This window comes from Nelumbo lutea, chromosome 1 (assembly GCF_056320005.1).
Source record: "Nelumbo lutea isolate HS-2025 chromosome 1, American lotus-T2T, whole genome shotgun sequence".
Taxonomy (NCBI): Eukaryota; Viridiplantae; Streptophyta; class Magnoliopsida; order Proteales; family Nelumbonaceae; genus Nelumbo; species Nelumbo lutea.
This window is the reverse complement of record NC_142684.1, coordinates 37,942,429-38,086,607: the sequence shown is the minus strand read 5'-3', so window position 1 is coordinate 38,086,607 and position 144,179 is coordinate 37,942,429. Positions and strand designations below refer to the sequence as shown.

The 144,179-nt window shown below is 39.8% G+C and overlaps 1 protein-coding gene across 18 annotated transcripts; it reads right to left on the bottom strand.

The window, feature by feature from the left end:
• Positions 1-37,732: 37,732 nt before the first annotated feature.
• Positions 37,733-108,141, bottom strand: DET1 (light-mediated development protein 1 / deetiolated1 (DET1)). 18 transcript variants are annotated; one of them, XM_088964070.1, is made up of 14 exons: positions 107,727-108,141; positions 107,414-107,626; positions 91,170-91,597; positions 91,004-91,034; positions 90,806-90,913; positions 69,680-69,853; positions 66,762-66,830; positions 66,529-66,585; positions 66,305-66,385; positions 66,048-66,212; positions 65,593-65,688; positions 54,007-54,183; positions 38,789-38,888; positions 37,733-38,101 (listed from the first exon to the last, which is right to left on the bottom strand). In XM_088964070.1, exons 2-14 carry the CDS (start codon positions 107,483-107,485, stop codon positions 37,965-37,967), a joined length of 1,695 nt encoding a protein of 564 aa, XP_088820196.1. In that variant the 5' UTR covers positions 107,486-107,626; positions 107,727-108,141; the 3' UTR covers positions 37,733-37,964. The 18 variants fall into 18 exon arrangements, with proteins under 18 accessions (XP_088820196.1, XP_088820192.1, XP_088820203.1 ...); XM_088964066.1 differs by having other exon boundaries at positions 90,806-91,034; XM_088964077.1 differs by lacking the exon at positions 54,007-54,183.
• Positions 108,142-144,179: the final 36,038 nt, after the last annotated feature.

Here is a 144,179-nt window from a genome sequence, read left to right as displayed (position 1 = left end):
AAGCAGTAAATGTCAATCTCAGAATTCAGCAATCTATCAATTTGGATCATTCGAATAAATCATGATTGAGCCTTGGTTTGGTGAAACCCCAAGGTCATGAACAGCCTCTCTCAAGCACATGTTCATCCTATGCATGAGTGACGGTTCTTCTATCTCTAGCAAGAATCTAATCCCCATACATGCATTTCTTCAAACACTTCTAAGGCATCAATTCAAATCTGAATTGATCACCAACTGAATTGTGCAAGTTATCTCTAACCTTGCACTCAATTCAGTTCTTGAATAGTAGATCTGAATTCCTAGAGTCTCTCTCAAGCACTCTAGGAATTCTAAGCTGTAGATTAATTCACCCAATCTGAAAATTGCAGATCTGAATTCTCTTTCAAGCAATTCAGATCTTGCAATCTCAGATCTGAGAATTCAGATCTGAGTTTTGAAGGTTAGTTGGCCGAATTACTCTACAATCACACCCTTATTCAAGAAACTTCAAGTACAATGCATGACCATTTGAATGAATCAAAAATAATTAGATTGCTGAACTGAAATTTTACAAGCTGAAATACATCAAGGAAGAATGGAAACAAAGAGAAAGAAGAAAGAACATATAACTAAGAAACTGAATTCAAATCAAAAGAGAATGAAACTACAAATGATTTATTACAAAAGATCTTTGATTCACAAACCCTCAATTCGAACTCACCTTCTTCTTCTAGATTGCTTGTCTTGAACTTCCTTCAGCCCTTCTTCTTCTTCTTCCTTGCGCCTAGCCTTCTTCTCTTCTCTTCTCTCAAGGTGGCCGAACCTCTAAGAGTGGGAGAGCCTTCCTCTCAAGCAATTGAACAACTTTCTCCCCTCCTAGAGGCCTCCTTATATAGTTTTTCAAGGGGGCTCTTGCCCCTTCTTGAAGCCTCTAGAATGGGGTGTATTACACCCCTCATTAACCTTCTAGAGTGCTCCCTCCTTCTCTTCAAGAAACATCTAGGAGTTGCCGCCCCTAGCTCCCTTTGGGCTGCTATTTGGGCTACAACTTAGCTTGATTTTGAGCTCATGTGGGCTACACTCTAGGCTGTTATTTGGGCTAAAAATGGGCCTTCCTTGCTGGGCCGAATTCTACTCATAGCTAGGCTTTATTTTCTTGGGTTTTCTCAAGGAATTCACTTGCTCTTTTTGGGTCGAAGTGCTCTCTCTTGCTTCCACGACCGGGCTGGACTGAAATTGGTCTTTTTGAACCTTCTTTTCTTGCCTTTTTCCTTCCTTTTCTTGGATTGATTATCCCTGAACTTATTCTTAGCATTAAGCTAAATTAAGGCAAAAATTAATAAAACCGGCATAAAAATCCATGCTAAAGTCCTCAAAAATTATAGATAAATTGTAAGTTCATCAAAAACCCACACTACATGTACCTCAGGTCTCACCCTAGCAACTGAGACAAGCCACCCCAACCAACTTGGCGGCACATCAATGTTAGCCTTGGTAGGATAAATCTCCCCAGATCTATCCAAGACTGTGAAGATTCTAAACTAACATGAGTCTCATATATGTTCAGTTTAAGGGTATTACACAGAAACACACCATAATAGCATGAATCAAATAAGTACTTTTTTCATTTACATTAATTGTCATAATGTACATCATTCTGATTGGAGCTAAGGGCATACACTGTCTAACAGAGGAAAGGTTGGATCTTATTTGGGCATGTGATTAGAGGGCCAAGCTTGGCATTGTGAAAGTGCTCCATGCCCAGTGGTTCAGCTTGAATGATTGTTATTGTCAGGGTTGGAAGTAATGTTTTGTACTTCATGTAACAATTTTTTTATGAAAGTGTTAACTTTGAGGGTGGTATAATCATTTGTTTTTGTGTTCCTCCCTTCTTTTGTCTATGGATGTGTTTTGTGTGGATAGGCGATTGGTAAATTAGGGCCTAAAGCTCCTCATAGGTGTGCAACTGGACTATCTTTGAGTCCTTTCTGTTTGTATGACAAGGTACAATCATTGTGGTTACTTGTTGTCTAAAATGACCATTAAGACTTTAGGAGCATCTAGGGGTGGCAATGAACTGAGCTTTTCATGAGCTGCTCGAGCTCGGCTCGGTTCGGTTTCAGCCAAGGTCGATCTCGAGCTAGAGCCCAATTCAGTGGCTCAATTATTAAACGAGTCGAGCTCAAGCCTACTAGAGCTCGTCTCATGAGGCTCGCGAGCCTACTCCAATATATATATATAATATAATATAATATAATTATAGAAAGTAATATATATAATAAAAATATTATAATTCTTAATTTTTTAATATAAAATAAAAAAATTATATATAATTTTTATTTTTATAAAATATTTATAAAATATAAACAGAGCTGAGCCAAACCGAGCTTAAGCCTAGTACTATCCGGCTCGACTCATCTCGATTCAGATCCACCCCTAGGAGTGCAACATGGGCCACCGGGTGTCAGCACGGTTCTCGGGATTGTTGTGACATCCTTTTCTTGTATGTTGTGACAAATGTTTTAGTGGGAGCATGCTAAGATCTCAATTGGTGGATGTTGTAAATAGAGGTTGTTTGCCATCAAGAATGGGCTGCTATAGTTAGTGTGAGGTTGTGCATGTTGTTTGTCTAAAATGGTTAGACTATATTTATTGTCATGTGTTGATAGTGTATTAGAGAAGTCGGAAGTACTAACGTTTGCGATGAACAATAATCATTGCATGAACCTTGCATAGAATGTTTGGCTGTAGCGTAAGTCCGTGGCAGGCTGGGTGTGTGAGTAATGCGTCAGAGTGTTTTTAGGTGTGATCAACTCATTGTCTTGGTCTATGAATTAAGCCCCCTACTGGTCAAGTCATGACTTTATGATGTTATCATTTACGTTTTGATATTTTTTGGGATGAGTGGTTCATGTAGGATAGGACTCTACTGCTCATTTTGTTGAGACATATATGTAAAAAACCTCAGTTCCATGGATGCGTCCCTAAAATAGTTAGAACACCAAAATGATTTCATAGCATTGTCAATGAGCATATGACATAGAATTAATAGGAAGCCTCTCATGTAGGGTGTGGAATTTTGGAAGGAACATAATATTACTCTTGTGATGCGGTTTGGGTATTTGTTGCAATTGCAGCATGCAATAATATTGAAGATCATGATGCGTGTATGTAATTTTATATGGGACATACAGTGACATGGTTTGGTCTATGTATTGAAAGATTAATAATCAATCAGGAAGAGTGCTTTCTCTACTGGTTTTGGCGTGAGATGGATGGTGTCAAAGTTCGCTAGTGTCGTGTCTATGCAACTACTTGATAATAGTAAGCTTTTCGATCTACTATTTTCGTGTCTTCTTGCTATGTAGACAAAGATAAGGTAGATTTCTAGTGTCTAGGACTATTACTCAAAGCTTCATAAGTAAGGTCGCTCCTGGGGTTGCCAGGGACATCCTATGATTATCAAGGTATGTAAGTTCGCTCTTGGGGTTGCTAGGGCCTTCCTAGGGTTGCCAGGGTATGAAGAATTGCTCCTGGGGTTGCCAAGGTATGTAGAATTGCTCTTGGGATTGCTAGGGCCTTCTTGGGGTTGCTTGGGTATGTAATCGTGCTTAGGGTTTCTAAATCCTTCCAGGGGTTGCCAAGGAATATGAAATCGTGCCTGGGTTATCAGGGTATATAGAACCACTCCCAGGGTTTACAAGGTATGTAATCGCGCTTGGGGGTTGCCATGGTCTTCTTGGGGTTGTCAAAGAATATGAAATCACATCTAGGATTGCCAAGGCCTTCCTGGATGAAGAAGTTCGTTCACGAGCTGGGAGCAGTTCCATCCAGGACATCACCCATCCCATTGTTGTGTGACAACAATGGAGCCATTGCTTAGGCTAAGGAGACACGATCCCAATCGAAAATCAAAGCACATCGAGAGGAAGTACCATGTACTGTACGAGATTGTTGGTAGAGGGGACGTCCTGATTCAAAAGGTAGCGTCAGCAGAAAATGTAGCAGACCCATTGACAAAGCCACTATCACAAAAAGTGTTTGAGAAATACGTGGAAAGCATGAGACTCCAACTTGTACCAGATTGAACCTAAGTGGAAGTGGGAGCTGTTAGACAGTTTTTGTATGCCCTTAACTTCAATCAGAATGATGTACATAATGAGTTTATTGTAAATTAATAAAGTACATATTTGATTCATGTTCCTTTGGTACGATTCTATTTAATCCCCTTAAACTGGACACATAATGAGACTCGTGTTAGTTTAGAATGTTCACAGCCAGTAGGGCGGTCGGCGGAGACCTATCCTGATAAGGCTGACACTGATGTGCCACCATGTTGGTTGGGGTGGCCTGTCTCAGCCGCTAGGGTGAGACCCAAGGCACATGTAGTGTAGAATTAATTGAATCTATGAACCAGACCAAATTTCCAATATTGCCCTGGACTTTGAGATTAATGGGCAAAACTGGAAAGTTACCCCCGACCCCTAGACTCGATTATGATACTATACTATGTGTCGAATTGGGTTATCTTTGATGTACCAATCAGTGAAATCCTTAGAGGGGGTCAAAACTTGGGTATGTTGGGGTAGTCTAAAAATTCATTTGAGTGAGTGATCATAGTGATAGGATCAACCCCTTTGTCAGACAAAGGTAATGATCGGGGATGCACTCTCATTGATGGAAACCAAGACTGTCGGCAGCTGATTTTAATCATTGAGATTTGTTTTGCAAAATATATTTTATATGAGATATAAAACTATATATAAATTACGGTTTCCAAAATGTTTGCAAGAAGGTTTTAATTCCCGGGATCCATATAATCAAAGAGTGCAACACTGTTCCTTGCAGCCAAGGGAAAGGTCCTCTCTTGTCGAGCAGTGTTTGATCATTATGGGCTGAGAGGTTGAGTGTAAGACCATAGAGGTTAATACTTGATGGGCTAATCTTGCATCTGCCCACATTCCCTGGGTGTTTCAAGGTGGCTTGGCCCAGGGACCACTTAGGGTAAGTGTTGGGCCCATAGAGCCCATGTGATGGGTTTTAGGGGGTGCATTGTCCATAACGTGTGTATTCGGCCAGGCCTTGTAACAAAGGTTGGGCTGAACCCATGTGGCTGATGTGTAGATCAATGTTTGGATCCCACACCATACAAGGAAGCCCAATTGGGCAGCAGTTAGGAAGGCTAAGTGAGCACATAACCTTAATGGGCCTAAAGCCCATTTCGAACTGGGCTAATTTATGTGGTTAAATATGTGGTGAATTTTGGAATGGATTAGCAGATACGATAGGAACTTAACCTTATCCACTCAGAGAGTCCAGATCTGAATGTGATTCAAATCTGCAAACCTCCTAATGAGATTAGGAGAAGGTTGACCTAATCTGCAAATAAGATAAGGGTTTATCCTTATCACCTAAAGGGATGTCTGATCCAAATAAGATTTGGATCAGCAACTCCTAATGGGATTAGGAGCTGATCCTTTAAGTTTACAAAAGAAGGAAGGGGTGGCAACCTTTAGATTATTACAAGATCATCAGATCACTACAATTCTTTAGATTTGAAATCACAGAAGAGAGAATTCAACATACCTGCGAAAATTCTCTCTTGCCGCCTCCTTCCTATCACCGCCTCACCTGCCAGTTCAACCTCCTTTTCAGTGGGAGAAATCAAGATTCGATCATGATATCAGTTCCTTGTGAAGGGACTGATAGGAAGTTGTGCTCATGCGTCATCCTACTATTTCTTGCAAAGGACTAGGTTCTTGGAGAAGAACACTACTGATTCTGCTCCATCATACACTGCGCCATCTTCAGTGGGAGCAGTCTTTGGATCCTTCCTTGGGCGTGAACACCTTCATTGGGAGATATTATTTCTCCGTATCAGGTATAATCCTCTCCTACTGCTTTTATTCAGACCTGGTTCAGTTTGTGGTTCAAGGTTGATCCTTGAAAATGAAGGGAGGTGAAATCCATCACATGGATACCCAAGATTGCGGAATAAAGGGGGCGAATTTCAAAAATTTTTCTTTCCCTTCAACTGGGAATCAAATTCCCTATTTAGAAAATCATATTTTCAAGGATCATTCTTGAACCAAAATTGAACCAGATCTGAACCAAAAGGAGTAGAGAGAGATAATACCTGGTACAGAGAAATAATATCTCTCAATGGAGGTGTTCAGGCCCAAGGTAGAATCCAAAATCTGCTCCCACTAAAGATGGCGCAGTGCAGGGTGGAGCAGAATCAGTAGTGTTCTTCCCAAGAACTTGATCCTTCCAAAGAATCACCTGGACGGCTTGTGAATACAACTCCTACCAATCTTTTCTCCAAAAGATTGGAATCTAGATCCAATCTTGATTTCTCCCAAGCAATGGAGATCAAACTGCTTTAGGCGGCGGCTGCAGGAAGGAGGCGGCTAGAGAGAATTTGCAGGGTGCAAAATTCTCTCCTTTGTGATCTTAAATATATCAACGAAACATTAATCAAATATGCACTTTTATTCATTTACAAAAAACTCGTAAAGTACATCATTTTGATTGAAGCTAAGGGCATACAAAAACTGTCTAACAGAAAATATGATTTTCTAAATAGGGAATGCGATTCCCAGTTGAACGAAGAGAAAAATTTTTGAAATTTGCCCACCTAATTCCACAACTTTTGGGCATCCATACGATAGATCTCTCATCCCTTCAGGTTTAGTATACAAAGAAGACATTATTCATTATACAATTTGAGACAGTGGTCATTGATTGCTCCATCCTATCCATTGGTGCGTAAATCCCATAACACTTAATACCCCATTGGGTGAGCCTCTTTGATAGTGTATGGTTCAACCCAATTGGGTGTGTGAACTTTCTAGTTGACTTTCCCTATGAACACATGTAAGGTTGTTTTTAACACTTTATCCCTTTCTTTAAATTTCTGGGGTTTCACTAGCTTGTTGAAATTGGACACCATGAGTTGTTTTTACTTGATTTGTCTTTGGAGGGATTTTTCTCTATCTTCCTCTGTGAATTCCAGCTTATCGTAAGGTTGTTGATTCATTTCTTTTGTATGAATTTGTTTCCCCATTGCATAAGCTACCCTGGCTGAAACCACCTGTATTTCTGTTGGTAATACTGCCACTTATACATAAGCTAAGGAATAGGGTATTGCCTGTGTGCTCTTCCTGAGTGATGTGTGGTAGGCACATAGTGTTTCAGATAACTTCTCAGCCCAGTTGATAACCAACTTACTGAGTATCTTTAGCAGGGTTTTGTTGGTCGCCTCTTCCTGTCCATTTCCTTGTGGGTAATAAGTTGTCGAGGTTCCCAAACATGCCCTTTATTGCCCTAATAGGTCACAGACATCCTGGTTCTTGATTGACAATCCATTGTCCATGAAAATTTTTATCATGACTCCAAACCTGTGAATGACGTGTTGCCTCAAAAAAATGGCCACATTTTCAGCACAGATCGGCCTTAAGGGTGTGGCTTCTGCCCACTTGGTGAAGAAGTCTATGGCAACTATTATGAAGTAGTACCCCCTCGAGGGTGGGCGAATTTTGCATATCAAGTCAACACCCTAGGTGTGAAAGGGCCATGGTGCAATGATGGGGTAGAGCATGTTGGCAGGCTGATGTATCCTCTGGCTGTGTATTTGGCATGTGTGGCATCATCTTACATGTTTCTAGGTGTCCTCTAACATTGTGGGCCAGTAAAAGCCGAATTGTAGTAGGTAATTGTGTAGGGCCATTTGTTCTTAATGGGCAACTGGTTCAGAGTTGTGGGCTACCTCTAAGGTTTAAGGGTGTGGCTTCAACCCACTTGGTGAAGTAGTCTATGGTGACCATTATAAAGTATTACCCTGATGAATATACAATTTATCTATAATTTATGAGGTCTTTTTGCATGGATTCTTATGCTGGTTATATTTAATTTTGCCCTAATTGAGTTTAATGCTAAGAAAAGATTTCAGGGGTAATCAATCCAAGAAAAAGAAGGAAAAATGTAAGAATAAAATGACCAAAAAGGATCAAATTCAGCCCAACCCAGTTATGGAAACAAGAGAGAACTTTGGCCCAAGAAGTACAAGTTAATTCCTTAGGAAAACCCAAGAAAAGAAGCCTAGCAAGGATTAATTTTGGTCCAGTAAGAGGAGGCTCATTCTCAGCCCAAAAGAGCAGCCTAGAGTGTAGCTAACATGTGCTAAGAAGGAGCTTAATTACGGCCCAAATAGCAGCCCAAAAGAGCTAGGGGCGGCAACCCTTAAAGGCTCTTAAGAGAGCACTCTATAAAGTTCAAGAATGGGGTGTAATACACCCCATTGTAGAGGCTTCAAGAAGGGGCAAGAGCCCCCTTGAAAATCTATATAAGGAGGCATCCAGAGGGGGGAGAGGTGTTTAGTTGCTTGAGATCAAGGCTCTCCCACTCCTAGGGGTTCGAACATCTTGAAGAGAAGAGGAGAAGGAGAAGGGCTAGGCGCACGAAGGAGAAGGAGAAGGGCTGAAGGAGTTAAAGCTAGTAAGAAGAGAAGGTGAGTTTGAAATTGGGGATTTTGATTAAGAGATCTAATGTAATTAATTCCTTTTTAGTTTTAATTTTTCTTTGATTCGAATTTAGCTTCCTTCGATGTAAATTTCTTTCTCCCCCTCTTCCATTCTTTCTTGATGTAATTATGTTTGTAAAATTTTAGATCAAGCAATCAATTTCTTTTTGTTCATTTGAATGGATGTGATTTGTTCATGAAGTTTCTTGAATAGATATTAATTGTAGATCAGATCAGCCAATTAATCTTTCAAAACTCAGATATGAGATTTGCAAGATCTGAATTGCTTGAAAGAGAATTCAAATCTCAAATTTTTAGATTGTCCGACTTGATCTAAAGCTTGGAATTCTTATAGTGCTTGAGAAAGACTCTAGGAATTCAGATCTACTATTCAAGAACTGAATTGGATGCAAGGTTAGAGATAACTTGCACAATTTAGTTGGTGATCAATTCAACTTTGATTTGATACCTTAGAATGTTTGAAGAAATGCATGCATGAATGGTTAGATCCTTGATAGAGATATGGGGATCATCAATCATGCATAGGATGAACATGCACTTGAAAGAAGTTGTTCATGACCTTGGGGTTTCACCAAACCAAGGCTCAATCATGGTATATTCGAATGATTTAATTTGATTGATTTCTAAATCTTGAGATTGATATTAATTGCTTACTCTTCTAACCTGAAATGGAGGCAATTGAGCCAATGTTTTAGATAGATTTTAGTTTAGGATTTTTTAGTTTTTGAATAAAGTTTTAATTTGTTGTTGATCAGATAAGAAGTGACCAATTTAGTATTGGTAATTGTTTCCTAAATCCTTGTGGGAAGGATACTTCATTCACTACTTTACTACTTGAATGGCTAGTGCACTTGCTAATGCCACAATGATCCGGTCAAGTTTTTGGCACAGCTGCCGGGGATTAATGGAAGCAATATTAGGAAACATTGGGCATTCTTAATCCAGTTTCATTCAGTATTGCATTCATAGATGGTTTTCAATGCTTCATTTTACAATTCAGCCTTGGATGCAACAGCTGTATTGATTTAGCTATGTTTCTTCTTTCTTTATTAGATTAATTCCTTCCATTGTTTCAACTTTATTTTTATATAAGTAGATCTGAGTTTCTTTCAATTTTGGAGTTGTTATCTTCAAAAAGAAAAAAAAAATTATAAAACATGAATGTTGCAGATCAGTACTCAGACCTGCAACACTCAGCCGAAAGGATTTAGTTGTGTTTCAACCTTTTATTTTTCCATTACAGAAAGAAAAATATATATATATAGAAAATGAAAAGAAAAAAAAAAGAGATCATATGAACAAAAGAGGGGCAATTGAGAATTCGGATCAGAACTCAGATCTGAGTTCAGATCTGAATTCTGCTATTGCAGACCTACAACAGTTCAGATCTGAGTTCCTCTGAACACAGATCTGAACTGATGCAAATTTGAGGTGAATTGGGTGTCATAACTACCCCAATTCACCCTAGGTCACTTCTCCTATTCCTCAAAAGCAATTTGGTAGCAATGACTAAAGCAATTCAGATCTGAAATGATACAGAGCCGATGCAGGGTAAACTTTGTGATTTTTGATAAACTGGTTCTCTGCTCTATCCAATAGTAACCGAGTTAATTTAGCTGAAGCAATGTATGTTTGGATTGAGAATTTTGATGCTTCAAAGATCTAATGAAAATCAACACTTCCAAAAGTTTTTCTATTAAATTTTAGAACTGTAGCAGGGCTGCTACCTTCTACCGCAGACCTATATCAGGATAAGTTTGAGGACAGGATTTTATTAGAATTGGCAATACTAATTTGGCATTGTGGTTATTCCTTGGATGTTCCTTTCAAATTTTCAAAATGGCTAGCTTTGATATTGTTAGACAGTTTTGTATGCCCTTAGCTCCAATCAGTTTGATGTACTTATGACATTTATTGTAAATGAATAAAGTACACATTTGATTCATGTTCATGTGGTGTGTTTCTATGTAATACCCTTAAACTGGACACTTATGAGACTCGTGTTAGTTTAGAACATTCACAGCTAGTGGGTTAGTCTGGGGAGAGTGTAGCACTGTTCCTTGTTGTCGAGGGAGAGGTCCTCTCTTGTTGGGCAGTGTATGATCATTATGGGTTGAGAGGTTAAGTGTAAGACCATTTGGAGTAATACTTGATGGGCTAATCTTGCATCTGCCCACAGTCCCTAGGTGTTACAATGTGGCTTGGCCCAAGCACCACTTAGGGTAAGTGTTGGGCCCATAGAGCCCATCTGATGGGTTTCGGGAGGTACACTGTCCACAACAGTGTATTCGGCCAGGCCTTGTAACAAAGGCTGGGCTGAACCCATGTGGCTGATGTGTAGATCAATGTTTGGGTCCCATGCCATACAAGAAAGCCCAATTAGGTAGCAATTTGGAAGGCTAAGTGAGCACATAACCTTAATGGGCCTAAAACCCATTTCGAATTGGGCTTATTTGACCAATTAAATAAGGGGCAAATTTTGAGATTGGATTAGCAGATAGGATTGGGTCTTAACCCTATCCACTCAGAGAGTCCAGATCTAAATGTGATTCAGATCTGGAGACATCCTAATGAGATTAGGAGAAGGCTGATCTAATCCGTAGATAAGATAAGGGTTTACCCTTATCACATAAAGGGATTTGGATCAGCAACTCCTAATGGGATTAGGAGTTGATCCCTTTAAAGTTATAAAAGGAGGAGGGGGCGGCAGCCTTTAGTAGATATACATTCAAATCCTCTTCAGAGTTGAAATCACAGAAGGAAAAATTCAGCAACCCTGCGAAATTCTTTCTCGCCGCCTCATCTACCAGTTTGATCTCCAGTTCAGTCCGAGAAATCAAGATTGGATCATGATATCAGTTCCTTGTGAAGGGACAAATAGGAAGTTGTGCTCACGTGCCATCCTGCTAATTCTTGCGAAGGAATAGGTTCTTGGGAAGAACACTGTTGATTCTGCTCCATCCTGCACTGCGCCATCTTTAGTGGGAGCAGTCTTTGGATCCTTCCTTGGGTATGAACACCTTCGTTGGGAGATATTATTTCTTCATATCAGGTACATCCCTCTCCTACAGCTTTTGTTCAGATCTGGTTTGGATCTTGGTTCAAGATTAATCATTGAAAAATATGATTTTTCTAAAATAGGGAATTCAATTCCCAGTAGGATGTAGAGAAATTTTTGAAATTCGTCCATTCTAATCTTGTTGTCGTCAAGAAGCTTTGCAAAAGATTTGTTTGCCATTTTCTGATAAAAGAGCGAACATCAGTCCACGACATAATTTGATGCATGTTCATTTCATAGATATGGATTTTAATCTACGATCCATTTCCATTAATTCATCTCCGAGATTTCCCTCCCTTCTCAGTGACGGAGACTACGGGTTGTCCCTGGAAATGTGGGAAATCACATAGGGTGCATGGAGCCAAATATTTCAGCTGCATAACCCCACCAACTTTCTGTGAAAGATCATATCCACTCATCATATGAGTTTTCCCTTTGGCCTCTGTCAGACAAGGTTCAGAGCCGTTTTCAGGTAAACCTTTCTGTCCAGTGAGTGCTTACCCATCATATTCGTGAACGCCAAAGTACCGTGAGAGAGTTTCCATTTTTTGGTGAAGCCCCACCCACATCGGTCTATGAAGCCCCTATCATCTTATGAAACACTCAGACAAGCCCAACAGCAAATGGATAGCCCATTTTCTGGTGCGTTTCCTCATTACTGAAGGACCCATCCTCATGCTAATGATGGAAGGCCTTTAGAGAGTTCATCATATGAATCTCCCTATCACTTGCACTCATATTAGCCGGAGGGAATAGTTAATTACGCCCTACTTTGATTTAGGTCAAACTAAAGTGGCTCCCACTAACTTTCATAAAGCCAGATTTCGGTGGGCCTTAAATCGGCTAGGGTTCTGCACGTAACCTCTTGATGAGGTGTGGGGCCCACCACTGAGGGAAGGTCATCCAATGACCAAAAGGGACACCATGGCAATGATGTGCATTCAGTCATGGTGTACGTAAGAGCCACTATCGAATAAGCATGGGCCAAGCACTTATGGCCGATGTACGCAACACATCACAAATCCAAACATCTCATGTAGGGATAAATTGATCCAATCAATTAATTATCTGTAAGGCCCATTGGAAGCCCATTAAAAATTCATAATATTAACCATTAATATCATCTAGGTATATGGGCTGAATTAGGGTTACCCAGTTCGGCCCATATAGCTTTATCCTTTTAAGCGGGCTTTTAGCAGTTTTAACTATTTAAAACTGGGCCTTTACAGGTTGGGTCGAATTAACCATTTAATTAAATATCAATCCTCAGGCCCATTAGTGGGAAAAATTAGGGCTGACTTTCAGCCTTGATTAAACCCTAGATTTGGTCCAAACAGTTTGAACCAATCTTGGTTCGAATGGGCCTAGGGTTTGATCTTTAATTAAATCTTTAATTCAAGAAAATAATCTAAAATTAAATAACTGACAAAAGAAAATCAAGAATCAGTTAATCAGGGTTGTTCGCACACTCCATCTTGCATAACAGAGGTTAGATCATAGATTGCAGTTTCTCAAACTGCAAATCACAGATAGCGAATGTCCCATCTATGAAATCTCCTTCTCTGCGCCGCCATCTTCGATCCAAAATAAAATTAAATAGAAATCCTATTTCTATTAATAATTACATAAGATCGGATGCCTATACATTGAATCTAAAAATAAAAAAAAAATTATTTACAGACCAAATGTAATAAATAAATTCAAGAAATTGCAAATCTTGCAGTTCTCCCTGTGCAAACCAAGAATTCGATCTCCTTTTGTACGAATAGCCCATAAATCAAGAAAATCATATAAAACTTATTTGCCCATCAGTTTTTGGGAACAAATTTCCCAAAACCCATATATGCACAAATTGTGTAGAACACCTTCTCTCTATTTGCGCAGGTTCAGATCTGAAACAGAATGGTTCAAGATTTGAACCATCACTTTAATACCATTGAAGGGATAGGAAATCCATCACATGGACGCCCAAATATTGCGGAATAAGGGGGCAAATTTCAAAAAAAATTTCTCTCCCTTCAACTAGGAATCTAATTCCCCATTTAGAAAATCATATTTTCAAAGATCATTCTTGAACCATAAACCGAACCAGATCTGAACCAAAAGGAGTAGAGAGAGATAATACCTGATACAAAGAAATAATATCTCTCAATGGAGGTGTTCACGCCCAAGGTGGATCCAAAATCTGCTCCCACTAAACATGGCGCAGTGCAGGGTGGAGCAGAATCAACAGTGTTCTTCCAAAAGAACTTGATCCTTCTCAAGAATCACCTGGACAACTTGTGAATACAACTCCTACCAATCTTTTCTCCAAAAGATTGGAATCAATATCCAATCTTGATTTTTGCCAAGGAATGGAGTTCGAACTGCTGTAGGCGGCGGCTGCAGGAAGGAGGCGGCAAGAGAGTATTTGCAGGGTGCAGAATTCTCTCTTCTGTGATTTCAGCTTTGAAGACAAGACTATCTGTTGCTTGCTTGTGATGGAATTGTCTAGTGGCTGCCGCCCCCTCTTCCTTTTATAGACTAGAAGGGATCAGCTCCTTATCCCATTAGGAGTTGCTAACCCAAATCATATCTGGATTAAAAGTCCCTTCAAGATAAGGGATAACCCGTATCTTATCTGCTTATTAGATCAGCCATCTCCTAATCTAATTAGGAAGTTTCCAGATCTAAATCTTATTTAGATCTTGGACTCTCTAAGTGGATAGGGTGTGGGCCCAATCCTATCAGCTGATCCATCTCAGAATTTGCCCCATAAGTGACTAATTAAATTAGCCCAGTTCGAAATGGGCTTAAAGCCCATTTAGGGTTATGTTTCATTTAGCCTTCCAAACTATTGCCCAGTTGAGCTTCCTTGTATGGCGTGAGACCCAAACATTGATCTACACATCAGCCACATGGGTTTAGCCCAGCCTTTGTTACAAGGCCTGGCCGAATACACTATTATGGATAGTGCACCCCCTGAAACCCATCAGATGGGATCTATGGGCCTAACACTTATCCTAAGTGGTCCCTGGGTCAAACCACCATGTAACACCTAGGGACTATGGGCAGATGCAAGATTAGCCCATCAGGTATTTTCCTCGATGTTCTTACACTTAACCTCTCAACCCATAATGATCATACACTGCCCGACAAGAGAGGACCTCTCCCTTGGCTACAAGGAACAGTGATGCACTCTCTCTTGTATGGATCTCGGGAATTAAAACCTTTTGCAAATCATTTCGAAACCATAATATATATACTTTTATATCTCATATAAAATATATTTTGCAAAATAAATTTCAACGATTCAAATCAGTTGCCGGCAGTCTTGGTTTCCATTAGTGAGAGTGCATCCCCGATCATTATCTTTGTCTGACAAAAGGGCTGATCCTGTCACTATGATCACCCACTCAGATGAATTCTCAGACTGTCCCAACATACCTAGGTTTTGACCCCCGCTAAAGATCTCACTAATTGGTACATCATAAAGGTCCTCTCTTGTCGGGTGTAACTTTCCAGTTTTTCCCATCAATATCTAAGGGCCAGCGCAATACTAGAAATCTGGTCCAGTTCAAATACTCAATTAATCCTACACTATATGTGCCTAGGGTCTCACCCTAGTAGCTGAGACAAGCCACCCCAACTGACTTGGTGGCACCACAGTGTCAGCCTTGTCAGGATAGATCTCCCCAGACCGACCCACTGGCTGTGAACATTATAAACTAACACGAGTCTCATTAAGTGTCCAGTTTAAGGGTATTACATAGAAACATACAAAGGGAACATGAATCAAATATGCACTTTTATTCATTTACAATAAACTCATAAAGTACATAATTTTGATTGAAGCTAAGGCCATACAAAACTGTCTAAGAGCTTCCACTTGCACTTAGGCCCAATCAGGTACTAGCCGTAGTCCCATGCTTTCCACGTGTTTCTCAAACACTTTCTGTGACAGTGGCTTAGTCCATCGGTCTACCACATTCTACGCCGATGCTACCTCTTAACATCATCCTCTCATTGGTCCAGTGTTTTCATACAACAGGGGAATGGGTGATGTGCTGAATTCCAAGTTCAGGAATGAACACGTTCATTCATAAGGCAGCTACACTTACGGTAATGCGCTCAGCTTGGGATGTGGACTGTTAATTTGCTACTCAGGACCTCTGTTTGCTGACATTCAGGAAACAACACACTATCCTATCGGGAAAACATATCTAAATGTAGGCTTTCTATCATCTGGATCCATTAGAAAATCGGCATCTGTATACCCTTGGATCTGTAGTGAATTACCATCGAATACTAGATAAAACTCTTTTGTCCTTCGAAAGTACTTAAGTATGTCTTTCACGGTAGTCCAGTGCTCCTGTCCTGGGTTGGCCTGAAATCTGCTTACTACACTCACTACCTGAGCAATGTCTGGGAGAGTGCAGAGCATGGCATACATGATGCTCCCTACAGCAGAGGCATAGGGAACGTCTTTCATGCCATCAATCTCCTCAGAAGTCTTGGGAGACATCTTCTTGGAGAGAGTGACTCCGTGCCTGAAAGGAACATTTCCTTTCTTGGAGTTTTCCATGTTGTATCTTTTGACTATTTTCTCAATGTAGGCAGATTGTGATAATCCTATTATCCACTTCGGCCTATCTCTATAGAGTCGAAGACCCAGTATATAGGAGGATTCTCCAAGATCTTTCATGGAGAATTGCTGTGAAAGCCATACTTTCACCGTAGTCAACAATCCAATGTCATTCCCAATGAGTACAATGTCATCTACATACAGAACCAAGAAGGTAACCTTATCTCCACTGTACTTCCTGTAAACACAGGGTTCTTCCGGATTCTGCTCAAAGTCAAACAATTTCACAACAGAGTCAAAATGGATGTTCCAACTTCTAGAAGCTTGCTTAAGTCCATAAATGGATCTATTGAGTTTACATACCATGTTTTCCTGACCTGCAGCTATGAAGCTTTGCGGTTGCTGCATATAGATATCTTCAGTAAAATCTCCATTCAGGAATGCAGTTTTGACATCCATTTGCCAAATCTCATAATCATGGTATGCTGCTACAGCTAACAAGATCCAAATGGATTTAAGCATGGCCATAGGCGAAAAGGTTTTCTCATAATCGATGCCCCCTTTCTGAGTGTACCCTTTCGCCACCAAATGAGCTTTGAAGGTCTCAACCCTACCATCGAGGCCCTTCTTCCTCTTGTAAATCCATTTGCAACCGATTGCTTTTATCCCGGAGGGAGGATCTACTAGAGTCCAGACTCCATTGGTCTCCATTGAGTCCATCTTTGCTCTCATGGCCTCCATCCACTTCTGGGAATCTATGTCCAACATAGCTTCCACGTAAATCACGGGATCCTCCTCACTAGTCAAGGTTTCCACCAGGTAACTATCCTGGTCATAACCATAACGGACTGGTGGCCTGTATACCCCAGTGGATCTTCGAGGTTGGTCACTACCTGGAACTTGTGGGACATCTCCCACTGCTCCTGAGCTCTCCTCATCAAGAACAATTTTCTGACGGTGGGAGTCTAGGATGTAATCGGTCTCCAAGTATTGGGCATTTCGACTACAGAACACTTTCTGCTCTCTTGGGTCATAGAATAGGTAACCTACAGAGCCTTTTGGGTAGGGTACAAATAGGCAACGACTGGTCTTGGATTCCAACTTGTCTGCACTCGTTCATTTAACGTGTGCAGGACAACCCCAAATCTTCAAGTGTCTGACACTTGGTTTTTTCCTGTCCAAAGTTCATATGGAGTTTTTGGAACTGATTTAGTTGGAACCCGATTCAGCACCTAAATCGCAGTCTCTAATGCGTAACCCCAAAAAGATGTGGGTAACACTGAGTGTATGAGAAGTGACCGGACCATATCTAACAAGGTCCTATTCCTCCTCTCTGAAACACCATTAAGTTGTGGTGTAGCAGGAGGAGCTAATTGTGATACTATCCCATTGTCCTTTAAGTAGTCCCTGAATTTGTCAGAGAGATACTCACCACCTCGATCTGATCAAAGGGCTTTAACTTCTCTCCCCAACTGTTTCCCGACCTCTTGTCTAAACTCTTTGAACTTTTCAAAGGATTCAGACTTGTGTCTCATTAGGTACACGTAACCATATCGTGAGAAATCATCTGTGAAGGTGATGAAATACACGTGTTGATTCCGTGTCTTAACACTCAGGGGACCACATACATCAGTATGTATTAGGTCAAGTGTGCCTGTACATCTTTCAGGCTTACCGTTAAATGGCCGTTTCGTCATCTTGCCTTGCAGGCAAGGCTCATAGGTGGGAAGATCTTCTACAGTTAGAAAATCCAAAGGACCATCATTTACCAACCTTGTGATTCGGTCAACACCGATGTGACCAAGTCGGTAATGCCACAAACACGTGGGATTAACTGTATCACGAGCTCTCTTCTTGGGGATTTCAGCCAACGTAGTTTCAATTATGTTAGTTTCTAGAAAAGGATGTAGAACATAAAACCGTTCTCCAGTTCCCCGTATGCGATGAATCTGTTATTTCTTTTAATAGTAATCATATTACTAAAGAAGACAGAATAACCATCTGTACACAGTTTTGAAACAGAAATCAAATTTCTCCTTAAGTTTTGTACATAAAGACAATCTTTGAGTACAATTTTTCCTTCTCTAAAAATTAACTCCATGGTTCCTATTGTCGCGGCTGCAACAGTTGCAGTAGTCCCCAAGTAGAGAGTGACTTCTCCTTCACTCAACCTTCTGCTTACCTTGAACCCCTGCAGTGAGTTACACGCATGAGTTGAAGCCCCGGATTCAATACACCAGGATGCAGAAGCTACCAATAAATTGGTTTCTATAACACAAGTTTCGAAATTACCTTTCTTGGATTCCAGGTAGGCAGGACAATTCCTTTTCCAGTGGCCGGTCTTTTTGCAGAAGTGACAGGCATCCGATGCTTTATTTTTCTTCTGCTTCTTACCCTTAGTGGCTTTCTTATGAGGCTTATTTGCCTTCCTCTTTCTCTTGCTCGTCTTGCTAGTTTCAACAAGCATAGCTATAAGCTCATCCTTTCTAATCAGTTCTTCGGCTCTTTGCAACATATTGCTGAGCTCTTGTAAGCTGACATTCAGCTTGTTCATGTTATAGTTCATGATGAATGGATTAAAGGAAGGAGGCAAAGAATTAATGATAGCATCTAAGAGCCTCCAATTCGTTGATGGAAGGCCTTTAGAGAGTTCATCATATGAATCTCCCTATCACTTGCACTCATATTGGCTGAAGGGAATAGTTAATTATGCCCTAGTTAGATTTAGGTCAAACCAAAGTGGCTCCCACTAACTTTCATAAAGCCAGATTTCGGTGGGCCTTAAATCGGCTAGGGTTCCGCACATAACCTCTTGATGAGGTGTGGGGCCCACCACTGAGGGAAGGTCATCCAATGACTAAAAGGGACACCATGGCAATGATGTGCAATCTGCCAAGGTGTACATAAGAGCCACTGTCGAATAAGCATGGGCCAAGCATTTATGGCCCATGTACGCAGCACATCACACATCCAAACATCTCATGCAAGGATAAATTGATCCAATCAATTAATTATCTGTAAGGCCCATTGGAAGCCCATTAAAAATTCATAATATTAAACATTGATATCATCTAGGTATATGGGCTGAATTAGGATTACCCAGTTCGGCCCATATAGCTTTATCCTTTTAAGCGGACTTTTAACAGTTTTAACTATTTAAAACTGGGCCTTTACAGGTTGGGCCGAATTAACCATTTAATTAAATATCAATCCTCAGGCCCATTAGTGGGAAAAATTAGGGCTGACTTTCAGCCTTGATTAAACCCTAGATTTGGTCCAAACAGTTTGAACCAATCTTGGTTCGAATGGGTCTAGGATTTGATCTTTAATTAAATCTTGAATTCAAGAAAATAACCTGAAATTAAATAACTGACAAATGAAATTCAAGAATCAGTTAATCAGGGCTGTTCACACACTCCATCCTGCATAACATAGGTTAGATCACAGATTGCAGTTTCTCAAACTGCAAATCGCAGATAGCGAATGTCCCATCTGTGAAATCTCCTTCTCTACGCCGCCATCTTCGATCCAAAATAAAATTAAATAGAAATCCTATTTCTATTAATAATTACATCAGATTGAATGCCTATACATTGATTCTAAAAATAAAAAGAAATTATTCACAGACCAAATGTAAAAAATAAATTCAAGAAACTGCAAATCTTGCAGTTCTCCCTACGCAAACCAAGATTTCGATCTCCTTTTGTACGAACAGCCCATAAATCAAGAAAATCATATAGAACTTATTTTCCCATCAGTTTTTTGGAACAAATTTCCCAAAACCCATATCAGCGCAAATTGGGTAAAACGCCTTCTCCCTATTTGCACAGGTTCAGATCTGAAACAGAATGGTTCAAAATTTGAACCATGGGTCTGATACCACTAAAGGGATTGGAAATCCATCACATGGATGCCCAAAGATTGCGGAATAAGGGGGCGAATTTCAAAAATTTTTTCTCTCCCTTCAACTAGGAATCGAATTCCATATTTAGAAAATCATAATTTCAATGATGATTCTTGAACCAAAATCTGAACCAGATCTAAACCAAAAGGAGTAGGGAGAGATAATACCTGATACAATGGAGGTGTTCACGCCCAAGGTAGGATCCAAAATCTGCTCCCACTAAAGATGGTGCAGTGCAGGGTGGAGCAGAATTAGCAATGTTCTTCCAAAAGAACTTGATCCTTCTCAAGAATCACCTAGACGGCATGTGAATACAACTCCCACCAATCTTTTCTCCAAAAGATTGGAATTAAGATCCAATCATGATTTCTCCCAAGGAATGGAGATCAAACCGTAGTAAGCGGCGACTGCAGAAAGGAGGCGGCAAAAGAGTATTTGCAGGGTGCAGAATTCTTCTTCTGTGATTTCAGCTCTGAAGACAAGACTATCTGTTGCTTGCTTGTGATGGGATTATCTAAAGGCTGCCGCCCCCTCTTCCTGTTATAGACTTGAAGGGATCAGCTCCTAATCCCATTAGGAGTTGCTAACCCAAATCATATCTAGATTAGAAGTCCTTTCAAGATAAGGGATAACCCTTATCTTATCTGCAGATTAGATCAGCCATCTCCTAATCTAATTAGGAAGTTTCCAGATCTAAATCTTATTTAGATCTTAGACTCTCTAAGTGGATAGGGTGTGGGCCCAATCCTATCAGCTGATTCATCTCAGAATTCGCCCCTTAAGTGACTAATCAAATTATCCCAGTTCGAAATGGGCTTAAGGCCCATTTAGGGTTATATATTCATTTAGCTTCCAAACTGCAGCCCAGTTGGGCTTGTTTGTATGGCGTGGGACCCAAACAATGATCTACACATTAGCCACATCGGTTCAGCCCCACCCTTGTTACAAGGCATGGCCGGATACATTGTTATGGAGAGTGCACCCCCTGAAACCCATCAGATGGGCTCTATGGGCCCAACACTTACCCTAAGTGGTCCTTGGGTCAAGCCACCTTGTAACACCCAGGGACTGTGGGCAGATGCAATATTAGCCCATCAGGTATTATCCTCAATGGTCTTACACTTAACCTCTCAACCCATAATGATCATACACTGCCCGACAAGAGAGGACCTCTCCCTTGGCTGCATGGAACAGTGTTGCACTCTCTCTTTTATGGATCCCGGGAAATAAAACCTTTTGCAAATCATTTTGAAACCATAATATATATACTTTTATATCTCATATAAAATATATTTTGCAAAACAAATTTCAACGATTGAAATCAGCTGCCGGCAGTCTTGGTTTCAATCAGTGAGAGCGCATCCCTGATCATTACCTTTGTCCGACAAAGGGGCTGATCCTGTCACTATGATCACCCACTCAGATGAATTATCAGACTGTCCCAACATACCTAGGTTTTGACCCCCGCTAGGGGTCGGGTGTAACTTTTCAATTTTTCCCATCAACCTCCAAGGTCCAATGCAATATAGAAAATCTGGTCCAGTTCAAAGATTCAATTAATCCTATACTGTATGTGCCTAGGGTCTCACCCCAGTAGCTGAGACAAGCCACCCCAACCGACTTGGTGGCACCACAGTGTCAGCCTTGTCAGGATAGGTCTCCCCAGACCGACCCACTAGCTGTGAACATACTAAACTAACACGAGTCTCATTAAGTGTCCAGTTTAAGGGTATTACACAGAAACATACCAAAGGAACATTAATAAAACATGCACTTTTATTCATTTACAATAAACTCATAAAATACATCATTTTCATTGAAGCTAAGGGCATACAAAATTGTCTAAGACAGTGTCTTCGGATGTTGGGATACATCAACGAACTGGAGGCTCTTGGATCGGGGCTGGATCTTGCAACCCAGATAGATGTTGTCCTTAATTCTTTGCCTCCTTCCTTTAATCCGTTCATCATGAACTATAACATGAACAACCCGAATGTCAGCTTGCAAAAGCTCAGCAATATATTGCAAAGAGCCAAAGAACTGATTAGAAAGGATGAGCCTGTAAGCCTGAAAGATGTACAGGCACACTTGACCTAATACATACTGATGTATGTGGTCCCCTGAGTGTTAAGACACGAAATCAACACGTGTATTTCATCACCTTCACAGATGATTTCTCACGATATGGTTACGTGTACCTAATGAGACACAAGTCTGAATCCTTTGAAAAGTTCAAAGAGTTTAGACAAGAGGTCGGGAAACAGTTGGGGAGAGAAGTTAAAGCCCTTCGATCAGATCGAGGTGGTGAGTATCTCTCCGACAAATTCAGGGACTACTTAAAGGACAATGGGATAGTATCACAATTAGCTCCTCCTGCTACACCACAACTTAATGGTGTTTCAGAGAGGAGGAATAGGACCTTGTTAGATATGGTCCGGTCACTTCTCATACACTCAGTGTTACCCACATCCTTTTGGGGTTATGCATTAGAGACTGCGATTTAGGTGCTGAATCGGGTTCCAACTAAATCGGTTCCGAAAACTCCATATGAACTTTGGGCAGGAAAAAACCAAGTGTTAGACACTTGAAGATTTGGGGTTGTCCAGCACACGTTAAACGAACGAGTGCAGACAAGTTGGAATCCAAGACCAGTCGTTGCCTATTTGTAGGCTACCCAAAAGGCTTTGTAGGTTACCTATTCTATGACCCAAGTGAGCAGAAAGTGTTATGCAGTCGAAATGCCCTATTCATGGAGACCGATTATATCCTGGACACCCACCGTTAGGAAATTGTTCTTGATAAGGAGAGCTCAGGAGCAGTGGGAGATGTCCCACAAGTTCCAGGTAGTGACCAACCTAGAAGATGCACTCGGGTATCCAAGCCACCAGTCTGTTATGGTTATGACCAGGATAGTTACCTGGTGGAAACCTTGACTACTGAGGAGGATCTCGTGACTTACGCGGAAGCTATGTTGGACATAGATTCTCAGCGGTGGGAGGAGGCCATGAGAGCAGAGATGGACTCAATGGAGACCAATGGAGTCTGGACTCTAGTAGATCCGCCCTCCGGGGTAAAAGCAATCGGTTACAAATAGATTTACAAGACGAAGAAGGGCCCTGATGGTAGGGTTGAGACCTTCAAAGCTCGTCTGGTGGCAAAAGGGTACACTCAGAAAGAGGGCATCGATTATGAGGAAACCTTTTCTCCAGTGGCCATGCTTAAATCCATTAGGATCCTGCTAGCTGTAGCAGCATACCATGATTATGAGATTTGGCAAATGGATGTCAAAACTGCATTCTGGAATGGAGATCTTACTGAGGATATCTATATGCAGTAGCCGCAAGGCTTCATAGCTATGGGTCAGGAAAACATGGTATGTAAACTTAATAGATCCATTTATGGACTTAAGCAAGCTTCTAAAAGTTGGAACATCCGTTTTGACTCTGCTGTCAAATCGTTTGACTTCTTATAGAATCCGGATGAACCCTGTGTTTACAGGAAGTACAGTGGAGATAAGGTTACCTTCTTGGTTCTGTATGTAGACGACATTCTACTCATTGGTAATGACGTTGGATTGTTGACTACGGTGAAAGTATGGCTTTCACAGCAATTCTCCATGAAAGATCTTGGAGAAGCCTCCTATATACTGGGTCTTTGACTCTATAGAGATAGATCAAAGCGGATAATAGGATTATCCCAATCTGCTTGTATTGACAAAATAGTCAAAACATACAGCTTGAAAAACTCTAAGAAAGGAAATGTTCCTTTCAGGCACGGAGGTACTCTTTCCAAGAAGATGTCTCCCAAGACTTTTGAGGAGATTGATGGCATGAAAGACGTTCACTAGCCTCTGCCGTAGGGAGCATCATGTATGCCATGCTATGCACTCGCCCTGACATTACTCAGGCAGTGAGTGTAGTAAGCAGATTTCAGGCCAACCCAGGGCAGGAGCACTGGACTGTTGTGAAAAACATACATAAGTACCTTCGAAGGACAAAAGAGTTTTGTCTAGTATTCGATGGTAATTCACTACAGATCCAAGGGTATATAGATGCCGATTTCCAGTCGGATCCAGATGGTAATTCACTACGATGCAGACTCCACGACCGAGGCCGAGTACATTGTCGAAAGTGAAGCTGCCAAAGAAGCCGTGTGGATGAAGAATTTCGTTCACGAGTTGGGAGTAGTTCCGTCCAACACATCACCCATCCCATTGTTGGGTGACAACAATGGAGCTATTGCTCAGGCTAAGGAGCCACGAGCCCATTCGAAGTCGAAGCACATCAAGAGGAAGTACCATGTACTGAGGGAGATTGTTGGTAGAGGGGACGTCCTGATTCATAAGGTAGCGTCAGCAGAAAATGTAGAAGACCCATCGACAAAGCCACTATCACAGAAAGTGTTTAAGAAACATGTGAAAAGCATGGGACTCCAGCTAGTACATGATTGGACCTAAGTGCAAGTGGGAGCTGTTAGACAGTTTTGTATGCCCTTAACTTCAATCAAAAAGATGTACTTTATGAGTTTATTGTAAATGAATAAAAGTGCATTATTGATTCATGTTCCCGTGGTATGTTTCTATGTAATACCCTTAAACTGGACACTTAATGGGATTCGTGTTAGTTTAGAATGTTCACAGCCAGTGGGTCAGTCTGGGGAGACCTATCCTGACAAGGCTGACACTGAGGCGCCACCAAGTCGGTTGGGGTGGCTTGTCTCAGCTACCGGGGTGAGATTTAGATCTGCAAACTTCCTAATTAGATTAGGAGATGGCTGATCTAATCTGCATATAAGATAAGGGTTATCCCTTATCTTGAAGGGACTTCTAATCCATATATGATTTGGGTTAGCAACTCCTAATGGGATTAGAATCTGATCCCTTTAAGTCTATAAAAGGAAGAGGGGGCGGCAGCCTTTAGACAATCCCATCACAAGCAAACAACAGATAGTCTTGTCTTCAAAGCTGAAATCACAGAAGAGAGAATTCTGCTCCCTACAAATACTCTCTAGCCGCTTCCTTCCTGCAACCGCCGCCTACAGCAGTTCGATCTCCAGCTCTTGGGAGAACTCAAGATTGGATCTTGATTCCAATCTTTTGGAGAAAAGATTGGTGGGAGTTGTATTCACAAGCCGTTCTGGTGATTCTTGCGAAGGATCAAGTTCTTTTGGAAGAACACTGTTGATTCTGCTCCACCTTGCACTGCACCATCTTCAGTGGGAGCAGATTTTGGATCCTACCTTGGGGCGTGAACACCTCCATTGAGAGATATTATTTCTCTGTATCAGGTATTATCTCTCCCTACTCCTTTTGGTTCAGATCTGGTTCAGTTTATGTTTCAAGAATGATCCTTGAAAATATGATTTTCTAAATGGGGAATTTGATTCCCAATTGAAGGGAGAGAAAAATTTTTTGAAATTCGCCCTCTTATTCCGTAATCTTTGGGCGTCCATGTGATGGATTTCCTATCCCTTCAGTGGGGACTGGAACCATACACCTCATTCACCCCAACACACACATATGCAGACAATCACATAACCAAGTAGACCGGAACCCCCCAAGTTCATTGCTATATATTAGGTGATTTTTAAGAAGGAATACAATGAATTGAGGGGGACCAATGTATTTGTTAAGTTTTTATTCTTGTGAATGACCCTATTTAATATATGCATGAGAAAATGGGAGTTGAATATGACTTTCAACATGACTATCCCTAACTACCTTCATATGTATGACAGCACTTGATTTCATTGTTAATGGTCAAGAGAGCTAGTGCACTCTAAAGTGTTGATACATGAGGTTCAATAATTGAACCCAAAATAACTCCGCTATTTTGATCTAAATAGTAAAACTAGCAGCTCAGAACATGAGTTTTACCTCAAGTATGTGACCAGTGTGAGATGGAGCATAAGATGCACTTACACCAAAAAAAAAGAAAAGAAAAGAAAAAGAGAGAAAATTGTGTGAAATGGAGCATAAAATGCACTCACACCGAAAAAAAAAAGAAAAGGGTGAGATGGAGCATAAAATGCACTCACCCCAAGAAATAAGTAATTATGGTGACAGCTGAGGATCAAAGGGGCGTACTAAAGTTGAACTCTCATTAAAATATAGTTACAGATGTGAACTTAGTGCAATTTGATTATTAACTTTGACAATTAAGGAGCATATGTATATATTGATTGGGAGTGAAAGTTGGACTTTGAATAAATTCATATTCCCATTTCCTCGGATCTTATACATGTGTTAAATGGTAATTTATAAGAATAAGAGTTGAACACTTACAAAAGTTCCGTGACCACTCAATGCATTTCAATCTTAAAAATTCACATGATAAATGGTGAGAATAAAGGGGGGAATGTTCAACTTATGGCCGATGTCTTTGCTTGAGGACAAGCAACAGCTTAAGTGTGGGGGTATTTGATGAACATACAATTTATCTATAATTTATGAGGTCTTTTTGCATGGATTCTTAGGCCAGTTTTATTTAATTTTGCCCTAATTTATCTTAATGCTAAAAAGATTTCAGGGGTAATCAATCCAAGAAAAAGAATGAAAAATATAAGAAAATAATGACTAAAAAAGACCAAATTTAGACTAGCCCAGTTATTGAAGCAAGAGAGAACTTCGGCCCAAGAAGTACAATTTAATTCCTTGGGAAAACCCAAGAAAAGAAGCCTAGCAATGAGTAATTTTGGTCCATTAAGATGAGGCTCATTCTCAGTCCAAAAGAGCAGCCTAGAGTGTAGCTAACATGTGCTAAGATGGAGCTTAATTGCAGCCCAAAAGAGATAGAGGTCGCAACCCTTGGAAGGCTCTTAAGAGAGCACTCTAGAAAGTTCAAGAATGGGGTGTATTTACACCCCATTCTAGAGGCTTCAAGAAGGGGCAAGAGCCTCCTTAAAAATCTATATAAGGTGGCCTGTAAGTGGTGTGGTAAGGCTACGTAAGGAGGTATCCTTGAAGGACAAAGGAAGGCTAAAGGCAAAGGGTAGGCTAAAGGCTTTGATTCACAGAATAATAGAATGATGTTCCCATTATGAGTTAGACCTCTATTTATAGGGAGAGATCCTGAGGTCCTGAAAGGAATGAGCTAAAAAGGGTTTGATTCCCACTAGGAAAGGGAATCTTTGATTTTGCGTCATTTGTTAGGGAGCACTGCTAGGGTTTTGCTACATGTCTTACAAGATATCTCAAGGATGAGGTTTCCTTTCGTTTGAGGATTCCCATAATACATGTATGCTACTTCCTTTTGCAAATCTCCTATACTGATGTGGCACAGATGACGTCAATACTTATTTTACGTATCTTTTCTAATTTTACCAGTGAAGCACATGTTTCTTTGCTCATCTTTGACCTGTGATGGACTCGAGCTCATCGCAGGTTTGCAATGGCTTTGGGCTCATCGCAGACTCACGATGGCTCTGAGCTCATCGCAAGTTCGCGACGGCCTCATGCTCATCGCGGATTGCAAAGGATCTAAGCTCATCTCAGCCTCGCATTGATTTTATGTTCATCACAGTCTTGCGATGGCTCTACGATTGTCTTTAGTATTGCGACTTTGGGTCTGTTGCAGGTCTGCGGCAGCCTTGATCTCATTGCAAGCTCATTTTAGGCTCTGAGTTCATTGCAAGTCTATGCAGGCTCAGAGTTCATCGCAAGTTTGTGTTGAGTCCTGGACTTGTCACGTGTACCTTTGTGGTACTGGTTTAGCACTTTCTATGCTATTACGGTTGTGGTGATCAACATGTACCTACAATTAGCCCCCTACTTATTGGTAAGTGGGAGCTTACCGATAAGCATTTGTGTGATCGGGGTTCTCTTCGGAGGTTTTTGACAAAGTGAGGGGTACGGAGAAATGTGGGTGTTGTGGCACCTTGTTTCTGTGATTCCTCAGGGTTCACAGTAAATGGGTACCCTGGCTTGGGTTGTGTGCTCGCTATGTTGGGTCTGGTAATTGTTCTTGTTCTTGGTTAGGATGTATGATGGAGAACAATGAATGGAGAAAATAATAATTTGGATAGGTTATCAGCCCTCCTACTTATTGGTAAGTGTGAGCTTATTGATGAGCATTTCTGTTTTGACATATCTTGATATTATTTGGGCGACAAGTGGGAGCGGCTGTTTTGAATTCATCTTCCGCTTCCTTTGAAATTTGGCATTGATTATTTGGTCATTTGGATAGGTTATTTTGGTATACTCAGCTCCCCTGTCTTTTGACAGGGTGCTTTCTATAAAGAGGTAGTTCGACCTTGGACTATTTGGCAAAGTTCTCAGCCCCCTGCATCTCGATAGAAAGTAACTTGTTAAAAGACATTTACTAGTAATTTTCTTTCCAACCTCCCTCTCCCTCTTATTGTTAGGGGATTCTTCGTTGAGGTAGTATGTATTGGTAATTTGATTTTTAGCCCCTTGTTTCCAACCCCTTGTCTTTGCCAAAGACAACTGAGATTGTGGTTTTGATTTCCAGCTCCTTGTCTTTAGCAGAGTATTCTTTTATTGTGAAATATATTAATGGGTTTGTTTATCTGTGCAGGGCTTTCAGCCCCCTTTTGTGTTGGTTGGCATGGTTGTTTTTTTTTACTCTTAGATTCTTGTGGGAATTTGTTGGGGGTATAATGACTCTTTGCATTCTTGCGTTATGTAATGGAAGTGAGACTGACCGTTATATGTGTGGCATGATCTTCATTATGCCTCACTTAAAACTATCGAATCACGTTTATTTGCTGTTAGTCATATCTGGCTCGAGGTTGGGTGCTATTTGGTTGAAGTGGAGATGTTTTAAATTGGATTGTCAAGTGTTCCGCTTTTTTAAGGGTATTATTATAATTATCACATTCCAACTTTTTCGGCCGATTGACAATGAGTGACTAGTAATCATTCTGTTTGGTCTTCCACGGTGCCATTTGAACTGCCAAGCCCATGCAAAGTTTCTATAAGAGGGCATTGCTCATAAGGTTTTTGTGCTTTCTTTTGCATTTCTGCTCTAAGTCCATTGTTGCTTTTTGTGTTTGTTTGATCTCTCTTTCCAATTTCTCTTCTCCTTCATCTTCTTTAAACCTACTCTTCTTAGTAATGGCTCCTCATGCACAGAAGAAGTTTGAATGCCCGTTTGTCAATTTTGTTAGGATTGTTAACACTACGGATATGCTTTCGGAGCATGAGGCTACAAAAATCGCTGATGGTGGGAAGGGTTTTTTACTCCTTTTTGGAAAAGGGATCTTTGATCCAATATCAGTTCCTAGGAGGGGACTACTGAGAGTTTGCCACGTGTCAGACAAGATCTCCTTAGGACTAAGTTTCCTTTCGTCTGAGGATTCTCACGATGCACGTGCGCTACTTCCTTTCTTGGGTCCCCTGTGTTGACATGGCATGGGTGACGTCAGTGCTAATCTGATGTGTCGGCTTGATTGCTCCGTCATTGGCTGGTTATTTTATCGCGAGTGGTTTGGTTTGTTATAGACACACAACATGCATCACAGTTTTGCAATGTCTTTGAGCTCATCGCAGGTCTATGATGAGTTATGGGTTCATCACAGATCCGGGATGGCCTCCATATCGCCGTGTGTTTCTATGGTTCCAATTTGATACCTTCATTACAATCGCAGATGTGGCGAACAAAATATACTTACAAATATAAGCATGCTCTTGGTGCATTTTCTAAAGAAAGGGGAATTAGACAATGGGAAACAAAACAAACAAGTAATATCTATCTCTAAAATCTTATGGTTAATTCATTTTTTATTGTTATTTTTTAAATTGTATTCTCTAATTTAATTTTTCTCTATTTTGTAGTTTGTACTTTGTAGTTGATTGGTGGCATGCTTATGTACATTGCACCTTGGACCTTAAGCGTATTGCATTACACATATTTGGTCTTACGCATACATCTTTTACTTGTGAGCATAACTAGAGCACCTTTGAGCATCTAATTTAATTTTTTCTCTATTTTGTAATTTGTACTTTGTAGTTGATTGGTAGCATACTTATGAACATTGCACACCAGACCTTAGGCCTATTGCATTACACATATAATGTCTTATGTATACATCTTCTACTTGTGAGCATAGTTGTAGCACCTTTAAGCATGTAAGTAATTTTATTATTAATTGATTAATGATTATAAAAGTTAAAATATTTTACTTTTATAATCTTCTTATTTTTGTTTGTTATGAATTAGATTCATACCAAAAAGAAAAGCATACTTGACCAAAAGAGGCTTAACGATCTTGTCTTCACTCAATATAATCAACGTTTTTGTGAGAGGTTTTTTACAAGACGTGCAAACCCATGACAATTTGATACAATTTGCTTTGATGATACTGATGAGAGTAGTGGATGGTTGACTGGAAAAGTGTTAGACAGTGTATGCCCTTATCTAAAATCAGAATGATGTACCTTATGACATTTAATGTAAATGAATAAAGTACATATTTGATTCATGTTATTGTGGTGTATTTCTGTGTAATACCCTAAAACTGGACACATATGAGACTCGTGTTAGTTTAGAATGTTCATAGCCGTTGGGTAAGTCTGGGGAGATTTATCCAGTTAAGGCTGACACTGATGTGCCGCCAAATTGGTTGGGGTAGCCTATCTCAGCTGTCAAGGTGAGATTCGATGTTGTTAGACAACTTTGTATGCTCTTAGCTCCAATCGGTTTTGATGTACTTTTGATATTTAGTGTAAATAAATAAAATACATGTTTGATTCATGTTGTGTGGTATGCTTCTGTGTAAGACCCTAAAACTGGACACTTAATGAGACTCATGTTAGTTTTTAAATGTTCACAGCCATTGGATAAGTCTGGGGAGATTTATCCTACTAAGGCTAACACTAGTGTGCTGCCAAATGTTGGGGTGGCTTATCTTAGACACCAGGGTGAGACCCAAAGCAAACGCAGTGTAGGATTACTTGAACCCTTGAATCGGACCAGATTTTCGGTATTGCCCTAGATCTTGGAGATTGATGGGCAAAACTGGAAAATTACACCTAACCCCTAGAACCGATTATGGTATTGCACTAGGTGTCGGACTGAAATGTCTTTGATATGCCAATCAGTGAGATCATTAGCGAGGGTCAAAACCTGGGTATGTTGGGACAGTCTGAGAATTCAACTGAGTGCGTGATCATAGTGACGGGATGAGCCCCTTTGTCGGACAAAAGTAATGATCAGGGATGCACTATCTCTGACGGAAACCAAACTGACGGCAGTTGATTTCAATCGTTGAAATTTGTTTTTCAAATTTATATATATGATATATACTTATATATGCTTTCGAAATGTTTGCAAATGGTTTTAATTCCCGGGATCCATGTGAGTAAAAAGTGCAGTATTGTTCCTTGCAGCCAAGGGAGATGTCATCTCTTGTCGGGCAGTGTTTGATCATTATGGGCTAAGAGGTTAAGTGTAAGGTCATTTAGGGTAGTACCTGATGAGCTAATTTTGCATCTGCCCACAGTCCCAGGGCTTTTATAAGATGGCTTGACCCAAGGACCACTTAGTGTAAGTGTTGGGCCCATAGGGTCCATGTGATGGGCTCAAGGGGTTCACTGGGTTTTCTAGTGAATTCGACTAGGCCTTGTAACAGAGGTTGGGCCAAACCCATGTGACTGATGTGTAGATCAATGATTGGGTCCCACGCCATACAAAGAATCCCAACTGGGCAGCAATTTGGAAGACTATTGAGCACTTAATACATATTGGGCCTAAAGCCCATTTCGATTTGGGCTGATTTGATCAGTCACTTAAAGGGGTGGATCTGAGATTAGGTTAAGCCCAAAAGCTTATCTAATCTGCAGATAGGATTAAGAGGAGTCCTAATCCAAATACAGATTTGGATTAGGGCAACTCCTAATATGATTAGGAGGTTTCTTAATCACCAAGAAAGAGTAGGAAAACCCTATTCGAATTACTTGAATTCGAACCCTAAGGGTTTTTAGCAGAAGCCTCTGCACTCTTGAGATAGGATCTCAAATAACCCTAGAGAAGAAAATAGCAGTTCGCCACCTTCTTCTCTAGCATTCTCCTCCAACAGCTGCCACCACCTTTTCTGCCAGTTCGAGTTCTCAGTTAGAGAAGATCAAGAAAGGTTCTTGATTGTTCGTGTGGTGCTCTCAATTTTCCATCGAGTTCTTCAGAAGAACCTGGTTCGTGGGACGAACACTGCTAGTTCGGCTCCATCATCAATGTGTCATCTTCAGTGGGAGTTGATCTTGGGATCTTCTTTGGGCGTGAACACCAACATTGGGAGATATTGCTTCTCCGGATCAGGTATAATCCCTCCCTTCTCTTTTGGTTCAGATCTGGTCTGGTTTGATTCAACTAGGATCCTTGAATTTTGATTCTAAAATTAGGGAATACAATTCCCAATTGGAAGAAACATAGGAAATTTTTTAAATTCGCCCACCCATTCCGCAACCTTTTTGGTGTCCATTCGATGGATCCTACCATTCTTTTCAGTAGTATCAGAGCCACAGGTTCGGACTTGAACCAAGAGATCAGATCTAAACCCGCGCAATTCGGTAGAAGTTGTTCTATCAGAGTATTGCGCAGATTGCAGTTTTGTTTCAAGAAATTATTTCTTGTATGGGCGATTGATTTGAAATTATTTTTCGTTAAATATGAAATTTAATTTAGAATTGTTCTTATCTTATTTCTAATTTAATGGATTGTTCGTACATGGAGATCGAATTCCAAAATTGGCGCAAATTGTCTATGCAATCTTTATTTGAAGTTTCTATTCTATTTGGTCTGTAACATAATTTTTTTTTTTTTCTAGGCTGACTATATATGATTCAATCAAGAATGTAATTATTTAATAGAAATAGGATTTCAATTTTAATTTTATTGATTGGAGAAGGCGGCGGTGCTGGAGACATGCAGACCGTGATATCGCCTTCTGCGTTTTGCAGATGCTGACTTCGCACTCTGTGTTTTGTAGTTTGTGAAACTGCAACCCTAGTTACACACCTCTGCTTTGCTGGTGGTGCAAATAGTCCATAACTTATTTTTTCTTGTCTAAAATCAGAATATTAATTTCAGATCTTTCTTGAATTAAATATTGGTTTTTGGACTGTTTTGGACCAGATTGGACCAAAGCTGTTTGGACTGAATTTAGGGTTCGAAAGGGGCTGCATTCAGTCATGTTTTTCCCACTTTCAAGTCTGAAATCAATTTTTAATTGGAGGAACCAATTCGACCCAACTTGTAAAGCCTTGTTTTAAGGGGTTAAAACTACAAAAGCCTAGTTTTACCTAAAAGCTATATGGGTCGAACTGCTAACTGCGATTCAGCCCATATACCTAGGTGGTAGTAATGGTTAATATTGTGGACCTTAAATGGGCTGTTTAATGGGTTTACAGTAGTTAATTGATTGGATCAATTCTTCCATATCATGCGATGTGTGGATGTTTGATGTGCCGCTACCGTGGGCCATAAGCACTTGGCCCATGATGATTCGTTAGTGGCTCTTGCGCATATCATTGCCATGGTGTCCTTTACGGTCTTTGGATGACCCTTTCTTGCCATGGTGGGCTCCACAACCCTGAAAAGGGACTCGTGCGAAAACCCTAGCTGAATTGGGCCACCATAAATCTGACTTTATGAAAGTTAGTGGGAGCCACTCTAGTATGACCTAAATTAATTAGGGCATAATTTTTGCTCCCTCCAGCAAATATGAGTGCATGTGATAGGGAGATCCATATGATGGACTATCTAAAGGCCTTCCGTCATTAACACAATGATGGGTCTTTCAGTAATGAGGAAACGCACCATAAAATTGGGTTATCCATTTGTTGTTGGATCTGTCAAAGTGTTTCGTAAGATGATAGGGGCATCATAGACCGATGTGAGAGGGGCTTCACCAGAAAATGGGAATTCTCTCACGATACCTTTGCGTAACCTGAATATGATGGGTGAGCACTCACTGGACAGAAAGGTTTACTTGAAAACGACTCTGAACCTTGTCTGACAGAGGCCAAAATGATGAGTGGATATGATCCGTCACAGAAAGGTGGTGGGGTTATGCAACTGAAATAGTTTGCTACACGCGCCATATGTGATTTCCCGCATTTTCAGAGACATTTCGTCATCTCCGACACTGAGATAGGAGGGAAATCTCAGAGATAAACAAATGGAAATGGAACATAGATTAAAAGCCATATCTATGTAGGTAACATGAATCAAACTAATGTTGTGAACTAACGTTTTGTTGTTTTACCAGAAAATGGCAAACGAACAATTTGTTAAGTTGCTTGACGACAACAAGCTTAAGGGCCCAAACTACGTCAATTGGTACAAAAACCTTATGTTGGTCCTGAATTCAAAAAAAAATAGATAAAGTGGCAAAGAATCCTACACCGGATCGTCCGGGAGACATGGCTTCAAAAGCCTGCATGAGGGAATACCAAGAATGAGAGGAGAAAAACTCCTTAACCCGTTGCTATATCATAGCCTCTTTAGATAATCTGATACAGATGTAGTTCGATCAAATCGAACTCGCCAATGACATATTGGATAGTTTAAAAACTATGTACAAAGAGCAGAACCGTTCTACTCGACAAAAGGTCCTAAAGCAGTTCATGACCGCACAGATGACCAAGGGGCAACAAGTTCATGACCATTGTCTCTGGATGATGGATTACATAAACGAGCTGGAGGCCCTTGAGTCCGGGCTAGATCTGGTCACACAGATAGACGCCATTCTTAACACCTTGCCTCTGTCCTTCAATCCGTTCATAATGAATTATAATATGAAAAAGCTGAATGTCAGCGTTCAAGAGCTCAACAATATGTTGCAACAAGCCAAGGAACTGATTAGGAATGATGAGCCAATAGCCATGCTTCTTGAAGCTGGCAAATCTAGCAAGAAGATGAGGGCAAAGAGGAAACCCCGGAAAAAGGCCACTAAGTCTAAGGAACCAAAGAAAGACAAGGCATTCGATGCGTGTCTCTTCTGCAAGCAGGCCGGCCACTAGAAGAGAAACTGTCCTGTCTACCTGGAATCTAAGAAAGGTAATTTCGAAATTTGTGTCATTGAGACTAATTTGTTAGTCACTTTTGTGTCCTGGTGTGTTGAATCTGAGGCTTCAACTCATGCGTGTAATTCACTGCAAGAGTTCAAAATAAGTAAAGGACTGAATGAAGGGGAAGTGGCACTTCTCTTGGGAACAACTACAAGTGTTGCAGGTGCGGCAATTGAAACTGTAAAACTAGTTTTTAGAGAATGAATTCTTGTAATTAAAGATTGTCTTTATGTACAGAACTTAGAAGGGTTGATCTAATCTACAGATAAGATAAAGGCTTATCCGTATCTCTTAAAGGCAAGTTCTGATCCAAATACAGATTTGGATTAGAAAACTCCTAATGAAATTAAGAGCTCTATTTAAGGCTATAAAAGGATGAGGAGGGCGAACCTCCATTTATCTCAATACATCAGATCTTAGATCACAGAAAGAGAGAAGACAGCTACAATAAAATTGTATCATCTTCTGCTCTTGTACCCTCCTCCTACTGCCGCCATTGCCAGTTCGATCTCCACTGTAAGAACGATGAAGATGAAGTCAAAAATTGACGGGGATGATGATGATGTTGATGTTGATGATGTTGGTGGATTTAGTGAAGGGGTCACAGGTTCTTATTTCCTAAATATTGAAATTAGTTAGATATTTTTCTTTATTTACATCTATAAACTTCATGTTTTGTTATCATGATAGTATGATACATCTATAAACTTCATGTTTTGTTATCCTTTTTGTGTAGAATTGGAGATTATTTCTACTTTTCTGTTTTTATTATATGTTCTTTAATAAATTCCTAAGTGCCAAGTTTTTTTTTCTATTATAGTTTTATTCATTGTTTGATTTAATTCCTATCTACTTCCTTTTAAATGGCTATAATAGATATCAAGCTTTCAATCAAGGTATGTGCCTATGTTTGATTTGGTTCCTACATAATTATTTTTATTCTTTGTTCATTTGTTGTGAATTTCAATGCATTTTGTTTAATTCATTATTGATTTTTTTTTGTTGTTAAAGGCAAAGTGAGAAAAGAGAGATCACTCAAGGACAATATTCAACATTCACGTCAAACTGGAAGGTATGCATTTGTGAACTTAAAAAATATTTCTAGTATTTAACTATTTATTAGTTTATTTTTAGTGTAGTTGGTTTGGACTCCTTTTTGTTGAAAATAATATATCTAAATGTTGAACATGAAGTCATAAATACATGCTAAATTCATAATATTTAATGTTTTTATCTTTTTATATGAAATTTATACTCATTTGAATGATTTCTAATATAAATAGTTAGTGTACATGCTTGCTAGTTAGCACACAAAACCAATAAAAGAGTTTAGAAAAGTATAGGAAAAGCAAAAAACTTAATAAAACTAATAATTTAAAATTTTAACACATAGGCGCCCTGTGGAAAGAATAGGACCTTAATTAAAGAGAACTAAATATAGTTGGAAGCAATAGTACTTTAAATTATACTTTATGTCCACACAATTATAGAGACTAAACTCATAACTAAGGGTATTTTAGTCACGAAAAATGCATTACTATATTATGAGAGGGGATTAGAGTTAATACCAAGGTTTAGAATTTCATAACGTATCAAGTAATATCGATTGATACGTATCATTTTGCTAAGGGCCCGATACATGAAACATGTAGAAATGGCCAATTTCAAACCTTTACATTTGCATCGGACAGATATGGGCTCATATTGGCCTATATCAGGTATGTATCAACCAATATAGGCCTAATACAACCTGATACATACAACGTATGTATTGGCTCTACAATTCGAATTTTAATGATTTTCAAATTCAAATTTTATTTCCCTCTCTCTCTTAATTAAACCACACTTAATTAAGATTCTTGAATGCCATTAAAGGAAACATTCAATTTTGAATTTGAATTAAATGCAACATTTAAGGCTATATTTAAGACAACATTAAAATTCAGATTTGAATTTAACATGCTAATAAAATAGCCCATTAAAAATCACAAGATACTAGTCATTAATTTAAAATGACAAGTTGACTATTACCTTCAAGTAACTTTTCTCTTCTTAACGCATGTTTGTCAGTAAATGTTAAAATTTACTATTAAAATTTATAAATTAATAAATATAAACAAAGTGTATTTATTATCTAAAAATTAAGATATATAATTATATATACACATTTTAGTTTTCGCATCATTTTTCAATGGTTACCAACTAAGCTTGAATAATTCACACTCTATATAACTCTTAATATATTTTTCTATGTTTATATAATTTATTTATATTCAGATAAAACTCATTATTATTAATATATTTTTTAGAACTTATTTGAATTTTCTAACATATCCATGTCTCTTAATTTTTTGGATATCCAAAGCGCATCTTAGTACAAGTCTTAAAATTATATCTTCATACATTGTGTTTCCGATACTTTAAACATTGATTAATACCTTAGATATAAGGCTTCGTGAGAGGGAACGGAATGAATTTAATAAAGTTTTTCAAATTATGTTTTTAGCCCTCATAATAAAGAGGAACCAATTTTTTTTTTTTAAAAAAGATATTTTAGTTAAAAAAAAAAGTTCCAGAATCTACTATCTAGACCTCACACTTTTAATACTAATATATATATATATATAAAACCTAAGGTAACAAACCACTTACAATTACAATTAGAAGTCAGAAAACTAAGATCCTTCATTTGCTCATTGCAAGTGCAACACTCTACGGAAACAGAAAATATCAGGGCCGACAAGTGTGACAGACGGAAATACTACTGTTCACTATAAATAAATAAATAAATATATATATATATATTCAGCTATTAGTATGTTGCTTCTTGGTTCATCCCCTTCCCTGAAAAAGAATTCTGCAAATATGAGACAACAGGCAGTAGGAAATTTACTATCTCCGGAAGTGAATATTCACAACAGATGGTTGCAAGAATGTCTGTTGGATGGAAAGAGCAAGGGGCAAGAATGGGTGGAACAGAAATGAAGAGATTTTCTTTGTCCGGCCATCTAGTCCACCAGCCTCTGGACCTGATTGAAAAGTAAATGCATTTAGTTCAAATTTATTTAAACTGGTGCTCCAATGGGCCATGTATCCGAGCAAGGGAAATGAAATCACAAGAATTAAACAAGTTTCGAAGTATTGCTATCACAAAAAATATTTTAAAGGCAACCTTGAGAAACATACGAGGATACACCTAGGGCATGCACGAATACAGTGAAATGATTAGGATATGTTTGGACATGCTAGGGAAATTCATATAAATCTTATAAATGCATAAATAACTAACTCATCTAAGGATCAGATTACAATATACAAGGTATAAACACAAGAAATACATTTTAATGGTTTGAAAACATTGAGAAATGGTGGAATAACTAAGATATGCACGGATACACTTAGAAAGGCAATATAGATCTCATTAATACTTAAAATATACTAATTTTGGAGGTTAGTTAATTCTTCTTTCTATATCTTCTTTGTTTCTTCATGATACATGGCTGATACTTTCGATACAACCTGATATGGATGGAATGGTACTGAAAATGGGCAATTCCACCTATGCCACGTAGCACTAAACCCATTGGCCAATATGTACCGGTACTTAAAACCTTGCTACCTAGTAGGCTAGTACCCACATTATGACAATTGGTAAGGTGATTTTAGATCAAGATATTTGTAGTTACCTTAGAGAACTGCTATTTATAGATGCATACCTGGTTTAATCTTGAATTTAAGGGAGTTTGGATGCTTTCTTGATATGAACTTGATGGGATGATCTGTGGATTGCCTATGGCGGTCAGCTGCAGAAATCAGCTGGAAAAGTAGCAAAAATTCTAGGTCAGCAATAAGTGAACTATTGGCAATAGGACTACACAAAACTAAATAATTAGCAACAACCTAATTATAGATAATAAAACATAGAACCACGAAAGATAAATTAATGTCCAAAAATGGATAAATAAACATGCAATTAAATGCGTGGAGAGGACAATTTAGACAAATTGAATATGATACAGAAGCAGATATTGTGGGAGACCAAGGTGAAATCAAGCATAAAAATAAACCAGACCAACCCATCACCAACGTTCAATAGTTAGTTCTGCAAAGCCAAACATACTTCTGCAATTTCTGTGCTGATCATGTTTCCCAATGCCTCAAATCTCTAAAATGCCAGTTACAGAAGAAGGCTTCTACAGAACCGGAGAAACACCATTAGTCTGACAATCGCCAAAAAGTCGAACCACATGAGAGTGTTGGAAAACAGAATGCAATTTATATTATCAGACCCCTCCTATTGAGACTGTAGAGTCTAGGATTCCATATTTCTTTGGTGTGAATATCAATGCACTCCGCAATGAGGGCATCCTTATCTTAAGCTACAACAAAGAGGGAGGAATATATTTCCATGAGGGGACAATCAACAAACCATGGATCTCTCCCATGGTTGCCTGTATTCCAGTTCCTTTCCAAATCACACAACCATAGGATTGCCTGTATTTTCTTGGATCCCATTCCAAATTTTCTTGTGCTGGACTTCAATGCAAGTTAAGTAGAAGATGAGAGGTTTTATATGTTCACTCTGCATTGGAGCATAAAATATTCAGTTTTAGTCTTGTATACTATTGTTTCTGTACAGAAAGTCAGCAACCCATAATGGCATCCTTGTAACTTCATTTAATATTACTTAGGTTAATAATATAGGATATACAGTTGACTAATCAGCTATCTTTCACTGTTCATAGAGCAGTACTTGTTAGACAGTTTTGTATGCCCTTAGCTTCAATCAAAATTGATGTACTTTATGAGTTTATTGTAAATGATTAAAAGTACATATTTGATTCATGTTCCCTTGGTATGTTTCTGTGTATTACCCTTAAACTGGACACTTATTGAGACTCGTGTAGTTTTGAATGTTCACAGCCAGTGGGTCGGTCTGGGGAGACCTATCCTGACAAGGCTGACACTGTGGTGCCACCAAGTCGATTGGGGTGGCTTGTCTCAGCTACCGGAGTGAGACCCTAGGCACATACAGTGTGGGATTAATTGAATCTTTGAACTGGACCAGATTTCCAGTATTGCCCTGGACCTTGGAGATTGATGGGCAAAACTGAAAAGTTACACCCGACCCCTAAACTCGATTATGATACTGCACTAGGTGTCGGATCGGTCTGTCTTTGATGTACCAATCAGTGAGATCCTTAGCTGGGGTCAAAACCTGGGTATGTTGGGACAATCCGAGAATTCATCTGAGTGGGTGATCATAGTGACAGGATCAGCCCCTTTGTCGAACAAAGGTAATGATCGGGGATAAACTCTCACTTTTGGAAACCAAGACTGCCGGCAGCCGATTTCAACCGTTGAAATTTGTTTTGCAAAATATATTTTATATGAGATATAAAAGTATATATATTATGGTTTCTAAAATGTTTGCAAAAGGTTTTAATTCCCGGGATCCATATAAGTGGAGAGTGCAACACTGTTCCTTGCAGCCGAGGGAGAGGTCCTCTCTTGTCGGGCAGTGTATGATCATTATGGGCTGAGAGGTTAAGTGTAAGACCATTGAGGATAATACCTGATGGGCTAATCTTGCATCTGCCCACAGTCCCTGGGTGTTACAAGGTGGCTTGGCCCAGGGACCACTTAGGGTAAGTGTTGGGCCCATAGAGCCCATTTGATGGGTTTCAGGGGGTGCACTGTCTTTAACAGTGTATTCGACCAGGCCTTGTAACAAAGGCTGGGCCGAACCCATGTGGCTGATGTGTAGATCAATGCTTGGGTCCCACGCCATATAAGGAAGCCCAACTGGGCAGCAGTTAGGAAGGTTAAGTGAGCACATAAGCTTAATGGGCCTAAAGCCCATTTCAAACTGGGCAATTAATTTAGTTAATTAAAGGGGCAAATTCTGAGATGGATTAGCAGTTAGGATAGGGTCTTAATCCTATCCACTCAGAGAGTCCAGATCTGAATGTGATTCAGATCTAGAAACCTCCTAATAAGATTAGGATAAAGCTAATCTAATCTGCAGATAAGATAAGGGTTTATCCTTATCATTAGAAGAGAAGGCTGATCCAAATATGATTTGGATAAGCACCTCCTAATGGGATTAGGAGCTGATCTTTTCAAGTTAACAAAAGAAGGAAGGGGGCGGCAGCCTTGAGAGAGACCAAGAAACACATCAGATCCTCTTTAGTGCTGAAATCAAGAAGAGAGAATTCTGCACCCTGCGAATACTCTCTTGCCGCCTCCCTGCTCTTGTCGCCCTGTTTGCCAGTTCGATCTCCAGTTGTGGGAGAAGTCAAGATTGGATCTTGACATCAATTCTTTGAGAAAAGATTGAAAAGGGAGCTGTGCTCACGTTCCATCCTGTTGTTTCTTGCGAAGGACAGAGTTTTTGGGGAAGAACACTGTTGATTCTGCTCCATCCTGCACTGCGCCATCTTCAGTGGGAGCAGTCTTTGGATTCTTCCTTGGGCGTGAACACCTTCGTTGGGAGATATTGCTTCTCCGTATCAGGTATCATTCTCTCCCATTCCTTTTGGTTCAGATCTGGTTCAGTTTAAGGTTCAAGATTTATCCTTGAAAATATGACTTTCTAAATAGGGAATGTGATTCCCAGTTGAAGGGAGAGAAAAATTTTTGAAATTCGCCCCTTATTCCGCAATCTTTAGGCGTCCATGTGATGGATCTCTCAACCCTTCAGTACTATGTTTGTCTGCTCTTCCTTTTTTGTTCAGAGATGGTTTCCTAACTCATTCTGTCTGATTACAAAGTGTGTCAGACCAAAAAAGAAGGAATGAAAGAGTGTTGAAGGGTTTCAAGTCTGGAAGAGAATCAAGCAGAATGTGATCTCTGCAATTGGCCTCTTCAATCTGTCTATATATATTTTCTTTTTTCATGTTAAAATACTGTTCAAATTTTTCTTTTTAAAAACTGTTTTGATCAGTCTATTATTTGGAAGTTTTCTGAACTCCATTACATCATATCTGAAGTTTGGGCCCAAAGAACAATTGATAGAGATCACACTGAGACTGATGCGCCCTGCACATTTTGCACTTACATTACGCGCAGACAACATTAGTTTAGGGCTTATTTTGCTTAATGTAGAATTTTGGGTCATTTGTAAAGTTTCTTCTTTTATTAGGTTAATTTAGATGTAAATCAGTCCTCTAATATCAATGTTTAAATTCAGTGATTAGCAGAATAAAACAGGTCTGAATAACTGTATAAGAGAAGAAGATGGTGAAGAGAAGAGGTAGGAGTCGAATTAAATCTCCATTCTCCTCTAACCCTATTTTATTAAGATCTAAAAAAATTAATGATGACAAATATGTCCTTAAGTGGGCGGCCAGCTTGGCAGTTACATAAAGGAAATAAACAAGAATGAATAACAGGCCTATTAAGTGTGGCCCATCAACATAAAATAAAAGATATTACAAGAGAGGCTGTTAGAGCCCATCCGGCCCAATTTCTTTACACTCCCCCTCAAACTGAGCATAGATGTCAATCATGCCCAGCTTGCTTATATAGTGTGTCAATTTTCCCCTTGGAACTCCCTTGGTCAAGATATCAGTCAGTTGCTCTTCTAATGTGATGAATGGTAAACAAACTTCTCCTGAAGAGACTCTTTCTCTTATGAAATGCCTATCAACCTCAATGTGCTTAGTTCTGTCATGTTGAATAAGATTATGTGCAATGTTGATAGCAGCTTGGTTGTCACAATAGAGCATCATTGGTTTCTCATAGTCCACTCCCAATTCCTCTAGAAGGAACTGTAGCCATAGTAATTCTGACATACCATGAGCCATTGCCCCGTATTCTGCTTCAGCTGAGGATCTAGCAACTACTGATTGTTTCTTACTCCTCCAAGACACAATATTCCCAGCAACCAGAGCATAATAACCAGAGGTGGACCTTCTGTCATCAATACATCCTGCCCAATCTGCATCAGTAAAAGTTTCCAACCTCATGTGACACAGAATACCTTTCAAGTAGCACAGAACCCTTTCTGCAACAGCTAGATGAGTATCTCTGGGAGAATGCATAAACTGACTAATAACACTTACTGCATAGGAAATATCTAGCCGAGTCATGCAAAGGTATAACAACTTCCCAAGCAGTCTCTGAAACACTCACTTATCAGGCAAAGGTTCACCATCTGTGGCAGAAAGCTTATGATTAGGATCAATGGGAGTGGAGATGGGTTTAGCGCCAAGTTTACCAGTTTCAACAAAAAGATCAAGGACATATTTGTACTGAGATATGAAGCTACCATCCTTAGATCGAGCAACTTCAATGCCCAAGAAATACCGAAGATCTCCCAAAACTTTACAAGAACATGGGATGCAAACAAAGGGATCTGGCAACCTCAACCACATACCTGTTCTTTCTTTCCGCCACCCCATTTTGTTGTGGAGTGTAGGAACAAGAACTTTGATGAATAACCCCAAAAGTTTCAAGATAGGTGGGGAGGGTTCTCTCAAAATATTCCTTAGTGTTGTCAGAGCGGAATATTTTGATATGAGTATTAAACTGGGTGAGGATGAGTTCATGAAAATTTTTCACAATAGCTGACACTTCATCCCTAGATTTCATGAGATAAATCCAAGTGTAACGTGAATAATCATCAATAAAAAGGATAAAGTACCTATAACCCCCCATGATTGGCATGTGATATGGCCCCAACACATCAGAGTGAACAATATGGAAAGGAGAAAGTGATCTTTTATTGGTAATTGAATAGGAATGTCTACAATGCCTTGCCAGCTCACATGATTCACAATGAAGACTCGATAAAGACACTCATTTAAACATATCTGGGAACAGATGACTCAAAGCAGAAAAAGACAAGTGACCAAACCGAAAATGACATAATAAAATTTTGTTAACAAACTCTGACACGACTGACTCTAAGGCAACTCCATGAGGTGGTCCCCAAGCTTGATCTGGTGTGTCCAGCAAGTATATTCCGTTCGCCTCATGGCCACTCCCAATCATCCTCTGAGACTGCAGGTCCTAAAAAACACAATGAGTGGGAAAGAAAGTTATGCTGCAATTCATGGATTTTGTTAAGCTACTAATAGATAAGAGGTTTGTGTTAAGCTTAGGGACATGAAGAACAAAAGATAAGAACAGGGTGTCAGAGGTCTTTATATCACCTTTACCAGAGATGGGAGCAAGGGACCCATCAGTAAGGGATATTTTCTCTTTCCCAGAGAGAAGGTGATATGAGCAAAAAAGGTTAGATAGACTGGTCATATGTTTTGATACACCGGAATAGATAATCCAAGGGATTTTATGATTACCTGAAGCTGAAGCATGATTTGCAGAAGCACGAGTACCTGAGTGAGCAAAAGCCAATGAGGATGATGTACTGTTGGAAGGGTGAGCTGAATAAACTGTAGCTTCCATGTGATTTAGGAGTCTCCCATACTTCTCAAAATCCAGCTTCATTGCAGCCAACTGTTCAATGGTTGATTTCTCTTCACTCTCCTTACTTTTCCCTTCAGGTACTGTAGCAGCATTGGCAGTCTTGGGTTTTCCCACCTAACTGCCCTTCTTAGGGTTATTAGTGTTCTTAAACCTATCAGGGAGAAGTCCAGGATGAAGCTTCCAACAGGTGTCCTTTGTATGTCGTGGTTTCTTGCAATATTCACACACCTGTTCTCTCTTCTCAGTAGGGCCATTTGGTTTCATTCCCGCATGTGCAAAATGTTCTGTAGGTGGACTCTGCAACTGAACCTGCCGCCTACTCTCCTCACTACTTATCATAGCATATGCCTGTGAAAGAGTAACCTCATCCCTGGCCAAAATATTCTGTCAGATAATATCAAACTCAGGGTTGAGTCCTGTGAGAAACTCGAACACTCTATTTATCTCCACTAGCTTTCTATACATTTCAGCATCCTTTTTACTCTCCCATACCACTGTCTCCATAACATCAATTTCCTTCCATAGGGATTTTAGTATAGAGTAGTAAATTGCCACACTCTTCTCCCCTTGTCTCAGGTTTTTCACATCACTTTTCAATTTGTACGCTCTGGCTACATTCAGTTTATGTGAGTGGGTCTCAGTTACACTGTCCCATATCTCCTTGGTCGAAGACATCCAGAGATAGTGCTGACTTATATGGGGTTGCATAGAGTTAACCAACCATCCTATAACAATGTAGTTCTCCTGCATCCATTTTTCAAATTCAGGGTCTGTCTCTTCGAGTTTCACCTTACTGCCTGTGAGATACCCGAGTTTTCCTCTACTACAAACATAGATTTTTATAGACTGTGCCCAAGCAAGATAGTTCGTCCCATCTAGCTTAATTGTGGTAACACCAGTCAAAACAGAATCTACCGAGGCCGGTCCAGAAACCGGCACCTGCTTGAACTCACTTCCGTATGTCTCCATTAATCAAATGGAAATCAAAGAACAAAAAAATTGACTATGTAAACTTACTTGAAGCCAAACCAGAAATTGGGTGCTTGAAAAACTAGGGTTTTGCTCTGTCCAACAGATGGGAGGAAGAGAGAAGATTCTGCCGCACCTACCAGACTAAGCCAAACTCTTCCAAACCTGAACCGCCCTCCTTTAGCAGTCACAAGACACCTTCCAAGCACAGAGCGCCACACCCGAGCTTCACCTTTCCTGGTAACCTCGAAAATCTCTAGTTGGCTAGGGTTTCGGGCAGCAGCAGAACAGCAACACTTCTTGGCAAAATCTGGCCAGAACTAAACTCTCCAAACCCTTCTACCAACTAGGCAAGTGATTCTCTATACTATAGAGAACCTATCTCTCCATACACTCTTGATTTTAGAGTGTACAGGAATTAAGAAAAAAAAGGAAGAGGAACTAAACCTGCTCTAATACCAAGATGTAAATCAGTCCTCTAATATCAATGTTTAAATTCAGTGATTAGCAGAATAAAACAGGTTTGAATAACTGTATAAGAGAAGAAGATGGCGAAGAGAAGAGGTAAGAGAAGGAGTAATTAAAACTCCATTCTCCTCTAACCCTATTTTATTAAGATCTAAAAATTAATGATGACAAGTATGCCCTTAAGTGGGCGGCCAGCTTGGCAGTTACATAAAGGAAATAAACAAGAATGAATAACTGGCCCATTAAGTGTGGCCCATCAACATAACATAAAAGATATTACAAGAGAGGCTGTTAGAGCCCATTCGGCCCAGTCTCTTTACAAATTTGTAATATTTCCTTTTAGTATGTGGTTACTTGTCATTTTTATATTTAGTGGAGGTTTACTAGTAATTTTCAATCTTAAGTTTCTTATAAAGGCTAACATATGTATTAGGGATATATTATGTTTTCAGAAATAGAAAAGTTTCAAGTTCTCTTCTACGACTTGTCTTCTCTCTTGCTTCTCTTCTTCCTCTTGTTTCTTCCTCCTTTCTTCTAACAGGTGGTGCTGCATCAGTTTGGTATCAGAGCCAAGGCTCAGTCCCATGCCTCTGCCCAACTCAATCATTGAACCAAAGGAGCTGCAGCTCAACTGACTCTCATCTTTGTCTCTATCCACTGAACAAAGGCCAGCAGTTGTCTCCTCTTTCCACCTCTCTCTCTCTCTCTTCTTCTTCTTCTTCTTCTTCTTTGCTTCTCCTTCCTTTCTTTCTTCCTCTCCTTCCCCTATTCTGTTTTCAGCAAAAGAACCATAACAGTGCCATCTCACCCAATCACTATTCCTCTCCTGTTGTTCCCCTCTCTTCTCCCACTGCCTCTTTCTCTCCCACTCTTCCTTCTTCGTTTCTTCTTCTATTTCTTCTCTTCTTCTTTCTTTCCTCTTCTGTTTTTTCTTCTTCCTTTCTCTATTTTCTTTTCCCTTTCCTGTTGCTACAGCTGAAAAATTACAATCAGCACCGCCCCTGTCCCCTTCACTGTTTTATCTTTCTTTCCCTTCTCTTCTCTTTCTCCTCAAATCCTTTATTCTCTTAATCTCTTCCCTGTTTTTCTGTTCCATGCCAGTCACCCAACCTTATAACCTGAACCATCCGCTAATTCACATTAAAAGAATGTAGTGTAGTAGCAGAAGAAACAACTTCTTGGGTAGAAAAACAACTTTGGGAAGTTGTATTTATTTCCCGCAACTGCAGCACTAAGCCTCCAGGCCCTTGTCTTGGACCAACACTTCCACTTACCAATGACATGTTAGACAGTTTTGTATGCCGTTAACTTCAATCAAGATGATGTACTTTATCAATTTATTGTAAATGAATAAAAATGCATATTTGATTCATGTTCCCTTGGTATGTTTCTGTGTAATACCCTTAAACTGGACACTTAATGAGACTTGCGTTAGTTTAGAATGTTCACAGCCAGTGGGTCGGTCTGGGGAGACCTACCTTGACAAGGCTGACAATGTGGTGCCACCAAGTCGGTTGGGGTGGCTTGTCTCAGCTGCCGGGATGAGACCCTAGGCACATACAGTGTGGGATTAATTGAATATTATGAACTGGACCAGATTTTCAATATTGCCCTGGACCTTGGAGATTGATGGGCAAAACTAGAAAGTTACACCCGACCCCTAGACTCTATTATGACACTGCACTAGGTATCGGATTGGGTTGTCTTTGATATACCAATCAGTGAGATCCATAGCTGGGGTCAAAACCTGGGTATGTTGGGACAGTCTGAGAATTCATCTGAGTGGGTGATCATAGTGACAAGATTAGCCCCTTTGTCGGATAAAGGTAATGATCGGGGATGCACTCTCACCGATGGAAACCAAGACTGCCGGTAGCCGATTTCAATCGTTGAAATTTGTTTTGCAAAATATATTTTATATGAGATATAAAAGTATATATATTATGGTTTCTAAAATGTTTGCAAAAGGTTTTAATTCCCGGGATCCATATAAGTGGAGAATGCAACACTGTTCCTTGCAGCCGAGGGAGAGGTCCTCTCTTGTCGGGCAGTGTATGATCATTATGGGCTGAGAGGTTAAGTGTAAGACCATTGAGGATAATACCTGATGGGCTAATCTTACATCTGCCCACAGTCCCTGGGTGTTACAAGGTGGCTTGGCCCAGGGACCACTTAGGGTAAGTGTTGGGCCCATAGAGCCCATAAGATGGGTTTCAGGGGGTGCACTGTCCATAACAATGTATTCGGCCAGGCCTTGTAACAAAGGCTGGGCCAAACCCATGTGGCTGATGTGTAGATCAATGTTTGGGTCACACGCCATACAAGGAAACCCAACTAGGCAGCAGTTTGGAAGGCTAAGTGAATACATAACCTTAAATGGGCCTTAAGCCCATTTTGAACTGGGCTAATTTGATTAGTCATTTAAAGGGGCGAATTCTGAGATGGATCAGCAGATAGGATTGGGCCCAGACCCTATCCACTTAGAGAGTCCAAGATCTAAATAAAATTTAGATCTGGAAGCCTCCTAATTAGATTAGGAGATGGCTGATCTGATCTGTAGATAAGATAAGGGCCATCCATTATCACTTAAAGGGACTTCTAATCCAAATATGATTTGAATCACCAACTCCTAATGAGATTAGGAGTTGATCCCTTTAAGGTTATAAAAGGAGGGGGCGGCAGCCTTTAGACATGCAACACACAACTTCTGTCTTCAAAGCTGAAATCACAAGAAGAGAGAATTATGCACCCTGCGAATACTCTCTTGCCGCCTCCTTCCTGCAGCCGCCACCTCCAGCAGTTCGATCTCCTCTTCTCTACAGGAGTAATCAAGATTCGATCTTGATACCAATCTTTTGGAGAAAAGATTGGTGGGAGCTGTATTCACAAGCCATCCAAAGGATTCTTGCGAAGGGTCAAGTTCTTTTAGAATAACACTGTTGATTCTGCTCCTCCCTACATTGCGCCATCTTCAGTGGGAGCAGATTTTGGATCCTTCCTTGGGCGTGAACACCTCCATTGGGAGATATTGTTTCTCCGTATCAAGTATAATCCCTCCCTACTCCTTTTTGGTTCAGATCTAGTTCAGTTTATGGTTCAAGAATGATCCTTGAAAATATGATTTTCTAAATAGGGAATGCGATTCCCAATTGAAGGGAGAGAAATTTTTGAAATTTGCCCCCTTATTCCGCAATCTTTGGGCGTCCATGTGATGGATATCCTATCCCTTCCATGACACACAAATCATCAGGAGGCCTGAGAAATCATTTGTCGTAGCTGAATCCTAAAAAGTTAGAGATCACCAGCCCAAAGGATTGAGTATTCAGTTCTGGCCAGAGTCTAGAAAACACATCACAGTTGAATAGGAAGGTAATGTCAGGGACTTCAGAAAGGTACATCTCCTCCATTTGGGTTTTGGATTAGTTCCTTTATCTGTTGAGTAAACTGGTCATTGCTATAAGGTCCTTAACAATCTTGTGAAAGCCGAAAATATATAGGTAGTCATCTTACCATCAATAACCTGCATATTATTGTGTACCTTCATCTTTCTTTCATTCAAAAAAAGGCAGGCCTCTTTATTTCTATACTTGTTTCCTATATATATCAAACACCTATATTCTGCATGAGCCTAGCATAGTTTCCTTTAGAATTTTAGATTTTCTAAGAGTGCCTTGCATTTGTTTAGAGTTTTAATTACTTATTTGTGATATTTTATCTGTATTGGCATTGCATCCTTTTACTTTCATTCTATTATCCTTTCCTTAATACTCTATCATTATGGTTACCAATGCTGCACTTTCTACTAGGATAGAAGCCCTATCCAAGAGATAAGAAGCCTTGACCAAAGTCCAAGAAGAAACAAAAGAATTTTTTGAAGAAAAAATACAAACTCTTAGTTCAGATATAATGCCCTTAAAGATTCTAAGACTGAATTAATGAAACAAATATATGTGTCAATTCGCAAGTGTCCTATTGAAGACTCAAGGAATGATCCCCAAGAGTCTACCATAGGGCATAATTATGAAAATAGGCAACCCCTAGTTCTAGTGCTCAACAACCAGGCATTCTTCCAACTCCAACTACAAGGATCCATCAACCGTTAATGAATATGGGCAAGGAGAGTCAAGTTCCAAACTCAGGATATGCTTATATGCAATCCCATTAGGTGTTAGGCAGTGGGTACCATACCAACAACCTACAAGAATATTAGCTGATGAGAATGAATTTCGAGAGTGATTTTGAGGATCATCCTAGATATAGCCAGTCCTCTCCAAGTCGTCAAGGTTGGATTCAAGATGACCGAAAAGATCTCCCAGAGGGTGGTGAAATCACAAAGGTCAAACTGGATGTTTCTATCTATGATGGTAGATTAGACCCTAGTGCTTTCCTAGATTGGTTAGCAGATATGGAAGACTACTTTGGCCAGTATAACATGTCTGGTACCCAATGTGTTCGTTGCACCAAGATAAAGCCAATAGGGTCTGCCAAGCATTATTCGCGAGGAGTCCAACAGAACATTGAGCATCTAGGTGAGGCGCCCATCACTTTGTGGGCTGAAATGAAAGCTAAATTGAAAGAAAAACATCCTTCCACATAAAGGTTACCTAACCAATTCAAGGACTTGTCTATGAAATGTGATACAAGGGAAGAACAATGGGTAACTCTCACCAAGTTCATTTTGAGAGAAGTATAAAATATACGGAGAAATATGGATTTGCCCAATGCAGATTTCTGATTTCCACTGCAGAGCTATAAACATTCAAAAGGTCAACAACCCACACTCTATGCACCAACACCCGCCCGTGAATTGGCATCAATTCCGAGCTGGCACCTACCCCGACAGTACTTTGAGCCTATAAATTCTGACCCTGGGCTGATCAGTCATTCTCCCTAAAATATATTAACTGAGAAAAAATATATATACAAGTATTGTGCTTTGTACAAAAGTATTTTATACAAGAAACTCCTTTAAGCACCCCCCAAAAAACTTTATGTTCAAGAAAGTGGACAAGAGGTCATCAGGACTGAAACATGTAAGAGTTGACAGCCAAGCTCTCAACATGCATACTGCCAAATTGATCACCACCTTCTCCGGAATCGATTTCTGCTCAAAGGTTCTACTATTCCTTTCAAACCACAATGCCCACAGCACAGCTATAGGAACCACCTCCCAACAAGCTTTCCCTCTCTTGGACATTCCTTGAATCATCCACCCAACTAACAAGACCTTCACAGAGATTAGGAAACACCCAATAGCTGAATAGAATTTCTCAAATGATTCCAGAAGGATGAACAAAACAATGAGGTTCGGTGGTTGAGCTCCACCCAGAACCTTGCTATTTATAATCACAAGTTGTAGAGTTCAAATACAAGTATATCACTGAATTAGACAGAGTTACATGCAGATAAAACAGGAAATAAAACAGTGGTGCAACACATCACATTAACTGATTGTTATGTGGCTTGGTCATCTTATCCTTATCCTCAATACACCCCCTCAAGTGAATGGGTATAGAATGCACATGCAGCTTGCTAACAAAAGAAGTAAAATGCAGTGAAGCCAAGGGCTTGGTGAAAACATCAGCCAATTGATCAACAAAGTGTAGTGCACCAGCAGCGCCCATTTGAGGATTAAATCTCTAAGAATATGGTAGTCAACTTCAATGTTAGTCCTTGCATGGAACACCCAATGGGAAGCTAGGTAGGATGCACCAACATGTCACGCTAGAGGATCGGAGGAGAATGCATCTGAACAACGAGGTCTTTTAGAAGGGGTTGAAGCCATAACATTTCAGTGGTGGTGTTGGCAAGGGAGTGAAACTCAGCCTCTGTACTAGAGCGAGCAATGGACTGTTTCTTGGCACTCCAACTGATGAGATGACATCCAAGGAAAATGCAATATCCACTGGTAGAGCGGCAATCATCCAAGTAGCTGGCCCAATCAGTGTCTAATAAGGCAATTAATTTCATGGTCGATGTGGAGGAGAAAAACAAGGCATGATCCAATGTATGTTTCAAGTATTGTAGAATCTGTTTTACAACCAACCAGTGTTCATCTGAGGGAGCATTTAAAAATTGGCATACCTTATTCACGACAAAGCTAATGCCGGGTCTAGTAAAGGTAAGGTATTGCAAGGCACCAACAATGCTACGGTACCAAGAGGGGTCAACCAATGGGGAACCTTGCAACTTAGACAATTTAGTAGAGGCCGCTGTCGGTGTAGAGAGAGGCTTGGCACCCTCAAGCCCAACTCGATGAAGAATATCAAGTATGTAGCAGCACTGACTAAGGTAAAGCCCAATAGCATCTTGATAGGCCTCTGAGCCCAAAAAATAGTGTAGGGAACCGACATCTTTCAATTTGAGGGTATGTGAGAGACTAGACACAAGGGACTGAACCAAGGTGGTAGAAGAACCAATAAGTAACGCATCATTGACATAAACCAGAAAATATACACAAACTGCACCGTTCGAATAAATGAAGAGGGAAGAATCGCATTGTGAGGCACGAAAACCAAGGGTAAGCAACTTGGAGCTGAGGTGAGAGTACCATGCTTCATGAGCCTGATGAAGACCATATAGTGCCTTAACAAGTTTGCAAACATGAGTGGGGCAACCCGAGTCCTCAAAACCTCTTTGTTGACGCATGAATATATTCTCGGTGACAAGCCCATTTAAAAAAGCATTATCAAAATCAAGTTGATGAACAACATCCCATCCACGTGTGACAGCCATGGACAAGATAGTCTGAACAATGGTGGGTTTCACCACAAGGTTGAAGGAGTCAAAGAAGTCTACACCCAGAAATTGATTAAAGCCTTGGGCCACTAAACTGGCCTTGTAGCGATACACAATCCTATCTGATTTCCTCTTTATTTTATAGATCCATTTGGAGCCCACCAGATTCATAGAGGTATCATTATGGAACAAGCTCCCATGTTCCATTAGTCAACAGTGCACCAAACTTAGATGCCATTGTGTCACACCAATATTTGTGCTTAGAAACTTGGTTTTAAGAGTGGGCTCAACGTCCATGGCGGCTATCTAAAATGTAAAACAATACGGCAATGGATGACGAGTAACCAAAGAGGCACTGGAGTGAATTGAGCACATAGATCTCGTCAGCATAGAATGATATGGGCTGGTGGGGCAAGCACAACTGATGTAGTATCAAGCAATTCCAGGACTAGTCTGGTGCTTATTGATCTAGAGGAAGAGGGTGAAGCGGCTACAGAGCTGTGGGCCGGTGCAACAAAGGAAGCTTCAATTGGACCAGGTGAATGGGGCCACTGAGCTGACTGCTGATCCATAGAAGAGTCAAGAAAGATACCCTCTGATGGTTGAGATGTGCTTGATGGGGAAGAGGGAAGTCCAGAACAGAACTGTTCATCAAACATGTGTCTATAAACATATTCACAGCACGTTTTGATATCATAGTAGTGATAGCCTTTGTGACTAGAGTTGTAAACCAAAAATATACAAAGCGTGGAGCAGAACTCCATCTTATGTTTGTTGTAGTGGCACAAAAAAGGATAACACACACACCCAAAGGTCTTGAGGAGAGAATAATCTGAGGGACGACCAAACAGCTTCTCATAAGGAGATATCCCTTTTAATGTAAGCGTAGGAAGCCTATTAATCAAGAATACTGCAATCTACGCTACATCAGCCTAGAAGTTACGAGGGAGAGACAAGGAAGATAGTAAGAAGAGGGTGGACTCTATCATATGCCGATGTTTTAATTCTATCGTGTTGTTCTGCCCATGCGTATGGGGACAAGTGAGACCATAACCAATGCCTTGAGAGACTAAATAGGCTGTGAGTCATTTGGAATATGATGTTTGAATTTAATAAAGATGTCAAAAACTTCAGATTTGTGAACCATGGGAAAAATCCAAGAGAATTTGGAATATGCATCCATAATTTAAATCCTTTATCGGAAGCAACTGGGGTTGGTCCCCATGCATCTATATAAATCAACTGTATGAAGTAGAAAGATGTAAACGATGACCCTTGCCTAATTGACACGAACCACAATATGGAAGATCAAAACGAGTGAGAATACCCTAAACAACTTTGAGTGATGCACGAGCAAGCCGAGAATGCCAAGTCTAAACCATAGCCTTTTCACCAACAAGAGCAATGACACTAGAAGATGATGGTGATGATGATGATGTGATGCCTGCCTTACTGGGAAGCTAGTAGAGTCCACCTTTACTAGGTCCTCTGAAAAGCACTCTCCCTATAGGATCCTTCAACAAAAAAAAGGATGAAACTCAAATATAACATTGATATCTTTGGTAAAGCGACTAATCGAGAGAAGATTTTTATAATTGATGGCACATGATAAATACTATTTATTTGAAATTGATGATTATCATAAGACAATAAAGAAGATCCAACATTTTTAATTTCCAAACCTACACCATTACCGACTTTAACTTGATCAAACCCATCATAATCCGATTGAAATTGTAGATTTTCAAGGTCGTAGGTGATATGATGTGTAGCTCTCGAGCCCGACACCAAGCTTAGATCAAATTAAGAGAAAGGTTCAATATGGAAAGCCATTGGGTCAGAATTGGTGTTTGAGAAGGACAGACATTCACCATCCAAAAAGTTGAGATCAAAACAGCGTTAACACTTCGAGACACCATGACCAGGAATATTGCGAAGTTGGCATACTATAGTTAGCACCACATCCACCACGATCGCGGCCCTGTCTATCACCATAATTGCCACGTCATCCTCTACCTCTACCATGCTGAGAGATATTACATCGTGGGTGGGAAGTATTCTTGTTGCCAAAGGAGGCAACATTAGCAGATACTTGATCACCAAAACTAGGTTGTATGCCTTGATCTCGTAACCATGACTCATGACTGAAGAGTTGCCCAATAATATCAAATATACGAAGTTTATCAATATCAAATCTATTAGTGATTGTAGTGATATTTGATTCGTATTAGGTCCAAGGCATGCCAATATATATAGCACTAGATCTTGCTTGGACACGGGTTCAGCAACAGCTAAGAGGTTATCAGCAATACTCTTAGCCTTCCATACATAGTCTGAAATAGAGAGAATACCTTTCTTTAGGCCTTGAAGTTGTCTGTGCAATTGGAGAACTCTCGATCTTGACTATAAAGCAAATGAATCTTCTAATGCACTTCATACTTCTCCCGAAAAAGAGATGGTAACAACTTGTCCAAGCACACCTTCAATTAGTGAAGAAATGATTCATCTCAACACTAGTTGATCCAATTGGTACCATGTATCATAATCTGTGTTAGGAAATTTTTTGGATGAATCATTTGGATCATCAATCTCCTCTGGTGGTGGTGACACTTTTCATTCAACCATACCCATCTCCTCTGAGAATGGAGACAAGTAGTTCTGCCTATTTAATTTGATGGATAAACAGGGAGTAGCATTCGGCATGGAGGTTGGAGAACTTGTGCTAAAAGAAGGTAGTAACACATGGCTTGTATTACTGTTAACCGCTCCTATGGATGAGCCATTGGCATTGTTGGTGGATGACATGCTTAAGAGAGGCTCTGATACCAAGTGTAAGTACAAGAAGGATGAACAAAACAATGAGGTTTGGTAGTTGAGCTCCACCCAGAACCTTGGTATTTATAAACACAAGTTGTGTAGTTCGAATACAAGTACATCACTGAATTAGATAGAGTTGTTACATTCAAATAAAATAGGAAATAAAACAGTGGAGCAACTCATCACGTTAACTGATCATTACAGGGCTTGGTCATCTTATCCTCAATACAATGAACTCTCACCAAATTCATTAATGGATTAAGGCCTGAATTAAAAAGGAAATTACTTAACCTCTCAACCCACAATGATCAAATACTGCTCGACAGGGAAGGACCTCTCCCCTGACTGCAAGGTGCAGTGTCACATTCTCTGCTCAGATGGATCCTGGGAATTAAAACATTTTGCAAACATTTTTCTTAAAACATATCATTTAAATATATTTTGCAAAACCAAATCTCAAACACAGTTGAAATCCAGTGCCGACAGTTTAGGTTTCCATTAGAGAATGTAGTCCTAATCATTCACTTTGTCCGACAAAGGGGTCGATCCTCTCACTATGATCACCCGCTTAAGTGAATTCTCAGACTGCCCCAACATACCCAGGTTTTGACCCACAAAGGATCTCACTGATTGGCATATCAAAAATAACCCAATGCAACACCTAGTGTAGTACCATAATCAAGTCTAGGGGTAATGTGTAACTTACTAGTTTTGCCCATCAGTCTCTAAGGTCTATAGCATAATTGGAAAATGGTCTGGGTTCAATGTTTCAATCAAACACACACTACATGTGCTTCGGGTCTAATCCTAACAGCTGAGACAAGCTACTCCAACTTCTTTAGCAACACATCAATGCCAGTTTTGGCAGGATAAACTCCCCAAGTCTATCCAACAGCTAAAAACATTCTAAATTAACACGAGTGTCGTAAATGTCCAGTTTAAGGGATAATTTCACAAAAACATACCAATGTTAACATGAAACAATAATGTACTTTTATTCATTTACAATAAATGTATTTGTACATCTATCTAATTGGAGCTAAGGGCATACACTGTTTAACATGAATCTGCATTCTCCTGACACCACAGAAGAGGCTTACATAAGGCATTAGAGCTTGAAAAGTTCCAAAAGTTATCTACCTTTCAACATGTCTTCCCAAACTAGAGAGACCCAAGCACCCAAATCCGTGTCCAAGTCAATGTCTTTTCAAAGGACTAATAGGCCTGCATAGTCAGAACCAACAACGTCTAGTGGTAGTAACAATCATATTCAAAGAACTAACACTAACACTACTATAAGTTCACTACAGAAAGGATTTGACATTCAACGTTTTAGTTGTTGTGGTCAAGGACATGTTGCTTTACATTGTCCAAGTCAAACTTTAACCATGAGCATGAATGTAGAAGAGTCTTTTGAGGGTAAAGATGTTGATCAAGTTGTTGAGTCTTTAGAGGAATCTTGTAAGACTAAATTTGGAGAGGACCAAGGTCATGTTGATGATCACCACCTTAGTGTTATGATATGCATTTTGTCCACTCATACTAAGACAGGTGATTGAAGGCACACTAGCATTTTTCAAGCCTATTTTAAATGTGGGGATATTGTGTGCAAAGTCGTCATTATGGAGGTAGTTCCATGAATGACTGAATGTCGTATCCAAATTTACTATATCAAGAATAAAACTCAAACTTGAAACACACCCACAACCATATAGTGTAGCTTAGATAGATAAGACTTCTTTACCCATAACCAAGGTTTGAAATATTGATATGATACGTCCAATATGGGGTGTATCGTATCAGTATCGACCATATTTGGTATGAGATACGCTACGATTGTTGGTGTATCCTACTAATCATGTGTATCAAGACGTATTGGGCTGATATGGATGTGTGTTGACTAGTATCACATTGTATTGACCGATACACACCAATACAAACTAGTTGTTGCATCCTACTAAAAAAATGACAATAGAGGGATTCAATGTTAGACAGTTTTTGTATGCCCTTAGCTTCAATCGACTTTGATGTACTTTTGATATTTAATGTAAATAAATAAAGTACATGTTTGATTCATGTTGTGTGGTATACTTCTGTGTAAGACCCTAAAATTGGACACTTAATGAGACTTGTGTTGGTTTTAAATGTTCACAGCCGTTGGATAAGTCTGGGGAGATTTATCCAGCCAAGGCTGAAACTAGTGTACTGCCAACTGTTGGGGTGGCTTGTCTCAGCCTCCAAGGTGAGACCCAAGGCACACGCAGTGTAGGATTACTTGAACCCTTGGACCAGACCAGATTTCTAGTATTGTCCTGGACCTTGGAGATTGATAGGCAAAACTGGAATTTACACCTGGCCCATAGACCCGATTATGGTACTGCACTAGGTGTCGGATCGGACTGTCTTTGATATACCAATCAGTGAGATCCTTAGTGGGGGTCAAAACATGGGTATGTTGGAACAGTCTGAGAATTCATCAAGTAGGTGATCATAGTGACGGGATCAGCCCCTTTGTCAGACAAAGGTAATGATCGGGGATGCACTCTCTCAGATGGAAACCAAACTGCCGGCAGTTGATTTCAATCGTTGGAATTTTGTTTTGCAAAATTTATAGATATGTATGGTTTCAAATTTGTTTGAAAATGGTTTTAATTCCCGGGATCTATATGAGTAGAGAGTGCGGCACTGTTCCTTGCAGCCGAGGGAGAGGTCCTCTTGTCGGGCAGTGCTTGATCATTATGGGCTAAGAGGTTAAGTGTAAGGCCATTTAGGATAATACCTGATGGGCTAATCTTGCATCTACCCACAGTCCCTGGTTTTTATAAGATGGCTTGGCCCAGGGACCACTTAGTATAAGTGTTGGGCCCATAGGGTTCATGTGATGGGCTTAGGGGGTTCACTAGGCTTCCTAGTGAATTCGGATAGGCCTTGTAACAGAGGTTGGGCCGAACCCATGTGGCTGGTGTGTAGATCAATGGTTGGGTCCCACGCCATACAAAGAAGCCCAATTGGGCAGCAGTTTGGAAGACTATGGAGCACTTATTACTTAATGGGCCTAAAGCCCATTTCGAACTGGGTTGATTTGATCAATCACAAAAGGGGGCGGATCTAAGATTAGGATGAGCCCAAAAGCTTATCTAATCTACAGATAAGATTAAGAAGAGTCCTAATCCAAATACAGATTTGGATAAGGGCAACTCCTGATATGATTAAGAGGTTTTCTTAATCAAGTGGAGGAAACCCTAATTCACATTACATGAATTCAAACCCAAGGGATTTCGTAGAGAACACACCTGCATTCTAAAGATTGGATCTCAGAAACCCTAGAGAAGAAAAAAACAGTTCGCCACTTTCATCTCTAGTTCTCTTCTCCATCAGCCGCCACCAACCACCACCAGTTCGATTTCTCTAAGAGGAAAAGATCAAGAAAGAGTTCTTGATATCAGTCTTTGCTGAAAGGCTGATTCAGTTCGGTGCTCATTGTTTCCAGAGGATTCTTGTGAAGGATTCAGTGCATAGGACGCACTCTGCTGGTTCTGTTCCACAGTTGTTGTGTCATCTTCAGTGTCTTCTTTGGGCGTGAACACCAACTTTGGGAGATATTATTTCTCTCAATTAGGTATAATCACTCCCTTCTCTTTTGGTTCAAATTTGGTTTGGTTTGGTTCAAGTAGGATCCTTGGATTTTATTCTAAAATCAGGGAATACGATTCCCAGATGGAAGGTAGGAAATTTTTGAAATTCGCCCACCCATTCCGCAACAGTTTTGGCATCCATACGATGGATCTTACCATCCCTTTCATTCAAACCCAGTTCGCCCAATGCACATTGCACCTTAACCTTAAATCGACCCTTAAACCACTAGGACATCTTGAGTCTTATGTTAATAAACCAAATAAAATAACTTTATTAAATTTAGTATCTACACCTAATCCAAATAAATAATACATATTTATGTTTAACAAATCCAACTAAAAATTAAAAAGAATAATATTCAAAATTAATATTTTATAAACTAATGAGATAAATAATCTATCAAATCCAAATTAAAATCAAAAGATGATTTTAATCTTAAAAAATTTATACTAGTAAAACATTAAAAATAGAATAATTATTTTAGTACTTAAAATTAATATATATAAATTAATAAATATTTTAATTTACATTGCATTAAATAACAACATATAATCTATTTACAAAAATAAAAAAATGTTACAAAATACTTGAGAATATAATATTAATTAGGATCTATCAAATCTACTAATCAACATTTATATCAAAAAATGGTTTTTTAATTGATAAAAAATATAGAAACAAAATATTAATAATGGAATGATTATTTTAGTAATTAAAAATTACGAATTTGTATATGTTATGTATCTTAGAAATTTTAACAGATTTGATATATTTAAAATTGGCATTATATATTTTTATTAATTATAATTGATATTTTAATTTACACTTGAGAATTTAATACTTGGTTGACTTTTCTGTTAATGTAACAAAGTAAAAATATTAATAAATAGAGAATAATTGAAATAATAATTAAAATATAATATATGCATATGTTAGGTGTCTTGGGCTCTTGATTAATGCATTATCAATAAAATTCTATGATATTTATGCATCCCGATATATTAATGTAACATTTTTTTCATATACACCATTAAAATATACATTTCCTATGTATTTATACATTATTTGTGATTATTCGATTTTAAATTTAGTGGCACTAATGTATTTATTAAATTTATGTGTGTTTTCCTAGCATATCCAAGCCTTCCAATATTTTTCATTCATATCCATGCGCTTCCAAAGCATATCTATATCTATATCCACAAGTTTGTCCAATACAATACCCAACATCGTTGAATCTCAACACTCCCCATCAAGTCACGAGTAAAAGTCACACATTCCCAACTAGTGTAGATCATGTTTAAGCTTCTTTTTTGCAACCCCCTTGGTGAGTACATCAACAAGTTATAAGTCAAATGAAACATATGGCAAGCAAACTTCCTCAAATGTCACCCTTTCTCTTAGGAAATGTTTGTCAACTTCTATATGCTTTGTCCTATCATGCTAAACTAGGTTATGGGCAATGTTAATCGCTTCTTCATTATATAGCATCATAGGTTCCTCAACATTAATTCTAAACTCTCCTAGTAAGGACCAAAACTAGAGAAACTTTGAAACACCATGTGCCATAACTCTATATTTTGCTTCTGCACTTAATGTAGAGTGCAAATTCCTAATGTAAATCTCCTATCATCTAGGCACAATGCCCAATCCGCATCTATGTAAGCTTCCAGCTTCAAGTGTCCATACAAACAATATCCCTCTGCTTAGGTGCCTTTCCAAATAGACAAGTATCCTATCAATGGCTTCCCAATGTTGATCTCATGGGGCATGCATGTATTGGCTCACCACAATAACTAATAACCACATAGGAGATATCTGGTCATGCCATGCACAAGTACAACAATCGGCCCACCAATCTTTGATACCCCCCAACATCCTTGACTAGCTCACCATCTAAACCATTAATTTTGTGATTCTAATCAATAGGTGTATTAAACGATTTAACTCCAAGTTTTCCTACCTCCTATAGTAGGTCCAACACATACTTCCTCTAGGAAATGAAGATCTAGAAGTGTAAAACAGGTTGTGACGGCCCGCAGGATGTGTCGCCCTCCCCTGGGATAATTTGGGGGTTCGGCCCAACACGACCCACGGCCCAAGCCTATGCAGGCCCATGTCCTGACGCGAGCCAAGCCAAAGTTATTTATCTAAAAAAAATTGAAAAAAACTTAAAATTTTAATTTTATATGAATTTTGATGTATACAATTGCTTATATATACAATAATTTAATAAATTAGTATAACAGAATTACAAATAATTGTTTATTTACTGATATATTATATACTATATATTGTTATATAATATATTATATATTAAATTATATATAAATAAAATAAATATATATAAATAATATATATGGGTTGTGTTGAGCCGTAACGGGCCGAGCCACGGGCGGCATAGCCGGCTCGGTCGTGTCAACCTAGCCTGCAGACCTAAAACCCTAGGCCCGACATGGCCCACACGTCGTGTCGGGCCAAGCACGACCCATGGACCGTCGTGTCAGGCCGGTCCAAATTCATGCTAGGCCGCGGGTGGCACAACCCAATTTACACCTCTATGAAGATCCCATGTTTGGACCTTGCCACTTCAATACCTAGAAAATACCTTAGCTCCCCAATGTCCTTAATCTCGAACTCTTTGTGTAAGTTCCACTTTAAGACATCAATCTCACTTAAGTCATTCCCTATGACTACAATGTCATCCACATATACTAGCACTGACACCAAATATCCCCTTCACAAACAAGATATGATCTGACTGGGTTTGAGTGTATCCAAAACCAATAAATGCTCCCCTAAACCAGTCAAACCAAGCTTTGGGTGACTATTCCAAACAATACAAGTATTTCTTTAATTTGCATACCTTTCCTTTACCTACATCAAAATAAAAAAATAGCTAAAAGGCCCATGTACACCTCTTCTACAAAACTCCATTGGAAAACCATTCTTCACATTAAGTTCGAAGAGAGACCAACAAGGATAGTTGCTAGAGACAAGAAAATTCAAATTAAACTCATTTTGGCCACTGGTGCAAATGTCTCCAAGTAGTTTATCCCATAGGTCTAAGTATACCCTTTTGCAACCAACCTTGCCTTATACCTTTCTATGCTTCCATCGGCCTTGTACTTCACAATATAGACCCATCTACAACCAACTGTCTCCTTTATCATCAGGTAGATCCACAACTTCCCATGTTTGATTTTTAACCAAGGCTTCCATTTTCTCTTGCATAATTGCCTTCCACTCATGTTTGGATATAGCCTCACTTCCTGGGTATAGACACAAAATCAACAGAGGAAAGGAAAGCGTAGTAAAAAGGAGATAACCCACTATAGGAAAAATGATGTGAGATACAATGGGTTGTGCACTTTCTCTTCCCCTTCTGGAGTGCAATAGGAAGGTCTAGGACATCTGCAATAATATTAGGTAAAGGTGTAGTATCAAAAAGAACTAAAACATCAATGGAAGAAAAAGGCATACCTGAGTCTATGTCAACCGAACCTAGAATCTCATATGAGTCAATGGCAAGTGGTGTGGGTTCCTTTGCTATGAAACCAACCCCTTTGTGCTGTTATAGGTGTTGACTCGTAAAAATCTGAGAAGTAAGATGTAATAGAGTGGGCAAAGTACAATTGGGTCAAACAATGGAGTAGGTAAAGGAGTTGGAATAAGAAGTGTGGGTTGCTCATTTTCACCCCCAAAACACTCTCCCTAAGGACTACTTAAAAAGAAATGTGTGGACTCAAAGAAAGTGACATCCATAGTGACATACCGATTTCCTGACACGGAATCATAACAATAGCCCTTCTGATTTCCTACATACACAATGAATATATACTTCTTTGCTTCAGGATCTAGTTTTGAGCATTGAAGACTAAGGATATGGACAAAGCATACACACCTAAACACCCTCAAAGAAACATGAAACATCTCCCCCTCAAGAAAAAGAAGGCTAAAAGGAACAATGTATCCAAGAACACGAGAGGTTAAAAGGAACAATTTATCCTAATTAATTGCCAATGAGTTAAGTGACTCTAGGGGAAGAGAGGGCATTCTTGGGGTTGTTTGTAAACTTGATATTGAGAAAGCATATGACTGCATCAACTGGAACTGTTTGGATCGGGTGCTGGAATGCATGAACTTTGGACAAAATTGGAGAAACTGGATCAGTGTTTGTACCAAGACCCCTAAATTTTCAATCCTAATTAATGGGCATTCTACGGGGTTCTTTGGTAGCTCTAGGGGACTGAGGCAGGGTGATCCTCAGTCCCCTTTGTTGTTCATTTGTGTTATGGAAATCCTTACATTTTTTAGTAAGAAGGCTGCAGACTCGGGCTTATGGAATGGATTTTCTATCTCCCCAGGAAAGGAGAAAGTTAACATCCTTCAGTTTGCAAATGACACTCTTTGTTTTGTGGATGCCTCTCTGCATTAGTTGGACACAGTGCTTGGAATTCTAAGCTGGTTTGAAGTGGTGTCGGGCCTCAAAGTCAACCTGAGTTAAAGTAAGATCATCCCAGTGGGCCATGTATCAAATTTGGATGGCTGTGCACAAGTGATGGCTTGTCATATTGAGTTCCTCCCGATAAAGTATTTGGAGCTGCATCTTGGGGCCAAATTTTGTTCCTCCTCAATCTGGTGCCCAATCATTGAGAGAATGGAGAAGAAGCTGGCCTCTTGGAAGGCAAAATATTTATCTTTTGGTGCTAGGGTTATATTGATTAAGAGTACCCTTTCCAACCTCCCAACCTGTTTTTTTTCTCTTTCCAATCCCAAACAAAATAGCATAGAGGTTGGAACAGCTCCAAAGGAACTTCTTATGGAGGGGTTGGGAAGATGAGAAGAAAATTCACATTGTCAATTGGGAGCAAGTCTGCCTTCCTAAGGATGTGGGTGGTTTGGGAATCAAGAAATTGAAAGAATTTAATTCTGCTCTTTGCAGTAGATGGTTATGGAGATTTGCTTCTGAGAGGAATGCATGGTAAAGTCTTATTGCAGCAAAAGTGTGGAGTGGTATGGGGTGATTGGAGAACTCTAGATCCCCTTCCATTTGGGGGTAATTCTCTTTGGGCAGGCATCTCTAAGTACAGCACTCTTTTTATGAATGGGATCAGTTTTAAAGTCGGTAAAGGGGATAGAATCAAGTTTTGGAAGGACCCCTGTTGTGTGGAGAGTCCCTTGGCTGAAGCCTTTCCTCGTCTATTCCAAATTGCAGTGAATCAAGATTCTTCAGTTGCTGATAACATTTGCATCTCTGGGGATTCTATCACTTTGACTCGTCTCTATAGGTGAAACTTGTTGGATTGGGAAGTAGATGAGTATGCTGTTCCGTATGCTGTTCTTTGGTCCATTTAGACTGAAAGAAACAACAGAATCTTCTGTGATCAATCTAAAAATCCAGAAGAGGTAGTGCAGAAAGCGGTGGGTAAGATTTGTTCCTGGGTGTCGGTGAATGAGGATTTTAAAAATCAGAATGTATCTCATTTATTTTGCCCTAAATCATGGATGTACTTGTAACCTGTTTTGTGCCCAGGTAGATCTTGTAGTCTGGGCCTTGTTGTAATCTTCTTTTATTCTGAATAAATTACTTTACCTTTTTCCAAAAAAGAAGGAAAAATGTATCCAAGAACACAAGAGACGAAAGAAAAGACGAGATGGGAGAAGCCAATAACTGATCTGGCTGCCCCACTCAATAGCTTATATACTTGTTAAATAAAAGAGAATACAATGACCAATATGCCCTTAATAGGGAGGATGCTGCTAATAACATAAAAATAAACATAAACTGTTGGGCTTTGGCCCCAATAACACTAAACAAAAAGAAACAAAAAAAAAAAAAAAAAAAATTGTCGAATGACAACATCTCTGATATCATGAAAGTAACCTGTGATAAGCCAGAAATAGCAGCAACAATATAAACAAAGTAAGAGAAAGGATGCAAGAGAAACAAGAGAAGAGAAGAGAAAGAAGAAAGAAACAAATTAGAGAAGAGAAAACGAACCCTCCCCCAATCTGCCAAGTTGATTAAATAGCTTAAGATAAGGAATGGACTAAACTATCCTCCTTTAGTAAAATAAAGAAGACATAAATACCCCTGATACCTATATTATAATAGATATACTAACACTCCTAACAGATTTCAAGGAATGCCTTAGTATGTACTTGCCAACAGAATCCTCCTTGAAAATGATTGATAAAAACACAACCAGAAAAAAATTCAAGACAATGGTCAGATGCATGGGCTGCATGAAAGGGATTTGTATAGCCAATCCCAAATAGTTGGGATTATGGCTGAGTTCAGTTGAGTTATACAATCTTATAGTAGTGCTTAGAAGAAATTGAATATGAAACTCCAGTATAACAAGTAACAAAACTACTGCTTCGCAAAGAATAAAGAATCAATCCCCAATTCACTCTATTAAAACAGTAAAGGAAAACCAAGAATATAACACTGAACCTTTTCATCAAATCTGAAGAGAGATTGATCAAAATAGGGAGACGGACTCTGTGACTGACAACTGAAGGGCAATGAGGTGAGCATCTTCTTCACAAACTGCAACAGACATTGGAAGAGTAATTACAAATATTCCAATACACACACACACACACACACACACACACACACACACACACACACACATATATATATATATATATATATATATATATTATCTTCACGAAAATGTTTTTGTCATAGGTGTTTCTGTATTACAAGCAAAACCTCCATTTGATGTTTGTCATAAATCTTTAACTGGAATATTCAATTAGCAATAACAAAAAACACTTCTTGTAATATTGCCTGCTTGCATTATTGCATCTGGATGAGGAAATAAATGCATATAACTCTATAATGGTTAAAACCACCTTCTTTTAATAAGAGGCCATGAATGCTATTGCTTTCCAATAACTTACCTGTGAAAAGCTACTAGACTTATTCTTGATGCCCCTAAGTTGCTCAAGAGCATGGATGTTATTGGAATGCGATGATATGAAGTTCATGTACAATAAATTTCTTGATGTTGCATGAAAGTGGTCACAAAACTGCTCAAACAAGAAATAAAGCTCATCTGCTGAATTCTGCAGAAAAGATTACATAAATTTGAGAGAGGTTATAAGTCCCATTTGAAAAAAATAAATACCATCAAGATCAGTTGAAGACCAAAAGATACCTGATAAAATGCAATAACCTCAGTTGTCTCCATGTTATATACAGCAAAGAATGCAGGATGGTGATCAGTGTTTCGTGATACCTAATTTTGGCAGTATAAAATTATCATATTGCATTCTACCAATATTTTCTCATAAATGGTACAAAGCCCTTTCCAAATCATAAATTATAAAAATAAAAGAAACTCAAGCAGGAAGAACAAAGACATAAACCAGTAAGCCTTACTCCTCCGTCTACACTACCGAACTTGATTAGCAGGTGATGCCGGTCTAAGAATTGTACCTGTCCAAGTTAGTTGTATAGTCAATTTATGTTGAACATAATCTTTGATGAGGATAAAGAGAATACATATATATGGGCATCATGAAATCTAAAACAAGGTAATCCTGCATGAAAAGAAGAGTTCAATGCAGTGAGCAGAAAAACAATATGTGTGGTAACTCAAATCTGAATCCTACCTTTGACATGCTCAGGTCAACATAATCTTGAAAATGGAAATAGAACTTCTTCTTTAGACATTGAACCCTCTGGTGAAACAAGAATGCAGGGTAGCCATTCAATTTCATGAATCTTGAATCAGAGCATAGAGGTCAAATATATAATTAGAAGATAACAGAATAATAGTTAATAACAAAATATAGAACATGTTATGTCAAATTGATCATATGGTACCCACCTCATATCAAACAAATAATAGAAGCAGTCATCATAGCTCCCCCCCCCCCCAAAAAAAAAAACAGAAAAAAAAGGGAAATACTGAAGATATATATAGAAAATATGAAATTCAGCAACTGGACCATAATACCATATAGAACATCTTAAACACAGCAGTTCATATTAGAAGAAGTTGTATCATTGCATTGAGATGCAAATCAGCTTCTTGTGGTTTGGAGATGGAGAACAAAAAACAGAAAAATCACACACACACATAACAAGTACATAAACTTCTGTTCTTCTCAATAGCTAGTTAGCTACTTTTCTTCTTTTGAAATCAATGTTGGAGAAACACATGATTCCTTCTCTCTTTGTTACTTTCAAGTAGTTCTCTTCTACTAGAAGAAAACCAGCAACTATTCTCTGGATTTCCCCCTAGATCCAGAGCATTCTTTGTTGGATGTTGAAGCAAGACTATACCCATTGACCTCCCATAGACCACCTCTACATTACATTATCTCAAAATCAGCCAAGGGATGCCCAATAAAATATTTTAAATGCCATCTTTACCCACCCTCCATAAGCACCAGCAGACTTCAAATGGAGCTATTCCAAAGAATAATGCTATGTTGCCTGAACCCCCCTAACTGGCCAAGCACCTAACAAGCCAGCCAGATAACCTAAGACAACTCACTCTCTTCCAAATAGCTTGAGAAATTTGTTCCAAACAACGTTTTAAAACGTGGAGGTGTGACGGGAGGCATTCCACTTCCTAGAGGTGTGAGGTGCAGTTCAGAACGTAAGAAGCGTAAGCCTACTTAAGAGGAGGGGGGATGAGGAAGGAGGATCTCATTTTTCTTTATTTTTAATAAAAATCTTTTATATTAAGAAGAATGAAGATGCATATCACTAGGGCACATGAGGCGTACATCTCTAGCACGCCTCGTGAAAAAAGCATATGAGGCGTATGCCTCTTGCACCTGAGGCGTATGCCTCAGCGGTGTCAGCACCTCTGGCATACGCCTCTGGGCATTTTGGGGGCGCCTCGCCTGGAGGCACACCTCCAGGCATACGCCTCCCACGCCTTTTAAAACACTGATTCCAAATCAGCAAGCAATATTTGAGGGGTTTATACCCCCACCAAAGATCTCCCTAGAACTTGACTCTGTTACCACAAGATGCATCAAATGTAATATATTTAAGGAAAACAGGAGGCAAAACCGAAATCCAAAGAGAGACAAGAGTAGATCAACTATCCACCCTAACATCTCAACCCTTACTAAGCCACCTTTCTCCCTTATCCCGCAAACTAAATGTCTAAACCCCAATTGCAAGATGGCTCTTCCTAGCTCCCATAAGAAATTTCTCATCAATTTTTCTAACCTTCTAGAAATCAAGGCAGGAAACTTAAAAATTGACATATATTGCACTGGTTGGCTAAGGTAGAATTAATAAGCATAATTCTCCCACCTATAGAAAGATAACTCCTTTTCCAAGCAACCAATTTCTTAGACAATCTATCATTGAATGCTGAAAGGTACTAGCCCTTAAATTACCACCCAAGGGAAGACCAAGGTATCTAACTCAGCTATGCAACTGTTTCCCAACTTCACTCTTTGATTTGACATCCTTTCAAACCAATGAATTAGTAATTTTAGGTTCCTAACGTCTCTTCTCTTTTCTTTATCATAGTCCACTGTGCATTTTAGTCTTTCCAAATCATTTACCTTCTTTTTGCTCTTTGTACCTACATCTCCACTTTTACTTTTGTAAACTTTTAGGTGAAGTGAAGGACTGCCAACTAGTCCTAAGGTTTTTGCAAATTTAGTTATTGGATCAACCCCTCTCTGCCAAGACAAATCGGCAACCTCTATCTCTCCCTCTCCCTCGCCCTCCCCCCCCCCCCAGCTTCCCCTTCTCTCTCTAAGGAAATTAGTAAAAATACAAACATTCTAGAAAGTGACCTTTTGATTTCCAAGTCGTTCAATCACTGGTAGATACTGGTGAATCTTTAGCCTAATCAGACGCCCCAAATAAGTGCAAGGGAAATTACCTACTTGGTTAGTCTTCCCCTCCCCCTCCCCCTCCCCCTCCCCCTCTCTCTAAGCAAATTAGTAAAAATACAATCATTCTAGAGAGTGAACTTTTGATTTCCAAGTCATTCAATCACCGGTAGATACTGGAAAATTTTTAACCTAAAGTCTTCAAACAAGGTTGCCCCATCAATGTATTCAGAAAATTAATAGTATCATCAGCATATTGGTGATAAGAAATAATAGGACCATAATTCATCAAAAAAGAGAAATAATAGGACCATATTATGCTCCCAATTCATCAGATCAATGTCATAGTTCTTTAATGGTGTTAGCATGTGTGGACTCTCCGATCCCAAGAGACAAGATATACAAATTTATCATAGCAAAATGTATCAAGGGAAGCCAAATCTCCAAAAACAAGGATGACATGAATCTCAAATCAAATTTCATAGCATACCTAATCCAGCATCTGTTATTTACGATCAATAAAGCCCCAGATTATTTGAAGCTGCATAGATGATACTCAACCATGCATGTGAAAGAAAGCAACTCTTTTCTTTAACATGTGCCAGTATATCAAATATAATCAAATGGCATGCTTGAGATCATCTGGGTTGTTATTATTTCATGATATCTATTTAAAGGCTCAGATTCAAATAAACTGGATATAGATATCAATAACTAACCATGGTATGATCCGTTTCTTCATTCCATATTCCACGGAAGATAAATGAGAGTAACCGCTGCTTTATACCACTCAAGAACCGTGTTCCTGGCATATTCTGGTGAGATTGTAGACCATTTTCAACTTGATTTGAAGATAAATCATGCTGTTTACTTTTATCCACAAACACCATGCACTGCAAGATTACAGTTAAAAACTGTCACCAGAGAAGATTAAAGGCTAGTATACCATAAATGCTCTTACCAACCAAACTGAAAATTGGAATAATAAACTCGCACCACGAAGATTATTTATTCGTTTTTTTTTTTTCATTTTAGGCTGAAAATGAGAAAATGAACTGGTGAGAAATAAAACATTGTAACACAAGGAATAATGATAAATGTATGCCTTGTCCAATATGATGCTGTTCCGATCATCCACCTAATTACTATCAATATATCTTCTTCAACCTTTGTTCTCATAGTCCAAGCATGTATGGCATTACCATGTCTACAACCAGTCGTTGCAATTATAAATAAAGAGAAAATGTGAGCATGGCCCCAACTATCTCACCAGTCACCCCACTATGAAATTTTACATTTTACATTTCAGCCCAAAATAATTGCTGTCTATTATTAGCCCCTTGTTTAGACAAACTATTAGCCCAAATTATTACGCATCAGATTCCAAGCTGCATGTCCCTTGAGAGCCATTTGAACCATCTAAGAGTCCATTTGGTTCGCAGACAGGACTAGAATCAGAATTATAACCAGAATCCCCAAGAATTGAAATCGGAATCACCTAATCCTGACGCCTATTTGGTTCAGTCGGGAATTGGAATCGAATCCAAGTGTTGTTGTTCGGTTCATTTGAAGTTGGAATTGGATCAACTGAAAATTATTAATTTTGTATTAGTCTATTTATTATTTTATTATTACTTTATTAATACTTTATGAATATATGGTTGTTATTTTATTAGTACTTAATAATTAATATCTTAGTATTAATCATTAATTTATGAATACTTTATTAATATATTATTATTTTATCATATTTTGTTATTATTATTTTAGAATTAGTGTATTATTATTTCATAGTTAATATGTTAGTATTTTATTATTACTTCAATTATATGATATTAATATTTTATTTGTATTTAATTATTATGTAATAAATAATATATTTGCTTCTTATTAAATAATATACAGTGATTCAAAAGGCATGCCTAGGCGCACAGGTGAGGCACATTTTAGGGTATGCACCTCACCTAGGTCATAGGCGCAACACTTTCAAAAGGCGCACACCTGATGCACCTAGTGAAACCCAGGCGTGCTCCTTTTTAAATGTCTACGCTTTTCTGTTTTTTTTTTTTTGAACCTAGCTGCTAGGCCAATTGCTCCGCCCCTAGACCCCCAACCAAGCCCTCAAGGCATGCCCAAACAAGTCCATGTTAGGGTCTTACATTCTTAATTATCACACAAAAATAAGGATTTTATAATTTTAATTGCCTTTTAAGAAGACATTTTATTAGGATGAATGAATGAACAACATTAGCAAATAGTCGCTTGCTCACTGAAGCTCCGAGAACCCCCCCTATTTGCTAATGTTGTTCATCCATTCATCCTAATAAAATATCTTCTTAAAAGGTAATTAAAATTATAAAATCCTTATTTTTATGTGAGAATTAAGAATTTAAGATCCTAGCATGGACTTGTTTGGGCTTGCCTCAAGAGGCTTGGTACAAAGGCTGCTCATAGAATCAGGAATGCAATATGTTTTACATCACATTAGCTACTTGAAGTAACGCAATTCAGAAAAAAAAAAAAAAAAGACATTGTGGGCTTTACATGATTGAAAATGTTTTATATGTTTGATTTTTTATTTTTAAAATTTCATTTGAATATGCTTTACATGTTATGTTTATGTATTTTAGTTTTAGATTATGCAATTTTCAGAACATTTATTTTAAAACTTATGTTTATATTTTTTATTAATATTATGTTTAATATTTTTTTATTTTTTTGGCATTTTTTGAATTTTTGCGACTTGCTTCAAAAAGGTGTCACCTCGCCTTGCGCCTCGAGTGTAAATTGCCCCTTGCATTTTTTTTTGTTTTTGTGCGCCTTGCGCTTTTAAAAGCACTAATAATATATAAAAATATGTTTAAAACTGAATTTTGAAAAAAAAAAACTAAAATAGTAAAAGGAGTATTGTTTAAAGTACCGATACAAAAAGGTGTATCGATACTTTGAACCATCCTTAAGGCATCTTGTAGTGTTCCTCCAACTCTTGAAACAACTTTCTCATAAAGGAGTCACCTCCCAACACAAACAAATCCAAGGCTTTACCTACATCTGCTGCTGTATCAACCACTTTGTTCAAGTCAATGGTCCTATCAATTCAATGGGTTTCATCAACTTAAGCTTCCTCCCAGTTGACTCACTTAAACTCTTAGCTTCATCAGAACATCCATCATCATCCTGGATTTTTCCTTCTATTAAATGTCTTGTTCGATAAGCTTTCCTCCTTATATAAACCTTGGAACAGCTGTCAGCCGGCACTTTCCCTTTATTTCCTCTCCTTAATTTATCTCCACCTTCTACAGATTCAGGAACAATCGTAATAAGGTGGAGATCTCTTCTGACCTTTCCTTTGTCCTTTACAAGCTTGAAAAGTTTTCCAGGATTGTCCTAGAAATCTGAGAATTGTTCGGCTGCTCTTCAATTTCTAGGTTACTACTTTATCCAACTACAAATCTTTTTCTCCCCCTTTTTCTACATTCACTACTCTAGGTTCACTACTTTATCTAGCCATTGTGAGAAGCAATTCAAGGCACCAAGGGGAGGCTAGGCGACAAGGGGGGCCTTGCCACCTAGTCCTAGGTGATGAATTTTTAAGCAAAAAATACATATCCTAGGGTAGTTACCTAGGTTCCATAACCATCTTTCCTTAATAATTATCCATAATTTTCATAAGAAAATTATAAACTTCATATTTAAGTCTAGAAAATCAACATAGCTATGAGAAGAAAAAGAAGAAAAGAAAATTAAAAAAAATATGGGGACTGAACCTCTATTTCTGTTATAGGAAAAGAAGAAGAAGATGAGGATGATGAGGATGACGATGTTGAGGAATTGGACATCAAGAAACTTATAATTGAAGAGGATTCAGAGGTGGTGATAGGGTGGCTGACCAAAGAACAAAATGATCTTTGGAAGTATAACAATGAGAAGAGGAAATTCAAATGGTTGGTGCGGGAGATGGAAGTTAAGACATGTTGGATTAAGAGATCAGCTAATTCCCTAGCTGATGGTTTAGCAAAACAAGGGGCAGAAAGGGATTCCTTGTTTTGGGCTAAGTTGTAATGTTAGTGTCCTTGTATCTTTGTATTTTCTTCTTTCCTTTCTTGAAGTTCTTTGTGACTCTTGGAAGATAAGTGTGTTTGTCTTCCACTTGTAAATTTTCTACTAATGAATTAATGAAAGTGTTATTGATCAAAAAAAAATGATGAGGATGACGATGTTGAGGAAGAAATGTGTTGATTAGACAAAATTTTACATTTTTCCCTTACTTACTGGTTTAGATTCTGGAGTCTTTGAGGGTTCAATACAGTAGTTAGCAACGTTTGTGTTGATTAAACCCTGACAAATAAGAAAATAATAAAAATAAATTAGTTTATAAACACAAAAAAAGAATATTTTGTTTAATAATGTCTATTTTATAATTATAATCTCAAAAAAGTAACAATATAAAAGTATTTTATAAGGCAGTATACAAAATTGCTTGGCGATTGGGCGAGGCGAACCTCCAAGGGCGTCTTGTCGCCTAGGCACCTGCCTAGGCGTCGCCTTGACAACTATGCATCTTAGTAGATGGGAAAAATTAGACAAGGCAAGGAATATCTGTATCCCAGAAGAGCCAACCACCAGGGGTTGGAAATCTTTCATCCAGTTATTGGACTGCTTTTGTCCATCCAAAGCGAACCCCCATCCTGAAAATCTCTTACCGAACCTCTTCCCCTCGCTCAAAGCCAAAAGTAGGATAATCAAGACAGGGGGTTCTGCGTTCTGTGTATTGTCCATCAAGACAAACTTTCCAAAAACTGGAAACTGGCTTTTGTGTGTTCAAAGCCTCCCCATCCTGAAAATCTTTCATCCAGTTATTGGACTGCTTTTGTCCATCCAAAGCGAACCCCCATCCTGAAAATCTCTTGCCGAACCTCTTCCCCTCGCTCGAAGCCAAAAGCAGGATAATCAAGACAAGGGGTTCTAAATTTCTATCTATTGTCCATCAAGACAAACCTTCCAGAAACTGGAAACTGGCTTTTGTGTGTTCAAAGCCTCCCTCGTTGAACTAGGAAGAAGTCGAGTTAGGGTTGTCTACAAACCTACACTCAAAAACCTGCTGAAACTGCTCCCCTTTGAAAGAAACAGAGCAATGGGTTTTGTCCCCACAGAAGACTTGGTGTTAACCCAGACCAAGCTAAAATCAATCTTTGTCTTTGGTAAATGGGTTCGAATAGAAGGCTGGAAGCCAAAGATAAACACAGTCCCAAAACAATTGAGTTTTAAAGGCTAGTTAAAGCTACAAGACTTACCCTTCCACCTCTGGACAAAGGAAACCTTTTCCCTAATCGGAGATCTTTGCGGAGGTCAAAAAACCATGGCATTCATGCTATCCCTCAATTGATTCCCATTCTTGAAAGAGAGATTTGGTTCTACCTCTCAGTGGAGGTGGAGAAGACGAACGAGTCACATCCCTCTCCCACCGAGCTGACTTGCTCTAACGGCACATATCCACCTGGCAAATCTCCCTTACCAGCTCTGAAATCTGATCGAACAAGAGGTTTGTGTAGTGTTGAAGAAAAGCCTATGGCAGGATTCTGAGCAGCAGCGCAGAAGCTTTATTTCTCCATTAAGACTAAAGCACTCAAAGAGTCTAAAGAAGGAAGCTAGACAGTCTCGATCCCCCTTTAAAGAAACTTTTCAAAATTCAAAATACCCCCCCCCCAACCCAGTTTTCTAAATCTGAACCAGAACCAAACCAGTTTGAAATTTTGAGTCGCTCTTTTGAAGCCAAGGCCCACAAAGGGAACTCGACCCAAACTCCTTAAGCCCACTAGAAACCCCCTCCTTTTCTGGCCAGTCTATTCCCAAAACACCCACTAGCTTGGACCGACACAAGGGAAACGCATTCAGGGCTCCAGCTCCTTCAGTGAGCTCCGGTTTCTCTTCCGCCAGTGAAGATAATACAGAAGAAGACCTTAGCTCATATGCAACAGAAGCAGAACTAGATCCTCGAGAGACATCTTTTGAAAGGGTAAAGAACTTGTTTTCAGGGAAAGATTTTTGGGGAAGTGTAGAGATACTCAAGCAGACACAAGTAATCAATCCAGACTACAGATCAACTTTAGACACAAACACCCTTAGTCGTAGGCAAGGAAGAATTTCACCAACCCCCTATCCTAGTTCGGGCCAAAATTCTCAGCAGCCCTCAGGGAGATCATCCGTTCCTCTTTTTTCTGATTTTCCTAATCTTCAAACTCCTTTTCTCCCTACTGTCTCTCATCGTCTTTCATCTCCATTTCGTTTTTCAGGTTCAAATGGACTGTCATCCCACCCAAAACAGAATGATCCACTTCAGACAGTTGTGCCATCAAGCATTGGTAGGAAGGTGGCGGTGAACACAGGAGATATTAGCATTGCTAAAGCATTGGGAATTGAAAGAAAAGAGGAAGGAAATGAGAAACAGAGAACAACTGAGAAAGAATAGATCAAAACTGGAAAGCATCAAGAGAAAAGTAAAAAAGGGCCCCAAAAGAGAATAAAAAAAAAAGGCTTTAGTAGGTTTAATGGATCGCACCTCAGACGGAAGTAGGAAAAATAAGGGGATTTATGTAAGAGTGACTCAATGAAGGTCTTAAGCTGGAATGTCAGAGGTCTGGGAGGTCAGCTTAAAAGAAGTCTAGTGAAAGAAACTCTGAAAAGAGAAAACCCAGACATAATTATACTTCAGGAATCAAAAAAGGAAATAATCGACAGAAAACTTGTGAAAACCATTTGGGGAATAAGGGGAAGAAAATGGATTGTTGTTCCAGCGGTACAGTCTGCAGATGGAACCATCCTAGCTTGGAAGGAAGATGAAATATCAGGTTTGGAGATCGATAAAGGAGAATTCTCAATCTCAGTCTTGTTCACTAACATCAAAGATGGTTTCAATTGAATTCTAATTGGAGTGTATGGCCCCAACTCTCCATCTGATAGGGAAAGATTTTGGGACGAACTAGACTCTCTACATAAAGAGGAAGATATCCCATGGTGTTTAGCAAGAGACTTCAACGTCACCAGATTTAGTCAAGAACACACAACCTGTGTGATTTCCCCCTCAATGATGGACTCTTCACTTCGTCAAATATGCAAAAAAATGTCATAAGCTGCAAACTTGACATTGTTAGGTTGAAGGTTTTCATGTATTGATGGTTCAGCTGATAAGAGTTCTTATTAGCCTGTATTTGAGTTTAAGTTGTTATGTACTGGGCCTGTGTTAATGGGCCTAAGTTTGTTTAGTGTTTTAAATTGTCTGGGTGTCCCATGACTAAACAGGGGCATTCCAGTCATTTCTTGTAACATTGTACTGTACTCTAATATAAATAATAGTACTGTCGACTTGGTCATTCAGTTCAACATTCTCAGCATCTCTTGGTCTTCTCTCTTCTACTGCTTCGGCTACAGCATTTCAGCTTTCATGGTATCAGAGCATTAAGCACCTTCCTGGTTACAACAGACGCCATCTCCTCTCTCTTGCTGTCTTTCTTTTCTTTTTTTTATCTGGGCTGCTGCCGTGAAACCCTAGGGTTGTAGGAGAACAACACAAGGTTCGAACCTAGGGTTTGTTTCCCTTGGTTGTAGGGCACAAGGGAAGTAAGACTCAGAAGCTGATGTCCTACTAGACTGTTCCGAGTAGTTAGTAGCTATTCGGCTACTAAGAGAGGTCTGTATAGGACAGACCTAGTTGAAGACTGATTCCAGCAGTCCTAGTATTGAGCCGTAAGGGGGAGAACTCTCTTTACAGTTGCAGTACTCGAAGCTCAAGTGAAGTCTGCATAGCACAATGGTGGAGAGCCCTCAGTTTCAGGTCGGTTACCAGCCCAGAACACCTCATTTGCTGCTGTAACTGAACTGCTTCAGAACTGTGACAGTCTCGGCAAGTCTGAAACAGTGTTGCGAGATGTCAGAACCTTCTTCAATTCTGCAACTAGTCTCTTTTTTAGTACTGTGATCTCTTCAGCTAGTCTTAAACAGTGTCATCTACACTGAGGCTGCAGTCAAGATGTCTTCAATATCCGGAGAGGTTTCTTCTAGAGATAACAGACCTGCTGCAAGATCTTCAAATCTGGAAAACCATAATCTGCACAGCTTGCAGATTACAAGTGTGTTGCTGGATGAATACAACTTCAGGGAGTGGTCCGTTTCTGCAATTTTTTTTATTATTTCCCGTGATCTCACACGCTACTTAGATGGGAACAAGAAGGACCTGAGGTTGGAAGTGCAGAGTATGCTGTGTGGCACAAGGAGAATGCCACAGTTATGTCCTGGTTGCTTGCCTCTATGACTCCTCGGGTTGCCAGGACTGTTCATCACTTTCCTACAGCAACCAATATTTGGGAAAAGGTGTCTAAGACCTATGGACAGAAGAAAAACAATGCTAGAATCTACAGATTGAATCAAGACATTGCAGCCTTAAGGCAAGGGGATATGACAGTTGCAACATACTTTGCAACTCTGGAAGGTCTTTGGGAAGAACATGACCATCACTTGATATTGGATGGGGAAAATGCCAGGGACAAGGAGAGACATGATAAGCAGATTGAAGAGAGCAGAGCCTTTAAGTTCTTGGCTGGCCTGGACCCAGTGTATGAGGGTATAAGGTCGCAAAATCTAGGGAGAGATGAATTGCCCGAGTTACACCATGTTTATTATCTAGTGAGGAATGAAGAAGTCAGGAGAAAGGAGATGCAAATTGACCCTCAGACTCAACCAACTGAACAATTTGGAGAGCATTCAGCCCTGGTCTCTACTAAGGGAAACAGACATCCAGACAAGAAGCACCTTAAGTGCACTCGTTGTGGTGGTGAGAGACATGTAAACGAAAAGTGTTGGATCTTGTATCCTCACCTGAAGCCGACTGCATTGAGAAAGGACAAGAAGCAACAGAAGTGTCATGCGGCAAGTGGGAATCTTGTCACCAGCAACAATGGTGACAACTCACAAAATATACCAACAGTGTCTTCTTCTCCTATGGGGCAGGTTGTTGATTCCTCTGGAGCTAGTGCTTTGGGCTTCACTGCTAGTGAGGTAGAGGTCCTTAGCCAGGCATTAGCCCGTCTAAGGAATAATTCTTTTGCTTCCACCTCTCTTGCCAGATCATGTACAGTCTCTGCCTTTAATGCAACTAGCTCTATTGACTCTACTTCTTGGGTTATTGATTTCGGTCAACTGACCACATGACACATATGACCTCCTTATTCTCTTCCTATCATTTGTTGTCTAGTCAGGATAAGATGAGAGTTGCTGACGGGTCTTTCTCCACCATCTCTGGAAAGGGGGGCGGTTGACCTAAGCAAGGACCTCTCTCTTAAATCAGTTCTACATGTTCCCAGTCTTACCTCAAATCTTTTGTCTGTTTCAAAACTTACCAAAAATTTGAACTGTAGTATAACCTTTTTTCCTACTCATTGTGTCTTCCAGGACAGATTGACGAGGAAAATGATGGGGAGCGGTCATGAGTATGGAGGCCTCTACTATTTTGATGCATACATCGGTTTAGCCTTACAAGCATCTGTTGCTAGTAGTCCGGAGAGTGTGGAGTCAATAGCTAGGTTGCATCTGTGGCATGCTAGGCTAGGTCATTTGTCTTTCTCTTCATTAGAAGTGTTGTTTCATGAATTGTTTAAGGGCATTTCAAATCAGAGTTTAATCTGTGAAGTATGTCAAATGTCAAAACAATGTAGAACTATTTATCCAATTTCCAGTAATGAAATTCGAGCTCCTTTTGATTTGGTTCATTCTGATGTTTGGGGCCCTTCACCCATTGTTTCCATTGATGGCTTCCGTTACTTTATCAGTTTTATTGACCACTATTCTCGATGCACATGGATCTACCTGTTAAAAGGATGGGATGAAGTACCACGGATAACTATGGCATTTTGCAAGATGATTGAAACACAGTTTGATAAGAAGATTAAGCAATTCTGATCAGATAATGCTGCTGAATATTTTGAAAAATCCTTGAACTTATTCATGGAAGATGCTGGCCTGTTACATCAATCATCCTGTGCTATTATCCCTCAACAAAATGGGGTTGTTGAGCGCAAGTATAGACATCTATTGGAGACAGCTCGAGCCTTACTATTCCAGCACAAAGTTCCCAAGCAATATTGGTCTCAAGCTGTACTTACTGCATCATATCTGATAAATCGGATGCCATCTAAGGTGTTGGGTATGAAAACCCCTTTCTCTGTTTTGTGTCCCACTCTTCCAGACTTTCCTCTTCCTCCACGGGTCTTTGGCTGTATATGTTTCATACATGTGAAGGATCCAAAGAAGACCAAGCTGGATCCTAAGGCTACGAAAGGAATATTTTTGGGGTACTCTCCTACACAAAAGGGGTACAAGTGTTATGATCCTGTCTCCAAGAGAAAGTATGTCACTAGAGATGTGGTCTTTTTTGAGTCTCAACCCTATTTTCAGTCTTCTCAGAATCCTCTTCAGGGGGAGACTAGTGGGATGGAAGAGGATTCTCATTCTCCCTCCATTTTTGTTCCCCTATCTACCTAGAGCCTTCCATCCTCTTCTTCTACTCCTAGTTGTGGCATCCCGGGTCAACCTAGTGAGGCTCTCACTGTGCCGGTTACCTCTCCCGATGCCGTAGATGTCCCTGAAGGCTCTAGTAGGCAACAGAAAGAAATACTCACATACAACGGAAGGAAAAAGGTCCCTCAACCTCATGACAGCAACCAGTTGGATTTGGATCAATCTGTCTCTGCAATCCAAGGTAATTCCAACTCACATACTTCTGATTTGGATCTTCCTATTGCTCTCCGTAAGCCTATCCGTTCTTGTACCACCCTGCACCCCATTGCTAATTTTGTTTCTTACTCACATTTATCTCCTGCCTATCACTCCTTTGTGTCTACTCTTTCCTCTGTACGTGTTCCTTCTAGGTACTCAGAGGCCGTGTATGATCCAAGGTGGAAAGAAGCTATGAATGAAGAGATGAAAGCCCTAATGAAAGCAAAAACTTGGGAATTAGTGGATCTGCCAGAGGGGAAGAGCACTGTTGGGTGCAAGTGGGTGTTTACTGTAAAGCACAGGGAGGACTGGTCCATTGAAAGGTACAAAGCCAAACTTGTGGCAAAGGGGTTTACTCAAAAAGAAGGAATTGACTATAAAGAAACCTTTGCCCCAGTAGCAAAGCTCAACACAATTCGGGTTCTATTGTCACTAGCAGCAAATTTTTCATGGGAACTTCATCAGCTGGATGTGAAGAATGCCTTCCTAAATGGTGACATTCATGAAGAGGTATTTATGGAACCTCCACCAGGCTATGACTTTGGTAGAAAGGTGTGTAAACTGAGGAAAGCATTATATGGCTTGAAGTAGTCTCCTCGTGCATGGCTTGAGAGGCTTTGTGGGGCCATGAAGAAAGTGGGGTACACTTAGAGCGGTGCAGACAATACCTTGTTCATAAGGAGACAAGATAGCAAACTTACGGCACTCATTGTTTATGTGGATGATATGGTGATTACCGAGAATGACTTGGAAGAGATAAAAAGACTGAAGGAGTTTTTAGATTCGGAATTTGAGATCAAAGACTTGTGCCATTTGAGATGTTTTCTTGGGATTGAAGTTGCTAGGTCAAGAGAAGGAATCTACATATGTCAGCAGAAGTATGTTCGTGACCTCCTAAAGGAAACAGGCATGATAAGTTGTAGGCCAACAGATATTCCAATAGAACAGAATCATGGCCTACAGGAATCAATAGGGGAGGACTATTGTGATAGAGAGAGATGCCAAAAATTGGTAGGGAAGCTAATATATTTATCTCTCACTCGGCCAGATATTGCTTATGCTATGCATGTTGTCAATCAATTCATGCACTCTCCAAAGATCCCTCATATGAAAGCAGTTGAAAGGATTCTCAGGTACTTGAAAACTTGCCCAGGAAAGGGAATTCTATTCAGGAAAAACAATAAAATTGAAATTGAAGCTTATACTGATGCAGATTGGGTTGGTTCTGTTGGAGACAGAAAATCAACTTCAGGATATTGTACATTTGTGGGAGGGAACCTGGTCACGTGGCGTAGTAAGAAGCAGAATGTAGTTGCTAGATCAAGTGCGGAAGCAGAATATCGAGCTATGGCTCACGGGGTTACTGAACTCCTATGGCTCAGGACCCTTCTTAATGAGCTTGGCATTAAAGCTGAGGGTCCTCTCAGACTGTATTGTGACAACAAGGCTGCCATCAACATTGCAAATAACCCTGTGCAACATGACAAGACAAAACATATTGAGATTGATCGACATTTTGTTAGAGAGAGAATAGTCTCGGGAGAACTCTGCATTCCTTATACTCCATCTGAGATGCAAATTGCAGATGTATTGACTAAAGGGTTGGCTGCAACAAAGTTCATGGACCTTCATGGCAAGCTAAACATTATTGGCATCCATGCTTAGCTTGAGGGGGAGTGTTAGGTTGAAGGTTTTCATGTCTTGATGGTTCGGCTGATAAGAGTTCTTATTAGTCTGTATTTGAGTTTAAGTTGTTATGTACTGGGCCTATATTAATGGGCCTAAGTTTGTTTAGTGTTTTAAATTGTCTGGGTGTCCCATCACTAATCAGGGGCATTCCAGTCATTTCCTGTAACATTGTATTGTACTCTAATATAAATAATAGTATTGTCGACTGGGTCATTCAGTTCGACATTCTCAGCATCTCTTGGTTTTCTCTCTTCTACTACTTCGGCTACAGCATTTCAGCTTTCAGACATATTTCTGCTCTCTCAAGACTGGATGAAGAGATTCACCAATCCAAGAACTTGACCCACGGTGCACATCAGATCACTGGCCTATCTTGTTGAACACTAATAGGATCATCAAAGGAAAGGCCCCATTCAGATTGGAAAAATTCAGGTTATCTCACAAAGACTTCAAAAAGAAAGTTGGTGCTTGGTGGGAAGAATGCAAAGTAGAGGGTTAGGCTGGATTCAGGTAGTTACAGAAATTAAAAGTCCTAAAGAGAAATCTCAAAGCTTGGGGAAGAGAGGAATTTAAAGCATCTGAAGAAGAGAAGAAAAGAATTCTCACGGAGTTGGAGGAGTTAGATAGTAGAGAACATAATGGTACCCTAGATGACTTAAGCTGAGGTAGAACAGCTAATTTGAGGAAGGTTTGGGAGCAGCTGGTCAGAAGAGAAGAAATCTATTGGAGACAGAGATCTTTAATGAGATGGCTGAAAGGAGACAACAACTCTAGATTCTTCCACACTTACGCTTCGGGAAACGTAGAAAAAACTTCATCTCTAAGCTGAAAATGAACCAAAGGGAAGTGGAGAACCCCGAGGAAATTACGAAAGCCTTTCTCTCCTACTTCAAAAGCCTGTACTCCAAGGAAAGTAATAGTCGATTTACCTTTAACAGATGGGAAGGCATGAATTTATCAGCTGACAAAAGAGTATTGCTGGAAAGAAGCTTTGAAGAAGAAGAAGTTAAAGAGGCAGTCTTTAGTATGGATGGAGACAGGGCTTCTAGGCCGGATGGCTTCCCCATCTTTTCTTCCAAAAGTGTTGGGAAATAGTAAAGTCAGATCTGATGGAATTTTTCAGGGACTTCCACTCTTTTGCCATTGTTAACAAAGGCCTAAACTCAACCTTTCTTTGCCTCATCCCAAAGAAAGGGGGGATTTTTGAAGTTAATGACTTTCGACCAATAAGTTTGATAGGGAGTACTTATAAAATTTTGGCTAAGGTTTTGGAAAGAAGACTAAAAGAAGTCCTCGAAGACCTAATTTCCCCAAATCAATTTGCCTTTGTATAAGGGAGACAAATTGTAGACAGCATTCTAATCATAAATGAGTGTGGAAGATAGGAAAACTTTTAGGAAACCGGGGGCCCTTGTCAAACTAGATCCAGAAAAGGCTTACGATAATTGTCAAGGGCTCATTCGGGAAATGCCTGAGCCAAGGGTTCAAGTGTAGGCAGTTATATTTTTGTACAAATTTCTGTGGTAGCTGTCTTTGTACCTCCCCTGCTATCTCTTTTGGACAGCTAGGATTCTTTACTTATTAATAAAATTCTGTTATTCATCAAAAAAAAATAAAGGAAAGAAAGAAAGAAAAAAGAAGACGATTCATAGACATACTTTAAGCATTCAGTTTTAGTATCTTATCAAAGATGAAAACATGCTTCTTGGGATCACAGAAGTCCAAGATACGGTCCCACTGTACTACCCTTAAAGTGGATTGGGTTTGCATTTTAGAGCACCTGAAGATAAGAAGCTTTGGTAGGAAATGGATCAGGTGGATCAAGGGCTGTATTGGTTCTTCATGGTTTTCAATATTGATAAATGGTGAACCGAAGGGCTACTTCAAGGCTAGTAGGGGTCTCAAACAAGGTTGCCCGATTTCCCCATTTCTCTTCACTTTGGTGATGGACATATTTAATCATCTTTTTAATAAGGCTATTCTTCTTAATCTGGTGAAAGGATTTGAAGTGGGAAGGGACAAGATTCACATTTCCCATTTACAGTTTGTTGAGGACATAATCTTGTTCTTGGATGCCTCTCTAGTCAACATCACAAACACAAAAAGGATAATTGAATGCCTTGAGCTCACCACTGGCTTAAGGGTTAATTTCTACAAAAGTAGTATAGTAGCTCTAAACTCAGTGGATGAGAAGCTTCTAGAAAGCTTTAAATATTTGTTAGGATGCAAAGTGGAGAATCTTCCTATTTATAGTTTGTTGATGACAGAAACTTGTTCTCGGATGCCTCTCTAGTCAACATCACAATCACAAAAAGGATAAGTAAATGCTTTGAGTTCATCACTGGCTTAAGGGTTAACTTCTACAAAAGTAGTATAGTAGCTCTAAACTCAATGGATGAGGAGCTTCTAGAAAGCTTTAAATCTTTGTTGGAATGCAAAATAGAGAATCTTCCTATTTCCTATCTAGGGATACCTCTTGGAGGGAATCCAAAATCTTTCAACTTCTAGGGGCCGGTGGTGGAGAAATGTAGAAGAAATTAGCATCTTGGAAGAAGTGTTATCTCTCAAAAGGGGGAAGGCTTACCCTTTTAAAGGCCTCCTTAGCAAATTTGCCAAACTACTTCCCTTCAGTCTCTCAGATCCCAACCAAAGTTAGAAATCAGATCGAGAAGCTTCAAAGGAGCATTCTTTGGGAAGGAGGTGGGGAGAAAAGAAGCCACTTAGTTAGTTGGGAACAAGTTTGCAAGCCTAAAGAGGAAGGAAGCTTGAGAATTGGGCACTTAAAAGAGAAAAATTCCTCTCTTGATAAGAATAAAATTTGTCATATGTTTATCCCTCAATATTCAGTATTTTACACTTAATTGGTACCTAATTGGACTCATTACTCTTGTATTTTGATTCAGGGCAAGCAAGAAGGCGATTGGAAGAAAACAAGGCTAATCGGATGTTTTTGTACAGTTTCGGCACCGATCAGTGATATGGGCCTAACTCTCAATTCCGGACTCCAATTTGGATATTTCAAGAAGCACTGGAAATATAAGGAAAAGGCCCACAACTTTTATGTTTTGGGTTTTGGCAGAATCGGTCCGCATCGAAGACAAATTCAGGCCCAAAGTCAGAGCAATTTCGCAGCAAGGCCCATTTCGCAGAGAGTCTTGAAGCAACCCCGAATTGTTAAAGAAGCCCAATTCGAATTCAAGATCCAAGAGTCCCATTAGAATAGAAGTTGAATGTAATCTCAATAAAAGAGTTTTACCATATTTAAATTCTCAAATTGTAATCCTATAAAGATAAGAGATAAGAGTTAGATAGGATAAGTTCAAATTAGACTAGGACTTTCCAATTTGAGGATAATCTCCTTAAGGGAGTTGGAGAGCAGCCCTCTCCCCAAATCTATATAAAGGGGGGGCGGACCAGCACCCAAGGCATCAATTCCTCCAGGAGAGCTTCAGTCTTCAGAGAGGGAAATCAGCAACCAAGGAGGAAGAAGCAAGAGTTCGCCCCCCTTTCTCATCTAGAAGTTGTGTTTTCATCATGAAGTGTCTGTAAGTTTTTATTTCTGGTTGAAGGGTTAGGGAAGCCTTGATTCTGTAATATTGTGAGATCTAATTGATTTTTTTATTTTAGTTCATTATTTATGGGTATTCATATGTTTTCTGCTAATTAACTGTGAGGATTATTTTTGTTGATTAAGCAAGAAGGACCCCTTGCTCATTCACTGGAAATAATCTATGGCCGATTGAACCTCCAGTTTCATATATGATTGGTAGGTTCGATCATGGTGGCAACTAACATAAATTGATTGCAAAAAAGTTTTCGATCTATGTTAGGAAAATATATGATCTGGTTTAAACGATCCGAGCTTGTGAGATCGCTGACCAGAATTGGGTCTCTCCCCTCTTAATGCTATTAATAGGTTAAATTCAAAGAGCTTGTTTAGGACTGCCTATTAATAAGGGAAGCAATCAAAGAGCTTGTTTTGGTTGTCTAATAATAAGAGTAGAGGCTGGCTGTTAGAGCTTGTTAATAGCTATAACCAATTTATTCATAAACATATGAATCTATCTTTGCATCAAGGATCAATGCCACGAATCAAAGCTGAACTTGTCCCTTCAACCGGAAACCATCTCCCATCGATTTAATCTTTGTTTTCTGTTATTTTCTGCTATTTTCTTATTTTCGTTAGCTTTACAACCCCCCTTAATCCATCTACTCGGAAATAAATCCACCCAGTCCCTATGGAGAACGACCTTGCTCATCACTATCTGCAAATTATTAACCCAGAGCAAGAATATTTATCTTTGGTTGGGTTCGGCACCCACCATCTCTCTTGGGTAAATAGCTTTGGAGGTTCCCTAAATAATCCAATGCTCTTTGGGCAGCTGTCATTTCAAGCAAATACGGGTCAAACACAAATGGGTGGAATAGCAATCTCCATTTGAACAGGATAAAGTCAACAAATCCTTGGAAAGGTATAATCTCCACTCACACTTTTTTCTTCCCTTTTATAAGATATAAAGTGGGAAATGGATCTAAAATAAAATTTTGGAAAGACCTCTGGTGGGAAGGAACTACCCTTGCAGTCTCATTCCCCAAACTTTTCTCTTCCTGTGTTCCTGACCAAACTGCTGAGAACACCCTAAACCTTCGCCTCAGAAGGCCTCTAAGGGACCCGGAGATTTCTGAATTATTTCCTTACTTTAGATCCTTAAAACAACCAACATCTCCCCCTCCTCCCCTAATACCCGAATCTGGACCCCCCCACCCCCACCCTACCGGCGAATTTTCTTCTAAGTCTATGTTCAAGGTTCTGATTGCTGGTGAACAAAACTCCTCCTTCCCCTTCAAGATCTGGTGCAGCCATATCCCTTCAAGAGTCTGCTTCTTTGTCTAGGATGCTTGTCTTCAGAAATTAAATGCTGTGATCTCTTACAGAATAAGTATTTGGGAAGACTGTCAATCTCTCCTCATGTGTGCATTTTATGTTTCAGTGAAGGTGAATCAGCAAATCACATCCTTCTTCACTGTAAGTTCACCCAAAACATTTGGCTTAGAATGGCAGGATACAGCCGGGTTATATCAGAGCACATTCTGGACTTCTTGCATCAGTGGCAAGGCATAGGCTTAAGTAAAAGGGTTAAAGTTTATTGGCAATCTGTGCTACATGCAGTAATGTGGGGAGTTTGGGATGAAAGAAATAAACACCTCTTTGACAATAACTTCAGGCCCCTTGAAGAGTTAATTTCAGACATTACTTACCTTTGCAACCTCTGGACTGTCAATCCAGGTCTGTTCAAAGGACTCTCAGTCAATGACCTCAATAGAGATGCTCACCCCTTTCTGTTTCTCCCTCACCCTCACCAAACAACCTTGGGACAACCAGATTTTCTCAGTGATGGAGTGGTAACCCTAAACTTCAATGGAAGTGCTTTTTGTAACCCTGGCTTAGCTGGAATTGGAGGCATGGTAAGGGATGAAAGGGGTAACATATGCTGGACTTTCAGTGGTCCAATTGGAACGGATGATTCCACAAAGGCTGAAGTGATGACTGCTCTAACGGGAGTCAGGATAATAAAAAACTTGGGAATCCAGAACTCAATCATTGCAGATGACTCAGCAAATACTATAAAATGGTTAAGGGACAAGGAGGGGGGACCTTGGAGACTGAGCCACTACTTGGCAGAGGCTAGGGACTCCTTGGACTGTTTAAATGCAAAATTAGCTTGGATTCCTAGGGAACTAAATCATATAGCAGATGGCTTAGCCAAATGTGGTGTGTTTTTGGATCATTTGTAAAGTGACAAGCTTTCTCCTCTATAATCTTTTGGGGTTCTTCCCCTATTTTGTACATCTTCTCATGTACCTCTTCTTTTCCTTAATGAAATCTGGTTAAATTCCTCTCAAAAAATACCTTTATTTCCTCTCCACCTCCTTCAGCACTTACAGAGTCAACCGAAATAGACTAGACCTTAGCCTCTGAGAACTCCTCATAGATCATTGAGTCTTCCGCATCTAATGAGGGTTGGAAGGTTACTCAGTATCCCCTCTTTCCAAAATCACTCTAGCAACCAATTCACCCTCTTTTTCACCCTCCTAAAGAGCATATGTTTCTTTATCTACCTTATTTCCACTCTCTACTTCAAAAAAAAAAATCAAAAACTTGAAAAGACTTACCTTTTGTGACACAATTTTTTCCCACCAAGGCATGTTGATTCGTGAGAATATTCTCAACCAGTTTCTCTTCTGCTTCGAAGCCACACTTAGAACCAGCCTCTGTCGCTCCAGAGCTCCTCTCTTCCTTTTCTCGCTCATGGACCAGATACGGACTGTCTTCATCTGAGTAGGAGTACTTTGTCACAAAACACTTGTAATCCCCTCTACTGTAGGTTGTCGTCTTCTTCCCCTATAAAACCCTCTTCTGCTCTATGTTCTTTTACAACCCGAACTCTTTAACAGAGCAAAAACAATTATTTGTCGTAGAAATCAAAGGGTTAGTATTAGAGACGACCCAAGGTTGGGCTGGGCCAAAATTAGAAATAGGCCCAAACTCACTTGGTCCAACCACTCTCACTTTTTTTTTTGTTGATCCGTGGTCCTTACAATGTCTAAAACCGCAATACAGTCCGTCATCGTCCCCAACCCTTCACCTCCCCTTTCAACCTTCCTCTACAACTTTTTGGTTTCTACAAACAACCAAAACTCCTTAGATCTAACACCCCTATCCTCTTTCAGAGACTCCCTAGCAGATTTTTTATCCTTAATCTGAAATAGAGTGTCCTCTCCAGCAACAACTAATCTCAGTTGAAAAATCTAATCCAAGTAAGGCAAATCCAACAGGATAGGAATCAAATTCAAATCTTTAGTCTCCACTAGAATCCTTGCAAACTGGAAGTTTTCCCACCTCCTGTTTCTAAAGTCAAATCTCTTAAAAATTCCACAAGCATTTCCTATTGCCCTAGACACTTCTGTTATCCAGGTGTGTAAAGGAATCCCATAAACATCTAACCAAACAAATCTTATAGAACCTAAACACTTCCCCAAAAATGGCATCCATCGTTGGAAGAAAATTTCAGGTTCCCTTATTATCCCCAACTTTTCTCTTGCTAGGGCTTTCTCCATACCTTATTTCCATCTGAAAGACTGAAACTAAATAAGAACATAGAATCCCCCAAACACATAGCACCAGGGAAACTTAGATGTCTCCATTCAACGCTCACCCACTTCTCTACATCCCTAATATTAGGGTCAATATGAACAAACCTACATACCAAGCAACGACTCAAGAACTCCAACCGATCCTCAACCTTCCCAAGCTCTCTCACAGAAACTCCTTTTGTCACCTTTGCTCGTTATTCACTTCACCAGTTCCCAAGCTCTCTCATAGAAACTCCTGTTGACATTCCCATTATGTCAAAATTTATCAGCTACAAGTTGAATCCTCCACTTATGCAATCCAGGAAGAGCAAGCATAGGGGGTGTTTAGAAACCACCAAGGAGTGGTGGTAGCTTAGTTTTTAGGACCAATTGACTTTGGAGATTCGGTTCAGGCTGAAATATTGGCTCTTTTACAAAGAATGAGACTTGCAGTACAGCTTGGAGTTAGGGAAATGGAAATTGAAAGAGATTTACAATTAGGCATATCATGAACCAAGAAAATCAACTCAGCACCTTGGAAATGTGTATATATTTTTAATAAAACACAAGTAACGAGACTTGAACCAGGTCATTTATGCTCAAAAGCAACACGTTAACCATCTAGCAACTACTAACATTTATATTATAAATTAAAACAATCTATTTTATGTTTTTTCAACTCACAGTTAAACCGTTTGACCCATGACCCGGAAGGCTTTCTGGTTTTATGTCTGGTCCGAGTCTTAAAATACTAGAAACAAGTGTGAGAGGGGAGAAAGAAAAAATTCATAGCAACAACCAAAGTTCACTAAACCAAACTTATATTTCATCAAATAAACTCTTCTTTTAATTGCGATTAAAATGACTACTTACAGATCAATTTTTGTCAACTAGAAAAGAAAAACTCATAACTTTTTGTCAACAATATAAAAAAAAAGTCCTCAAATAATACTGATATCCTATCACCCAAATATTATGAAAATTGGTTTAGGAATTAGAAAACTGATTTATTTCTCCATGTATTCTTTCCTTTCTTCAATATCTGCCCTCCTATAGGGATGTTTTTGGCATATTGCATACAAAACATTATTTCATGTCATCATCATCCAAGCCTTATCCCAACTACATGGGGCCTGTTTTGCCAGTTCGTTCTGTTTAATGACATATCCATTGTTATATTATAGGCACTTAAATTTTATTGTTACCAAAATAAATCTCAGTCATCCAAGTGATGCGACAAAATTTATCTAAGCTATCCAAATAATGTACCAAAATCAACCCATAAATCTAGGCTATCACAATGGTCCCCTAAGATCAATAATTTACCATCCAAGTAACATACCAAGACTTAAAATAATCTGTCATTCAATTAATGCACAAAAATTCTAAAAAAGCTAGCCCATGTAAAGTGATGTATCAAATGAATCCTAAGATCTAGACTATAAAAATGGCATCCTAAAATCAATTAATTCATTTAACCCATCCAAATGATGCACCAAGATTTCATGTAATATATTCCATTGAAATTATATACCAAATCAACCCAAACATCTAGGCTGTCAAAGTGGTGTCCATAAATCAATGTATCTTTTCCATCCACTGACATTTGAACACAAATTAATGTAATTCTGAATTCATTAGCCAGGGATCTCACTTCCCTTGTGATATGATGATATTTCCATGAGCATTGACTATGGATCTTTAATCAGTCTACTACCACCCAGAGTCCCCTTCCACCACTATATTCCAGTAACAAAGGAATCTGTCCCATCTTAGCTCCTGCAAGACACCTAGTAACTCAGCCCTTGTTAAGTCCCCAAATCATATGGGTCCTGAGATAACGGCTAATATCCCCATAGTAATTTTAGAAGACCCCATCCATACCAGAATCTCCACGGCTCTTGAAACAATTGATTGGAGGTAAACCTCAATTAACAGGTAAAGCTTTCTACTTCACCATATGCCAAGTGTTAGTAGCGACTTCTGATTATTTAAAAAAAAAATGGTAATTCAGATTATTTAAAAAAGCATGTAATATATTTTCACAAGATCCAAGCAAATAAATAAATTTAGTGTCAAGAATTTTTCCCAGGAAATCACAGCTATAAAGTACATAGTTCATGAACAAATGAGAAGAAGAGGGAAAAGAAATGTAAAACAAATTAGAGTCTGGTTTTATATAAATGAGAAACATTTGAAATTAGATTTTCTTCTGGTCAAGAGAATGGAAATCTGTCAGCAAAATCCTTACTTGCCTGAGCATGAGAATTAAGAAAAAGCTCATCATCTTCTCGACAAAATGCCCCAATAGCTCGAACATCAACAAGATTTCCAGAATCCCGAATTTGAAGAATGTGTATTGTCTGATAGCGAACAGAAACAATAGCCAATAGATCATCATACAAGAAAGCGCCCATATTATGAGCTAAATTAACAAAGTCATTGCAGAATACTTTCTCATCCAGTATAACTCCATCTTCCAATCTGATGATTACAGGGGAAATCAGGAAAAATAGCATCAGGAAGAACCATTCAAAACATACAGGAATCATTAAAATATAACTTAAAAGTTGTCCACAAAGTTATCTCAACTAATTGAGTGCATTTATTAAAACAAACCTCACGAGGTGAAACGTTATCTTTTCTATGGATGGCACTCCTTGAATGGCACCCCCAATAGCAGGTGCATCGTGAATTTGTGCAGTCGAAGTAGCAAACAACCCAAATTGGTTACTCTCCACATACAAAAAGAAGTCTTTGCAAATAAGTTCATTGCTAGATGCAAGTGACACACAGTACAGCTGGGTGAAGAAGCTCTCAAACCTCTTCGCTTTTGAGGGCAGATCATGAAAATCACAATCTTCTTCCTTGCATGAAAATGAAAGCCAGGTTGGTCTATAAACTATTAGATCCTGATGGTTCCTGCTGAAACTTATGAGGTACTGACCATCATCAGTAAACTTGCGGAAAGAATGATCTGGACACTCAATATCATATATGGTGCAACTTGGGACTAAGTTCTCATAGAACTGCCTAGCACAATGAACCTGTCAGCATTGCAACTTTGACTCAGCATGTATGCATCATGTTTCTGTGTTTGAAATTGTATTTGTAAGTAATAATGGTATAAGAAGAATAAACACCACAGAACACCTCTTGGAATAATTACATTGAGATCATGTCCTTTTTATCTACAGCAGGGGACCTTTTTTTTAATAAAGAAATGGGACAATGCAAAGGGCGAAACCATTTTCTTAAATTTTGTTGACATATAGATTTTTTTTATCAGTAAAGAAGATAGTACTAATATATAAAAGAGGTTTAATATGTCAGGTTGAGATATTCCAACAACCCGAGATGCATAAGATTCACACTAAAGCCCAAAACAGCTGTTGTCTATTAACCCCTTGTTTTGCTAATGAATCCACCATGGAACCATCCCATTTGCAGTTCTTCTAACCCAAATGTAGGAGGTGCTTAACTTCCTTAGAGGCATTCTATTTCCCTGAAGACATGCCTGTAGATCCAAGGGACTTGGCGGATGCCTCATGCCTAAGTGATGATCAGCTTGGAATCCCCCTCTACTTCCAAGTAGCAGAAGCCAGAGTGCTTTGCTAATATTAGGCCTTGTAGTAAGGCCATTAGTTCAGCTTTCAGAGAGTCTCCCACTCCAATATTTAGATGCAAGGGAAGCCTATCTTCAAGTCCCATATTTCCTATCAAGGAAGGTCGGCATTTAGATGCCTTGCAGTCCCGTAATAGATACCTTGGAGAATGTGACTATAAACACTACAAAACAACTTTCCTGTAACAGATACCTTGGCTGCCTGTTAACATTTCACTTTCTTATTTCCTGCTTTTCTTTCCTATTCTTTGTTAACATTTTTCCTTCAATTTTGTAACAAATCTAGTTCAGTGCATCTAGCAGAAAGGATGCAACAACAGTTTCCCCAATACTACTGATAAAAAATAGTTGCCAAAAAACTGCTGCTGATAGATTATCTTGGTTGAAACAAAGCTACAGAATTTTAATAATAAGATGGTGAGGAAAGGGGCTTCGATCCTTGTGACTGGCTTGCAATTTCAGCCAATAATACTGCAAGTGGAATTGCTTTGATTTGGAACAGTGTTGACTTCAGATTATTGGACAAAGATGTGGAGGCTTTCTCTATCCCAGTGAGGCTCCTATGGCTAGTTAACAACACAACTATGGTAATTTCAGGGGTCGATGGACCTTTAGCTCAAGCCTAAAAGTAGCATTTTGGGAAGATCTGGGCAGAGTGAGAAGTAAGGTGGGATGGACCTTGGGTAATAGGGGATGATTTCAACGTGATCCCTAGACCAGACAATAAAAAGGGTTGCAAGAGATTTAACAGGGAAATGAACCTGTTTGCAACTTTTTGCAGAGGTGGGAGTTGCAGACCTGCCACTGGCTGGAGCCAAGTTCACCTAGACCAATAACCAGGCCTCCCCTTCCCTAGTAAGACTGGATAGGCTTAGTATTTCAGTAGAATGGGAGGAACTCTTTCCTAATACAAGCCAAGAGGCTTTGCTAAGAATGATGTTAGATCACATTCCGATCCTGTTGGACACAGGAAGTATAAGGTCTGGGAAACATTCTTTCCAAGAGGAGTAAAACACAATCCTTCATCACTTTGGACTGGAATCGAAGAAATTGAAACAACTAACTTACACCCTAAATACACTAATGCATCTAACATCCCATTAACCCACTAATCCATTATTCCACTAACCACTAGATATGTAACATTCCACCCCTCTTAGAAAATATCTTGTCCTCAAGACCTAGGGTACACCAGGATCCTAACTTTTCCTTTTAAAGCCTCTTGTTTCTAGGGCATTTGTCAATAAGCTTAAGTTTGCATTTAATCCTTCAATAGTTTCATTAATTAAAATAATGTCATATGCAAGCAACATGCACCATGGAACTTCTTAAATGTCTAGTCAATTTATCTATGATCAGTGCAAATAGATAAAGGATAAGTATTGAACCTTGCTGAAAACCCATCACAACCATAAAATCTAAAGTCTCTCCCACTGGTGTTCTAACATTGATCGTTGCACCCTCATACATATCCTTAATTAGATCTATATACCTATTTTCAACCCCTTTCTTTTCCAAGACCAACCATATTATCTCTTTAGGAACTCTACCATAAGCTTTTTCTAGATCAATGAACACCATATAAAGATCTTTCTTCTTCTCGTTGAACGTTTCTATCAATTGTCTCAAAGGAAATATAGCTTTCATTGTTGATCTCCCTAGCATAAATTCAAATTGGTTCTTTGATACACTTGTTTCAAGTCATAATCTTTGTTCAATTATTCTCTCCCAAAGTTTCATAGTATGGCCCATGAGTTTAATCCCTCAATAGTTATTACAGCTTTGAATATCACATCTGTTTACACCTGAAACATTTGGTGACTTTACTTCCATTTAATGGTTTCTTTTGTCCATTTCTACTTATGAATGTGTCACCATTTGCAAGAAAATAGTGAGGTACCATTGTGATTTTGAGGAATGTCTGAGTTGTAGCTCATTCTTCCATAATTGTCTTTTTGAATGCGAATGGGTTGGTGAAATGGTGTTGAGTGTTGGGTGAAGGTCATCGAAAGGAAGACGATGGAGGACGAGAGAAGGTTCAGAGTAGTAGGAAGATGGAGATCTGAGGTGTCGATCGAAGCCAAGACTTTCAAGTTCGAATAGGAAAGGATCAAAGGCGATGATGCAATGAAAATCAGAGAGAATAACAGGGCGACTATGTTGGTATCAAAGGAGGTCATTGTCTGGATGAGAGGTTTCATAGATGGGACTATCAACTCTGGTAAGGTGAATGGCTGGAAAAACTCAATGTCAGTTCTAGGTAAGAAATATGTAACAGAATTGAAAAGAAACAGAAAGGGATGGTTTATCTCTGTGATGGAGTTTTTTGGAACAAATGGAAAACAGATGCTATGTGTGCCGGAAGGGAGATTACGGAAAGGGTGGATGGATTTTGTGAAGGTGCTACAGTCTTTCCTTGTAGCCTTGGAAGTTAAGAGAGTGGATGGGGTGAAGAGAACTGGTCAAAAATCCAAAGACCAGGGTCAAAAAGTTCAGGAGGGGGCAGTTTCGATTGGTTCCTCTGGGAGTGTAGAAGTGCAAGGCCTTCCGACTGAAATGGTGATTGCTTGCGCTTCTATTCATCAAAGATTATTGGTAGGAGCAGGGAAGGATGACTGGAAGAAAAGAAGGGTGCTAGTGGCTGATAAAGGAGTGACAGATTGGAGGAGGGTTCTGAGTACAGATTGGAGCAGGGGAGATAGGTATTGGGAGTGAAGCTATGCTGTTCCCTTTTGCAGAGACGAAAGTCGTGCTTGATGTAGGCGATCAGGAACCAAGTTTTAAAGCAGTTGCGGTGGATGGTCTGATACATGTTCAGAACTGGAGCCCAATCTGCAATGAAGTCGAAGTCCAAGATGGGTGTGTCCGGCTGAAGCTTGTAGGACTTCCATTTCACCTCTGGCGAGACTCTGTTCTTGAGCACATCATGCAAAGTCTGGGAGGCATCTTGGTGAAAGCTGATAAACGAAATCTGGGTGCCGTGGAGTTACGTAGCTGGTGTAAGGCATGAGAACCTTCCGAGGTTCTTTGAAATCTGCTCGGATGAAGCCTGGTACAAGGTGTGGGTGGCTTCCGAAGTTGAACGATCGTGGTGGGAAGGTGCTCCTAAGGTAGAAGATGATGAGCTGGCTGGGTGGTGGACACGTGGAGGGCAGAGGTTGGGAGATGAAAAGGTGGAGCAGATGAAAGTTATTTTTGGGGTTACTGAGCCGGTTCGGGAAAACCAAATGACAAGCAACCTAATTAAGGAAACCAATTCAAATGGGTTTGAATTAAACAAATTAATGGCGGGCTCTTCTTCTTATGCTGATGTGGCGAAGAGGCAGGATGGGTTGGGGAGCCGAAAGGTTTGGTCCGAGCCGTTGAAGGTGGCGGGTGGGTCGGGCAGGGTGAAGTTTGAGCCAGAACAGCATTGGAAGGGCCCACGTGACAACTTTAAAGGTCACGCGGGCGGGTCGGGTGGGTGTAACACCGAAAGGAGGCTCCACTTGAAGGACCCACGTGATAACTTAAAATGTCACATAGGTCGGGGTATGGGGGACTCTTCTTGGGCCGCTGATAGACGATGTTAATGGTTTATCATCATCCCAAGTCGCGAGAAAGGGAGGGAATGCGCGCAGCGGCGGAAAATGGAGAAGAAGTTGAATTTGTAATGGGTTTCCCGACGAAGTCTGGCGGAGCTTAGCCCCTTGTGACGCTCCTCAGAGAGGCCGAATCCAAGATATGCTAGGGAAAGAACTGAAGAGAGGGAAGAGAAGGATGAAGGTTGGGTGCAATGCAGTGAAGGAGATGAACAATCGGAGGACTTTTCTGTTGATGGTACTAGCGTGGGCAGTGTAAACGACGAAGGTAGTTGTGCTGGAGGTGACATGGATGGGTGGAATTTTGCAAGCTTATTTCAGGGTGAAGATTGTAATTGGTTTAACTCATTCCCAATACTACAGAGTGTGCAAGGAATATCAAAAGGGGCAAACCGGGAGAACCGGAAGCAAAGCAGGAACACACCATCTAGGGGTGAACTAGGGGTAGAGTGGAAAGATCACCAGGATGACCAAAGGACAAAAGTACTTTCCAACCAACTCAGGGAGATAGATGTTTACCAACCTTTGGAACAAGAGAGGGAGGCCGGGAGCAGTCCTTTTCTAGCCTGTCCATAAGTCCCAAGTAACCAAGTGTTTTTGGTTTGTGCTATTAATGTGTCTCCTGTGTCTTTGGTTCCAGATTCCGTTTCTGTTCCATGTCCTGTAGCCCATGAATATGCAACCGAGCTAATAGGCGGGCTCTCCGAGGAGGGGGAAGAAGGGAAGGAAGGAAAGTGGGAAGGTGCGGGAAGGAAGGCATAGGAGTGAAAAAGTGTGGTAAATCATTGTAAGAGTGTTTAAGGAAGTGGAAGGAAAGTTGATCTGGAGGAGGGAAGGGGAGGAAGGAAGAGGGGAGGGGTTAGTGGAGAGGAGGGAAAGGAATGAGGGTAGAGATGGAGAGGATTACGGGGAGAGAACAGGGAAGGAGGGAGGTAACAGGAGAGGGAGGATGGATGGAGAGGAAAGAACAGAGGTGGGACTAGAGGAGAGGAAGAAAGGGCAGGTGGACAGAGATGGAGGGGATTCTGTAGGAAGGGTAGGTGTGGAGGACTCAGTGAGAGAAGACATGATAGCAGAATTTGTAGGGAAGTTGGGTTATAGGTTGGAAGATTTGAATGTGTTGAAAGATAGCTTACAGAAAAGGAAGAAGGAGATCAGAACAAAGAAGAGGAGATTGAGTGAATTAGAGAGACTGAAGAGAGAGATGTAGAAGGAGACAAGAAGCTCGAGGTAAAAGGAAATAGAAGGAAAGGGGGAAAGTAGTGGGTAGGTGGCAAGGGGTTTAAAAAAGAAGCGGAATGAAGATTCTTAGTTGGAATGTGAGGGGAATTGGGAGTGCAAGGAAGAGAGCGACAATAAAAGTGGTAATAAGGCGGTATGACCCAGACATTGTGTTGTTGCAAGAGTCTAAGAGAATGGAGTTTAATAACAAATGGGCAATGAGCGTATGGAAAACCAGGGGGATTAGATGGGTGGCTGCTCCCTCGTGGGGTGCTTCCAGGGATTGTAACAATGTGGAAGAGGGATGTGGTTGAAGGTTTGGAGGAGATCAAAAAAGTACTCGGTTTCCATGAAGTTTAAGCAGCAAGAGGATGATTATATGTGGGTGCTCGCAAATGTATACAGATCGAATGACTACAAAGAGAGAAAGGAGTTGTGGGAGGAATTGGCTGATGTTAGAGGGTTGTGGGATGGGCCCTGGTGCATGTGTGGGGATTTCAATGTGATCAGATTCTCAGAGGAATCCAATAAGGTTAATCAGAGGGTGACAAAAAGCATGAGGAAGTTTAATGGTTTTGTGGATGCCTTTGATCTTAAAGAGATTCCCCTATCCCATAAGACATTTACATGGTCAAATCTCCAATCTAAACACATATGCTCTAAACTGGATAGATTCCTGTTCTCTTTGGATTGGGAAGAACATTGAGGAACCTTGGCTTCAAGAGCTCTCCCAAGGGTGACCTCAGATCACTGGCCCATAGTGTTATGTAAGGAGGAAAGAAGGTGTGGAGGTCCTACCCCCTTTAGATTTGAAAATATGTGGTTACTTCATCCAGGGTTTACTAACAAAGTGAGGGAGTGGTGATATGAGTGTAACCCATTGGTGGAATGGGAGGGGATGAGATTCCATAAGAAACTACAATTCTTGAAAGCAAAAATCAAGGAGTGGAATTTGGTGGAGTTTGAGAGGATAGAAGAAAGAAAGGGAGATCTAATGGATAAAATTGAAAGCCTTGACTCTAAAGAAGAAAGGGGAGAATTTGAAGAGGAAGACAATGAACTCAGGAGAGATTTGAGAAGACAGTTAGAGGAATGCCTGCACAAGGAGGAAATTAGCTGGAGGCAAAAATGAAAGGATGAGAGATCCATCATATGGATAGCCGAACCTTGCAGGAAGGTAGGGCGAAATTTCAAAAATTTCTCTCTCCCATGTGAGAATCATATTCCCTGTTTTAGAAAAACTGCATTTTTCAATGATCAATCTTGAACCAAGAACCGAACCAGATCTAAAACCAAAAGGTAGGAGAGGGAGATACCTAATACGGAGAAATAATAACTCCCAATTAAGGTGTTCACGCCCAAGGCGATCTCCAAAGACTGCTCCTGTTGATGACACAGTGTAGGGTGGAGAAGAAACAGCAGGTGGTTCTTCACAAGAACCGAATCCTTCAGCAAGAATTCAATGGAGGGTATGTGAGCACGACTTCATATCAGTTTTTCTCCAAAAACTGAAATCAAGAACACTTCTTGATCGCTCCTACTAGTGGAGAACGAACTGGCAATGGCGGCAGCAGGAAGAGAAGACAAGAGCAGAAGATGGCACAGTCTTACTGTTGCTTCCTTTCTCTCTTGTATCTGAGATCAGATTGAGTGAATGGATGTTCGCCCTCCTCCTTTTATAGCCTTAAAGGGAGCAGCTCCTAATCTCATTAGGAGTTTCCTAATTCAAATCCTTATTTGAATCTGGACTCTCTTTAAGAGATAAGGATAAACCCTTATCTTATCTACAGATCAGCATCAACCCTCCTAATCTAATTAGGAGTTTCCTAATCCAAATCATTATTTGGATCTGGACTCTCTGAGTGGATAGGGATAACTCTCTATCCTATCTACTGATCTAAATCCCAGAACCGCCCCTCTTTAATTAATCAAATTAAACCAGTTCGATTTGGGCTTTAAGCCCATTAAGTCCATGTGCTCACTAACCTTCCAAACTGCTGCCCAGTTGAGTATCCTTGTATGGCGTGGGACTCAAACATTGATCTACACATCAGCCACATGGGTTCAGCCCAACCTCTATTACAAGGCCTGGCCGAATTCACTGTATGGGACAGTGAACCCCTGAGCCCATCACCATGGGCTCTTAATGGGCCCAATACTTACACTAAGTGGTCCCTAGGTCAAGCCACCTAATAAAAACCCAAGGACAGTGGGCAGATGCAGGATTATCTCATCAGGTATTACCCTCAATGGTCTTACACTTAACCTCTCAGCCCATAATGATCAAACACTGCCCGACAAGAGAGGACCTCTCCCTCGGCTGCAAGGAACAGTGTTGCACTCTCTACTCACATGGATTCCGAGAATTAAAACATTTTGCAAACATTTTGAAACCATAATATATATGTATATCTTTATATGAATATATTTTGCAAAACAAATTTCAACGATTGAAATCGATTGCCGGCAGCTTTGGTTTCCATCAGAGAGAGTGCATCCCTGATCATTCACTTTGTCTGACAAAGGGGTTGATCATGTCACTATGATCACCCACTTAGATGAATTCTCAGACTATCCCAACATACCCAGGTTTTGACCCCTTCTAAGGATCTCACTGATTGGCATATCAAAGACAGTCCAATCTGACACCTAGTGCAGTATCATAATCGAGTCTAGGGGTCAAGTGTAACATTCCAGTTTTGCCCATCAATTTCCAAAGTCTAGGGCAATACTGGAATGCTGGTCCGGTTCAGGGTTTCAAGAAAACCCACACTGCATGTACCTCAGGTCTCACCCTAATAGCTAAGACAAGTCACCCCAACCAACTTGGCGGCACATCAGTGTCAGCCTTGACGGGATAAATCTTCCCAGATCTATCCAACGGCTATGAAGATTCTAAACTGACACGAGTCTCATATGTGTCCAATTTAAAGGTATTACACAGAAACACACCATAATAACATGAATCAAATATGTACTTTATTCATTTACAATAAATGTCATAATGTACATCATTCTGATTGGAGCTAAGGGCATACACTGTCTAACAAAAAATCTCGGTGTAAATGGTTGCAAGAGGGAGACAAAAACACTAAGTAATTCCACTCTCTAGCAGATGGCAGGAGAAGGAAGAACTTTATCTCCAAATTAGTAGTAGATAGAGTTGAGTTAATACAACAAGAGGAGATAGTCGAGGCCTGTGTGGAGCACTTCAAATCTATTCTAAGAAGGCGTGTGAATAGAAGGGTGTGGGTAGAAGGATTGGATTGGCCAGATGTAGGGTTGGAGAACATGAGAAGGTTGGAAAGAAGCTTTAATTTGGAAGAGATCAAGAAGGTTGTGTTTTCTATGGATAGAACAAAAGCTCTAGGGCCGGGTGGGTTCACAATGGCTTTTTATCAAGATTGTTGGGATATTTTGAAAGATGATCTTTTGCGGGTGTTTGAGGAGTTTTTCAGGAGATGAATTGTCAATCCGGGTGTAAACTCTACATTTATAGCCTTAATTCCAAAAAAGAAAGATGCATCCCACCTCAAGGATTTTAGGCCAATTAGCTTGGTTAATAGCTTGTATAAGATCATTGCAAAAGTGTTGTCTTTGAGGCTGAATGAGGTATTGCCAAATATCACTGCACACTATCAATGAGCTTTTGTGAGTGGAAGACAAATTACTAATCAGATTTTAATTGCTAATGAGAGTGTGAAGAACTTTAAGAGGGATAAGAAGGGAGTGGAATTTCGGTACCGGTTTTCTCCGTGGAAAGCCATCCATGACTTGCTACCAGTTTTCTCCCCTAATATCAGGTATGATTTGAATTCCGGTAACTCCATAAAATTTTGGGAACAAACCTGGGTGGGGAGTGCCCCTCTAAAGGATCAGTTTCCTTCTTTGTATGCTCTTTCTGATTTGAAAAATGAGCCAATCTCATCTTTCACCACCCCGTCCTCTTCCACTTTTAGGATTGGGTGGAACTTGGGTCTAAGAAGGGATTTGAGGGACTCAGACTTCAACAGTATTAAGAGTCGTATTGCACTTCTTGATAACGTTGTCTTAGACCCCACTAGGGCAGATTCTAGAATTTAGACACCTACCCCCAATGGCATCTTTTCTTGTGCTTCTTTCTTCAAAGTCTTAAGTCAGTCTACCAGTCCTACTTTCCCCCCTTTCCCAGTTGATGAGGTTTGGTGCAGAACAATACCTCCTAGGGTTGATAGTTTTTGTTGGGAAGCCTATCTAGAAAGAATCAACACTGGTGATCTACTCCAAAAGAAGAGACCCAATACTTGCTTGTCACCTCATTGGTCTGTTCTTTGTAAAGCGGATGGGGAGACTGGTTTTCACCTACTAGTGTCTTGCCATTTTGCGAGGTCAATTTGGGATTGGGCTTTCTCCCTATTTGGATGTAGTTCGAATCCTCCATCAGACTTGCAGGGCCCTTTTTCCCCTTCTTTTTTCAGGTGGCGGATAAAAAGGGGAAGGACTATGTGGAGAGAACTAAGGGCTGCAGTATGTTGGACACTTTGGGAAGAAAGAAACTCCAGGATATTCTCAGAAGCTGAGAGAGGAGCAGCAGATCTGAGGGTTATCATACATATTAGGGTTGTACAATGGCTGAAATCTTTGGAGCTATTCACAGATTACATTGTGGATGACAAGTTGAGGAAGTGGGGTGAAATTGCAAATTGCACACAGACCAAGTCAGTAATGAATGTGGCTTGGACCCCTCCACCTGGTGGATTCTTGAAATTAAACTTTGATGGGTGTAGTAGGGGAAATCTGGGACAATCAGGGATTGGTGGTGTTTTTAGGGATGAGAATGGGGTCATTTCTGCCATGTTCTCAAGCCCAATTGGAGTGGGTGACTCCCTTAGAGTTGAAATCTTTGCAGTTATGGAAGGAGTCTGGAAAGCCAAGGAGTTGAACATCAGGAAACTCATAATTGAAGGGGATTCAGAGGTGGTGATAGGGTAGCTGATTAAAGATAACGATGGCTTATGGAAGTGCAACAATGAGAGGAGGAAATTCAAGTGGTTGGTGCGGGAGAAGGAAGTTAAGATATGTTGGGTTAAAAGATCGGCTAATTCCCTAGCTGACAGTTTAGCTAAATAAGGGGCAGAAAGGGATTCACTGTTTTGGGCTAACCTATAACTTTAGTGTTTTTTCCTTTTTTTCCTTTTCTTGAGGTTCTTTGTTGCTCTTGGAAGATAAGTGTGTTTGTCTTCCTCTTGTAAATCTTCTATTGATGATTTAATGAAAGTGTTATTGATCAATATATATATATATATATCATCTGTTCTTAAATATTGGCACCATACTACTATTTCTCCAATCATTAGACATCCTCTTTTCTTTTACTATCTTATTAAATATCTTAGTTAGCCATAACAAACCTACCTCTCCCATACCTTTCCACACTTACATTGGAATCCCATCAGGCCCTAATGTCTCTCCCTTCTACATCTTATTCAGTATATCTTGTACTTCAGTAGGTCTAACTCTACAAAAGTACGAATTATTTTTAAAACTATTAGTACTTCTAGCTTCTCCTCCATTAGCACCCTATTCCTATTGTTCATTAAATAATTTTTCAAAATAGTTTTTCTATCTTTGTTTGATTTCCTCATCTTTTACCAAGAATCTTTGGTCTTCATCTTTAATGCACGTAACATGGTTCAAATCTTTGTCTTTCCTTTCTCTCAACTTTACTAGGCTTTTTTTTTAAATAAAAATAAATTCATTAAAAACAAAAAAGAGAGTACAATAGGAAAGTGATGAGAAATCACCCAAGAAAAGAAAGAAACTAACTAACAAAAGCCAACTCACACAACCATAAAAAGAACCAATCAAAAAACACTCTTATAGACAAAAGCAAAAAAACAAAAGCCTCCCTAACTCAAAAACACATCAGTCTTCCCCTTCAAATGCTTCATCCAACCCATCTCCTTCCTCGTTCCATGCCTCTCCTCCTTCCCCAAAATAACACTTCTTCATCCCTTCTTTGTTGTTCCTCTCAAACACTTCAAATGCTTTCCTTGTGAACTCCTCTCCACCCCAAAAGAACAAATCTAGACACTTACCAACCCTAACATTCGTACCAGACAAACTCAAAAAATCCACTTTTCCTCCCTCCTCCTTAGCATAATAGCACCTAAAGGAGATTCAACAAAACTCATTCCCGCAATGCACCCTCCTTCCTTTTCTATTTCCTCCAACCTCGTATGTAACTCAACAACCTTCTCTGAAACTTCAGATGCCTATGTCTCCATACCTTCAAAAACTTGAGATTCATGACCACTGCCAATCTAACCCTCAAAAACCTTTGCTTTACATTTTGCTCCTCTTCTCTTATAAATTCTTTTGTACTTGATTTTAGGCCCAGCTCCAACCAAACCATCTTTCAATGTCGAGAAAATTTTGGTGACATGAACGAGATGGAGCTTGCTTGTACCTCGATCCTTCTTCAAGACCCCCACACCATCGGCAGGCGGCAACTCCTTCCTTGATTACAGGTTTCCTTCTCCTTCCCAGGTTAAAAGCTATCTCTCCGGCAATCACTTCAAACCAAACAAAATCCTCACTATCCCCTAGGTTGCACCTAGTACCTGTATTTGCTTCCTCCTAAAGATGGCAACACTCTTCTGGCTTTCTACCATCATCCCCTTCACTCCTTCTCAACATTTCCTTCCCCTTTAATAGCTTCCTCCTCCTAAACTATCCTCTTTTTCCTATTTCCTTTCCCCAACGTTTTCAGTTAAATGCTTAGCCTTTAGATCAATCTTCTCCACAACCACCTCAAAGAAACCATTGCTCTACTTACGTGCACCTAGACCAACAAGGGACTCAAAGGAAACAAGACTTTGCCCATGAGCATCACCTATGCAAGGAGTCACAATCTTCGAACACAACCTCTTCCTTTTGGACCTGTCGTGTTTTGCAACCAACCAAACCCATTCTTCTTCCTCACTTCTTTTGAGATGAAAAGAGACAAATCCTTCTCTTGACCTGACTTTAAAACCTCTGTTATATCTAACCTTCAACCTATTCAACCGGCCACCCCTAATGCCAAGCTCCACCACTAATTTTGAATGGTGATCCCTACATGCATCTTCACACTCGATAGAAACCAAAAAAAAACCCTTTAGTGACCCTTCCACTCTCAGCACCTAACCAACCCCTTCTTTCCTCAAAACTCCTTGCCTCCCCTCCATTGGTCTTTGGGGAAAAATCATCTCCAGCATTCCTCAAGACTTCCAACTGTAAAGATTACCTCCCTATCCTTGTTACTTAGCCTTCTTTCTTCTTCCTCTTAACAACCACTCACCTTCCTAACTCTGTCAAACCTCTGTTTAATAGCAAAATTTTCAAATTTTGAACACCCCTCAAATAGAGAAAAAGTTGGATCCACTCCAGTGTTTTAACCTCCAGGCAAGGCACTCCCAAAATGCCCTGAGGCATTATGCCAGAGGCACTGACACCTCTGAGGCGTACGCTTTTCATGAGGCATGCTAGAGGCGTACGCCTCATGCACATCTTATATAAAAAGACAGGAAAAAAAGGAAATAGAAAAAAAGGAAAGGAAAAGAAAGGGAAGGAAAGAAAAGAAAAGGAAAGGGAAGGGAAGATTTTTACTCTTCTTAATGTTATGCATCTAATCAACTGGTGTTATGCATCTTTATTCTTTTTAAAATAAAAGATTTTTATTTGCATTACAGATGGGTGAAGAGGACTGCTAATTCATCTGCTGATGGGTTAGCCAAGCAAGGGGTGAATAGGGAATCTATTTTTTGGGCTGACTTTTGACTTTCTTCCATTGTATTCTGTTGGTGGGGAGTTAAAGACATTTTATCTCCCCCTTTTGTACCTTAAGTTTCACATAGTTTCATATCATTAATAAAGTTTATTGTTACTGATAAAAAAAGGATTTTTATTCTTTTATTAATAATATAAAAGATTTTTATTAAAAATAAAGAAAAATTGAGCTCCCCCCCTATTCTTCATCCTCCTCCTAACCCCCCTCCTCTTAAGGAGGCCTACGCCTCCTTGTGTTCGGGAGGCTTATGCCTCTTGTGTTCTGAACTACACCTCACGCCTCTAGGTAGTGGAATGCTTCGCGTCACGCCTCCACATTTTAAAACATTGATCCACTCCTTCAACTACAATTCTTAATTCATACTTTTCTCCAATGAATAAAAGTTCGATATACTTCAAAATCGATTGAATATATTCTACTTTTATCAGGATTCTTGCAAATTGCAACTAAAACCATCTATTCCTAAAGTCATATCATTCGAACCTTCTATAAGCATCCCCAACAACACGAAAAGCTTGAACGCACCAAGCATGTAACGGAATGCAGAAAACATCAATCCAAAAAACTTTTTCTTCAGCTCTCCTCTAATTAAACCAACCGTTGGGTTCCATTTTCCTAATCTCAGATCAGGGCATCTCAGCAATTTGCCTCCTTCAAGCATAAGGTTTTGTCAACGTCTTCCTTCATCTTGAACATAAACAGGAATAACCATGCATTAAGCTTTCTCACATCAATGAAACTGAAGTTTCGTTATTCATTCTTTTCCCACCTAAACACATCATCTTCATCTGGAAAAGAGTTGATAAATCTACCAACTAAACATGTTTCCAAAATCCTTTTTCCGAACTAGCAAGATGAATGCTAAAATTTTCTGAAGAAAGACCTACACGTTCTTTTTTCTCCCTCTTTAGTGCCTAATTTATGGTAAAGCTCATCATAAGCCTAATTTAGCTTCATTCACTTTCTTTTTAACTTCATTTCTTATAATTTTATATCTTTCCCAATTTTCTTCATGTTTAGCTTGTTTCCATTCTTTGTAACATGCTTGATTTAATCTGATTATATTTTTTATAATCATAATCTGATTATATTTTTTATAATCAAAATCTGATTATATTTTTTATAATCATGATCTGATTATATTTTGAACCTCTTTTGCTACTTTCTTTAAATTCTCCTAAGACCTCCTTTGCTACTTTATTTATGTTATTTGCCATTTCAAAACAGATATTATTAATCTTTCCATCTAAATTGCAATTCCCTTCTATTATCAATTTGTTTCTAAATTGAACTAGCTTTTCTCTTTTTAGGTTTTCCCACCTATTTTCTTCCCTGATTCTCTTCCATTTCCTAATGTGCCCATGTTTTTTTATAAGAAGTTACAAAAAGAGGGTGATAAGACAGCAACCGAGAACAAAGAAAACCAAACAAAACAAAAGAGCCACCTGTCAAAGTAGATAACAGGCTCTGCATTCCATATTTGATATCCCAGGACCTCTCCTAACCCACTCCCAAAGTCCTCCTTTTTTAATTGCCTGAATTCATGGAGAATCAGCACCCATTCTACCACTGATCTGCCCACAGCCGCAACCATCTTCTCCATGCTGCAAGCCTTGTCTTCGAAATCCCTCCTGTTTCTTTCCTTTTACCACCAGTGTTAAGATCTGTATATACTGGCCACATGCTAAAACAAGACACTAGAACCACACATTGGGAGCATCTCCCATGAATGGCAACATACAAGTATGAGAGTTGTTCCTAATGTGCGGCTGTAGTGTCTTGTGGCCAGCATATTGAGGTCAGCAGATCCAAACTCTGAAATGAACATCTACATTTTAAAAAGAAGTGGCTCCATATCCTTCAAAGGTGTCACCATGATTGGGATTAATTCACATCTTTGAGAATCATATCAAACAATGAGCCTTCCACAATGACGGGTTCAGCACTGAAAGAGTGGGAAGCAACAATCTCATCTTCATTTTCTTAATGTGATGATTCATACTTCAACTCCTTAAGATGTTGAAGAATGGTTGCAAGAAGTCCAGGTTATTGCTTGAGAATTTGAAGCTGCACCTCGTGGCTTTCCACCAGAAAGTTGATCTTCTAGTTTACCTCATTCCAATAGCTCCTTTGTCACCTCCCACAACCAAATGGTCATCTACTCTGATACCATCTGATACGTGATTTCTTATGCTAATAAAACATAATAAGAAACTAAGAGAAAGGGGTGCTTGGCCTCCTAAAATAGTATCTTTCATAATTCATAACTCCACTCCAAGAAACCGAAACAACTAGCATTTAAGCATCTGGTACGTGCTTTCTTAAGCTAAAAGCGAAAAAAAAAATGAAAGTTCAGAAAAAAAGAGAGGGGAAGAGGGAGGAGGAAAGAGGAGGAAAGACCACTTCGAGGGGAAGAAAATCCACTATCAGACCATAATTCCACATAACAGAGCATTAACCTACTAACCCACCAACCACAAACTACCAATTCGTTAATCCACTAGCCAGATTAACATGAAAACAAGCAGGAAAGCGTCACCTCTTACTCACACGCCCCCACCACATCACCAATAAATAAAAGAGCATAAACAGAAGAAGAAAAGGAAAAATGAGAAAAATAACATACACTGGTACCGGGAGCAGGTGTTCGAATCTGACGCTCGAAAATCCTCGAAACGATGTTGCTGCTCCTGAACATCAGTACGGGCGCGAAACCCCAATAGCTCTTCCACTTCGTGTCCGGATGGATTTGGAAACGAAATAACCTTCTTGGCTAAAATGCGCATGCCTCTTCGACATAAACAGAAGTAGCTGTCGGATCGTGTACCACACCATCAAACTGAAACAACCAAAAAATAAAATAAAAGCTACAATTATTTTTTCTAAGAGCAAAGCTAAAGAGGAACTCAGGAAAGAGGCACGCTAACTCCGAAGCACACCACTATACCGCAGCAGATACCGTTCTATCACTCTAATGCGTTCTTTTCAATCTCCGTGACCCTCCTCCTTTCTGGTTTCTTTTATTTTAGGTTGGAACGTTACCCCTGTATCCACCTTTAATTCTCGCCGAAATTAACAGGCACCTCTCTTCCGAGTTAAATAGCAAGAGGCGTGGAAAACGGATTTCACCCAACCCTGCGTACGACCATGAAGACTGGAGAATTAACTCGCTTCGTCTCCGTCATTCCTTGGTTTTTTACAAGAGAAATAAATAGCTTAACCCCACAAATCAGAGTTCATCTATAGATTGTTGTAGCGGGAAATCGGATTTAGTCACTTTCCAACCATGCATTCAGAATATTTCAAAATTCCACTTCAGTACGCTGAATTTTGGGTAGTGTCAAGTTAGTACCCGAGCCTTCAAATGTGTCCCTACAATATTTAAACTTTCTCAATTTGATATAAAACCGTCAATGGACGTTAAGTATTATATAAAAGGGAAAAAAATGCCCTTCACCTATCATCTAATTTTCATATGATTAGTATCCGATCTCTAACCAATAACGACCTCGGTATCAATACAAACGACACTAAAATGTCTCTTATTGCAACGAGAAGAGGTATCGGCAAGAGTAGAAATGATGCTACCACCGTCAACATGAAGAAAATCGTCTGAATGCCTCTTCGAATTCTCTCTAGATTCCCTTTTCCTGCAACCATGCTCAGAATCATCATCCAACACCTCCCGATGAATTCTCTCTAGATTACCTTTTTCCTACGAGCCATGCTCCATGCATTCTCCTTGGATGTAAATAGTGATTTGACTAAACAAATGGTGGGTTCAATAACACTTGATTCAAACGTGATGAAATCTTCGGTTCAAAGTGATTGCAAAAAAAAATACTATAGCCAATGCAATTCCAAGGATTTGTTTTAGAAAGATCAAAAAATGTAGATGTAGAAGATGAGATTGCACATGCACACATCTTACATAAATCATGTCTGATAGGATCAAAATCAGGTCTAAGTTTGAATTTCCTGTTGTAAGTATGGTGACGAAGCTAGGTAGACCTAGTCGTAGTTAAGCACTCATTATACATTGATCCCAAACACAAGCCAATCAAGCAACCCAACAAGACTTTAAGCCAGAGGTAGCAGTGAAAATTAAAGAAGAAACAAAGAAACTCCTGAAACTGGGCTTCATCAAACCCATTGCACATCCCAAATGGCTAGCAAATATTGTACTTGCCAAAAAGAAAAACAGCCAACTAAGGTGTTGTGTTGACTTCTGAGATCTTAATGAAGCTTGCTCGAAAGATGAGTTCCCTCTACTGAATATAGAAATTTTGATAGATAGTACAATAGGAAACGAGCTCTTCTCTTTCCTAGATGCCTACAGCGGTTACAATCAAACCTATATGGACCCCATAGGCATGCCTCAAACGACATTTTGAACTCCATTAGGGAATTTCTATTACGAGATGATGCTCTTTGGGCTAAAGAATGTCCGAGCTACCTACTAGAGAGCCATGACATGTATCTTCCACGACATGATGCACAAAGAGATAGAATGTTATGCAGATGACATAGTTGTCAAAGCCAAGAAGGAAAGTCACACAAAAGTCCGTAGGAAAGTATTTACGAGATGCAAGTGTAAGTACATGTGGTTCCCTACATCTGTAATTGCAATGAAGGCATCAAACCAGAACGATGGAAGCACCTATGATGACATAGAAGCCACCAAGGGCCTGTGATAAGCCCACATCCCATCCCTAGTTTGCGATGAGCTCGAAGCCATCACGGACTTGTAGTGGACTAAAGGACCACTGCACAACTGTAAGGAGCCAAAATCACTCATGACACGACACCTAGCAAACTAAGCAAAATACGTCAAACTAGTTCTGACATCATCCACACCATGTCAATATAGGAGACCTGTGAGGGGAAGTAGTGCACGTGTATCATGAGAATCCTTGGACGAAAGGAAATTTTGTCCTAGGAAGATTTCATGTGACACTTGGTGAACTCCTAGTAGTGTCCTCCTAACAACTAACATCAAAACGAATATCCCTTTTCCTAATGGGAATCAAACATCTTTTGGCTCCTTCTCTTTAGGGCATTGATGCCTCCCCTTGTAAAAAGAGGAATAAACTATGATTATCACACAATTTTGTCTATTTTGAGACCCTTGTCTACCTTTGCTACCTAATATCACTTGGCCTTTCTTTGTCTTTTTTAAGAAACCACCATACTTAGCCTTACCACCCCACTTATAGCAGGGAGTTCAACCTAAGATTGAGCCCATTAAAGTGCATGTTTGGAATCTAGTTAGGCAAATTCCTTGATTATAGAGGTGATTAGTTTGGCATTCATCCTGATGACAACAAGGTCAAGGCCATTTTGGATCCCATTACCCAAGAATGAACCGCAACTGAAAACCTTTTTTAGGAAAAGTGTCATACCTTTGGAGATTCACCCCGGGATTGGCAACAATTGCATCTCCCCTCCTCAAACTAACTAAGAAATCTAGAGTTCAAAAGGTCAAAGCAACACGAGTAGGCATTCGAGTAGTTAATGCAAGCATTAGCCAAGGCTTCCACTATGTCGCCCTCACAAAGCGGTTAAGAGTTTAAGCACTACATCGCATCTAACTCAGTAGTTGTAGGATGCCTACTAGCCCAAGAGAGCGAGGAAAAATAAAAACGCATGATTTATTATGCTCAATGTTTAAAATATTGGAAACGTAAGGTGTATCGGAAAGACAATTTTAAGAGATGTATTGGGATACACTTTAGATACGTATGGATATGGACGAAAAATCAAGATACGCATAAATATGATAAAAAACGCAAATAAATCCTAAAAAATATATTAATAACGATAGTTACAAGTTTTAGATGATTTTGTAAATAAGTTATTTAAAAATAAAAAAAATTGTAATTTAATGGTCTATATAAAATTCGAGATATCAAGACACACTTAGTAACTATTGACAAATGATGGAATAACTAAAACGTGAAAAAAAAACCAAAAAAAAAACTAAAATGTATATTGATATACATTAGTTTTAAAATAATCAATATAATTTATCTTAATATTTATTAATACATAAATTTTAATAATTAATTCTAACATTTATTAATAAGCATATACTAAGAAAGCAAGAAAATTTACTTAAACACAAAAATGCATAAACTTATAGCAAGCAAGTGGGCATGGCTTAGTGGTGAACCTCTAGTTCTTAAAGCCTAATGGCTAGGGTTCAAATATACAACCACATAAAAAAACTGTCAAGAGAAGAAAACTTCAACTCAATCTCAACAACTCCAAACTTCTTTAACTTCTTGGCACCAAGCCACCATTTGCCACGACAAACTTCTAGAGTCACACCTTCAGTTTGATCCCCCTCCAGAGTCGCCATGGTGACAATAAGTGGACATACCATTGAGGCGTGACACTAAGTTGGAACTTCTCATAGATAAACATAAACAAAAAAGGGGAAAAGATGTATGAGAAGCGCCACTTGCAACTTGGATCTATCATTTGATGAACAGTGTCGTCCATCTGGTCGAAGAGATAACCCAAGAACATTGACACCAACGGCAACTAATGACAACCGGTTGCAAGAACAGAAAGGGGAACCAACACTGTCCGAAGGCCGTAGTCTGGATTACCAGGAAATAAAAAGCGAGATGTAACATATAGAATGAAGGCTGCAAGATGACACCAGTTGTCCCCCTTTTGAACCATAATGTTGTTTGAGCCCTTGCTCTCGAACCAATATGCAATCCATGCTTCCAAAGACCACTTCCCATGAGCCATAGAATCGTTGACTTGATTCTTAAAAATGCGAATCTCCTCTGTTAGCTCCATGTACAAATCCGAAAGGTTTCCAGGAATAGACTTTGCATACTGAAGGTGTTGGGAAGATACGACTCCTCAATAGATGAGCAAGCAATACAACAACATCTTCGACGATGATGATGAACTCACCAAAAGCACCTGCAAAAGTGTGAGTGTGGAAACACTAATGAGCAAGGAGAGGCTTCATGTAACTAATCCCTTCCTTGCTTGAGAGGTCCATGAAACATTCAACGAAGCGAAGAAGTCTAGTGTTGTGAAGCAAATGACAAAACATAGGGTTATCCAGAATATAACATGCCCAATCCGAATAGTTCATTGATGACTTCGATTGATCCATCCTTGGCTCGTGACACCAGAAAGATACAAAGCGCTCCAAGTGACCATACAGGCACATCAGTTCCTTCCCCTCCACAACATCAAACTCATATCCTTGCCCATCGATACTGGCATAGAGGGCCAAAAGCCCTTCCCACCGTCAGCCATTTTTTGCAGATTCTCGCTTAGAAAGCAAATCCGCAGTGTCAACAACTCTAACAAAATCGACAAACTAACATTCGGATTTCTTCTATGCATGAGGAGCCATCCCTGAAAAGCATAGGTGTTGAGGAAAATGAAGGAGATAAGAAAAGAAAGAGACCAAAATGGACATAGAGGGCACCAACGGATTCAGCGAAGGAATGCGAAAGAAAGAACAAGAAAACATCCGAGCAAGGTCCTCTTATAGAAGCTTCGCACGGGCCTAGCAGTCCAAATGGCGTCGTGGAAGACTGAATAGAATGATTACTAGTCACCCATTGTCAATTAGTCGAAAAAGTTGGAATGTGATACTTACAATATTACTCTTAAAAAAAGTGGGACACTTGGTAGTAAAATTTAAAAACACCGCCACATCATTAGGACACCATTCCAACCGAATAACACCCAATCCTGAGCCACTCGTGGCTAATAGCACATAAATGCAAATCGAGAGTTATATGCAAGGCATGATGAAGATCATAACACACATATAACGGTCGACCTCATTGCCATCATATAACACAAAAATGTGAAGAGACATTACATCCCCCAATGAATTCCCATATGAACCAGAGAGCAACGAATCATCGAGCAAACCAACCAACACAAAGGGGGTTGAAAGCCCTATGCAAATAACCAAATTCATCAATGTATCTCACGATAAAAAAAATACTCTACTAAAGATAGGAGGCTGGAAATCAAAACCACAACCTCAATTGTCTTTGGCAAAGCATTTTCTCTTGAGAAACATGGGGCTAAATATCAAATTACCACTATATGTTCCCTTGACAAAGAATCCCCTGTCAATAACAGGGGGGTTGCAAAGCAAATTACTAGCCAATAAGTGTCTTTTAACAAGCTACTTTCTATCGAGATGTCGGGGGCTATAAACTTCGCCAAATGGACAAATATCGAAATGCCTCTCGATAGAAAGCACCCTGCCAAAAGACAAAGGGGGCTAAGTATACCAACACAACCAACCCAAACGACCAAATAATCAATGGCAAATTTTGAATAAAGTGGAAGATGAACTCAAAGCAACCACCCCCACTTGTCGCCCAAATAACATCAAAATATATCAAAACAAAAATACTTATTGATAAGCTACTACTTACCAATAAGTAGGGGGTTAATAACCTACACAAATTACAAAATTTTTTACACACATTACGCTCCCATGCATCCTCAACCAGGCATAGGAAAAATCACTAGACCCAACATAGCAAGGGCACACCCCAAGCTAGAGGACCTATCTATTGTAAGCCACGAGGAATCATAGAAATAAGGAACCACAACACCCGTGTTTCTCCATACCCCTCACTCTGTCACAGACCTCTGAAGCAAACCCCGATGACACAAATGCTTATTGGTAAGCTCCCACTTACCAACAAGAAGGGGGGCTAATTGTAGGTACATGTTGATCACCACAACTGTAATAGCATAGAAGGTGCTAAACCAATGCCACAAAGGTATCCACGACGAGTTCAGGACTTGGCACAAAATTATGATGAACTCTGAGCCTAAATAGACTTGCAATGCACTTAGAGCCTAAAACGAGTTTGTGATGAGTTTAGAGCCACCACAGACTTGCAATAGACCCAAATCCATAATACCGAAGATAAGCTCAAAGCCATCATGAGCCTACGACGAGCACAATGTCATCGCAAGCCTACGATGAGCTCAAAGCCATTGCAAACTTGCGATGAGCTCACGTCCATTGCAGGTCAGAGACAAGCAAAGAAACACATGATTCACTGACGCTATGTGTGACAGAACACACAATAGGATTAGAAAAGATATGTGAGACTAGTATTGACATCATTCGTGCCACATTAGTCTAGGAGACTCGCAAAAGGAGTAGCATACCTCATCATTGAGATATCTCATAAGACACATGGTGAAACCCTTACAACTGACACCAAATCGAAGATTCCCTTTCATAGTGAGAATAAAACTCTTTTAGCTCCTTCCTTTCCGGACCTTGGGATCTCTCCCTATAAAAAGAATGACTGACTCGTAACGAGAGCAACATTCTATCCATCATAGCCTTTAGCCTACCCTTTTTCCTCAATCTTCCATCGTCCTTCAAGGAGACCATATGTAGCCTTACCACATCACTCAGACTAGTATTTCATAAATAGATCACCTCTCTCGGGGAGATTGGTAAAATGGATTATGTAGCTAAGTGAATACCTAGCGAAAGCCATTAAATGCCAAGTCGTAATAGACCTTCCAACAGCTTTCCCAATAGATGATGGATTCAACATTTCTGAAGAGATCGTTGGAGATCTATCGCTCATCACAACAATAGAGGACACTGAATAGGAGTTGGAATTTGATGGTTGTTGCACTAATTCATCAGTAGGCACGGGTATCACACTAACTTACCCATTTGATAACACCACTGCCAACTCTTTCAAACTTTAGTTGCCCTATTCTCACAACATCACAAAATACGAGGTATTTATCTTAGATGTTGGGGGCTATAAACCCCTGATGGGTTTCAGGGGTGCACTGTTCATAACAGTGTATTCGGCCAGGCCTTGTAACAAAGGCTGGGTTGAACCCATGTGGCTGATTTGTATATCAATGTTTGGGTCCCACGCCATACAAGGAGACCCAACTGGGCAACAGTTTGGAAGGCTAAATGAATACATAACCCTAAATGGGCCTTAAGCCCATTTCGAACTGGGCTAATTTGATTAGTCATTTAGGGCGAATTTTGAGATAAGATCAGCTGATAGGATTGGGCCCACACTGTACCCACTCAGAGAGTCCAAGATCTAAATGAGATTTAGATTTGGAAACTTCCTAATTAGATTAGGAGCTGGCTGATCTAATCTACATATAAGATAAGGATTATCCCTTATCTTAAAGGGACTTCTAATCCAGATATGATTTGAGTTTGCAACTCCTAATGGGATTAGGAGCTGATCCCTTTAAGTCTATAAAAGGAAGAGGGGGTGGCAACCTTGAGACACATCACAATAGACAACCAACTGTCTTGTTTTCAGAGCTGAGATCATAGAAGAGAGAATTATGCACCCTGCAAATACTCTCTAGTCGCCTCCTTCCTGCAGTCGCCGCGTACAGCAGTTCGATCTCCATTGCTTGGGAGAAATCAAGATTGGATCTTGATTCCAATCTTTTGGAGAAAAGATTGGTAGGAGTTGTATTCACAAGCCGTCCAGGTGATTCTTTGGAAGGATCAAGTTCTTGGGAAGAACACTGCTGATTCTGCTCCACCCTGCACTGTGCCATCTTCAATGGGAGCAGATTTTGGATCCTACCTTGGGCGTGAACACCTCCATTGAGAGATATTGTTTCTCTGTATAAGGTATTATCTCTCTCTCCTTCTTTTGGTTCAGATCTGGTTTAGTTTATGGTTCAAGAATGATATTTGAAAATACGATTTTCTAAAGAGGGAATTCGATTCCCAGTTGAAGGGAAAGAATTTTTTTTTTTGAAATTCGCCCCATTTATTCCGCAATCTTGGGCGTCCATATGATGGATTTCCTATCCCTTCAGTGTCCGCCTTGGCAGGATAAATCTCTTCAGATTTATCCAACGGCTGTGAAGTTTCTAAACTAACACGAGTGTCATAAGTGTCTAGTTTAAGGGCATTACACAGAATCACACCAATATAACACGAATCAAATATGTAATTTATTCATTTACAATAAATGACAAAAGGTACATCAATCTGATTGGAGTTAATGGCATACACTGTTTAGCAGCTCCCACTTGCACTTAGGTCCAATCGAGTACAAGTCGGAGTCCCAAATTGCCCATGTGTTTCTTGATAACTCTGTAGTTTGATGCCTTAAGGGCATCATTTCAGGGGTATTTTCTGCTTTAGAATAGTCAAAATATGCCCTCCTCCCAGGTAAATTCAATGTTGTGATCTCTGAGGGTCTCTATGCAAATCTTGTGGAAAACAGGGGATGTTTCATGGCTGAAATGCAGTTTTTGGGAAGCTAGTGTGAAGTCTAGTTGAAAGGAGTAGGTGCTTTTGTGAAAAACTGAGCACAGGAGGGTGCCTCCCATCCGCTAAACCCAAAATGGCGCCATCTTACTGTATTAGCAATCTCCCTTCTCCTTAGCAAACCTTAGGGTGCCTTCTAACTCATTCTTTTCATCCTTAACAAACCCTAGCCGCCCCTACCTGCTAAATCTCCATCTTCCATCCCTTCTAATATCCACCATTCATTTTAGGGTGCTCTCTTTTTAGCTTTCTAAACATAGGGCGCCTAGATCTTTTAAGGAGGGGTTCCTGCAAACCGTCCTGCCAATCTTCAGCTACCGCCACATGATCCGAATTTTGGGATCTCTTTTATTTAATTCTTTTTCTTTTATTTCAGTGTTCTTTTATTTCCGAATTTTGATTATTGTCTTGTTTAATTCCGAACATTTAATTTCAACATTAATTTATTTTATTTTCTGATTTTCTGTAATCCCTAGTTCCATTATTTTTTATTTATCCGGACTGTGAAAATAATAAATTTTCCCTCACTTCCCTGCGGATACAACCCATTATCACCATTTACTGCGTTTGTAATTGTTATGAGAAATGGAGAAATTTATAAATATTAAAACTGGTGTTCTGAAATGGTTAACGACATGCTTCTGACAACACCAAGTTTTTGTCGAGGAAGCAACGAAGAAAATTTTTTTATTTGCTTTGTTTGGATCTGTTTCATTATTATTTTTTTTTATTTTCATTTGATTACTTGATCTATAATCTCTTTTTAATTATTGTTTGATTTTGCAGGACGTAATAGTGAAAGGTGAGGTACCAAAGCATTGCCGGACTACAAAAGAAAAAGAGAAGAGAAGAGAAATTGGATTGCGTTTCAGGTGTAGTCATCCCATTTTATTTTTTTTTATTTTCAAATTCTTTTTTTTTTGGTAAAATAGTGATTTCTTAGTTTTTAGTTAATTTTTTTATATAGATCTAATTTATTTTATTATTTTTATAGTATTATTTTTCTTTCATTTTTTTCTTAGATATATATTTTCTTTATTTTAATTTCTTGTTCGAATTTCTGTTTTATTAGGTTTGTTTGTTTTTTATTTTTTGATAAAAAAAATTGTTCATTTATTTTATTTTATTTTTTTGTCGCATAATCTTTCTTGTTTTTGTATTTTTGGTTTCATCTTTTGAGTAGCTAATTTTTTTTCTTAATAGAATTTATTTTGGTAGTTTTTAATTTATTTTTAGCACAATTAATTTTTTATTTTATGTTTGTAATAGTTATTTATTGCTTTATTTAGTTGCCCTTTAATTAGTTATTTAATTGAATAATTAATTGTTAAATAGAAAATTGTTCAAAATTTTGAATTTGAGTTTAAATTTCAAATATGAATTTAAATTTAAGTTTAATTCAATGGTCAGAGTTTGTGGAATGAAAAACTATTTCCAACCTGAGCCACAGATAGATTGGAATCATGTGTCTCGACAACTGGACAAGATTAATGGGATAACCCAAAGACATGATGAAGTCCTTGCATGTCGTCAACAATTGATCCCATTCCCAACCTTGTCATCCTATCCAACATGATCCATTTGTGCAAGCCCTTTCCATCAGGTTAGCGACTGCCCTGCGATAGGCCCATGTCAACCAGTCATGCTAGACCAAGTATACGCGGCCAACGAATTTTTTCAACCCATTAATAACTCATTCTTTCACCCATATAAGCCTGGGTGGAAAAATCAGCCCAACTTCACGTATGGGGCCCATGCCCAAGAAACCCCCCTGCCAGATGTGCACTCTCAATGGCTTGAAGCCCATACTCACTGGGAGTACAATGATTACCTTGGGACTCAACCGTCTCAACCATGTCAAACCCACCCATAGTCCCAACAAAAGTATCATCCATTTAACTCCATGGCCCAGCAATTTCAGAGGCCACAAGTGCAGAACCAATCCAGCAGATGTACACTAATAATTAACTGGCTCAATCTCATCAAGCCTACCCAAAACCTCCTCAAACCCGTATAGTTGATGACCAATTCATGTAGTTTCAGCAGCTGATCTTAAATCAAATAGGACAACTAGCTGAAGCCACGGCAAGGAGAAAAGTGGGCAACAACCGAGTCAACCGGTTGTGAAATCTAGGAAACAGCTACCGGGTCTTCCTCCACAACAAATTCAACCACCTCCTAAGAACCCTTAGTTTGAAAATGCCAAAGTTGTTACAACCTTAAGGAGTGGGAGGAATTTAGAAGACCCATATGAGAAAAAGAAAGTTGAAGAAGAAGAAAAGGAGAAGGAAAATCCTAAGTTCGGGGGGGGGGGGGGGGGGGAAGAAGAAGGAAAGGAAAAGCCTATAGTGAACCAACATGTGGTCCCCTTTCCAACTGCACTCACAACCGGGCTATTGCGAAAGAAGAAAGAGATTCACAATGAGGAAATTAGGGAATTATTCAAACAAGTCGATATTAACATCTCCCTCCTCGATGCGATCTAACATGTCCCAGCCGACACCGAGTTTCTGAATGAGCCATGCACTCAAAAGAGGCTGCCACAATTGGCCCCACAAAAAATGATGCTCTCGGTAGATGTTAGTGCTGTCCTCCTGAACCAACTTCCCCGAAAAATGAAAGACCCCGGTGCTCCTCTCATAAGTTGTGTCATCTCTGGAATCACCTTTGTCTGGGCCCTTTTGGATCTTGGGACTAGTGTAAATATGCTTTTGTCCATCATCTATGAAAGGTTCAGGACCAGCGAGTTAAAACCTACACCGGTAACTCTATAACTCGCTAATCGATAAGTCAAAACTCTTCAAGGAGTTATTGAAGACGTCATTGTTAGGATAGAGGACTGTTATTTTCCAATAGATTTTCTTGTCCTAGACGAGACACCAACTGAGGAATTGAACCATAACCCGATACTCTTAGGATGGCCGTTTCTAACAATGGTCAATGCAAACATCAACTATAAATTGGGAGAAATGGACATCTCATTTGGGGACCAGAAAGTCCAATTAAATGTTTTTAGTGCCTCTAAATATCCAAACGTAGGGGAAGATGAGTTCAAGGTAGATATAGTGGATGACTTTTTAAATGACCTGTCTACCCCTTGGTTAGCCCAATCTGAGCCCTGTTTGTATGAAGAAGAAAATGAGTCTTAGAGTTTGGATGGAAGAAGTGAATGAATGTGTCTGGTTGAAGACGTTAAACTTAGCGCTGGTTGGGAGGCAACCCAATGTAGTTTTTAGTGTTTATGCTGTTAGGATTTGAGTTTTTTTTTCTTGATTCAAGACCAATTGGCAGACCTCCGTTTATATTGAAGAAATTGGCAGTAAGTGATAGGTGTCAAAATACTCCCAGGTTTGCCCCTGATAGGATAAGAAGAGAAAAGATTGAGAAATTAGACAAAAAAATTCTTCAAATTGTTAGTGAAAGTGGAATACCCTGAACAGTGTTTTGAAAAAAAAAAGAGAATAAAAAGTCAATAGACACCCTAGACTTAGTAATCAGGTTTCTTCACCTAACTACAATGTCGAGATTCGCATCAAACGGGAAAGGGAATGCCAAAGGCAATCACCTAACATTTTGTAACCGGGTCTCTTCACCTAAGGCAAGTGTCGAGATTCATGGCAAACGGTGAGAGGTAGCAACAAAAATAAGTGTGTGTATCAAGTTTAAGGGTAGAAATCCACTATCAGCAATAATGAGAAGAATACCCGCCTAATTGTCAAATTAATCTTAACTTATCGAGACTATTTGCAAATGAAAGGGTATATAGGATTTTTAAGCCAAGTTTATATAATGTTCAAAGCAAGAAAGTTTTACCACTTAAGCCCAACACCGATCTATACAAAGTTTAAGAAATTTGAAATCAGGATACTTGACCAATTTTGTCATGGATGATCTTACAATGGGAATAATCTCTATACTCAGTGTAATTTTAAGGCTGAATTGCTAAGGGACTAGCAATGTTAAAGTTGGGGGTGTGATAACACTATAGTTTGATGCCTTAAGGGCATCATTTCAAGGGTATTTTCGGTTTTAGAATAGTCAAAATGTGCCATTTTCCTTTTTTAATTCAATATTGTGACCTCTAAGGGTTTCTGTGCAAATCTTGTGGAAAACTGGGGAAGTTTCACAGATGGAATGTAGTTTTTCGGAAGTTTGTGTGAAATACAGTTGAGAGGGGGTGTTTTTGTGAAAAATTGAGCACAGGAAGGCGCCACCCATCTACTAAATCCAGAATGGCACCCCTCCTACTGTATTAGCATGCTCCCCGCTCCTTAGCAATCCCTATGGCACATTCTAACTCATTCTTTTCATCCTTAACAAACCCTTACCGCCCCTAACTGCTAAATATCCACCTTCCATCCCTTCTAATCTCCACCATTCATTATAAGGCACTTTATTTTTAGCTTTTTAACCCTAGGGCACCACCTAACTTCTAATCGTCACCATTAAGCCCAAGCCACTAAATCCCAGCCCTATATTCCATTCTCTATCTCAACCATCCACTCTAGGGCACCACCCACTTCTTTTAATATCCATCTTTCAACCCTAGGCACCTCAACCTCCACCATCCATTTATGGGCGCCCAAATCACAACCCTATATAATATTGGGCGCCCTCTCCTTTTCTTCTCAGTCTTAGGATTACCATAGAACCATCCTAACTCTCCATTCTCAACCCTAGGGCATCCATATTTTTGTGAAAACCCAGCTGCCACCCCCCTCTTTCTCTCTAATCTCAGTTATGTCCACCCTTGTCTATAAGAAGGACTCTGGGGACCCTAGAGAAAAGGCTGGTCAATTCACAAAGTTCACAAGGCTAAGGTTTCTTGAGGAGTTCAAAAGTTGTAGAAGGGAAGGTCGCCCAACTCTTGTCAGGAGGGGTTCATGCAAGTAGTCTAGCCAATCTACAGCTACTGCCACTTGATCTAATCAACCATCCATTTATTTTCTTTATTTTCTTTCTTGTTATTTTTATTTCATCAATATTTTAGATTGGATTTTTGTTCGTTTGAGTGTTTTGCATATCCGAATTCGTCTAGTTCAAGGCTAAAGTGTCTCGAGGGGTACGAGGGCTAAAGAAGGGAAGGACGCCCAAATCTTGTTAGGAGGGGTTCCTGCAAACCATCCAGCCAATCTATAGTTACCGCCACTGGATCCAAATTTTGGGGTCACTTTTATTTTGGAGGGGTTCTTGTTTAATCCCGAACCTTTAATTTCAACATTAATTTATTTTATTTTCTTATTTTCTGCAATCCCTAGTTCCATTTTCTTTTTATTTATCTGGAACGAATAAATAATAATTTTTCCCTCGATTCCCTATGAATACGATATGTTCTCACCTTTTGCTGCATTTGTAATTGTTATGAGAAAGGGAGAACTTTATAAATATTAAAACTGGTGTTCCGAAGTGGTTAACGACATGCTTGATTATGGTACATATAATCCAAACTTGATTATGGTACTACAATTGGCGTTGAATTGGACTATCCTTGATATGCCAACCAGTGAGATCCATTAAGGATCAAATACCTAGGTATGTTGGGGTAGTCTAAGAATTCACCTGTGTGAGTGATCATGGTGATAGGATCAACCACTTTGTCATACAAAGTGAATATCAAGATTTACACACTTTCTAATGAAAACCTTAATTCTTGGAAGTGGATTTCACATTTTCACCTGCATTTGAAACTTGGCATTGCAAAATGTCCTTATATGTTATATGCTACTATTTTATGAAAAAGGTTTGTAAAAGGTCTTAATCTGGTGATCCATCTTAATAGAAAGTTTGACATTACACCTTGTAGTTAGGGGAGAGGTCATTCCCTGTTGGGTAGTGTTATTGATCATTATGGGCAGAGAGGTTGAGTGTAAGAAACGATTACATGGCTGATTACCTGATGGGATTTGTCTTACATGAGTTCATTATCCTTTGGTCTTCATATGGTGGCTAAATCCAATGATCATTTATGTGTAAATGTTAGGCCCAAATTGGACCATTGCTGATTGGGTTAGGGTTCACTGCCTTGAGCAGTGAATTCGACCTATCCTCTTTCTAAGGTTGGGTCATACCCATATGGGCTCGTGTGAGATCATTGTGGGGTCCCACACCATACAATATCAAGCCTAAAGTGGCCATGCAACACCGTGGGTCGTGAGCATTTGAAAAAGGCCCAAAATTAATAAGGCAAGGTTTGGGAGTGCTTACTCAAAATAAGTGCTTATTTGGGCCATTAAGCACTTATTGGTATTTAGAAAATAAGCTCGAAATAACTGCTTATTTTAAAAATAAGGGCTTATTTTTAAGCCCAAATTTCTAGCTTTTTAAAGTGCTTATACAATAATCAATTATTGAAAATTTTCTTCCAAAATTGTCCGTAGTTGAATTTTATAAAAGCACTTTAAAAGAACTTTTATGAAAGCACTTTTATACAGTACTTTTATGAAGGCACTTTTAAGAAAGTACTTTTATGAAAGCATTTTTATAAAAGTACTATTACAAAAACACTTTTAATAAAGTACCCTTATGAAAGAACTTTTATGACAAAAGTACTTTCATAAAAGTGCATTTGTATGGATACTTTCTTAAAAGTGTTTTTGTAAAAGTAGTTTTACAGAAGTGCTTTTGTAAAAATGCTTTCATAAAAGTACTTTTATAAAAGTGCTTTTGAAAAATACTTTCATAAAATGCTTTCATAAAAATATTTTAAGAATTTAAAAGAAAATGAAGGACAACGACCGAGTCAGTAATTGAGAAGCCAATGGGTACAAGCTCGTGCTTCTCATAATTTTCTTTTAATTCCCAATGCACCACTACATGTTCCTCTTCAAATGATTAAGGCTCAGACAGCGAAGGTGCTTCAATAACCTCCTCCTGATCAGGCTTGGATGCACCCTTAGGACAGACAGGTCACTCTACTATAGCTTTGGATGGTGGGAGTTGCACAGCTTGATTGTCCTCAAGAATATCTGACATACACCAATCAGCAGGCGCATCCCCCTATTCAGATTGAGACATGATCACAATATCCCTATGGGGCTGCTTGGGCAGAACTATTGATACCCTATCCTTGCGCTCTCCTCAGGGCGGTTCTGGTGATACTTTAGAGGCCCCTTGTTCATGCTTTGCCCCGGGAGAACGCTCAACCACCACAGCAGAAGGCCTTTGCTCCTGACCACCCTCAGTCCCGCCAACAAAACCACCAGAGGGTGGTTTCGACACTATAACTTTTGGATGTTGCTCTTGACCGCCCTCAGTCTCACCCACCAGACCACTAGGGGCTGCTCTGCCACCACTTCAGAAAATTCCCGCCTTCCTCATGATCACCAGTGATAGCCTCTCCGTCAACACAATGCCCTAAGAAGGAACTTGTGGGACCCCAACTTCGGGGTGAGCCTCCCCAACATCTACCCGCTTTAGCATAAATGACTGCAACAACATGGTTAATACAAAATAATAGAAGAAACACAAATCCAAACATAAATTGAATAAAACATTATACAAACTTACCAATCCATAAATCTTTGGCTCCCTCCTCCGAGGATGGGGAGCCATCTTCTTCACCCACCCACCGGCAGCAGGAACAGTAGTCATGGCAGTAGGAGGAACTGGAACTTCCAACTGCATAGAGCCAGTATCTGTCTTCTCCACCACCATAGGCGGAAAGTCTAGGGGACCTAGAAAAACATTTCCAAATGAATCCTACATCACTTCTTCAATTGGAAACTCTCCCCCCTTGAGCCATCGAGTTGCTAGATATGGGCATTGAATCATTAATTGGCCCCAATATGGCCGATGAAAAAGACTGAGGCACCCTCGTTGCCCTACGCCTCTTCTAGAGAGTGGGATGGCTTCTTTCACCTTCTTCAACAGCAAGGTGCTTACCCTTACGGTCAGCGCCCAACACCACCTGCTCCTTAACGGCAACTTGAGGAGCATCAGATTGAGAAATGGCTTCCTCCTTCTTTTGCTTAGCTGCATGGCCTGGTGGCGTAACCATCATGTGACAAGGGTGGAGATCAACAACCATGAATAGTTACATCCTACCAAAAAGAGAGCAAAGTTAACTCAAGCATACAGACTTCTAGACTTCAACCCTCTTGAAACCAACTAGACAGACACACAATACACCAAGAAACACCATGTCATTCCGATGAGTCCAGAAGACACCCTTGCCTCCTAACTAAATAAACTATGATCCCATGCCGTAATAACCAAATTGATGAAAAAGACAGTCTGGAAGGTAGGCTGCCACTTGTGCTTCCCCAACGCGGTTAAGATATGCAATAACCCCTGGCCAGAGAACAAGACGTGCGATGCGAGCGAGAGTGTGGTCGGCATCGATGACACACTGCTAATCACAATCTCTAAGGATAGTAGCCCCAACACAGAATGACATCAAGTGATGGATAGTCTGAGTGTACGGCCACATGACAAATCCCTCAAGAGAAGACAACTTCAACTCAGTCTATGCAACACCAAACTACTTTCCCCTCTTGGCATTAGTCCACCGCTTCCCATGACATACATCCAGAGTTACATCTTCTTTTTGGTCACCCTCTAGACTCACTACATGAAAAGGCAAAGGAGATAAATAGCAAGGACAAAACTAAGCTGAAAACGCTCACAAATGAACATAAACATAAAAGGGGCAAAAAATTGTATGAACACTGGTGCTAACAACTTGGATCCATTATCTGATGAGCAGTGTTGTCCATCTGTGCAAAGAGATAGCCCAAGAACATCGATGCCAATGGAAACTGGTGACCGCGGGCTGCAAGAACAAAAAGGGGAACCAACACTGTCTGAAGGATGTAATTTGGACTACCAAGAAATATTAACTAAGACACAACATACAAAATGAAGGCTGCAAGATGACATTGGCTCTCCCCATTTTGAACCATAACGTCGTCCAAGCCCTTGCCCTTGAACCAGTATGCAATCCATGCTTCCAAAGGCCATTTCCCATGGGTCATAGACTCCTCGACTTGAGATATACATTTATTGTAAATGAATAAAAGTACATTATTATTTCATGTTCATATTAGTAATGTTTCTATGAAATTACCCCTTAAACTGGACACTTATGAAACTCGTATTAGTTTAAATGTTCTCAACTATTGGATAGGCTTGGGGAGTTTATCCTGCCAAGAATGCCACTTATGTACTATCAAAGACGTTGGGGCGGCTTGCCTCAACTGCTAGGGTTAGACCCAAAGCACATGCAGTTTGTGTTTGGTTGAAACACTGAAGTCGGACAATTTTCTAGTTATGCCATAGATCTTGGAGATTGATGGGCAAAAACTAGAAAGTTACACATAACCCTTAGACTTGATTATGGTACTGGACTAGGTGTTGTATTGGGCTATCTTTGATATGCCAATCAGTGAATTCCATTGAGGTCTGATGAACTTACAATTTATCCATAATTTTTGAGGGCTTTAGCATGGATTTTTATGCTGGTTTTATTAATTTTTGCCTTAATTTAGCTTAATGCTAAGAATAAGTTCAGGGAAATCATCCAAGAAAAGGAAGGAAAAAGACAAGAAAAGAAGGTTCAAAAAGACCAATTTCAGTCCAGCCCGGTCGTGGAAGCAAAAGAGAGCACTTCGGCCCAAAAAGAGCAAGTGAATTCCTTAAGAAAACCCAAGAAAATAAAGCCTAGCTATGAGGAGAATTCGGCCCAGCAAGGAAGGCCCATTTTTAGCCCAAATAACAGCCTATAGTGTAACCCACATGAGCTCAAAAGCAAGCTAAGTTGTAGCCCAAATAGCAGCCCAAAGGGAGCTAGGGGCGGCAACTCCTAGATGTTTCTTGAAGAGAAGGAGGGAGCACTCTAGAAGGTTCATGAGGGGTGTAATACACCCCATTCTAGAGGCTTCAAGAAGGGGCAAGAGCCCCCTTGAAAAACTATATAAGGAGGCCTCTAGGAGGGGAGAAAGTTGTTCAATTGCTTGAGAGGAAGGCTCTCCCACTCTTAGAGGTTCGGCCACCTTGAGAGAAGAGAAGAGAAGAAGGCTAGGCGCAAGGAAGAAGAAGAAGAAGGGTTGAAGGAAGTTCAAGACAAGCAAGCTAGAAGAAGAAGGTGAGTTCGAATTGAGGGTTTGTGATTCAAAGATCTTTTGTAATAAATCATTTGTAGTTTCATTCTCTTTTGATTTGAATTCAGTTTCTTTGTATATTTTTTTTTCTTCTTTCTCCTTGTTTCCATTCTTCCTTGATGTATTTCAGCTTGTAAAATTTTAGTTCAGCAATCTAATTCTTTTTGATTCATTCAAATGGTCATGTATTATACTTGAAGTTTCTTGAATAAGGGTGTGATTGTAGAGTAATTCGGCCAACTAACCTTCAAAAATCAGATCTGAATTCTCATATCTGAGATTGCAAGATCTGAATTGCTTGAAAGAGAATTCAGATCTGCAATTTTCAGATTGGGCGAATTAATCTACAGCTTGGAATTCCTAGAGTGCTTGAGAGAGACTCTAGGAATTCAGATCTACTATTCAAGAACTGAATTGAGTGCAAGGTTAGAGATAACTTGCACAGTTCAGTTGGTGATCAATTCAGATTTGAATTGATGCCTTAGAAGTGTTTGAAGAAATGCATGCATGGGGATTAGATTCTTGCTAGAGATAGAAGAACCGTCACTCATGCATAGGATGAACATGCGCTTGAGAGAGGCTGTTCATGACCTTGGGGTTTCACCAAACCAAGGCTCAATCATGATTTATTCGAATGATCCAAATTGATAGATTGTTGAATTTTGAGATTGACATTTACTGCTTACTCTTCGAACCTGAATTGAAGGCAATTAGACCAATGATTTAGATAGATTTTAATTTAGGATTTCTTTGCTTTCATTAGAGTTTTGATTTATTTGTTGATCAGATAAGAAGTGTTCAATTTAGTATTGGTAATTGTTTCCTAAATCCTCGTGGGAACGATACTTCACTCACTACTTTATTACTTGAACGGCTAGTGCACTTGCTAGTGTCACAATGAGCCACACATCAGGGTCAAAACCTGGGTATATTGGGGCAGTTTGAGAATTCATGTAAGTGGGTAATCATAGTGAAAGGATCGGCACCTTTGTCGGACAAAGTGAATGATAGGGCTTACACTCTCTCTGATGGAGGCCTAAATGGACAAAGTGAATAATATAATTGTTCTATTATGGATTCCTAAAATCTTGGGCTGAAAGTGCGATGGAGATTGAAGTCTTGATGGTGGCAAGATTTGTGCACACTGAATTTATTAATTTGATTATTTAGTCTATAATTAATAATTTTTCTTTTTTAGAAAGAATGTATTAGGTTTTAGAAATCGCTGGAACTGGCGGACAAGACAAATTGTAGTTTCGTGGGGATGCAATTTTTGTCCAGATTGAATTCGGACCATCACACTATCAACCCTAACCATTTATTTTTTATTATTTGTTGATATGATTGTGAATCATAACTGAGAATTTCAGATCATTACCTTTGTGAATTGATGCATGTTTTCGACAGCAAACCCTTGGTCGATGTGACCTAGTTTAAGTGACCCAAATTTGTTTTTTGGCCAGGGGTTTGATGTTATGGACGCACACGAACATAAGCAGCAGCACGCATAGTAGTGGGCACCGCCCAACTGCAGCACACAAGGCAGCGCGCACAGCAGCGTGCACAGCAGCACGCGCGGCTGCGCGCATAGCAGCACGCACAGCAGCGTGCGCCACCATATACAGTAGCACGCGCTGTGTGCGTGCCACCCGACAACAGCACTGAGGAGCCACGCACGCACTATCCGGTAGTAGCACTAGAGATGGGCCCACACAACAGCTCAGCAGGGTGGGCCCACACTTATCTTGCCACAACAGCTTTGCTCGCCAACTCGCCGCTAGCTACATCATTCCTCATCCCTTATCCTTATCTTATCTTATCTTCTTAAGTAAGAGTTGTATTACTGTTAGGAGTAGGTAATTAGGAGTTTGAGTTGGAGTTGGATTACCCTAGCCTAGCCGAATCCAACAAGGAATTCCCTTTTGTAATCTCCTATTTAAGGAGCTATGAGTTGAAATAAAGCATTGAGTTTACAATCAAGAGAAGAGTGAGGAGAGTTCGGGTGCTCTCTTGGACAAATCACCCATTCGGTTTTCCACAATAGGGTCTGCACGCAAGGGAAGGCGCAAGGGGAAGCAAGAGGTTCTCCCCGTGGACCAACCCGTGATGAGATCCTACGCCCAGGCCCATAACATTCTGGTATCAGAGCCTAGCGTCATTGGCGACATTGAGCAGCTATCATCTAAGGTTCATGAACTGGAACACCGATTCGTGGAAAATCACGCGGAAGTAAGAGAAGTCAAAGAGGATGTCTGGGAGCTTCGGCGTGTACTGGACTTATACTTCTCCACCAGAGAAAGGAGTCCTGAAGAGGTGGCCACCAACAATAGCCACCGTCCAGATCGAGCCGAGGGCTCCGGTTAACAAGAGAGCGCCACCCCAGCAGCGGGGGTTATACCCAAATACAGTCGTCTAGAGTTTCCCTCATACAATGGCAGCGGTGACCCATTAGGATGGCTGTACCGCTGTGAGCAATTCTTCCGTAATCAGCGCACGGAAGAGAAGGACAAGGTTAGCCTGGCTGCATTCCACCTGACCGAAGAAGCGCAGCTCTGGTTCTACCAAGTGGAGCAGGAAGAACCAGGTCTTTGTTGGGATCAGTTCAAGTCGTACTGCCTCCTTCGTTTCGGACCCCATTAACAAGCAAACCCTTGGGGGAACTCATTAACCTTAAGTAGACCGGGACCGTAGCAGAGTATCAGCGGTAGTTTCAGACCCTTCTCGCCAGAGCCTCTTCAGTACACCCAGACTAGCAGGTGGATATGTTCACAGCTGGTCTAGCAAAACCCCTAAGAGTGGACGTGGGGATGCAACACCCTCCCAACCTAGTCACAGCCTTGAACCTAGCACGCGCCTTCGAACACAAGCTATAACTCAGCCATGGAACCTTCAGTATGGGGCGGCCTCCATCAGCATGGACATCCCCGGAACCACTCGTAATGGCTCCATATCTAGCAACTAGCCAAGAACAGAAGCCACAGACGAGTACCAAATCCAGATCAGCACCCAGTGTGGGGAGTAGCGTCGTTACACCCCTTATTAAGCACTTGTCCAGCGCGCACAGCAGCACGCGCCACCACGCACTATAGTGCGCTCAGCCGAATAGCAGCACTTAGGAGCCGCGCATACCCCATTCGACAACAGCACTAGAGAGGAGCCCACACGACAGCTCAGCAGGGTGGCCCCACACTTATCTTGCCACAACAGCTCTGCTCACCATCTCGTCGCCAGCTACATCATTCCTCATCCCTTATCCTTATCTTATCTTATCTTCTTAAGTAAGAGTTGTATTACCATTAGGAGTAGGTAATTAGGAGTTTGAGTTTGAGTTGGATTACCCTAGCCTAGCCGAATCCAACAAGGAATTCCCTTTTGTAATCTCCTATTTAAGGAGCTATGAGTTGAAATAAAGCATTGAGTTTCCAGTCAAGAAAAGAGTGAGGAGAGTTCGGGTGGTCACTTGGACAAATCACCCATTCGGTTTTCCACAATAGGGTCTGCAAGCAAGGGAAAGCGCAAGGGGAAGCAAGAGGTTCTCCCCGTGGACCGACCCGTGACGAGATCCTACGCCTGGGCCCATAACATTTGATGGCCCATTGCATGGACCAATTTGGCCCATACTGCAAAAAACCCATTGTTGTTAGATTAAAGCAATACTATCCCATTTCAGCATGGAATGCCATATGGGCCGAATTGCTTTTGCAGTTTAGCCCATATACCAAGACAAAATTATTAGATAAATTGGCCCGTTAGTGGCTTGTTCATATGTTAATCTAAATGGATATGGGTTTCCAAGTTTTAAATTGATATGGATTAAATATGTATGTGAATGTGATGTGCTGAATGGATGCCATTCATTCATGGGCCATAAGTGCTTGGCCCAAGTATTGACTTATGTGATTCTCTACAAACATCAGGGTTGAATGCACATCATTTCCATGATGCCCATGGATTATTAAATGATCTCATTTTATAATGGGCCCCCTCAATAGCTTCCTCCCCAAGAGGAACCTTGCGAGAACCGTATTCCATTAAGGGCCCATTTGAATCTGACTTTATGAAAGTCAGTGGGAGCCCTTATTGTATTAACCTAAATCTGATGTAGGTATTGATATACACGTTGACTCATGACTAATATAAGTGCAATGAGATAGTGAACATCATACGATGATTTATTTAAAGGATTTCCTTCATAAGCATGAAAATGGGCTGAATTTGTGGGATTGATTCATGAGAAGATAGGGGTGTCATAGACTAGTGGGAGGGGATTATCCTAAAATGGAAGACTCTTCCATGGTACCTTAGGGCTCCCAAAATGATGGGTCTGCCCTTACCAGTTTGAAATGTTTAACCTAAAATGGCAATAAACTTTATCTAATGGAGGCCAAAGGGAAATTCATTAGATGGGTGGATATGTGATCCTTCATAGAACGTGGTGGGGTTATGTAGATGAGACAGTTGGCCCCATGCACCTATGTGATTTCCCATATTTCTAGGGACACAAACTGTCTCATTGCTGAAATAGGAGGGAAATCTCAGAGATGAACAAATGGAAATGGAACATAGATAAAAGTTCATTCTATGAAAGATAACATGAAATAATAATAAGGTCGTTGACTAATTAATCATGCTTTTTATAAAAAATGACACACAGGCAGTTCGCTAAATTGTTAGACGACAACAAATTGAAAGGACCCAACTATGCAAACTGATTTCGTAACCTAAACCAAGTGCTCACATATGAGAAATTGGACAAAGCTGCCAAAAACCCAACACTAGTACGTCTAAGTGATAAGGCTTCTATGGAAAGAAGAAGGGAATATTACGAATGGGAAGAGAAAAATTCTCTTCCCCAGTGTTATGTCATAGCCTCTTTGGATAATTCTATATAGAGACAATTTGATAAAATTGATATCTGCAAAGATATCTTGTATAATCTAAAAACCATGTACAATGAGCAAAACCGTTCTACAAGACAAAATGTCCTCAAACTGTTGATAACCACGAGAATGACTAAAAGCCAACCAATTCATAAACATGTCGTGTGGATGATAGGTTAGATAAATGAATTGAAGGCTCTTAGCTCCCAACTTGATGATGAGAACAAGATTGATGCCATCCTAAACTCTCTACTCTCATATTTTAATCACTTTGTCATGAACTACAACACGAACAAGCTAATAGTTAATTTGCATGAGCTCAACAATATGTTGCAAAGAGCCGAAAAACTGTTTAAGAATGACATACCAGGAACCATGTTTGTTGGAGGTGGAAAATCTAGAAAAAAGAAGTGAAAGGGTAAGAGGAGGGTTTAGAAAAATGGAGGCAAACCGAAGAAACATGAGAGAGAAGTCATCTGATGAATGTCACCTCTGCAAGTAGACTAGGCACTAGAAGAGAAATTGTCATTAGTATTTGGAATCCCACAAGAAAAAAGAAGGTAATTTTGAATATCTTGTCACAGAGACCAATATGTTGGTCACTTCTACATCCTAGTGTATTGACTACAGGGCTTCTACTCATGCATGTAACACATTGCAAGGTTTCAAAAAACCAAAATGTTGATGAGGTTGTGCTTGGAACGACGACAACTATTGTTGTTACTTCTATAGGAATAATTGATTTACTTTTTAGAGATTGAATTGTTACATTAAAAGATTGTCTTTATGTACCATAGAAGAAAACTAATTTCAGTTTCTAAGCTATGTAAGGATGGTTATTCTATTTCATTTAGTAAAAATCTTATAATTAAATTGAATAACAAATTCCTTACTCATGGAGAAGTAGCGAATGGTCTTTATGTTCTCCATCATTCTCTACAAAAAAATGTGACTGAAACTATGTCAAAATACATCCCCAAGAAAAAAACACATGATACAGTTAATCCCACGTTCCTGTAGCATTATCGATTTGGCTATATTAACATAAAACGTATCACAAGATTGGTGAAAGATGCTTCTCTAGATTTCTTCACTGTGGAAGATCTAACAACTTGTGAGTCATGCCTCCAACGTAAGATGAGAAAAAGGCCATTTATAGGTAATCTTGAAAGAATTATAGGCACACTAGACTTTGTACATTCTGATGTATGTGGTCCTATGAATGTTAAAACACGGAACCAACACTATTATTTCATAACTTTCACCGATAATTATTCTTGGTATGGTTATGTGTGTACTTAATGAGACATAAGTGTGAATCATTTGAAAAGTTCAAAGAGTTTTGATAAAAAGTCAATAAATAGTTAGGGAGATAGATCAAGACCTTTCGATCAAATTGATGAGGTGAATATCTCTCTGACGAATTTAGGGACTACTTAAAAGACAATTGAATTATGTCACAATTATCTCTTCCTTCTACACCACAATTAAACATTGTGTAAGAGAGAGGAATTGGACTCTATTATATATGGTCCGATCACTCATTGTCTACTCAGAGTTACCCATATCATTTTAGAGGCATGCATTAGATATTACAATTTACATGCTAAATTGGGATCCAACCAAGTCGGTTCCTAAGACTCCTTATGAGCTATGAACCGGCAAGAAATCAATTGTAAAACACTTAAAAATATGGGGTTATACAACACATATTAAAAAGATAAGTGCAAATAAGTTAGAATTCAAGAACAAAAATTGTTTGTTTGTCGAAATGCCTACTTTTTGAAGGAGGACTACATCTTGAACAATTATCATTAGGAAGTTGTTCTTGATGAAGAGAGATTAGGAGTAGTGGGAGATAACCTACAGATTTCAGATAATAATTTCCAGCTTAGAAGGTCTACCCGGGTTTCTAGACCTCCAGTTCGTTATGTCTACAATCAAGAAAAGTTATTTGATGCAAGATACATACCGTCAGGAAGATCCCATGACTTATACGGAAGCTATGTTGGACATTGACTCTTTGAAGTGGGTAAATGCCAGGAAAGTCGAGATGGACTCGATGAAAACCAACAGAGTTTGGACTCTTGTAAACCCACCCCCCGGGGTGAATAAAATCGGTTGCAAATGGATCTATAAAAGGAAAAAGGGCCCTGATGGAAAGGTTGAGACCTATAAAGCTCAACTTAGAGCGAAAAGGTACACTCACAAAGGATTCGACTATGTGGTAACCTTTTTGCCAGTGGCCATGCTCAAATCCATAAGGATTCTATTAGCTATAGTTGTACACTCTGACTATGAAATTTGGCAAGTGGATGTCAAAGTAGCCACAAGGCTTTGTTGTTATAGGTCAGATACACATGGTGTGTAAGTTAAACATATCCATTTATGGGTTGAATCAAGCTTTCAGAAGTTGGAACATCCGATTTGACTCAACAGTTAAACAATTTGATTTTGAGCAGAATCCGGATGAACCCTGTGTTTACAGAAAAATAGTGGGAGATAAAGTTATATTCATGATTCTATATGTAGACGACACTATATTCATTGGGAATGATGTGTGAAGGCTGACTATGGTGAATGTATGACTTTCATAGCAATTCTCAATGAAAAGTCTTGGAGAAGACTACTATATATTGTGACTTCGACTCTATAGAGATAGGTCATTGAGGATAATAGGATTCTCCCAAGCTAATTACAATGACAAGATAGTAAACAGATACAACTTTTAGTACTCAAAGAAGGGATTCATTCTTTTAAGCATGGAGTCACTCCCTTCATAGGAATGTTATCTAAAACCCCTAAGGAGATAGAGAACATGAGAGAGGTTCCCTATGCCTCTATCGTAGGAAGCATCATGTATGCTATGTTGTGTACTCAACCAGACATTGCTCAGACCATCACTACAGATGGTCGAGTATACTGATGCTGACTTCTAGCCTGATCCAGATGATAAAAAGATTATATTTAGATACTCTAAGACCCTATGTAGTAAAAAAATAGTCCAAGACCGTGGCCAAGCACATTGCCATAAGTGAGATTTCCTAATAAGTAGTACGAATGAAAAATTCATCTTGGAATTTGCAATCCTACCATATCACCCATTCCACTATTGTGTGACAACACAATATTTACGGGAGATTGTTGATAGAAGGGATGTTTAGATTCAGAAAGTAGCACCAATAAAAAATGTGGCAAGCCCTTTGACTAAGCCATTGACACAAAAAGTGTTTAAAAACACGTGGATAGTATGGACTAAGGCTTGTACCCGATTGAACCTAAGTGCAAGGGGGCTGAGGTTTAACCCATAAAGTAGACACTTATGAGACTTGTGTTAGCACAAAATGTTCTTAGCCGTTGGATAGATGCAGGGGGCTGAGAACTTTGCCAAACAGTCCAATGTTGAACTACCTCTTGATAGAAAGCACCCTGTCAAAGGATAGGGAGCTGAGTATACCAAAAAGACTAATCCAAATGACCAAATAATCAATGCCCAATTACAAAGAAAGTGGAAGATGAGCACAAAATAGCCGCCCCTGCTTCTCACCCAAATAACACCACGTTATGTGAAAACAAAAATGCTTATCGGTAAGATCACAGTTACCTATAAGCAGGGGGTTAATAACCTACCCAAATTAAAAATTTCTATGCTCATAGTCAGCCATGCATCCCAGCTAGGAACATGAACAATTACCAGACCCAACTCATCAATAACACACCCTAATCCACGTAACCCGTTTATTATAAGCCACAATGAATCACAAAAATAAGGTGCTGCAACACCGACGTTTCTCAGCACCCCTCACTTTGTCACCTCCGAAGCGAACCACGGCAATACAAGTGCATATCGGTAAGGTCCCACTTACCAATAAGTAGGGGTGCTAATTGAAGGTACACGTTGATTATTGTAACCATAATAGCAAAGAAGGTTCTAAACCAATGCCATAAAGGGACCCGTGATGAGTTTAGGACTCAGCACAAACCTACGGTGAGCTCTAAGCTTGCACAGACGTGCGATGAACTTAGAGACTAAAATGAGCTTGTGATGAGCTCAAGACCATAGCAAGCCCATAATAGACCCAAAGCCGCAATATTGAAGACAACCTTAGAGATATTGCGAGCCTGCGATGCGCATAAATCCATTATGAGGCTGCGATGAGCTCAGATCCATCGCAAATTTGCGGCCAGTACGAGGCCGTCACGATCTTGCGATGAGCTCAGATCCATTATAAGTCAGAGGCGAGCAAAGTAACAGGTGATTCATCGATGCCACGCTTGATAGAATGCCTAGTAAGAATAGAAAAGACATTTGAGATTAGTATTGATGTCATCCGTGCCACGTCAGAAGAAAGGAAATCACGTCCTTGAGATATCTCATAAGACACATGGCAAAACACTATAGGTGCTCTCTGATAACTGACATCAAATCAAAGATTCCCTTTCCAAATGGGAATTAAACTCGTTTGGCTATTTTCTTTCGGGATGTTGGGATGACTCCCTTTAAAAGGAGGCCTAACTCATAACAAGAACAACAATCTGTCAATCATAGCCTTTAGCCTACTCTTTGCCTTTTGCCGTCCTTCGTCCTTCAAGGAGACCCCTGTACGTAGCGTTACCACACCACTCACATCCCTCTCTCTCTCTCACTTTATCTCTCTCTCCTATAATGAAAATGGTTAGAAAAGGGGCTTTTGTCGATTTTAGCAAATCCATACAAAACTCTTACACATTTGATCGATCTTATATGTTTCAGATCATGATAGTTTAGACCCAACACTTTAAATATGATTTGGTTCCATTGCAGGAAGAACTACTCAGTTCCAACATTTTACTTTGACCCCTTTCAGCTAATTCTAGTATTTTAATAAAAAAATTGTTTTCTGAAACCTAGTATTCCCAATCAAATGGCTATTTTTTAAAAACATATGTTCAATACAGTCTTCTAAAAATGTTATTCATAATTCTTTTCAATAACTTAATTTCAAAAAAAAAAGTTCTTGTACAATGAATATATGACTGTGAATTGGTTTTATGAATTTTAAATTGAGTTTTAAATATTTATGCATTCATCACATATCTTCTAACTCTCTAACATGTTTCTTGCAGCATTACATGGAAGTCTTGAGAAATAAGTGTTAATCACCAGTGCAACTTATTCATTGTAGGTTTGGTCTAGCAGACATACCTTGGTAAACCTAAGAGCGGTCTTACATACCATAAAAACCCCAAGAGCAATATTACATACCCTGGTAACCCCAAGAGCGGTCTCAGATACCCTACTGACCCCAACAAGGCTCTAGCAACCCCATGAGTGATCTTACATACCTTGGCATCCTCAGGAGTGATATTACATACCCTTGCAACCCCAAAAAGGCCCTACCAACCCTAGGAGGGATCTTACATACCTTGGAAACCCTAGTAGCGACCTCACATACCCTGTCAACCCTAGGTGCGATTTCATATTCCTTGGCAACCCCAAGAAGGCCCTGGAAACCACAGGTGCAATCTTTTAATTCCCTAGAATTCCCAAGCACACATCTTATTTCCCTAGCAACCTGAGGAGGGCCCTCGTAACCCCAAGTGCACATCTTTATTCCTTGGCAACCCTAAAAAGCCCCTGGCAATCCCAAGCACATATCTTTGTTCCCTAGAAACCCTAGAAAGGCTTTGGCAACCCCAGGTGTGCATCATCATTCCCTGGCATCCCTAGGTATTGCACATTACTTATGAAGCTCTAAGCACTAGCAATCAACCTTATCGCAAATGGACACAAATATAGTTGTAGGCACTAGCAATCAACATTATCCCTATTCACATTAGAATCTCTGGTTATTCCTTGATCATAGCAGATGACTATCCAGAGGATTATCCTTTCCCCCATTCCTAAAGAACAGATCAACGAGCAAGAAAACATCAACTTGGACATTGGAGATTAGGTTGGTCTGAAGTCGACTGAACAAGTTGACATTGAGGTATTCTCGAATAAAGTCTACGAGTTCAAATCCCATTTCGACCAAATGGAGCAGATGCATAATGAAATGAGGATCACCTTACAACTCCTCCTTCAGCGGTCGTCCGGGACCGAATGATTCCCTTTCACCCAAGGCACTCCCTCAGAATCCATTCCCGCCAGTCACCAGTTCGCCAACTAGAACCTTGTCATCCCCGAGAAACCTACTAGAGCCAGCCCTATGCCCACAAGACCAACCTACCCACTGTCGAACAACCACTTAGCTGCGACGAACTGAAAGAATATGTTCAGGAGTTGATGGTGGAAAATCAAAATAGGACCTAGGCCTCCATCATTCTTCAGAAACCTTATTCCAACCAAATTTTGTACAAATCTTATCCTACTGGTTATGTCCCTCCTCAGTAGTAGCCGTAGTACGAAGGGCAAAAAGGAAGCATGCAAGAACATGTGAATAAGTTCGAAGACATCTTGGGACCGTTCACTCTAGATGGAGATCTAAAAGTTTGGGAGTTCTTCAAGTCTTTGACCAGACCGGCCTACACCTGGTTCATCAATCTAGTAGTGGGTAGCATAGACTCGTGGGTAGAGCTGGCAAAGATATTTTTGTCCAAGTGGTTCACCTTGGAGCAGAGATTGACAATGGCGGACCTATGCAACACAAAGCAACATGTGGGTTAGGACCTCTTAGCCTATGTCATGAGGTTCTAGAAGTTGACTCATTCAGTCTTCGACAAACATGTTACTGAGAAAAGTTTTGTCAAATAGTGTGTGCAGGGGATGCGGTGTGCCTATAAGATAGGCGTTGAAAACATAGAAGTTGAGACCTTCAGTTAGGTATGGAAAGGAACGGAGAGGATGACGCACACAGTCAAGAGTTAAGATCTTCAGGCAATTATGACTTAAATGAGGCTTATGTCGTAGACAGAAAGCCTCAGAACACTAGAGGGCCTAGGCAAGGGCCCTACAATTGTGGCGACAACTAGAACAGTAGAAACGACACATTGCCACTACCCCTCCTCCTTTTGCCTGCACCAAAGAGGAGGTAATCATGATAATGCACAAGTTAGTAGAAGACCGTTTCATTAACTTACTGCCACCAATGGCAGGGATCAACTCGGAGAAGGAAAGGCGCGGAGGGAGGTAGTGCAATTTTCACTAGTCATTACACCACGACTTGATGGATTGTTTCACACTCTGGCGATTGTTTGTGCAGAAAGTGAAACTCACTGACTTTGTCAAGAGAAAGCCAGCCCAAGTAGACACGAACCTATACACCTAGGGAGGGAGTATCAATGTGGTAAGAGTGTCGGGCCAGGATCACCTAGACATGCTGATACAAAGGTTCGAGTAGAGTGTGGAGTGGTAGCAATTTTTTAGTAAGCAGGGGGTCAGCGCCTCTACAAGGTGGCTCACCATCAGAGTGTTGGCAGAAACATTCAGGAGACTGTTGGGGATCCATCGGTTTAATAAAGTGCACATGGAGTTCACCTAAGATGACATTCTGGCCACCGACCCCCACAAGAATCGACCCTTATACATCACAACGATGATAGGTGGTTATGAGATGAGGCAATCAATGATTGACCAGGTCAGTTCCATGAACTTGATCTTGGTCCACACCTTAAAATTGATGAACATTCAAAAGAAGATAGTCAAAAGTTTGCCGATGGCAATCATGGACTTAAATGATAACATGTCCATCACGGAAGGATCCATCAAGTTTTCGGTTGTGGTAGGACCATTCATCATCACCCAAGAATTCCAGGAGATCTTAGGGAGAATTGCATACCACACTCTGTCGGGGTGTCCTTTGATACATGGTTTGGCCCTAGTCCTGTCGACATACCATCAATGCATCAAGGCAAAACACAAAGGATGTGTGGTGAGGATTTCAGCGGCTCGTGTCCCTTTTGATAAAACATAGACTCACGTACAAGACATGATCTATTATACTGAGCTAGCTGACAAGGGAGGCCAAGGTAGAAGGTGTGTAGCTGCCGAATCCTAATAGTGAACCCCCTACCATGCCAAAAAAGAAGAAAAGAACAAGATGCGTGCGAGTTACTAGTGATGACTGAAAAAGCTACTATACTATCATGGAAGAGTATGAGGACGATGGTGCGCCAACCACCAAGAAAGCCATCCACGAGGTATGACTGCATGGTTAATGTTTATTAATAAATACATACATATCATCAAATACCTATTGTAGGCTATACTACCATCACCAATTCAACTACTTTACATGCATTTTTTCCTAAAATCAAATTACAATGTGTGCATTTACTGCTTGAACAAGAATGACCATTGTACATATGACCAAATGATTTCTCGAAGCTACATACCTTCATAATTAATGCCATAAATACACATCTTCTAAATGTTACCTTAACTAGAACTATTTTGTCGTACCATCTCCACAAATGGACATCGCGATGATCTCATCGCAAAAAGAACGTGAACAATCAAAACAGAGTCCATCAGAATCAAAGGTACAACGTGCTGAATTGATGTATGCAATAAACAACAAAAACAAAAGATACTAAAAATTACCCCAACTAATAGGGGAAGAACAAAGAAATCGTAGAATACCATGGTGAGGTCTACGCACCTCCCAAATACATGTAGGACTCTATTGATGCCATGGAAGAGCCATTAGAGGAAATAAACATGGCCGCGGAAGGAGCAGAGAAGAGACCATTTATATTAGCCAAGCTAGGATATGAGGAGAAACATAAATTACTTGACCTTCTGAAAGGATATAGAAACCTTTTCTCATCGCAAACACTAGGCATTCATTAAAATGAAACTAAATTGTCTTTTATTTCACAGAGTTCCAGGATATCTTCGACTGGTCATACAACCAGATGCTAGGATTGGTCTTGGTCCTTGTCAAACATTCATTGTTCATAGATCCAAAATTTAAACCAATGAAACAACTATAGAGGATTTTCACACCAGAAATAGCTCTGAAACTCAAAGAGGAGGTTGAATATTTCTGAAAGTAGGGTTCATCAAGCCCATCACACATCCATAGGGGTTAGCCGACGTGGTTCTAGTCAAAAAGAAGAATGGACAACTAAAGTTAGTATCCAATCTGTAGTACACTAGTTTTTGGTTATCCGAACAAAATTAGCACACTAACTTATCCCACCCCTACCCTAGGTGTTGTGTTGGCTTCAGATACTTGAACAAAGCCTGCCCTAAGGATGAGTTCCCTCTGCCAAATATGGATATCCTCATAGACTCAACAACAAGAAATCAGTTGTTCTCCTTCTTAGATACCTATACTGGATACAACCATATCTATATGAATCCAATAGATGCAACACACACAGCATTCAGAATGCCCCTTCGGCCTAAAGAATGTCGAAGCCACATACCAGAGGTTCAATGATGAGCATATTTAATGATATGATGCACAAGAAAATTGAATGTTATGTAGATGACATAGTGGTCAAGGCGAAGAAAAGGGAAGATCATTTTGAAATGCTTATAAAGGTATTTGACAGATGTAGAACATTCAACCTGAGACTCAACCCATTAAAATGTGCAATTGGAATACAATCCAGAAAGTTTTTGGGCTACAGAGTAGATCAGATTGGATCCACCCAGATGAGGTCAAGGTGAAAGTAGTTCTAGACTTACTCCCTCCAAACACTAAGTCTCAACTGATGATGACCTTCCTAGGAAAAGTCTCCTACCTTAAAAGATTTATTCCCGACCTAGCACACGTAGCGGTGCCACTGCTAAAGTTGACCAAGAAGTCTATAGAGTACAAATGGTCAACAGAACATCAGGATGCCTTCAAATAGATAAAGTAGACTTTGGCTAAAACCCTAACCATGTCACCACCTAAGAGTGGCCGAGAGTTCAAGGTGTACATCGCATTGAACTCAAAGGTCATAAAATGCCTATTAGCCCGGGACAATGATGAGGGCGTTGAGTGTTTGATATACTATGCTACTAGAACCCTAAAACCAGTAGAAAAGAATTACTCCCATATTGAGCAATAGTGCTTAGTGTTAGTATTAACAACACATAAGTTCAAACACTACATCCTAGGCCAAAAGGTGAAGTTGATTGCAAAGAGGGATCCAACAAATACTTCATAGATAGACCTCCACTCTCAGGAAGACTGGTTAAGTGGATGATGTAGTTGAATGGATATAGCATCGAGTATAGCCAACCAAAGGCAATTAAGTGCCAAGCGGTTGTAGACCTCCTAGTTGCCTTTCCTACCAATGACAATTTTCCCATCTCTGAAGAAGTACCCAGAGATCTACCCATTATCAAAGATGGAGATTGGACCCTGACCTTTGACAAAAGTAGAATCCATCGGAGTCGAATTCACACTGACTTCACTTGTCGGAGATACTGCAGTTTATTCTTTCAAGTTGCAGTTCCCCTGTTCACTTAACATAGATGAGTATGAGGCACTAATATTGGACCTGACAGTAGATAGGGATTTGGGAGCAAGGAAAGTAAAAGTAATAGGAGATTCTAAATTAGCGATTGGGAAGATAAATGGCAGCACCACAGTTAAGGAGTTGTCAATCTTTCCGTATAGGACACTAATCCAAAGTTTAACCAGGGACTTGGAAGTAACCTATGAGCATAGAATAGAGCAAAAAATAGATACGACAACAAATTAGCCACATTGGGATCCAAAATACAACTAAGCAAAATACCCAATCAACATTACAATTCAGATGCACTGTGAACCATCAATAGAAAGATTGGGACACTAGGTAGAAAAGAAGGATGACATAACAACAGAGGATTGGAGATATAGTGTCATACAGAAGTTGAGTAGCCCAACGGAGGCGATGCAGGATGATAAGATACTATTTAGGTTTCAACTAGAGAACAGAGTATTATACCATAGGTTGGAAAATGGAGCTAGGGCAAGATGCTTAGGGCCTAAAGAGGTAGAATTAGTTTTGAACGAAGCACACAAAATTTATTGTAGAGATGTAACCACCACACTATACAAAAAACTACAAAGACTAGGGTACCTTTCGCTAGAGATGAAAACAGATGCTACCAAGATTCAGAACGATTGCTAGAAGTGCATCCTAGAAACAAACAAAAATGATTGCCTTACAATGCATGAAGCAAATTGGAGAACCATGTACATAGAATACATTGAGAATAACACCACACTTGTTGACCTAGTTATGAGGAGAAAACTCTTAGCAAAAGCCAAAAGGTTCTACGTACATGATGGAGTGTTGTACAAGAAGTCTTATACTGGTAAACCTTTATAATGCCTAGCCGATGAGGAAATAGAAGTAGCATTAGATGCAGACCCTAGATTTGAACCAGCCCCACACCAAGGATAGCTAGCCTTACACAACCATATCTTGCACTTTTGCTTCTACTGGATTACGATATTGGAAGATACCTAAAAGAATGCACAAAGGTGCCACAAATGTCAAGTACATGCTAATAGGATACACTGACCAACCAATGACCTCCACCCCATCATCACATCGTGGCCTTTCTACACCTAGGGGGTAGACTTGATAGGAAAAATACACCTGCCTTCCTAGGCATATAGTTTCATCATAATAGCCACAAATTATTTCACAAAGTGGATAGAGGTCATACCCCTAAGAAGAATTTGTGCAAAGAACATTGCAAATTTCCTAAGGTAGAACATAGTCCACCAATTCGGGGTCCCCATGAGGATTTTGATAGATAATGGGTTATCCATCAACAATCAGGAAGTTTGGGACCTGTTGGGATAGTATGGGGCAAAACTATAAACATCTACAACCTATTACCCATAAGGGAATGGGCAAGTAGAGGTAAACAATAAGACCTTGTTGAAGATGCTAAGTAAGATAGTAGCAAAAAACCGAAAGGACTGGGCAGAGAAGTTGTCAAAATGATTTGGGATTAACGCACAATGATTAGAAAAAGCACACGTGCAACACCCTATTCTATGGTATACGGCAAGGAAGTTGTTGTACTAGTGGAGATATTGACAGTATCTGCCCAAGTAGCCTTTGTCATTGGAAAACACTTCCGAATAAAGGAGATGGACCATTTGTTCAACGGAAAATTAGAAAGCATATAAGGGGCAAGATAGAAGTCATTACAAAAACAAATCAAATACAAACAAATCATAGCTTCTTAACTTCAACAAACTAGTAAAGCCTAGAAAATTTAAAGAGGGCGACAAGGTACTAAAAACAACACTCCATGTCAGGCAGGGTAAATCAGCTGGAAAATTTGCACCTATCTATCTATCTATCTATCTATCTATATATATATATATATATATATATATATATATACCCTAGCAACCCCAGGAAGGCCCTGACATCCCCAGGTGCAATCTCTCATACCCTAGAAACCCTAGGAAGCCCCTGACAACCCCAGGCATGATCTCATATACCCTGGAAACCCTAGGAAAGCCCTAACAATCCTAAGCGTGATCTCAAATACCCTGACAACCCTAGGCACGATCTCATATGCCCTATTAACCCCAAGAAGGCCCTAGCAACCCTTGGAGTGATGACATATACCCTAGTAACACCAGGCGTAATGAAATATTCCCTGACAATTCTAGGAAGGGCTTGGCAATACCAAGTGCAACAACATATACCCTGGCAACCCTAGGAAGGCCCTAGCAACCCCAGGAGTAATAACAATACACAACATGCAGCATTCTAAAATGTGAAGAGATATATTGACACTTAGCTTTCTGAAGTGCAACGAACAACCCTGGCAACACCAAGTGCGATGAAATTTTACTTTCTCATATGCGATGACACTTAACTCTCTCATATGCGATTAAACTTAGCTTTTTCACATGCAATGTCACTTAACTCTCTTAAATGCGATGGAATATCTTGGATAATAAAAAAGACCCCAAAAATCTTGAGGACAATGGAAGACATTGGCAAACAGAAAAATTGTGGCAACAACAAGCACGGCAATTGATCCTAGCACTTAGCATAATCAAGTGCAGTGAAATATCCAGGCTAGACTAGGAAGGCTTTAATAATCTCAGCCACCATAACGGACCTTGGTAAAAAAAGCCCTGGAAAATCCAAGGGAGATGGAATATCACAAAATCAGTATTCCTGAAATGCGATGAAAGTGAGTTGATTATGAGTTATGACAGA

What these genes read in the sequence shown, in the direction of transcription:
- DET1 (XM_088964066.1), bottom strand. Translation starts at nt 107,485, where the DNA reads ATGTTCAGGAGCAGCAACATCGTTTCGAGGATTTTCGAGCGTCAGATT. An exon ending in AAGAAACGGATCATACCATG is followed by an intron (nt 66,831 to 69,679) that starts GTTAGTTATTGA and finishes TTGTTTCACCAG; the next exon opens with AGGGTTCAATGTCTAAAGAA. An exon ending in ATCACTCAAAGTTGTTTAGG is followed by an intron (nt 38,889 to 54,006) that starts GTATTCTCACTC and finishes CTACTTTTCCAG; the next exon opens with CTGATTTCTGCAGCTGACCG.